Source organism: Bos mutus, chromosome 1 (assembly GCF_027580195.1).
Source record: "Bos mutus isolate GX-2022 chromosome 1, NWIPB_WYAK_1.1, whole genome shotgun sequence".
In the NCBI taxonomy this organism is placed as follows: domain Eukaryota; kingdom Metazoa; phylum Chordata; class Mammalia; order Artiodactyla; family Bovidae; genus Bos; species Bos mutus.
The window spans coordinates 43,938,786-44,064,023 of NC_091617.1; the positions used below are offsets into that span (position 1 = coordinate 43,938,786).

Consider the following 125,238-nt stretch of genomic DNA (forward strand, 5'->3'; position numbering starts at 1 on the left):
AAAGGGTAAATTTTGCACCATCTTTTTAAATTGGGTAACTCCCATTGTAGGGGAAAAAGTAATGAGTCACTTATCCCTAGAGGAAATTTCTCCAAGTAACAAAGGTAGTCTTGTTTTTGAGAGATGTATGTGGTCTATGAGGAACATGGTGATGTTTGGCTAAGCACTTGTAGATCTCTTATGTACATTTTTAAGATGCAAGTCACTGTGTTTTGGAAATGGAGGCAAGTTAGTGCCCGGCTTCCACTTCAAAAAATACGATATTGGGGATGTGCGCAGTGTCCTTGGACCAGGGTTGCTGCCAACTGTTGGGACTGTCCAGAGGAGGGTGGGGGGGTACAGGTCGGCAGAGCTTCCAGGGTGGCTTCTTGGCTAATTGGTAAGCCATAGGGTTCAGGCTAATCCTTTTTTGAGAAGACCACCTGAGAGTAGTCAGTCCAATCTGTTCTATTCATGCTGCTTGCTGAGTGGTAGCTTTTCCGTCCCATGAATGACTGAGAATAAGAGTGAAGGGAACATTCAGAGGTATTGACAGGTGTTCTGTGGGGGAAATACTGGAATTGGAGTCATCTATTGCTGTTTTCAGGAGACTTTTTGCTAAGGTTAAGGAGAATGGGTATCAAATTGTGGTCAGAGCTGCCTGGCAGGGAATGACAGACTCACAGTGTCACATAAGATGACCACAACAGTTTGGGATGGTTTCATCTACGCCTTTTCCTCCAGGAAAAAGTCTCCAGGGCAATTGTGAAAGATGAATGATTAATGTTCCCCCCTTCTCCCTCTGCCCCAGGGTTTCTGATGTTCCTTCTTCTGGTACTAGGGTTGTTGCTCTCCCTCAACCTCTACAAAATCAGTGTGTCTGTTTCAGTAGCTATAACCTCACCTCTTTTCTAATCATGCCCTATTCACATCCCATCTTTTATCTAGTGAGTAGGGTGCAAAAGGGACAAGCCCAGTTTTTCTAAAACTTGAGATTCTTACGTTCCTCATCTGGGGATGCATGGGCTATTAGAGGAGAACTCAGTGGGCAGTGTACACAATCAAGCATCCATTATTCTTATGACCTAGGACCATGTCATCCAGTAAGAGAATGCAGGTGGCTGAACTAGAATTAGGTTTGAATCCTCTAGGCCCCCTTTGGGCCAGGCTGTCACCTTGAAGGTATACCAATCTAACTGGCCTAGTGGTGCTGTGAAGAGAAAGGATGCAACATCATGCTCAAGAATAGTCAACCCAGAATTCCAAATTTTCAGAATACTTCTGTGTAACCCTCCACTTATTTCATCTAGAATATTACCCAGAAAGTAAGTGGCTGATAGGAGATCCTCTCTTTCTGGACAGAGCTGTATTCGGTGACCAGACTGCTTAATAAGTTGTGTAAACCAGGAGGAGGTGAGGGAGATAGTCAGAAATCTTTTTTTTTTTAGTTAAAATTTTTATTTTGAGATAATTATAGATGGATATACTGCTGAAAGAAATAATACAGAGAGACCTCAAGTATTCTTTTTTTTTTAAAGTTTATTCATTTGGCTGCTCTTGGTCTTAGTTATAGCATGTGGGATCTTCTTTTGTTTGTTTGTTTTTCCAGCATGTGGGATCTTTAATTTCAGCATATGGGATCCAGTTCCCTGACCAAGGATCGAACCCAGGTCCCCGGCATTGAAAGCGCAGAAGCTTAGCTACTGGACCACCAGGGAAGACCCAAGATTTCATGTACTCTTTACTCAGTTTCCTCCAATTATAACATTTTGCACGATTATAGTACAATATCCCAACAACATCCCATGCATATAGTCAAACTACAAAATTCTTCCAACACCACAAGGATCTTCTACTTTGCCCATTTATATTCACACTCATTTCCCTTCCACCCCACCACCTCTTTAACCCCAGGCAATCATTATTCTGTTTTCCATTTCCATAATTTTGTCATTTCAAGGATGTTATATAAAGAGAATCACAAAGTATGTAAGAAAAGCATCTAGTTTTCCACATTAAGTATAGTGTTGCGTGTGCTCAGTTGTGGCCGACTCTTTGAGACTACATGGACTGTAGCCCACCATGCTCTTCTGTTCATCGGATTTTTCCAAACAAGAAAGAATACTGGAGTGGGTTGCCATTTCCTTCTCCAGGGGATCTTCCCGACCCCCGGACTGAACTCACATCTCCTGTATTACACGCTGATTCTTTACCATAGAGTCACCTGGGAAGCCAAGCATAATGTTAGCTGTGGGTATTTTGTATGTGTTCTTGTGCATGTTCTCCTCTCCTTTTTTATTTTTCTGAGCATTTTTCTGATGCTGAATTTTGTTGAAAGTGCTTACTCTACATCGACTGAACAGTTCAGTTAAGTTATTCAGTCATGTCTGACTCTTTGCAAACCCAAGGACTGCAGATGCCAGGCCTCCCTGTCCATCACCAACTCCTGTTGGTGATGCCATCCAACTATCTCATCCTCTATTGTTCCCTTTTCCTCCCACCCTCAATCTTTCCCAGCATCAGGGTCTTTTCCAATGAGTCAGTTCTTCCCATCAGGCGGCCAAAGTAATGGAGTTTCAGCTTCAGCATCAGTCCTTCCAATTAATATTCAGGACTGATCTCCTTTAGGATGGATTGGTTGGATCTTGTAGTCCAAGGGACTCTCAAGAGTCTTCTCCAACACCACAGCTCAGAAGCATCAATTCTTCAATGCTTAGCGTTCTTTATAGTCCAACTCTCACGTCCATACATGACTACTGGAGGAACCAAAGCTTTGACTACATAGACCTTTGCTGGCAAAGTAATGTCTCTGCTTTTTAACATGCTGTCTAGGTTGGTCATAACTTTTCTTCCAAGGAGTAAGTCTCTTTTAATTTCATGGCTGAAGTCACCATCTGCAATGATTTTAGAGCCCCCCAAAATCAAATCTGTCACTGTTTCCATTGTTTCCCCATCTATTTGTCATGAAGTGATGGGGCTTGAATGCCGTGATCTCAGTTTTCTGAATGTTGAGTTTTAAGCCAACTTTTTCACTCTCCTCTTTCACTTTTATCAAGAGGCTATTTAGTTCCTCTTCACTTTCTGCCATAAGGGTGGTGTCACCTGTATATCTTAGGTTATTGATATTTTCCCCACAATCTTGATTCCAGCTTGTGCTTCATGCAGCCTGGCATTTCTTATGATGTACTCTGCTGCTGCTGCTGCTAAGTCGCTTCAGTCATGTCCGACTCTGTGCAACCCCATAGACGGCAGCCCACCAGGCTCCGCTGTCCCTGGGATTCTCCAGGCAAGAACACTGGAGTGGGTTGCCATCTTCTTCTCCAATGCATGAGAGTGAAAAGTGAAAGTGAAGTTGCTCAGTCGCTTCCAACTCTTTGCGATCCCATGGACTGCAGCCCACCAGGCTTCTCCGTCCATGGGATTTTCCAAGCAAGAATACTGGAGTGGGGTGCCATTGAGTTAAATAAGCAGGGTGACAATATACAGCCTTGATGTACTCCTTTCCCGATTTGGGAACCAGTCTGTTGTTCCATGTCTAGTTTTAACTGTTGCTTCCTGATCTGCATACAGATTTCTCAAGAGGCAGGTCAGGTGGTTTGGTATTCCCATCTCTTGAAGAATTTTTCACAGTTTGTTGTGATCCATGCATCAACTGATAAATTTGTGTAATTTTTCTTTAGTCTATGAATGTCATGGGTCATATTGGTTAATTTTTTAATTAGATAAGCCCTGCATCCCTGGGGAAAAAACACAACTTGCTAATGGTGTATAATAATTTTTATATATTGCTTAGTTCTATTTGCTAATATTTTTGCATCTGTATTCATTAGGGGTATTGATTGGTCTGTTTTCTTTTTTATGCTTTGTTTCTTTGGTTTTGCATCTGAGAAGTTCTGTCTTGCCAAAGTCAGTTGGAAAGGGTTCTTTCCTATTTTCTGAAAGACATTATGTAGATTTGGTGTTAATTCTTCCTTAAACATTTGGTAGAGCTCTTCAGTGAAAACTTCTGGGCCTGGAGATTTCTTCTTTGGGAGTATTTGAATTATGAATTCAATTTCCTTAATTGGTTACAGAGCTATTCAAATTATTTCATATTGAGTGAGTTGTGGGAATTTGTGTTTTTCAAGGAATTGGTTCATTTTATTTAAGTCAAATTTTATGTGTGTAGCGTTGTTGGGAATGTTCCCTTATTTCTTTCTGACGTCTGCAAGGTCTATAGTGAGATCCCTGGTTTTGTTCCTGACGTTGATAATTGATGTCTTCTCTCTTAATTTTTTTTGTCAGTCATGCTACCAGTTGTTCATTATATTGATCTTTTCAAAGAACCAGCCCTTAGTTTTTACCTTATTATAGCCTGCTAAAGGTGGAAGTCTAGGACCCAGCTAGCCTTTGCTGAGGTGGATGTGGGGGAAGCCACACTTTTGTCTGGGGTGTTTGGCTAGAGCATACCCATTATTGTCTAAACTCATCTTGTCTTTCTAGGTTCCTCCTTCCTGGTTCTTTGGCTAAAAACAAAAGACAGCAGTCTTTTGCTGGGGTCCAAGTCTGGATCAAGGAACTCATGATCATGACATTCCTTTGGTCCCTAGATTCTAAGCCTCTCTGCCTTCTTCTTTCAACCCTTCAAAGTTGTTTTATATTTGTTTATACGTAAAGTCAGGGTTTGTGGTTGTACTAGCAGGAGAAACAGGGAAAATTGTATCTACTCCATCTTCCTCCCTGGAAGTCTTTTTTTTTTTTTAAGTAGATTTTTGAGGAAGCCATGTCAGTGGTTAACAATGTCAGGTACCTGTTGATTGTAATGAGTGTAGAAGGTTGATCATATACCTTGACTGTCAGGCCATTGTTGAATAACTTTTGAATTAAAGGTGTACCATTATCAGATTACAAATGTTCCAGAAAGCTGAACTCATGATGAATTTCAAGGGCCAAGCTTCCTTCGTGAGTTTTCTTGACTGCTAGAGTGATTGAGTATTGTGAATCTACTCATGTATTTTTTTTTCCTTGGTGAATGGGACCCTGAATTTTGGAGGGCTTGCAGAGGAGAGATAACATGGAAATCAGGGCTATAAAGACTTGCGGTGTCTGACTAGTCCATTGTGGCAGACAGACCCTAAGGAGGACCCCAGGCTCTCCACCTCCTGGCATCCAGGAACTTCAGGAGATCGAGGCTAGTCTCTAGGAGGCAAGGGCAGCTGCTAGCTGACATCTAGAAAGAAGCAGGGGATGCAGAGCTAAAGCCACAAAGAAATGAAGCCTGCAACAACCCAAGAGAGCCTGGAAGCAGATTCTTCCCTCCTTGAGCCTCCAGATGAGGATGTATCCTGACAGACACTGTGAGGGCAGCCTTGTGAGATGCTGAGCAGAGAATCCCAGTTAAGCCATGCCTCAACTTCTGACCTTTAAAAACTGCAAGAGTAAATGTGTGGTGTTTCAAGCTACCAAATTTGTGGTAATCTGTTAAATAGCAATAGGTAACAAATAGACCAACCAAGAATACATCATCTACAGAGTGAAAGCTTTGGACATCAGAAGGCAGAGGCACTCATAATAATAAACTCTGACCCAACTACTCCTGGCAAATGGCATGAAAATTTATGTACGCATGATGTGAACACATATTGGAAAACTTGGTGGTGTGCTATGATAGACTGCCTGGTCTCTGTCTTGGTAGCCTCATCTGAAAGTGGAGATAATTTTAATGTCTACTTCATAGGGTGGCTGTAAGAATTAAACATGATAATGCAGGTAAAGCAATTTAGTGAAGACCTGGCACAGTTCATGGCGTGTGGCCCAATGAATGTAGCTTTTGCCATCTTAATGTTTCAATGAGGTCACATTGCTGTCAACATCCTCAAATTGTAAAGGTGACTGGTTTGCAGACACTCCCCCCAACTAATCAATCTTTCAACAGTTTCCCCAGGATCAAAGCATCGTTTTGCTGTCCTGTTTACATTCTCACAAAACAACGTTTTTCATTTTCCTACAACTACCATCACCCAGCTGAAACTAAGCAAGTCTTCCAAATCTCTCCCATAATCAACCCTGGGCTTTTCTGCAGAAAGAACAACTTCTCTAGTTAATGAGGACTTCAGTGAAGGGTTCATTAAGTTTTTTTCCTCCAACAAAAGCATACTGTCCCCATGAAAAAGGCTCTTGAATTTCATTTTTTGCTCCCTGGATCAAGAGGGGAGAGTGAAGTTCTGAGACGTGGTTTGAGGCCCTTTGGGGGCGTGGGCATTTCGGAGCCCCAGTCCCTTCCACTCGGAAATGTTGGGGATTTAAGTCAGAGCGGGGCGTGCCTATAAATTTCATCCCAAGAACGGGTTGAAATCACACTGTTTAAAGAAACCAGCCTAACCACCTGAAAGGGTGGGAGTAAAAGGAAGCAGGGCCGGGACTAGCCCTGGTGCGGAAGACCCCTCTCGGCCCCGGCCCCTCCCGGGCCCGCAGTGGCCGCCGAGTGCCACATCAGCACCCGCGCTCCACTTCCAGGTTCTTCCCAAGGATGCAGCGAGCGAGCCCGGGGGGCGGGGGGCGGGGCTTGAGGCCCGCGGGAGTGGCGGGCTGACCCGCCAATAGGCGGCAAGCGAGGAGCCCCGGAGACCAATCAGCTGGAGCTTCTGCTAGCGGCGGCCGCCTAGACTCATGCCCCGCGGGGGAATCAGATGAGACACATCTGGACAGCTGCGCTGGGGAACTGTGCTGCCCCTTCTCGGGCCGACGTCAGCTGAGCACGTCTCCCACGTTCTCTCCTTGCAGGCACTTATTATTATACATTTTCCCAATGAAGCAACCTAGAATCCAAGTTTAAAACTTTTCTCCTCTAATGCGAGAGGGGGCCAGATCCCATCCTACTTGTTAAACGTTCTTGGGGCTCTGGGATCCAAAGGACAGAAACAGCAACAACGAAAGCCCAGCCGCTGTCTCATTTAAAACTGGCAAAGTGGAAAAGTAGTATTGAGTAAGACCGATTTGGGTAAGTTTTGGATACGTATTGGATATCCTGTTTATCGCTCTATGATCTCTATCTTGCCTCTTTTTCCTATTCTCACTAGCCCTCTCTTTATCAGGGAGAGAATACCGCTTGCTGCCACAAACTGAACAGACTTCGTTTCCTTTACTTCTTTGGTAACACTTTAGTTTTGGGGTCATCTGTATGCTATTTTTAAAAATTTCCTGGGAACCGAAATTTAACTGCTTTCCTATTAAAAGCCTCTTCTAACTTCAAAGTTGAACTATGGATAACTTTATTTTTCTGTTTTCTTTCAGTGAGAACAGTGTATACATTTGTAGAACCGGTATTTTTATCCATCCCCAACACTCTATTTTGGTAGAGGATTGAAAAGTTATCTGGGTTATTCACAACTAACGAAACTTTACTTTCTATAATAAGATGTTTAATATTAAATTATTTAAATCCTGAATTGTTATAGGTAGTTACTGTTTCAGTTACATGTGAATGAAGCTCAGTGTCTTTTCTGTATTCTCCTGCTCATAGTGGTAGGCACAAATTCTTCCTTGATCATTAAAAAACACATTAAACATGTTTGTTTAGAGATGCTGTACATCCACTATGTACACCAATAATGTTATATATTAATCACACTATGTACCACTATGTACATCAATAATGTATATCCACTATGTACATCAATAATGTTATATTATGACCACTATGTACAGACCACTATGTACATCCCTATGTACATCAGTAAATAACATCACTGTTCTGTATTAATCCCATAATTACATCAAAATAATATTCACAGTGGTTGTTAGATCGTTGTGCTTCCACATAATTCTGATATTTATTTCAGGATTTAGAAATGGAAATGTTGGCAAATATTGAGCTAGGTGAATGGCCTGAGGCTCATTCCATCTTAGACATCTATAATTGTCTCTGTTTAAGCAATGTTTTAGATTTGAGGCTTTATCAGATATTATTTACTATTGTGGCCAGAATTGATCTTTAATTTCTGACTTAGAAAGCAGTAGGTGCCTTAATTGAAAGTGTGTTTTTGATTCAGAAAAGCATTGCACACTGTGAGTGGAAGAGTTGAAGTGGTTTTCAGGGCTGGCGGTTTAGAAGAAACAGTGTTGCAGGGATCAGTATAAAGAGCCAGCTGGTCTGGTTCAATTCAAAACCCTCCTGTTTAATCTTGAGCAAGTTACTCAGCCCATCTTACCTCAGTTCCATCCTCTGTATATGGAGATAATACTACCTATCACCGGCTCCCTTCTCAGCTTCCCCTGCTGCACTTGTTTTCCCAGCCACCATTCTGACCTCTACACTACCACCTAGGGTTTACTGAGTGCAGACCAGTTGTTAATGGGGCCTTGTGTATAGCTGTAAGGGAGAGAGAGTCTGGAGAGGAAAGTGAGGTAGAATTTATCAAGCACCTTAGAAAGATCTAGAAAGTTCTGGGAAAGAGAACTTATAGGGTGGTTTTATAGAAGGGTTGGCATTTCTGGGAAAGATTTTGACAAACAGCTTTGGTTGAGGGGAAAGGGATCCTAAAACAGAAGGTGGCAGGCATTCTAGGAGGAAGGGAAAGCATGGACAAAAGCATTGAGGCTAGAAAGTGTGACTCTATCATCAGGACCCTGGGTTGTGATAGGGATAATTCATGAGAAGTCAGTAGATGGAAAGATGAAAAGTGGGGGAAGGGGGAGGTAGGAGAGAGTGGTGGGGAGAGCCTGTGGGGAAGGAGAGGCTTGGGAGGTAAGATTGGTAGGAAGTGGCAAGCTGAACTGGCAGCAGTTGCATAGTTGGAGGTGTCTCTGGAATGATCCATCTCTGGAGTCCAGTTTCTACCCCTTGCCCAGCATACCCTCCCCATCTGTTCGACTGCTTCAGTGACCTCCAACCCACCCCCTTCAGGGCCTTGAAGGACTGCCCAGTGAGTCTGGGTCCCACTCTTGGAATCACTCTTGTGGTGGCTGTCTTGGAGCTCTGCTGAAGTGGTTTGGCATCCTGGACTATTAGGCTGCATTTCAGATGCAGGCTACACTCTAAAGTCTTTGACATGGTTGTGATTGTTGCACTCGTCCCCAACTCCCTACACACACAGTGTGTGCTGGAAAGCCCTTTTTCATGTTGCTAAGAGAGTCGAACATTCACATGGTAATATTTATAACCTTAATATTTATAACCTTATGATGTACAATTGTTGAAGAAGATAAGACCTGTAGTATTCACCTCAGTGGAGAGTCAGTTTGGAGATCTCTGCTGTCTCTTCCTTGAGAAGTACTGAGCTGTGTCAGAGGGAACCCAGGTCTGGTCCTGATGCTGCTGTGGACCGCCTGTGTGACCTTGGGCAAGACTGAGCCATTATGGCCGTCTCTGTGCCATCAACTGTTAAAAGATCTCTAAGGCCCCTCTTCCCTTGGATGATTCTTTTATTCTTCTTGCACCCCCTAGAGCCCAAGCCTTAACCACTAGTCTGTGCTGCCTTGGATATAATACATCAAAGCAGCTTTTTTTGTTTATAACAACAGTAGTCAGGAAGTCCATGGAAGGAGGATCACTGGAGGTGGGGGGACCATTTGGAGGAGTGGAGTTGGTACAGTTTCCCAGGAGTGGCCAGAATATCAACATGAGTCTTGTGTACGGATGTGTTGCATGTGCAGACCGGTCATGTTTTGTTGTTGTTCAGTTGCTAAGTTGTGTCCAACTCTGCTACCCCATGAACTACAGCAGATGCCATTCAGCCATCTCATCTGGAGATGTTTTACTTGTTTTTTAGATGGAGCTCATTACAAATAATCATCTGTATTTTCTTTTTTTTAATTTAAAAATTTATTTTATTTTATTTTTAACTTTACAGTATTGTATTGGTTTTGCCATATATCAATATGAATCCGCCACAGGTATACACATGTTCCCCATCCTGAACCCTCCTCCCTCCTCCCTCCCCGTACCATCCCTCTGGGTCGTCCCAGTGCACCAGCCCCAAGCATCCAGTATCATGCATCAAACCTGGACTGGCGACTCAGTTGAAACATGTATAATATCATATATGTCTTTTCATCTTGATTGAACAGAACTACTATAGACCTTGGGCTTACGGTAGACTTTCAGTAATACCAGGTGACTCATTGTTGCCTTTAAAAAGCTGAAACAGAGTATACAAGCATCAAAAGTAATGATTTCCCCTTTATTTACTGCCTTCTTTCCTTTCTACTAGTTTTTCCAGATGTAATTTTGTTAGTAGTTTGGTCTGTATCCTTCCAGTCCTTCTCCAAGAGTCTACTCATGGGTGTAGATCTAAACATGAATATAATTTAAAAATATAAATAGAACCACAGTAGTTTTATTTGAAAATACAGAGAAACAATGAAATGTCTGAAGGCTTGTGGAAGAATGGGGCAGATGCCAGGTACACTTTCTATTCCTGTTACTTGTGAATCCTTGTTTGTTTGTTTGTTTTTCTTATTTCTAGAGACACTGTGGTTTTGGGATAAGAACTTCACGTGGTGAAGGTCAACGTAGGACTATTTGAGGGGTCCTGTTATTAGTCATACCCAGTCTGGATTTGAATTTTGGGAATTCAATCTTAAATTTTTTAATATAGTGAATCAACTTTAAAATATTTCTTGAAAAACAGTTTAGTTTTCTTTTTATCTTATTAACTTAATGTAGTCACTCTTTTCAGTCTAGCGCACTGTGCTCAGTCACTGAGACTTTGGAGTCAGACTGAAGGTTTCAACTTGATACCTACTTCTTACTAGTGTAAGTCACTTTGTCATGGAGGTTTTATTACCTATAAAATGGGGATATCAACGCCACTAAATGAGAAAATCAGTAGAAAACATTTAGCATGATGTCTGCGTCATACTAAAGCCTATACATGTAAGCAGTTCATTTTTTACTGTGGTAAAAAGCATAACATGAAATTTGGCTTTGTAACCATTTCTAAGTGTATAGTTCAGTGACGTCAAGTACATTCACATTTTTGTGCAATCATCACCACTGTGCATCTCCAGAACTTTTTCATCAAAATGAAACTCTGTCCTCATTAAACCTTAACTCTCTATTACCTTCCCCTGTCCTCTCAGCCTCTGGCAGCAACCATTCTACATTCTTTCTCATGCATCTGACTACTCTAGGTATCTCATATAAGTGAAACTATAGAATATTTGTCTTTTTATGACTGGATTATTTCACTTAGCATATGTCTTCAAAGTTCACCCAGATCATAGTGTCATAATTTGATTTCTTTTTAAAGCTTAATAATTTTTCTTTGTACATATATATCACATTTTGTTTATCCAAAACAAATGTTGATGGACATTTGGGTTATTTCCATCTGCAAAGTTAATTTTTTGTGTCAATTTGTCCAGGCTACAGTATCCAGACACTTAGTCAAACATTATTCTAGATATTTAGTGAAGGTATTTTTAGGTTTGAGGCTTTAACCCCATGAGGGCTTCCCTTGTGGCTCAGTGGTAAAGAATCCGCCTGCCAATGCAGAAGCCACAGGAGATGTGTGTTCAATCCCTGAGTGGGGAAGATCCCCCAGAGAAGGAAATGGCAACCCATTCCAGTATTGCTTCAAAATCTCATGGACAGAGAAGCCTGATGGGCTATAATTCATGGGGTCCCAAAAGAGTAGGACATGACATAGCAACTAAATAGCAACTACTTGCATAAAATTCAAATGACATCCCTCATTTCCAGGTAGCCCTGTATTAAATTACTATCCTCACACTTTAAATGAACAAAGTATAAAGTTCTGAATTTCACTTTGATATGTCTAGGTATAGACTTAAAAAAAATTAACAGCTTGTTTTCTTTTGATGTGTCCTTTATATTTGAAGACTCAAATATAAAGTCTTCCTTTAGATCAGAGAGTTTTTCTCCAGTTATTTGAATCTCGCTTCCTCTCTCTATAAGCCAGAAATAATTCAGACTAATGATTGTCAACAGCTGTTACAGGAAGAGGGGAAAAACCAGCATAGAGAGAGGCATGTAGTAAGAAGCACATTTAGGACAGATTTAGGGACACTGTGTATTAAATAAATAATGAAAATTTAATAACATTAAAAAATAATGCAGAAGGAAAAATCGTGAAAAATGCTCGCACCAAAATCATGTGGTAGCTGAACCTTGAGGACAAAGGCCTGAGGAAGAGGGAGTAATAAGGAGGAGAGAGAAGGTTTTGTTGAGAAAGAATGGGGGGTACTGGGGTCAGGGACCTAGAAGCTCTTACCTTTAAGCCAGCAGGAAGGAGAACTGACAGCCCAGCGTCTCCGTCTCTGGTGTCGCTTCTCCTCCTCCTGCTCTGCCCTCAGTTTGTGTACACCGAGGGCATGAAGACAGACTGTGGGAGAGCAGGGTAATCTGGTTTTTTCCTTGTTGCTTGTGTGACTTTTCCTCTGTTGTTTCCACTGCGGGGAGCAGAAGAATGAATCAATGAGGATGAATGAGATCATCCTCTTGGGGCAAGTGGGAAAACCCCATACAGACACTAAGCCTCCTTTTCCTCATCAGAAAAGCAGGCCTTTCTCCCTCTACTTCTAAGAGAGGATTCATGAAGTCCTGTATGTAATGGGGCTTCGTGAACTGTATTGTGTTTTATGGAGGAGAGAGGTTATGTGACCGTGATCATACTTTAAAGCTCTTTCTTCACAGAAAGATGCACAAACAACTAATGGCTAAGTGAGTGACAGTTTATTAGGTGTCAGCTCTTCTCAGGGTTCTTCTCGTTGTACCGTCATGGATGCCTTATGGTGTAGAGGCTATTATTATTTTAGAGATGAGATAACTGAGGCCCAGAGAGGTTAAGTAACTCTTCCAAGGTCACACAGTGATGAAATCAGGATTTAAGCACAGGATAACCTCCTTGCAGTGTCTGAATGCTTTATGCCATGTGTAATACTATCCTCAGGAGTGAAGCACCTGTCGTGGTTGCCACTTTTTGATATTCACCATGGCCTGAAAGGTAATCTGGCTCTGCCTTTATCCACCCATCTCCACCTTGTCCCCTCCTTTCCCAATGCTAATGAAATGTAGTCAGACTTTGGATAAAAAAGTAGGTTCAGGTAGAGGCCACGTGATGATTTGAGGTGTGAGATACTTGTTTTGTTCTTTCATCTACAAGCTCAGGCTTGGACTGGTGCTTCTCTCATGTTCTCCAGTAGCAATAACTTTGCCATTAGTTTCGAAATGAGTGAGATGGCCAATACCAAGTCCTAGAGAAGATCTGTGAGCAACTCTGCTCAAATAGGGCTTCCCTGGTAGCTCAGATGGTAAAGAATCTGCCTGCAATTTAGGAGACGAAGGTTCGATCCTTGAATTGGGAAGATCCCTTGGAGAAGGGAATGGCAACCCACTCCAGTATTTTTGCCTGGAGAATTCCATGGACAGAGGAGTCTGGCAGGCTACAGTCTGTGGGGTCTCAAAGAGTTGGACATGACTGAATGACTAACACACACACTGCTCGAATAATGCAACCTACTTCTCCTCTGATAAACTTGGCCTCATGATGTCCAGATTGTATTTACACCTTATACAAGCCTTTTAGGCTGTTTGTTTCCTTCCCCGGAAATGGGGCTGGTGTGAGTCAGGATGGTACAGGGGATATTCCAATTGCTCTTGAGATTAGAAAATAAAAGATTGATAGTGTGATTGTTGATATTTTTGATGAGAATTCATTGGTGGAGAGCATGACAGTTACTCAGTGAGTTGAGAAGAAACACATCTTCTGGGAAAAAGCTTTGGCTTTGGCTTTGGCCTGGGTGCTTACCATCCAGAGGCTGTCTGCGTGGAGAGAGTCATGAGTCTTTCCCCATATCACTGTTGTTTTCCAATTTCCAAATGGAGCACTACTGTTGCAGTGAATGAGAAGGCAGCGGCTCCAAAATTTCTCATGTGGCCATGGAGAGACATGGGTTATACAAAGTATGCTTATATAGCTGGAAGAGGTATTGGAGGGTCAACATCATTTCAGACTGGACTTCCAGTATTCTCCTTGCCTTTTAAACCCATTACCTATTTTAATGATTTCCAACTTTTAGAAGAGGATTTTATTGTCTTTTGTTAATGAACTGGCATGGTAATGAAAACAATTCTCAATTTTTTTGGTGTGTGTGTGCCTGCTGATGCTCAGTCGTGTCCAACTCTTTGTGACCCCATGGACTATAGCCCACCAGGCTCCTCTGTCTATGGAATTTTCCAGGCAAGGATGTTGGAATGGGTTGCCATTTCCTACTCCAGGGGATCTTCCCAACCCAAGGATCGAACCTATGTCTCTTGCATTGCATCTTCTGCATTTGCAGGCAGATTCTTTATCACTGAGCTACTTGGGAATCCCTTTAGTGGCCAAAAAAAAAAAGTATATTCAGTAGTCTGAGGATATGAAGTAGGAATGTGTCTTTTATCAAGCTTTCTAGGAGATTCTTGGGTCAGTGGCTCAAGATCCTCATTTTGAAAAACTCAGGTTAAAGTGGTATCTTTTCTGTGTAATAATATTGGTGTTGAGTGCTAAGTTGACTGAATTTGAAAGAATTTCTGGTTTTGCCCAAGATAGAGTAACAGGGCCAGATTTATTCTTATCCTGAAATAATAAAAAATATCAGATAAAATATATGAAGTAATATATGGGTTTTGAAACACTGGTCATCAGGCAATGGGAGGGCAGTGATATCCAGGAAATTACAAAGACATAAACACTCCAACTGCTCCAGCTGATCCCTGGGAGACAGTCCAGGCTGAGCCCCAGGTGGAACTCATACTCCTTGAGTTGAGGAGGTGGTGCTGAGAGCCCAGGAAACCAAGGTGTCCAGAGTTCACAGGACTGAGTTCCAGAACCAAGAGACCTGCACAGAGAGGGGTCACTGGAAACATGCGGGAAGGCCCCTCACGTGTTCGTAAGAGTAAGTGAGTCAACTACAGGAGTCTGGAGGGTGGCGGGAGGGGTGCAAAGATGAGGGAGAGGGTGGAGAGCAGTTCCCTGCAGTCACAGAAGTCTGGGAATATTGCTTGTTCCCTCCAACCAGATTAGAAGACTTATAATTCACAAGTATTGGACAGAACAGTCAGGAAGGTCTGGCCTCAGTAACGGGGAATACTTAGCCTTAAACTGATCACTGCTCCCGACATGCCTAACAGATCATCAAAAAGTGATACCTGAGAGGATCAGACTGCTCCCAGGTCACCTACTCATCCCAGAACAGACCTCAAGAATATTTAGAAATATGAAAAAATATCCAGTGCCCCAAAAGACAAAATTCACAATGTCTGGCACCCCAAAATAGTAAAGCAGTTGTGTTTAAAATGAAACACACTGTCCTTGACTGACCTAGAAGTGTATTTCCACACACATTTTTGTACCATTATGCAGTCAAACAGTTAAGTCCATCAGTGTAACATTTTGTACATAACATGCCCTACTCTGCTAAACCATGGTCTGCGTTAATATTTATCTTGGCTTCTGAGATAACAGTTCCTCTTTCATGTCCATTATTGTTTTTTTAAATATGTTTCCTGTGTTTGGTAACTCCAACTCCTGGCTTATGGGAAGGTAAGCTCAGTCAGTACATCATGTATCTGCCCCAAGCATTGGAGCTGGGAGCAATGGATGGTGAAATGGGGCTAATTCTCTAAGGCTGATGGGTGACTTGGAATCAAATGCCATAGAGAGCAGTAAGGGCCAAACCAGGGAGTCCAAGATCTGCTGACAGGTATAAGGGGTGAGTTCAGCCAGGGTGAATTTCAGCCTCTGAAATTCAACAGCAGTGTACCAGTGTTGTGTTAGGACTGAAGCTGAAGAGTCAGACCTTGACTTTGCTACTTGCAGTTTGAGGTTGGGTTAGTGAGATTACTCTGGGGTCATGCATGAGCTTAATGCTCTACGGGTCCATAACTGACCTCCAGACTTTGAGCCTGGGCTGTCTCTTCTCCTCTGAGATTAGGTAATTTTTAATTTGGTCATCAAGCACCAAGTGTGTTTTGCTGATTCATTGCTGCCTAGAAGTTCGGTCTGACACCCTGTCTTCTGGGTATCTCTTCTTTAATGCTTTGCTACTTGAAGAAACAAGTGTTCTTTAGTTTGGCTGGTGCCAAGCACCTTGCCATCCTTTCCCATTCTGCCTGAGCAGATAGGTGACTTTTCTACTTATAAGTCTCTTGGGTGGTGGAAAAGTGTATGTTTCTTAAAACGTTGTGTCCCAGATCAATTTGTAAAAAAGTAAGAAAGCTCTTACTTGAAGATAATGACAAGACATTACTACTATCATCTGATGAAAATGTTCCTTTCTTTGAAGGATTGGGGCTAAAGGGTCAGTCTTAGAAAAAATTGGAAGTCAGTTTGTCTTTTAAAGCAGAGGTCTTAAGATCACGTTTTCACCTGAAAAGGAGGCCGATCAGAAGTCTTCCAAAACCTTACTTTTATTCCCAGTGTTGGCTGGACTCTGGGTTGGGTTACTACAGCAGGAATACAGGGATGCATACTAGTCAGTATTCTCATGATCTCTATGATGGTTCTTGTGGCAGAAACAGTTTACTTGCAGTATTTAATGATAATAATAACAGCAGCTGCAGCGTTAGATGGTGGATGGAAAAAGTCTATCACTTTCATTTCCTTTCAATCAGCATTGATCAGAGGAGGATCCGTTTCTCTCTGGTGTTTTCCAGTGAGAGAGACGAGGAGAGCGTGGGTGAGGCTTTCTGTCTTCACTTGATGAGCTTAGGACCATTTCCTGTCTTCCTGCACATGTCTGGGACCTTCAGCCTTTTTGCAAGATGTACTCAAGGACAAAGATTGTGGTTTCTGGAGAGAAATGCACAGAAGAACTTGATACAGTCTCACAGTTGTTAATTGTGGTGGGTGTAACTGGTTTTGTTTTTTGGCATATTGTTATTGTTGTTGTTCAGACTCTTTGTGACTCCACCGACTGCAACACACCAGGCTCCTCTGTCCTCCACTATGTCCTAGAGTTTGCTGTCCACTGAGTTTGGTTCATGTCCATTGAGTCGGTGATGCTATCTTACCATCTCATCCTCTGTGGTCCCCCTTCTCCTGCCTTAAGTCTTTCCCAGCATCACAGTCTTTTCCAACGAGTCAACTCTTCACATCAGGTGGGCGACATATTGGAGCTTCAGCTTCAGCATCAGATCTTCCAATGAATATTCAGGGTTGATTTTCTTTAGATTTTACTGGTTTGATCTCCTTGCAGTCAGTGGGACTCCCAAGAGTCTTCTCCAGCACTGCAATTTGAAAGCATCAATTCTTCGGTGCTCAGCCTTCTTTATGGACCAACATCCATTCATGACTAAAGAAAAATCATTAATTTGACTGTAAGGACCTTTGTCAGCAAAGTGATGTCTCTGCTTTTTAATATGATGTCTAGGTTTGTTATAACTTTCCTTCCAAGGAGCAAGTGCCTTTTAATTGCATGGCTGCAGTCACCATCAGTGATGATTTTGGAGACCAAGAAAAGAAAATCTGCCAGTGCTTTCACTTTCCCCCCTTCTATTTGCCATGAAGTGATGGGACCAGATGCCATGATCTTAGTTTTTTTCTTTCAGATCACACAACTGTATTTTCTATTTGTCTTGTGTATAGATAGGGCCATCTGATTGGTTTAAACCAGTTAAGCCTTCTCTACCACCTCTCTTTTGCCTCTATGGTGAACATAGAGTCCATGCGTTGAAGATGGCCTCCAACAGGAATGTGATCTGAATTTCTAAAGCCTTGCTTGAAGGAAAGATGCCCAGGAAAGCCACACAATTGGAAGTGCTCTGTTGTTCTTAATTTGCATAATATGTAACCTTTCACATTAGAAGCTACTTAGTTTTTCTAATGTTGAGTTTGAAGCCAGCTTTTTCACTCTCCTCTTTCACTCTCATCAAGGAGCTCTTTAATTCCTCTTCACTTTCTGCCATTAGGCTGATATCATCTGCATCTTTGAGATTGTTGATATTTCTCCCAGCAATCCTGATTCCAGCTTGTGATTTATCCAGCTCAGCATTTCACATGATGTACTCTGGGTTTAAGTTAAACATGCAGGGTGACAATATACAGCCTCAACATACTCCTTTCCCAGTTTTGAACCTGTCTGTTGTTCCATGTCTAGATCTAACTGTTGCTTCTTGACCTGCATATAGTATTCTCCAGGAGACAGGAAAGGAGGTCTTTTACTCCTATTTCTTGAAGAATTTTCTTCAGTTTGTTGTTGTCCACACAGTCAAAGGCTTTGGTGTAGTCAGTGAAGCAGAAGTAGATGTTTTTCTGGAATTCCCTTGCTTTTTGCATGATCCAGTGAATGTTGGCAGTTTGATATCTAATTCCTCTGCCTCTTTGAAACCCTGCTTGTATATCTGGAAGCTCTCAGTTCAGATACTGCTGAAGCTTGGCTTGAAGGATTTTGAGCATAACCTTGATAGCATGTGAAATGAGCACAATTGTATGGTATTTGAGCTTTCTTTGGCATTGCCCTTCTTTGGGGTTGGAATAAAACTGACATTTTACAGTCCTGTGGCCCCCTGGAGGAGGAAATGGCAACCCACTCCAGTATTCTAATAATGGAATTATTGGATCATATGGTAGTTCTACTCCCAGTTTTTTGAGGAATCTCCATACTGGCTTCCATAGTAGCTGTAATCAATTTACATTCCCACCAATAGTGCAAGAGGGTTTCCTTTTCTCTGCACTCCCTCCAGCATTTATTGTTTGTGGATTTTTTGATGATAGTCATTCTGACCAGTAGGAGGTGATATCTCATTGTAGTTTTGATTTGCATTTCTCTAATAATAAGTGATGTTGACCATCTTTTCATATGTTTTTTAGCCATCTGTATGTCTTCTTTGGGGAAATGTCCGTTTAGGTTTTTTTGCCCACTTTCTGATTGGGTTATTTGTTTTTCTGGTATTGAGTTTTATGAGATGCTTGTATATTTTAGAAACTAACCCTTTGTCAGTTGTTTCATTTACTATTATTTTCTCCCATTATGAGGGTTGTCTTTCCACCTGATTATAGTTTCCTTTGCTGTGCAAAAGTGTTTAAGTTTAATTAGATCCCACTTGTTTATCTTTGTTTTTATTTCCATTACTCTGGGAGGTGGGTCATAGAGAATCTTGCTGTGATTTATGTCATACAATGTTCTGTCTGTTTTCCTCTAAGAGTTTTATAGTTTCTGGTCCTGCATTTAGGTCTTTAATCCATTTTGAGTTTATTGGTGTTAGGAAGTATTCTAGTTTCATTCTTTTATACATAGCTTTCCAATTCTCCCAGCACCATTTATTGAAATGACTCTTTTCCCCATTCAAATTCTTGCCTCCTTTGTCAAAGATAAGGTGCCTTTAGGTGTGTGGGTTCATCTCTGGGCTTTTTATATTGTTTCATTGGTCTATATTTCTGATTTTGTGCCAGTACCATACTGTCTTGATGACTGTAGCTTTGTAGTGTAGTCTGAAGTCAGGGAGGTTGCATTCCTCCAGCTGCATTCTTTTTTCTCAAGATTGCTTTGCTATTTGGGGTCTTTTGTGTTTCTACACCAATTGTGAAAATTTTTGTTCTAGTTCTTTGAAAAATGCCATTGGTAACTTGATAGGGATTACATTGAATCTGTAGATTACAGTTGGTAGTAGAGTTATTTTTACAGTATTGACTCTTCCAATCTAGGAGCATAGAATATCTCCCCATCTGTTTATGTCATCCTTGATTTCTTTCATCAGTGTCTTACAGTTTTCTGTATACAGTTCTTTTGTCTCCTTAGATAGGTTTATTCCTTGGTATTTTATTCTTTTTGTTGCAATGGTAAATGGGATTGATTACTTAATTTCTCTTTCTAGTGTATAGTAATGCAAATGATTTTTAGGTATGGATTTTATATCCTGCAACTTTACTAAATTCACTGATTAGCTCTAGTACTTTATAATATCTTGGTAATGTCTTTAGGGTTTTCTATGTATAGTATCATGTCATCTGCAAACAGTGAGGATTTTACTTCTTCTTTCCTAATCTGGATTCCTTTTTATTTCTTTTTCTTCTCTGATTCCCATAGCTAGGACTTCCTAGCTATGTGTGTTCCTAGCTATAAACAGTGTTGAATAATAGTGGTGAGAGTGGGCACTCTTGTCTAGTTTTGATCTCAGAAGGAATGCTTTCAGTTTTTCACTGTTGAGAATAATGTTTGCTGTGGGTTTGTTGTCTATCACCTTTATTATGTACAGGTTCCTTCTATGCCCATTTTTTGAAGAGCTTTTATCACAAATGGTTGCTGAATTATGGCAAAAGCTTTTTCTGCATCTCTTGAGATTATCACATAGTTTTCATCTTTTAATTTGTTAGTATAGAGTATCACATTGATTGATTTGTGTATATTGAAAAATCCTTGCATCCCTGGGGATAAACCTGACTTGATCATGGTGCATTATCTTTTTAATGTATTGTTGAATTTTCTTTGCTAGAATTTTGTTGAGAATTTTTACATCTGTGTTCATCAGTGATGCTGCTGCTGCTGCTGCTGCTAAGTCGCTTCAGTCATATCCGACTCTGTGCGACCCCAGAGACAGCAGCCCACCAGGCTCCCCCATCCCTGGGATTCTCCAGGCAAGAACACTGGAGTGGGTTGCCATTTCCTTCTCCAATGCATGGAAGTGAAAAGTGAAAGGGAAGTCGCACAGTCGTGTCTGACTCTTTGCGACCCCATGGACTGCAGCCCTCCTCCATCCATGGGATTTTCCAGGCATGAGTACTGGAGTGGGGTGCCATCGCCTTCTCCGTCATCGGTGATATTGGCCTGCAATTTTCTTTTTTTGTGATGTCATTGTTTGGTTTTGGTATCAGGGTGATGGTGGCTTTGTAGAATGAATTTGGAAGTGTTACTCCCTCTGGAATTTTTGGAAACAGTTTCAGAAGGATAGAGATTAGTTCTTCTCTAAATGTTTGATAGAATTCACCTATGAAGCCGTCTGGCCCTGGGCTTTTGTGTTTTGGGGAGATTCTTGATAGCAGTTTTGATTTCAGTGCTTGCAATTGGTTTGTTCATAGTTTCTATTTTTTTCTGGTTCAGTCTCAGAAGGTTAAACTTTTCTAAGAATCTGTCCATTTCTTCCAGGTTGTGCATTTTATTGGCATATAGTTGCTCATAATAGTCTCTTATGATCCTTTGTATTTCTGTGTTGTCTGTTGTAACCTTTCTTTTTCATGCCTAATTTTGTTGATTTAATTCTTCTCCCTTTTGTTCTTGATAAGTCTAGCTAATGGTTTGTCAATTTTGTTTATATTCTCAAAGAACCAGCTTTTAGTTTTATTAATCTTTACTATTGATTCCTTTATTTCTTTTTCATTTCTTTCTGCTCTGATCTTTGAGCTATCTTTCCTTATACCAGTTTGGGGTTATTTTTGTTCTTCTTTTTCCAGTTATTTTAAGTGTAAAGTTAGGTTATCTATTTGTTGTTTTTCTTGTTTCTTGAGGTAGGAATGTATTGCTCTAAACTTCCCTCTTAGAACTGCTTTTGCTGCATCCTATAGGTTTTGGGTCATCACATTTTTGTTGTCAGTTCTAGGAATTTGTTGATTTCCCTTTTTATTTCTTCAGTAATCTGTTTGTTATTTAGAAATGTATTGTTTAATCACTTGTAATTCATATCTAGTCTCATAGTGTTATGGTTAGAAAAGATGCTTGATATGATTTCAATTTTTCTTAAATTTACTGAGGCTTGATTTGTGACCCAAGATGTGGTCTATCCTGAAAAATGTCCCGTGTACACTTGAGAAGAAAGTGTATCCTGCATCTGGTTGGAATGTCCTGAAGATATCAATTAGGTCCATATGATCTAATGAGTTATTTAAGGCTTGTGTTTCCTTATTAATTTTCTGTTTTGATGATCTGTCTTTTGGTGTAAGTAAGTTCCCTACTATAATTGTGTTACTATCAATTTCCCTTTTTATGCCTATTACTGTTTGCCTTATGTATTGATGTGCTCCTATGTTGGGTGCATAAATATTGACAACTGTTATGTAATCTTCTTGGGTTGATCCCTTGATCATTATGTAGTGTCTTTCTTTATCTCTTATAATATTCTTTATTTTAAGGTCTATTTTGTCTGATATGAAAATTGTCACTCTGATTTTCTTTTGATTTCCATTTGTATGGAATATATTTCTATCCTCTCACTTTCTGTCTGTATGTGTCTCTAGGTCTGAATTCAATATTTTTTTTTAATATAAATTAAGAGGACTGAATTGTTTACCTGTCTTGAAAGATATTTTTGAAAAGTTAAAAACAGAGAAAGGTCAACTGGGTGGATGTTTGGATTTTGAGGTATCCTGACACTGGGATGAAATTAGTTCTTCTGAAAAGAAAAGATTGGGGTTGTTGTGGTAAACACCTGCTCCTCTACTTAGAGCACAGTGGTTCTATGTTTCATGGAAAACAGTATTGACTCTCACACTGAGCACAGTGAAACCTCTGAATTTTCCTTTTGGTACACATCCTTCACTGATACTGCTGAATCATAAAACACATGGCCAGACTTGGGGATGGAGTATTGTTAATGAGGGAACTTAGGCCTGAAAAGTACAATTTCAGGAAAATCTGCAATAATATAATTTCTACTTCATTTTTTGTCACATAATCCCTTTATTTTTCCAAGTTCTAGTTAACAAATAATATTGAGAAGTATCTTCTTCTTTATCATACTCAAACTGAAACACATCCTTTTCTCTTTTTCCTGTGGGTATGATTTGAGAAGCAATTTATCACTGGCAATTCTGAGTCTATGTCCAATAAGAAAGCAAGAATAAAGGTGAATGAATATTTTTTGGTGTTTTAAGTCATTGGAGAAATGATTAGCAAGTTAGTTTACATCACTGAGCATCTTACTCTTACAGAAAGAGCCATTAGACTAGTATTGGAGAAAGCAGTGGTATCCTTTGCAGAAAGACTCTGGTTTAATTGAGGTTTCTCCACTGGCCTTCTGTTAGGCTCACCTCCACCTCTAGTCCATCTCATCATTAACCACGTTTCTGAAATTAATGTATTAGAGGGGCTGTTTGGTCACAGGATGAGTGAATATTGATTGAGGGTGGTGATGGTGGATGGAAAAGGGAGGGCCTGCTGGTTATTCCAAGTGAGAGCCTGAACAACATGAAGAGGGAGAGTTAGCAAAAACACAGAAAGAGAAAAAAGAAACAACTGACCCAACCTAAAACATTTGTCAGAAATCTTCTTGAAGACTAATTTACTTTCCTTAGCCATATGGTTGGGCTTCCCAGGTGGCTCAGTAGTAAAGAATTCACCTGCAACGTAGTTCAATCCCTGGGTCAGGAAGGTCTTCCTGGAGAAGGAAATGGCAACCCACTCCAGAATTCTTGCCTGGGAAATCCCATGGACAGAGGAGCCCATAAGGCTACAGTTCTTGGGGTCACAAAAGAGTCGGATGTGACTTAGCAACTAAACAACAACAACAGCCATATGGTTGAGTCATATTTTTTGTAACTAATTCTTATAAAATCTAACCATTTCCAATGGCTGATGGACAAAGAAGTCTCTTCCAACTTGTTAGGGTAAAGAGATCTCTTCTTTAACCAAAATTATAGGAAATCTTCTGCCTCCAGGCACTCAAATCTCTTACTGGGCCCACCCTGAAAGATTGCTCTTTTCAGATCAGTCCAGTTGATTAGGTTAATTGTGGCCCAATCTTAAATAAATAAATACCAATTACTGGTGGAGAAAGCTTTTTTAAAAATTGAAGTATAGTTGATTTACAATGTTGTGTTAGTTTCTAGTGTACAGCAAAATGATTCAGTTATGTGTATATATGTATATATATATACATACACATTTTTGTCTGTGTGTGTATATATATATACATATGTATATATATATGTATGTATATGTATACATATATATGTGTATATATATATACACACACACCTATACAGTAGGCCCTTGTTTGTTTTATATTAATATATAATACTTTGCATCTGCTAATCCCAAATTCCTAATTTATGTCTCCCTTCCCTTTCCCTTGTGGTAACCATAAGTTTGTTTTCTATGTCTGTGAGTCTATTTCTGTTTTGTAAAGAAGTTCGTTTGTGTCATATTTTAGATTCTACAATAAGTAATATCGTATGGTACTTGTCTTCCTCTTTCTGACATATCATTTAGTATGATTGTCTCTACATCCACCCGTGTTGCTGCAGATGGCATTATTTCATTCTTTTTTATGGCTGAGTAGTAGTATTCCACCTGGGGCTTCCCTGATGGTGCAGGTGGTCAAGAATCTTCTTGCAACGCAGGAGACCCAGGTTTGATCCCTGGGTTGGGAATATCCCTGGGTTGCAAAGAGTTGGATATGACTAAATGACTAACGCTACACTAGTATTCCATGGTGTGTATATATAATACCTCTTTATCCATTCATTTGTTGATGGACATTTAGGTTGTTTCCATATCTTAGCTATTATAAGTGATGCTGCTATGAACACTGGGCTGCATGTGTCCTTTTGAATTATAGTTTTCTCTGGATATTGCCCATGAGTGGGATTGCAGGATCATATGGTAACTTGTTTTTAGATTTTTAAGTAACCTCCATACTATTATCCATAGTGGCTGCACCAATTTACATTCTCATCAACAATGTAGGAGAGTTCCCTTTTCTCCACATCCTCTCTAGCATTTGTTATTTTATAGACTTTTAAATGATGGATAGTCTGACCAGTGTGAGGTGGTACTTCATTGTAGTTTTGATTGGTATTTCTCTGATAATTGAGTATCTAATAGTTGAGTATGGTTTCCTGTGCCTATTGGCCATTGTATGTCTTCTTTGGAGAAATGTCTATTTAGTCTCCAGATAAGAAAACTTTTGCATCTCTAAGGAAACAGCCATGTTTGTGAGTACAATTCATACCAGCATGGAGTGACGCTTCATAGGGACATGGAGCGTTCCAGACACTGCCTAGGTTGAATGATGCCCAGAGCATCTCTTTCCACTGTAGTTTCTATGGAGGTTGCTGAACAACCAGAAGAGGAATGCTTTATCTTCAGAGCCAGCTTCATGGTTATGCAATGTGTACAGTTGTACAGGGTCCAGTTTTAGATGAGAGAGCTTCATTCTTGGTTTAATGCTCTACTGTCACTGTTGTGAACATCCCAACAATTTATGAACAAGGGACCCCACATTTTCATTTTGTTTTTGGCCATACAAATCTATTAGCTGTTTCTGCCTCATTCTTCTAGGGTCACTCAGGTGTCACAAGAGGGAGAAAATAAAATCAAGAACCTGTTTGATCACCTTCCTCCAAGTTTATGTATCCAGATAAACACCTAATGAAACTGCTACCCGTTCTTTGATCTTAATTGATGGCATATTTAACCTCCTTTAAGAGGAGATTCTCAGAGATCTCTTTTCCCTTTCTAAAAGCATTTCCATACTGACTTCCTGCTGCTGCTGCTAAGTCGCTTCAGTCGTGTCCGACTCTGTGCGACCCCATAGACGGCGGCCCACCAGGCTCCCCCATCCCTGGGATTCTCCAGGCAAGAACACTGGAGTGGGTTGCCATTTCCTTCTCCAATGCATGAAAGGGAAGAGTGAAAGTGAAGTCGCTCAGTCGTGTCCGACTCTTAGCGACCCCATGGTCTGCAGCCTACCAGGCTCCTCCGTCTATGGGATTTTCCAGGCAAGAGTACTGGAGTGGGGTGCCATTGACTTCTCCATCCATACTGACTTAGAACCTCTAATTAAAAGAATGATTCAGGTCTGGGCAACATGTGGTACTTCCATACTTGGAAAAGAAGGATTTTCTACATCTCCTTGGTTTACTTTGTTTTATGGTAGATAGCACAACCTCAATTTCATGGGTGCATTTTACACATAAATGTGTAAAATTTATTTTTTAAGCAAGATTTAAGAAATATTCTTATTGGCAACTGGGTCCAAATACCGAAACCAGCAGCAATGATTGTGAATGTTCTTTCCTGAGTTTTCTTAATCTTCATAGGCTGTACACAGGTGAGGGGTGTACCCTGCAGCTTTTTATCTATTTCCCTTGGGTGGGAATGGGTGTGAGTAGCCTGGCTTGGTGGACTGGCCCAGGAGAGAAAAGCAGGGTCATGGGAGGGCCTTATCCCTGTGGAAGCCTCCACTTTTTCTGTGCTTACACACTGGCCACCTAAGTTGGACGATGAGAAGTTTCATAGAAATGATTAGTCAGGAGGCAGACTTGGTGAGAGTGGGCATAAAGGCTGTAAGTCCTTCTCAGGACCTGGAAAAGCACCTGCTGACGGTGGCTGGGGAGTGCTTCCCTGATTGCCAAGGACAGGGTCTTCTGCTAAGCAGAGAGTGTGCATAGTGGAGTGATACTCAGTCTTGCTTATCTGATGACATTAATTAAGGGGTGTTATGGGCCAGGGTTCTGTAGGTTGAGTGGAGATGGAGGCCACTGGCAATGCGTGCCATGCCCAGGGAGAAATATGTGAGTGGGAGGAAGAAAAAAGGATTTCTCTGGAGCTGTTCCAAGGTTGATGCTAGTGAAAGATGCTTGTCTCTCTCAAGCATTAAAGCAGCATCTGCCAGGATTGTCAGCTACTGAACAACACACCTTCAACACTCATGAGCCGTGGGGAGTGTGGGTACAAGTAAAAGAGTCGTAAGTTTTAATGTGTTTCCTTACTAGTTGCTTTTGGTGTGCAACTGGACATGTGTATGTGTGTAAAACTGACAGAAACTTGTCGGGTTATGGTCTATTGATTTTTTTATTCAATTTGGCAAATTTTCAGCATTAACTAAGACATGAAGGCTTTGTTTTAAGGCTTTAAAACAAGGCTTTGTTTTGTTTCTTAATCCTTAACCCTTCTGCCTCAAGTCCAAGGTGCTACTCAGACCAAGAATGATGAATGACTATGAAGGGAGAATTGGTTTGACACAGTCAAAAATTAGTTCACCATTTCTATAGTAATCTTTAGTGTAAAAGAGCAAGAACTTTTCATTCACATTGACATCTAACACTTATGTACCAAATTATTATATGCCAAGCACAGTTCTAGAGCCAGAGATTAAGAAGAAAAGAAAAATAGAAAAAATAATCCTACATCCATGAAGCTTTTGTTCGAGTGAGGGGCAACACAATCAATGAAATAGCCAGGGAAGTCTGTAGTAGTTTAGATGGGAATTATTATGGGAAAGTAAAGCAAGAAAAGGGGATGGGGTTTGAGGCACTTAGTAGTTTTCAATAGGATGATCACGAAAGACTCCTTGAGAAAGTTTTTGAGCAAAGACTTAGAGGAGATAAGGGGAAGAGCATTTCAAGAAGGAGAAGCAGCAAGTGCAAAGGCTGTAAGGTGGAGGCAAGCCTGGTGTGCAAGGAGAGACAGGGAGGCCAGTGTGGCTCGTGGAGGGGAGGGTGAGAAGAGGCTGGAGGAGTGACATCACTTGGGGCTATGAAGAGAAGGGGACGACAGAGGATGAGATGGCTGGATGGCATCACCGACTCGATGGACATGGGTTTGGGTGGACTCAGGGAGTTGGTGATGGACAGGGAGGCCTGACGTGCTGTGGTTCATGGGGTCGCAAAGAGTCGGACACGACTGAGCAACTGAACTGAACTGAATTGATGAAGTTTCTTGTGAAACCTTGGGCCCAACTTATACTTCAATAGAGTAACACTGGCTCCTATGTTGAGAAAAATGTGAAGGGCAGAGGTGGAAGCAGAGTCCAGTTAGACCATTGTAATAACCCAGACCTATATGAAAGTGCTTACAGGGGTGCAGTAAAGAGTGGACAGCCCCGGGGAATATTTTGGAGATAGAGCCAGCAGAATTTTCTAGTGGGTTAGACGTAAGAAGTGAAAGAGAGGAGTTAAGGATGACTTTACATCATCCTTAACTGTGGTGGGGGCGAGTAACCAGAAAGATGAAGTTGTCATTGAGTGGGGAAAACTAGAGCAGGTCTGGTCCGAGAGGGATGTTAGGAGATCTGTTTTGGATGGTTTGGGATTTGAGGTGTATGTCAGACATCTGAGCTTCCCTGGTGGCTCAGATGGTAAAAGGATCTGCTTGCAATGTGGGAGACCTGGGTTCAATCCTTGGGTCATGAAGATCCCCTGCATAAGGAAATGGCAACCCACTCCAGTACTCTTGCCTGGAAAATTCCATGGATGGAGGAACCTCTTAGGGCTACAGTCCATGGGGTTGCAAAGAGTCGGACAAGTGACTCACTTTTTTTTTTGAAGTGAGCAACTTCACTTTTTCACTTCAGATATTTAAGTGGAGATGCTGAGTGGGAAGCTGGATATGGGAGTCTAGAGTTAAGCAGTGAAGGCTGAGCTAAAGATAGAAATCTAGGAGTGGTGATATAGTATTCATGCTGTGAAGCAGAATGAGATCCCCCAGTACGGAGGGCAGGTAGAAAAGAGTTCTAAAAACTGAGCCTGAGGACTTGCTAATTTTAAGGACCTGTGAGATAGGAGAAAGCAGAAAAGAAGGAGGAACCAGTGAGGAGGAAAAACAGGGGAAGAGTATTTTCCAGCAAAAGGCCCTGATCTACTCTTTGAATTTCTGCTAGTGGCTCAAGTAAGCTGAGGACAGAATTGGCTATTGAATGCAGCAATTTGGGATCTTTGGTGACTTTGACAAGAGAGCTAGAATCAGGTAAGATCAGTAAAGAAGAGACAGGTTGAAGTAGGGAGAAATGAAGTTAGAGACAATTAAATTGCTACCAGTCTTCCTCACTCCCAATCCAGAAGAAACAAGCCCCTCAACTTCCCATTTTTATGATTTTCTTTATTTTATTTTGCCAACTCTGTTAATCTTTGTAAGCAACCTTCAGTTCTTTTGGAATGGGCTGACAAGCCAGCAAGATGGGATGCTCCCACAGGAGGGAGCCTCTACTGGGGTACAGAGCTTCTTGTTACTTCCCTTCATGTCTGGTGGTAGAAATGTGGCCACTTGTCTGGTCCTGAGGGTGGTGGCGGGGGTGGAGCGGTGGGGGCAGGCACAGCTATGCACACTGCATGATACAGGCCCTTTGAGGAGGATGCATTCAGGTCATGATTTTTGAGGGGGGGAGGTTGCTCTCATTGCTTCTTGGTGAGGCCACAGGAATAACTGTTTTAGCATCTGTCTTGTTATAGTTGCAGAGAAGGGCAAGATTTGGGATAAACTAGAGGGATTTCGTAGCAGCAGCAGAGGGATTTCAGAGGAGAGCACAAGAGTGAAGGACATGATGTTGAAAGGAGAAAAAAAAATCAGTACATATTGGTGGCTTGTCAGCTGTGGCTCTTGCCCTTTAGGGATATGAAGATTCGTCCCATCCTGCAGAGGCTGACCTACATTTCAAAAGTGACTGTGAAATTTGGCGTGTTTGAGGGAAACTCCTTTCCTGGCTAGGGCCACAGGATGACTCATCTGGCTTGGATATAGTTAGCTTTTGTTGAGGTACCAGGAGAGCTCCCGTGCAGGGTACTAGACTCAATTCCCAGTAAACAAGAGTATCTCCTGATTCCTCCACTTCCTTCCTGTTGCTTCAGTGAGGCTTCATGACTTTTGGCTCAGGAAATCATGAGTGATTTGGGAGCACAGAATATGATTTTTGGTTTTCCTTTAGGACCATGTTAGGATGCTAGTAGATGCCACACACAGGACAAACTGGTGGAGCCCCCTCTTAGCTGCCCCTGCTGGGTTCTGGAAAGTTATGCTGTCTGCTCTGTTGTTTATGTGCTGTTGTACCTTGGGCTTCCCTGGTGGCTCAGATGGTAAAGAATCCACCTGCAATGTGGGTGACCTTGGTTTGGTTGGGAAGATTGCCTGGAGGGGGGCATGGCAACCCACTCCAGTATTCCTGCCTGAAGAATCCCCACAGACAGAGGAGCCTGGAGGGCTACAGTGCATAGGGTCATGAAGCGTTGCACACGACTGAATGACTAAGCAAATACCTTGGGAATCTGGCTTCCCTGGTGGCTCAGATGGTAAAGAATCTACCTACAATGCAGGAGACCCGGTTTCAACCCCTGGGTCAGGAAGATCCCCTGGGTCAGGAGAAGGGCACAATAGCATACTCCACTATTCTTGCCTGGAGAATCCTGTGTACAGAGGAGCCTGGTGGGCTACAGTCCATGTGATTGCAAAGAGTTGGACATGACTGAGTAACTAAGCATGGCTACTTATCTTGGGCATCTACCTGCAGTGCCTTTTTGAAAAATAGATTTTATTTTTTAGAGAAGTTTTAGGTTTACAGCAAAATTGAACAGAAAGTACAGTGGGTTCCCATACATCTTCTCCCTCAAAACATGCACAGCCCTCTCCACTATTGACGTCTCACTCTGGAGAGGTACATTCTGACAAACCTACATTAACACATTATTATTACTCAAAGTCCCTGTTCTGGCACTTGTGGGGAGTGACCAGAGCCTCCTTGCCACATTTGGCTCCTGCACCCTGGCTCCAGGATACCTCCAAGCCAGTTTATATAAAGAGTATTTCTGATCAGCCTAGTAATGAGGGAGGAGGTGTTTGTTGTCGATTATTTATTGTTTCTGGTTCAGTTGGAGTTCATTAGAAGCCATGCTTTCCTAACACCTCTAGTCCTCTCTCAGGCAGTGCTGTGTTTCTCTGGTTAGATACCTGCCCAGCAATGTCAAATCCTGGGTTCAGATCTGCCTGCAAGAAGACCAAGGCAGGGAGTTCCCTAGTGGTAGGACTAGTGGTTAGGTTGCCTAGTGGTTAGGACTCTGTGCTTTCACTGCGGTGGCCTGGGTTCATCCCTAATCTGGAAATTGAGATTCCACAAGCAGAGCAAGAAAAAAAGAGGAAAAGGCAAACAGTGCCTGGTGAGTAAGTGTGGGGCATAAGGTAATGACCTGTGTGTGCGCTCAGTTGCTCAGTCATGTCCAACTCTTTGTGTCCCCATGGACTGTAGTCCACCAGGCTTCTCTGTCCCTGGAATTTTCCAGGCAAGAATACTGGAGTGGGTAGCGATTCCCTTCTCTAGGGATCTTCCTGACCCAGGGATTGAACACACGTCTCCTGCATTGGCAGGCGGATTTGTTACCACTGAGCCACCAGCTTCCTGATAATCAAGCCCTCTTCTCCCTCACTTCCTGGTTGGTCCATGATGTTATAATGATAGTTTTCATGAGAAATTCCATGAAAGTTTCTGATTCCTAAGACTAATTTCTCTATGCTGGAGGCGAGGGGATGAGTGCCAGGCAGTGGTTGTAGGCTGCCCTGGACCCTGACCTGCTTCTCAGGATGAGGAAAATTGGGCTATTTGGGGATGACATGTCATTCATCTTGATTTGTTTGCTTTTCAGGAGTGTGCCTTTGCTGAGAACATGGGGCTTACTCTTGTGTGGTATTGTTGTTTGGTTCTTTTTAATAGTGTAATACCCTAGTGTGCCATCTTCCAAAGTTTCCAAATTTTCTGGCATATTGAGTGCAACACTTTCATAGCATCATCTTTTTGGATTTGAAATAGCTCAGCTGGAATTCCATCATAACCACTAGCTTTGTTCCTAGTGATGCTTCCTAAGGCCCGCTTGACTTCACATTCCAGGATGTCTGGTTCTAGGTGAGTGATTACACCATCGTGGTTATCTGGGTCATGAAGATCTTTTTTATATAGTTGTTCTGTGTATTGTTGCCACCTCTTCTTAATATCTTCTGCTTCTGTTAGATCCATACCATTTCTGTCTTTCAGTTTGCTCATCTTTACATGAAATGTTTCCTTGGTATCTCTAATTTTCTTGAAGTGATCTCTAGTCTTTCCCATTTTATTCTTTTCTTCTATTTCTTTGCATTGAGCACTGAGGAAGGCTTTCTTATCTCTCCTTGCTGTTCTTTGGAACTTTGCATTCAGATAGGTATAGCTTTCCTTTTCTCCTTTGCCTTTAGCTTCTCCTCTTTTCTCAGCTATTTGTAAGGCCTCCTCAAACAACCATTTTGCCTTTTTGGATTTCTTTTCCTGGGTATGGTCTTGATCACTGCTTCCTGTACAATGTCACAGACCTCCCTCTCTAGTTCTTTAGGCACTCTGTCAACCAGATCTAATCCCATCAAAGTCCACCCATCTTGTTGAAAACAGGTGTGGTAAGGATTAGCTTTAGCTTCCTAAACCAAGATAATCACCATGCTGTGATCACTCACCTAGAGCCAGACATCCTGGAATGTGAAGTCAAGTGGGCCTTAGAAAGCATCACTACGAACAAAGCTAGTGGAGGTGATGGAATTCCAGTGGAGCTATTTCAAATCCTAAAAGATGATGCTGTGAAAGTGCTGCACTCAATATGCCAGCAAATTTGGAAAACTCAGCAGTGGCCACAGGACTGGAAAAGGTCAGTTTTCATTCCAATCCCAAAGAAAGGCAATGCCAAAGAATGTTCAAACTACCGCACAATTACACTCATCTCACATGCTAGTAAAGTAATGCTCAAAATTCTCCAGGCCAGGCTTCAGCAATACATGAACCATGAACTTCCAGATGTACAAGCTGGATTTAGAAAAGGCAGAAGAACCAGAGATCAAATTGCCAGCATCTCCTGGATCATCAAAAAAGCAAGAGAGTTCCAGAAGAACATCTATTTCTGTTTTATTGACTATGCCAAAGCCCTTGACTGTGTGGATCACAATAAACTGTGGAAAATTCTGAAAGAGGTGGGCATGCCAGACCACCTGATCTGCCTCTTGAGAAACCTATATGCAGGTCAAGAAGCAACAATTAGAACTAGACATGGAACAACAGACTGGTTCCCAATAGGAAAAGGAGTACATCAAGGCTGTATATCGTCACCCTGCTTATTTAACTTCTATGCAGAGTACATCATGAGAAACGTTGGGCTGGAAGAAGCACAAGCTGGAATTAAGATTGCTGGGAGAAATATCAATAACCTCAGATATGCAGATGACACCACTCGTATGGCAGAAAGTGAAGAGGAACTAAAAAGACTCATGATGAAAGTGAAAGAGGAGAGTGAAAAAGTTGGCTTAAAGCTCAACATTCAGAAAACTAAGATCATGGAATCTGGTGCCATCACTTCATGGGAAATAGGGAAACAGTGGCTGATTTTATTTTTTTGGGCTCCAAAATCACTGCAGATGGTTACTGCAGCCATGAAATTAAAAGATGCTTACTCCTTGGAAGGAAAGTTATGACCAACCTAGACAGCATATTAAAAAGCAGAGACATTACTTTGCCAACAAAGGCCCATCTTGTCAAGGCTATGGTTTTTCCAGTAGTCATGTATGGATGTGAGAGTTGAACTATAAAGAAAGCTGAGCGCCGAAGAATTGATGCTTCTGAACTGTGGTATTGGCGAAGACTCTTGAGAGTCCCTTGGACTGCATGGAGATCATACCAGTCCATCCTAAAGGAGATCAGTCCTGGGTGTTCATTGGAAGGTCTGATGTTGAAGCTGAAACTCCAATACTTTGGCCACCTGATGCAAAGAACTGACTCATTGGAGAACACCCTGATGCTGGGAAGGATTGAAGGCAGGAGGAGAAGGGGACAACAGAGGATGAGATGGTTGGTTGGTCTGACAGACTCCATGGAGATGAGTTTGCATAAACTCCAGGAGTTGGTAAGGTACAGGGCGGCCTAATGTGCTGTGGTCCATGGGATAGCAAAGAGTCGGACACAGCTGAGCAACTGAAGTGAACTAAACCTGAGGCTAACATAAGGGCTAGTCCCAGCTTTGCTAAATCTTCTGCACAGCTTAGAACAGGAGTTCCTGGTCCATGGCCTGGTAGGAAACAGGCGGCATAGCAGGAGGTGAGTGGTGGGTGAGTGAGTGAAGCTTCATCGGTATGCACAGTCATTCGCCATTGCTTGCATTACTGCCTGAGCTCTGCTTCCTGTCAGATTGTTGGCAGATTCGATTCTCATGTGTGTTAGTTGCTCAGTTTTGTCTGACTCTTTGTGACCCAATGGACTGTAGCCCCCCACCCCCACCCCAGGCTCCTATGTCCCTGGAATTCTCCAGACAAGAGTACTGGAGTGTGTTGCTCCCTTCTCCGGGGATCTTCCTCACCCAGGGATTGAACCCAGGTCTCCTGCATTGCAGGCATATTCTTTACCATCTGAGCCATGTAAGATAGAATTTCCTAGATTCTCAGAGGAGAACAATAAATGTAATGTGTTTGAATCATCCCCAAACCATTCCCAGCCCACTGTGGTTCCTGGGAAAATTGTCTTCCATCAAACCAGTCCCTGGTGCCAAAAAGGTTAGGGACTGCTGGCTTAGAATATTACCTCTTATGAAATGTGTGAGGGCATCACCATGTCCTCTGTAGAGGCTGTCTGCTCCTATCACTGTAACCATACCCTGAGAGCTGGTCTGTTGGGATGCTGATGTGGCAAGAGCACTCTAGTCCTCTTTTAAGACTATGTGGTACCAGGTATTGCTTCTTATATTCAAACAGGGCTCTAAGCATGCTCAACAGTCCATCCATCATTTATTTACTTAACAACCCATTCAATAAATGCTGGGCAATGAGGATGTAAAGATAAGAGACACAGTTCTTGCTTTTCAGAAGCTCACAGTGTAGTGAGGGAGATCCTAGATATGTAATGATGGCATTCAGAAAAAACTCTGTGAGAGTGTCTTGAACACAGAATAGGGTTCCACACACTTGCAGAGTGAATTAGGGAGATTCCTTGGTTGAGATGAGATTACTGATGAGTTTTTTTTTGTTCTCTTTCTTCCTCCTCTTTTTCTTAAACTGAGTCATGCAGGATGTGTATTATTGGTTGAAGGAAGGAAGGGGTCCAGGCAGCAGAAAAACTCTATAGAGCTAAGGAGGCATGTTAGGGAGTTTGGAATATTTGGAGAACTTTAAATGCCATCATGTTGTTTGGTTATAGCAGAGTCCTAATGAACAGCTGCAATGGGATAAGAATTCCTCTGAAACATGTCTGTAGGAAATATTTCCAGAGATCAAATTGCCAACATCCATTGGATCATAGAAAAAGCAAGAGAATTCCAGAAAAACATCTGCTTCATTGACTATGCTAAAACCTTTGACTATGTGGATCAAAACAAACTGGAAAATTCTTCAAGAGATGGGAATACAAAACCACCTTACCTGCCTCCTGAGAAACTGGTATGCAGGTCAAGAAGCAACAGTTAGAACCAGACATGGAACAACGAACTGGTTCCAAATTGGGAAAGCAGTAGGTCAAGGCTGGATATTGGATGTGAGTTTGAGCAAGCTCTGGGAGATGGTGAAGAACAGGGAAGCCTGACATGCTGCAGTCCATGGTGTCACAAAGAGTCGAACACAACTGAGAGACTGAACAACAACAACAATTAATGGCTGCAATGGGATAAGAATTCCTCTGAAATATGTCTGGAGGATGAAGGAGACACTCCCACATTAGCCTGCAATGGTTAGACTATACTTTTGAAATGAGAGAGTATGTGAGATTCAAAATAATACCTTGCAGGAGCCCTGGGCTGTCTTACCTGCAGGGAGAAAGTGTAGATAGCAGTGGGGCCTGTTTAGACTTGTTAGATATGGCTTGTGTGAGTAATGCAGCACAGCTGGGTAAGGGAGACTGGTTCTGAATCTTGCTTCTTTTGCTCAAAAGAGAATGTGATGTGGGCAGAGATAGTGTCCTCATTTATAGACTGTTCTCAACCTACCTCTCCAGGGTTGATATGAGAATTAAATCACACAATTTATTGATAGGTGAAAGTAAATACCCAGCAAAGGTTAGTTTCTCTTCCCTGTCTTTTTCTCTCTTGCTTTTCTCCATCTTTCTACCCTTCCCAACCTCCTTTTTTCATGAATTAACTTTGTACTAAGAAAGTAGTACATGTAAGCATCCTGCAAGGATCTATATTAATAGTCCATTATAGCAGCCACTAGTCACATGTGTTTAGAGAATGCTTGGATAATTCCAACTGAGATATGTGGTGAGTTGAAAACTTAATGCAAAAAAGGGAATGTTAACTAATCTCATTAATAATTTTTTCTATAGATCATATGTTTAAATGATAACATTTTATATATGTTTGGTTAAATAAAAATGTTATCAAAATTAATTTCACCAGTTTCTTCTTACTTTTAAAAAATGCAGCTACTGGCAATTTAAAATTACATTTTATTCTTAGGGGATAGCATTTTGTGGGCTTTGGGGACTCTGTGGTGAAAAGACAAACTGACTTCGCAGTGCTTATGCCTAGTGGGGAGTAGAAAACTGCCACTGACAGCTAAAGCAACAACAGAAAGTGAAAAATAAAAAAGTAACAAATGTAAAAGTACATATTGTAAGAAGTATGTAAAGAGAAGTTTCTCTGGGAGGAAAACAGCAGGATCTAATTTAAATTGACCGGACGCCTCTCTGAGGGAGAGGTGTTTGAGCTGGGCCTCCAGGAAAGCATTTGCCCGTGGCATTTCCAGGCAAAGGTGGGAACACAGCATTCCAGCTGGAAGAAACAGACTGCCAGTCAATATTTACTGAGTCTACCAAACCCGCAGCATGTGGTTGGCAATGGGGAAAAGCTGTGGGGCTGCCAGACACAGGGAGGCTCCATGACTCCTTTGAGCTTGTGGTCTAGAGAGGAGACAGAAGAGACAGGTACGTCAGGGTTCAGGGCTGGGACATGTACTGGCTCTGGAAGTGTCTTTCCTCCTCTGTCTCTCCCAGCCTCAGACCATCACTGACCCGCAGCCACAGCTTTGCAGGTCCCCAGAGCCTGTCAGTTCTTCCTTTGGCGGGGAACACTCACTTCTGCTCTTTTACCCCCGTTCCACTGCCCTGTTCTGAGTCAGACTCATCTTGGAAATTAGCGTCTGCAATAGCCTCTTAACCAGTTTCCTCGCCTCCAGCCTCTTGCTCCCTTTAGTATCTTCTGTGCATTCCTACCAAATTAATCACCCTGAAATAACATTTAGACTGCAATTTCCCTGCTTCAAAGCTTTTACTAGCTTCCAGATACTGGCAGAGGAGCAGCATGCCTGGAGCTGTGGGCACCTCTGTCTCTCTTTTCACACTTTATCTTTCCTTGTCTGCATAATGACAGCGCTCAGAGAAGCAGGGCCTGCAGCAGGATGCGCAGCTGGCCTCAAGTAAGCTTTGAAGCCTCACTTCTAGCCAGTTTACATAATTCCTGCTCCTGCCCCACCTCGCCCTCTGGGCCAGGCATGCTGGAGTCCTCTTTGTCCTTCACACACTGAGTTTCATTGTCTCCGTGTAAGGGCAGGTGCATATCAGTAAGAGCATGGATTTCAGAGTCAGTGAGATGAGGTTCAAATCCCAGCTCTGCCATTTAACTTGCTGTGAGGACACCTCCAATAAGCTTTGTCTTTTCTAAGCCTTAGTTTCCTCTTACTAATACCAGGAACCTAACTGTAATTTGTACCCCTAAGGGATGGGAGAGTAAGATTTTGCAGGTGCCTAGTCCATGAGAAGTGAGTGAAGTCGTTCAGTTGTGTCCGACTCTTTGCGACCCCATGGACTGTAGCCTACCAGGCTCCTCTGTCCATGAGATTTCCCAGGCAAGAGTCCTGGAGAGGTTTGCCATTTCCTTCTCCAGGGGATCTTCCCAACCCAGGGATCGAACCCAGGTCTCCCGCATTGTAGGCAGATACTTTACTGTCTGAGCCACCAGGGAAGATCTGGGAAGTCCTTAATCCATGCATATTGTTTAAATGAGTGGTAAGCCATGTATGTGCTGATTAACAGTGGTATCTCCTTTTCTTTCTGTATCCCTAGTGCCAGTTAGCAGCCTCTTTTTAAATGGTGATGGGCTGTAGTCTGACTTCTATGCAGCTGTGATGTGGGCTGGAAACACTGGATGGGGACATTGAACAGTGGTGTCAAGAAGCTGGATGGACTTCAAGAGACCATCCAGTGTGGAACCCCTGAGGCCCTCTCGTGTGTCCAAGTAGATCCAAAGGAGTTGGTTGAAAAGCATACACACACACACACACACACTTTGGGAGTATTATCTAGATGAGGAATCACTGAACAAGAGACTTCATTTTCCTTTTCATTTATCTTTTTGAAAGATGTAGTATGTAGCAGATTGTCAGCAAGAGAGGAATACAGGATCTTTTCCAGAATTAGTACAACATAAAAATTTATAAAGTGAGAGTACATGAAAGCTAATAAAAAAAGTTAAGTTTTCAACAACTCCTTTATGGAGCTACTGTATAAATGAGGCACAGGGGCACTTTTGATTAAGAAATAGCCACGGTGTAATTCAGAAAAGCATAGGATGTTTAAATAGACATTTGGATATACTCAGAAGTCACAGCCAAGTCAACTGAGATCTCTTACTCAGAGAAACATGCTAATGGATTTCATTCTTAGGGAGAGAGAAATATTCTTTCTTTTTTTCCTTCTTATTTTCATGTGGCACTTCACTGACAGTTTCTTCACTAGCTTCATGAGTATTACTTGAGAAATCTCCACACTGAGCTGTTGCAATGTTCTTTACTCCATGGAAATACCTTCATAAGTTACTGGGTAAAACACAGGATACCCAGCAAAATTTGAATTTCATGTAATACATGCAATATATGGGATATATTTATGCCAAAAATTGCTCATCTGGAATTCTAATTTCACTGGTATCCTATATTTTGTTGTTGTTGATAAATATGGCAAGTAGGCCTACCCAAGGGCTGAAGGGTAGGTACTGAAAACCTGGCTGACAAACTTGTAAAGCTGTCAACACTGGTGACTGATACTTTCATGGGACCTTTCAGATTTCTGTCTAAGGAAGGCTCGTGTATGGTTTTCTCAGGGACCTTACTGTTCACAGACACATGAGCCAGCTCACACCCAGGCAGCCCAAGCAGCAGCTCCTCATTCCTCTATATTTCCTTTGTTAATTCTCATTTACCTTGAGATTTTTTTCATGCACTTGCATACCTGACCTTCTGTGAGATGGGGGCAGAAGCATGGAGGATTTTTTCCCCTGAAATAATAGCTTTAAGTGTAAAGTTGGGGGACAGGGAGGAGGCAGGAAGGCAGGAGACTTCAACTCACTCTGACCCCTCATTTTCCTGTACAGGAGTCAGAGCATTTCCCATGGAACATAGCAAGCTGCAAAACTCAGCTTCTTCTTGTCTGAACTTGAATTTGAAGTATAAATTCAATTTCTGTCTTTTTTCCCTCACAGCATTTTTCTTTCCCTCTATAAAGTAGACAGAGAGGGTGCAGTCTAAATTAGACTGGAAGTTCAAGGTCAAGGGAAGAGTCACTACCAAGGCCAGGCCCTTCCAGGGAAGACTCTCTTCTGAGTCTTGTCAGGACCTCAGATGCCTCAGGCAGCCTTGATTTCCGGTATGCTGTGCTGCCTTCAAGACCTTGTGACAAAAAAATAACAAAAGCAAAACAAGTCTTGCATTTTTTTTGGCTTGGCTTTTTTGTTTCTTTTTAGCTTTCCCAATTTTTTAAGTAGAATGTGTGAAGACACAAAAATAGAGTCAACTAGCAACAATTTAGTAATTGTTGAATTACAGCCAATTTTGTTTTATCTGTTTCCTTATTCATTTCTCGCTTCTTCCAGATAATTTTGGTATTAGAATTCTTCAGAGAAAAAGAACCAAAAGGATGTGTGTGCGTGTTTGACTACATGGAGAAAGGGAAAGAGATTGATTGATTTTAAGGAATTGATTCTTGAGATTGTGGAACTGGCAAATCTGAAATCTGTAGCATACGCCAACAGGCTAAAGAACCAGGGAAGAGTTGATGTTGCAGTTTCTGTTGCGAAGGAAATCTGGAAGCGGAATTGCTTCTTCCTTGGAGAACCTCAGTCTTTCCTCTTGAGGCCCTTAACTGACTGAGTACATCCCCTCCCTGCCCCCTGCTCCCCTGCCTTACCCCCCTGTCCTGTGGAGGATAATCTGCTTTTCTCCATGTCTTCTGATTTAAATGTTGATCAGATCTGAAAAATACATTGACAGCAATGTAGACTGGTGTTTGACAAAAAACCGAGTAGCATGGGCTTAGCCAATTTGACATACAAAATTAACCATCACAGTTTGGAAACTATAATCATCTAAACTAACAAGTCATCACATTATTTGGTCCATAATATTTTCATATATATCTTTTAAAAATAAAAATTAAGAAAAACCCCTAAATATAATCACTATTATCACCCCTATAAAATTAAAAGTTGAACTATACCTTTGTGTGAATTAACATCTAAATAAAGTTTATACATTGCTATTATAGATAGGACTCAGAAGTCTCTGTTAGTACACAAGTTCTCTCTTTGCTTCTGTTGGTTTTTCTTGCAGTTTATTTGTTGAAGAAGCTAGTTTGCCCTGTAGAACTTTGCATCATTTGGTTTTACTGGTTGCATATGATGTCACTTAATAAGCTCCTCTGCCCCTGTATTTGCTGTAAGTTAAGAATTTCATAGCAAGGCTGGATCACACCTAGGTTCACTTTTTTTTGCAAGAATACTTCAGGCACATTTTGTTGGACTGTCTTTCTTGGATGTCGATCATCTTTGTTTATCACTGCCTGAATTTATTAGTTCATCCTGGCTTGTAAAATTCTAAAGTCTATAATTTCCTCTGCATTTATTAGCTAAAATATTTATATAAAGAGAAATTTCCTCTCATGAACTATTTGGGTAGAGTTCAGTTCAGTCGCTCAGTTGTGTCTGACTATTTGTGACCCCATGGACTGCAGTACTCCAGGCTTCCCTGTCCATCACCAACTCCTGGAGCTTACTCAGACTCATGTCTATTGAGTCGGTGATGCCATCCAACCATCTCATCCTTTGTCATCCCCTTCTGCTCCCACCTTCAATCTTTCCCAGCATCAGGGTCTTTACAAATGAGTCAGTTCTTCGCATCAGGTGGCCAAAGTATTGGAGTTTTAGCTTCAGCATCAGTCCTTCCAATGAATATTCAGGACTGATTTCCTTTAGGATGGGCTGGTTGGATCTCTTTGCTGTACAAGGGACTCTCAAGAGTCTTCTCCAACACCACAGTTCAAAAGCATCAATTCTTTGGCGTTCAGCTTTCTTTATATTTCTTTATATGCAGATGACACCACACTTATAGCAGAAAGTGAAGAAGAACTACAGAACCTCTTGATGAAAGTGAAAGAGGAGAGTGAAAAAGTTGGCTTAAAACTCAGCATTCAGAAAACTAAGGTCATGGCATCTGGTCCCATCACTTCATGGCAAATAGATAGGGAAACAATGGAAAAAGTGACAGACTTATTTTTCGGGCTTCAAAATCACTGCAGATGGTGACTGCAGCCATGAAATTAAAAGACACTTGCTCCTTGGTAGAAAACCTATGACCAACCTAGACAGCATATTAAAAAGCAGAGACATTACTTTGCCAGCAAAGTTCTGTCTAGTCAAAGCTACAGTTTTTCCAGTAGTCATGTATGGATGTGAGAGTTGAATTTGGGTACAATTCTTCCTAATTCTTTATCCTAGTGTTTCTCAAGTTGCTGTCAATAGACTGCTATGAGTCTGCTGATATGTTCTTGGAGGGTGAGGAAGGGGGTCTGCAAACTTTTTATTATGATAATCTGACTGCATTTTCATGTCAGCAATTACTGAGAAATATGTAAGCATATTCTACATTACCTGGATGAGTGTCTTATTAGAGTTCGGCCAGTGACCTCAGTGCTGAAGCTGACATTTTTGTATTTTGGATCATGATGCAGGGCATGTAGTGCTGATTTAATTATTAAGGGTTGATGAATAAAGAAGATGGGCTTAAAATGCCAGGCAACCTTACAGTGGATTTTAGTTTGAATAGAGATATGAGTCAGTTTGGGGGAACACAATAATATACATCGTCTGGACCAAAAATAATATATGCTGTAGCTGCGAAAGGCCACTTATTTTGAAAGAATTAATTGTCTATTTGATTTGCATTAGTTTGATTTGTGTTGGTTTTGTAGTGTTTGCTTATATTTAATTTATAAATTGGTTTTATTTTCACAGTTGTCCAAATATATATATTTTACTATTAACATTTAAGAAACAATTTGTCAACATGCTGGCTTGAAAGGAATTTATTTCCTTTTAAAATGTCTGTACATTAGAGACAGTTTGAGAAACAGTGCTTTATCCCATTCTGGCTTTCCTAGGGCTATTAGGTAATCCCACCTGCAGTATAATCTGTTTTATTAAGGAGTGACCTCTTGCTGTGGATATTGGGAGATAACAATGTGTATCTAGACAACAATACCCTGAAATGCTCAAAGAAAAATGGCCATACTGGGAAGAAGGTATTTTAACATTGTATTTTTTTTTTTCTAACATCATCTTCAACCACAGAATGGAAGCAGCTGCCTCCTTATGTATCTTTCACTGGGGCCTGTGGAATCTGGTAAATGGAGAACCTTAGACCAGACTATGTATTACCAGAACAACTCTTTGAAAAGATAAGAAGCAAAACCAAAGCCCATCTGAAGCAGTCTTATCCAACTTCATTGTGCTGATGAGTTATCTGAGACTATTGTTGCAAGAGATGCTGCTGGCCCATACCTCATATACTGAAAACTATTTTTTCTGTTGTAATCATTTTACTTGATTTTTCCTTGGATAACACATATAAAGCTATGAGTACCATTTTTTATACAAAGTCAGCACTTAATAAATGTTAATGGCTCTTGTTACGGTGGTTAGAATTAGCTTTTGAGGCTCAGAGAAGGATGGGATAAAGGAGGGGGTTTTAGAAGTGAACAGACTTCAATCAAGATCCAGGTTTTGTTGTTTACAAGCTATTTGTCCTGGACAAGTTAGTTAGCCTTTCAAGTCACTGACTTGTCAAATGTCTTTAAAATGGAGGAAAATAATGCCTCATGGAATTGGGAGGATTCTATAGAGCTCCTAGATTGGTGGGTGCTCAAAAAATATTATTTCTCCTTTGTCCCCTTTGGATATAGGCTTGGGATTGAATCTTGGTTCTGTTGCAACATTATTGTGACTGATGTTGTAATCCTTATGAAATTTATCTCTTTTATCATTATCTTTAAAATGAGAATGATAATTAAGAAGATTCAATTAACTGGTATATGTAAAATGTATTATGTGTTGGCACATGACAGAACCCATGGTCAGCCCCTCTTTCCCTTCCCTTCCTTCATTTAGTGTAGCAGTCAGCAAGGCTGATGGAGCTCAGATACCAGGCATAAGAGACGGGCTTAGTGGGTTCACCTCTAGATAATGAGAATCATCTGGAGAGTTAACAAAAACCATCTGGAGAGTTTAAAACTGTACAACAGGAGAGTTGTGAGTTTGAGTTTTATTCAGGGTCTTGCTGAGGCTGTATCCTGGAAAACAACCTCTTAGTAGCGCTGAGAAAGTACTCCAAAAAAATAGGGGCTGAGCCAGGAGATGTATATATATAAGCAGACTTGAAGTAGAAACTCTTGGAATTGAGGTCCAGGCATTGGTTATTTTTTATGAGCTCTTCAGATAATTCTGTGGTGCAGCCAGGATTGAGAAGTACATAACACTAGGCCCTTGAGTTTTCTTCAGTGATGGAAACTGAGAGTCTGAGGAGGCTCCTTCTGCTGCCAAAATCTTGGCTCTCTGTGCACGGATGCCGAGCAGAAATACAGAGTCATGAAGGAGAAAGAAAGTGTGGTTTTATTCCTTTGCCTGGCAAAGAGGAAACACAGGCTAGCGCCTCAACTGTGCCCCCCGTCCCCCGGGAAATAGGCAGAGGTGTTATAGCTGGGTGTCTTCTTCATAAGTATGTGGTAAGGATCAAGGCAGTGACTGTCTTTCATTCTTCTGGAAAGTTCCATAACAGCTACAACACTGGGTTTGGTCATCCTCAAGATTATCTGCCTGTGACTTTCTTTCTGAAGACTGTTACAAGGGTGTGTGAGGGAAAGAATGCAGGTGCAGGATGCCTCGGGTCAGAGAGTGATTAAGGAATTAACTTTGTGAAGGACAAGTGTAGTTACGTGGACCAAAGATCAGAAACAGTCAAACTAAAAACTGGGATTGCTTAACTCTTACAGGCTTTTTCTGGAGATTTCTATAGCCATTTATTCATTCCTTCATTTCCCTTGCTTGGTAGCAGAAAAACCCAGTTTCCATTTCTGTTGTCTCCCCACCGTCTGTTGGAGATTTTTTAAGTTTTTATTTTTATGACTGTCAGAGGCGCTCCATCTGACTGATATACCTAAAAGGGTATGCGAAAGTCGCTCAGCTGTGTCTGACTCTGCGACCCCATGGACTACACAGTCCATGGAATTCTCCAAGTCAGAATACTGGAGTGGGTAGCCTTTCCCTTCTCCAGGGGATCTTCCCAACCCAGGGATCAAACCCAGGTCTCCTGCATTATGGGCAGATTCTTTACCAGCTGAGCCACTAGGGAAGCCCAAGAATACTGGAGTGGGTAGCCTATCCCTTCTCCAGCAGATCTTCCTGACCCAGGAATTGAACCAGGGTGCCCTGCATTGCAGGTGGTTTCTTTACCAACTGAGTTATCAGGGAAGCCCTAAAATGGCCAAGTTCTAATCTCTGGAAACAGAGCGAGTTGCTCTACATGAATCAGGAAGGGAAAAACTGGACCTCTATCCATTTTAGGTTTTCAGGTGGTATTTTTAACAAAAAGATTAACAGGAGGGAAAAATAACAGTCTTTAAAAACAAAAACAAAAAACAATGCATGTAGCAGATATCACGTGAAAGAAAATTCATTGAAAAATAACTTGAAGTGGCAGTTTAGAATTCTGGATATAAAGCATCTTCAACAAAAAACAATAAATTTGTAGAGAAATGGTAAGACAGAGGAAAGCAGTTTAGGTTTTCAAGGGGTGCACTGTGGGAAGATAAACATATGGGAGGAAACTAATGGCAACTTGTTTGCAGTTTCATCTTCCCACCTTCAGGCTGATAAGAATCTGTCTCCAGTTAAAGAAAAACTTACATCCTGCCTCTAGACAGAAAGGAGGCAGGTAGAGAGAGCTTTTCCTCCACTTGCTACTGCCTTCAGCTCAAAATTGTTTTTATGTCCAAGAGGCATATTTTGGGATGACTTATTCTGATTTCCTTTAGTTCCCAATTTGAAACTTTATTTTTAGAAAGTGTCACATATTAAAAGTCGAGTTGGGTTAGAAGTTGTGAAGTAAGAGATCAGCAAATGGGGAGAAGAATATAGACAGGAACAAGCAGAAAAGAATGGATTTAAGAACATTGTTTCATATTTTATTGAATCAGTCTCTTAGTTTGATAATAGGTCCCTTCAGTTCAACAGTTGTGTCCCATTTCAGAAGGTGGTGTTGTAGGTAGTTTCCATCTAAATTAAGTTTGCTGCTGCTGCTAAATCACTCCAGTCGTGTCCGACTCTGTGCGACCCCATAGACGGCAGCCTACCAGGCTCCCCCATCCCTGGGGTTCTCCAGGCAAGAACACTGGAGTGGGTTGCCATTTCCTTCTCCAATGCATGAAAGTGAAAAGTGAAAGTGAAGTTGCTCAGTCGTGTTTGACTCCCATTAGTTTCCATCTAAATTAAGCGACTGTGTGATGCGAGCAATCAGGGATTTAGTAAGAGGCATTTCTATAGAAACTAAAGGAAAAGGATGTTTAATGGTTGGAGTTGACTATAAAACTGGTTTCTGAATCCAGATGACCATCAGCTGAACAGATTTCAAGATACTGAGCTCAAAGTATGTTTTGCAGTTTGAATGTCTCTTAGGATGTCATCGGTGTGTTCCAGTGAACCTTCTGAGTGACCTATACAGCAGCAGGCATGAAGGACAAAGTTGTCCATACATGAACTGTGGTGGGTGATATTTCTGTTTATATCAAGTTGTTCAGCTTCAGTGGTTTTGGGGAAAGGGCGGTTCTATTTCTTAGTGATTACAAGTCAGAAGGGTGGGAAAAACACTCGAAATGCTAGTTTGGAGAGTTGTGACCAGATAGTGTTGGAAATGAAAGAATTTGGGATTCACTCTAGTTCACATGCAAATAACAAAACCTCAGTGACAGTGAACAGGGCTAGGATCTAATGTTCCACAAAGGTGTGTTATAGTTTTCCATTGAAACAACATTTTTCTCTCTCTAGTCACCTCCATTTTTACCAAAGAGAGTCAAAATGAAACTAATTTGTTTGCCAAATAAGTCTAATTTCATTAAACTTGATCTGATTATTTATATAAATGCAGCAAGAATAGAGGTCGATCATGTAAGCTCTTTTAAGTCTGCTTTGCTAGAACTTTTGATAGAGTTTGGAAGCCAAGCCAAGGACTCACTTCTAAGTCCTATAGATTTAGGTGAATTCTTCTCTTCTTGAGATCTAAAATGCCATGAGGTTCTGTATCTGCTAGGAAATGATTTTCCATTCTCATTGGTTAGGCTGGGAACCCTATAAATAAGATACCTGGTAATTTTTTGAAGGGAGGCTTTGTTGGATCCATAAAGCCAACCTTAGTTTCTTAATATTGTCTGGTTATGTCTGAGTCTATGTACGTCATTCTCAAATACTACATTCCAATCAAAGTCTTGGTAATATAATCAATATTGCCCACAGTGTTCTTTTATAAAGAAAGCAGATTCTCACAGAACTTATGCAAATAACTATAGTGCCATGATAATCACTATGGTGTGATCACTCACCTAGAGCCAGACATCCTGGAATGTGAAGTCAAGTGGGCCTTAGGAAGCATCACTATGAACAAAGCTAGTGGAGGTGATAGAATTCCAGTTGAGCTATTTCAAATCCTGAAAGGTGATGCTGTGAAAGTGCTGCACTCAATAGGCCAACAAATTTGGAAAACTCAGCAGTGGGCACAGGACTGGAAAAGGTCAGTTTTCATTTCAATGCCAAAGAAAGGCAATGCCAAAGAATGCTCAAATTACTGCACAATTGCTCTCATCTCACACACTAGTAAAATAATGCTTAAATTCTCTAAGCCAGGCTTCAGCAATACGTGAACCATGAACTTCCAGATGTTCAAGCTGGATTTAGAAAAGGCAGAGGAACCAGAGATCAAATTGCCAACATCTGTTGGATCATGGAAAAAGCAGGAGAATTCCAGAAAAACATCTATTTCTGCTTTATTGACTATGCCAAAGCCTTTGACTGTGTGGATCACAATAAACTGTGGAAAATTCTGAAAGAGATGGGAATACCAGACCACCTGACCTGCCTCTTGAGTAACCTGTATGCAGGTCAGGAAGCAACAGTTAGAACTGGACATGGAACAACAGACTGGTTCCCAATAGGAAAAGGTGTACGTCAAGGCTATATATTGTCACCCTGCTTATTTAACTTCTATGCAGAGTACATCAGGAGAAACTTTGGGCTGTAAGAAGCACAAGCTGGAATCAAGATTGCTGGGAGAAATATCAATAACCTCAGTTATTCCCATGTAACCACCCTTATGGCAGAATGTGAAGAAGAACCAAAGAGCCTCCTGATGAAAGTGAAAGTGGAGAGTGAAAAAGTTGGCTTAAAGCTCAACATTCAGAAAACTAAGATCATAGCATCCGGTCCCATCACTTCATGGCAAATAGATGGGGAAACAGTGGCTGACTTTGTTTTTCTGGGCCCCAAAATCACTGCAGATGGTGATTGCAGCCATGAAATTAAAAGACGCTTACTCCTTGGAAGGAAAGTTATGACCAACCTGGAAAGCATATTGAAAAGCAGAGACATTACTTTGTCAGCAAAGGTCCATCTAGTCAAGGCTATGGTTCTTCCAGTAGTCATGTATGGATGTGAGAGTTGGACTAAAGGAAGCTGAGCACCGAAGAATTGATGTTTGGAACTGTGGTGTTGGAGGAGACTCTTGAGAGTCCCTTGGACTGCCAGGAGATCCAACCAGTCCATCCTAAAGGAGATCAGTCCTGGGTGTTCATTCATAGAACTGATGCTGAAACTGAAACTCCAATACTTTGGCCACCAGATACGAAGAGCTGACTCATTGGAGAAGACCCTGATGCTGGGAAAGATTGAGGGCAGGAGGAGAAGGGGACGACAGAGGATGAGATGGTTGGATGGCATCACCGACTCAATGGACATGGGTTTGGGTGGACTCCAGGAGTTGGTGATGGACAGGGAGGCCTGGCGTGCTGCAGTTCATGGGGTCGCAAAGAGTCGGACACGACTGAGCGATTGAACAGAACTGATAGTGCCATGAAAATAAGAATACTCAATAATAAGTTTCTGAATTCTTGAGGGATCAGATAGAGAGAAAATTCTGTTTACAAAGATATAATTTACCAAATTGCCATAAATTATGAGTAGCTTGATAGAAAAGAGAAAAAGTTTTCCTTAAATTTGGAAAAGCAAAACATTAATGAGCTGGTAATGTTTCAAAGGAAAAAATCATAAAAAATTATAATTATCCTTATCAGTTCATTTAGTCCTATGTAATTAATTCTTGTTCTTCTTGATCATGGGTTAACAGTTTTATAAATCAATCAGTTTTTCTATTACAGTTCTAGAAATTAAGCTTTCAGGGCAGCATCAGAATAAAACAATAACTTTCTGTGAATTCCAAAAGACGTATGCATGGCCATGGTTAAAAGTCTGATGAGAATACATTATAATTTAACTGACAAGGAAAATTGGCTATCTGTGACATACAATATTTTAAGATGATAGCTGGAATTATGACTATTAACATCATACTAGGACATGTCAGTTTTTTATGATTTCTGGACGACTTAAAATACTAACACACCCATACAAATAGAACCTAAAGATGATTTAGCATCATTTCTTAGAAGTAGAAGTGAAGATGCTCAGTTGTGTCCAACTCTTTGCGACCCCACAGACTGTAGCCTTCCAGGCTCCTTCATTCATGGGATTTTTCAGACAAGAATACTGAAGTGGGTTACTATTTCCTTTTCCATGGTATCTTTCTGACCCAGGGATTGAACCCGGGTCTCTTGCATTACAGGCTGACTCTACCCTGTCTGAGTCACCAGGGAATCCTTCTTATTCCCATGTAATTTAACATATCAAATAAGTCTAATTAATTTAACTTTTCTCTTTTTAGAGAACAAATCCTTTGAGATTTTCCAGAATACCCATGGAAAATCTCAAAGTTAGTTCCAAATCAAAAAGATTTCATTTAGAATTTGGTTTTGAAAAGTTTGTAAAAAATGTCAAAAGCTTGAAACACTTGATTTACAAGGATCACAGATCACTGTGAAATAATATATTATCCATTTATCCACAGTGACAATAAAAAGATTTAAAGGTGAATACAGAAAGTTACATGTCCTGAGGAAAAAAAAAGCAAAACTTAGCTCTCTTAATATTAAGACCCTTTTTCTTAATTAATTGAACACCTGGTAAAGACAACGTGAAGCACAGGTAATATTTTGATGACATAAAATCTTGGTTTTACAGACATAGAGAATAGACTTATGTACATGGGGAGAGGGTAAGAGAAGGTGAGATGTTTAGAAAGAGTAATGTGGAAACTTATATTACCATATGTAAAATAGATAGGCAACGGGAGTATCGCTCAGGAAACTCAAACAGGGACTAGTTTGACTGTGTCAACCTAGAGGGGTGGAATGGGGAGGGAGATGGGAGGGAAGTCCAAAAGGGAGAGGATATATGTGTACCTATGGCTGATTCATGTTGAGGTTTGACAGAAAACAACAAAATTCTGTACAGCAATTATCCTTCAATAAAAAATAAATTTAAAAAAATCTTGGTTTTATAGGAAGATTTCTTAAAAGGTCAAAAAAAATCCAGAATCCAGAATCTTTTATAATCTCTTACCAAGAGCAGATCAGTAGTCTGAAAAGACTTAGTTCTTTTAACAGAGAAAGGAAAATAAATTTTATTTTCTTTTTTCTTTTTTTAAATTATAAATTTATTTATTTTAATTGAAGGCTGATTACTTTACAGTATTGTGTTGGTTTTGCCATACATCAACATGAATCCGCCACGGGTGTACACGTGTACCCCATCCTGAATCCCCCTCCCACCTCCCTCCCCATACCATCCCTCTGGTTCATCCCAGTGCACCAGCCCCAAGCATCCTGTATCATGCATCGAACCTGGACTGGCGATTTGTTTCATATATGATATATACATGTTTCAATGCCATTCTCCCAAATCATCCCACCCTCACCCTCTCCAACAGAGGGTTGGAGTCCAACAGACTATTCTATACATCTGTGTCTCTTTTGCTGTCTCGCTTACAGGGTTATCATTACCATCTTTCTAAATTCCATATATATATGCGTTAGTATACTGTATTGGTGTTTTCCTTTCTGGCTTACTTCACTCTGTATAATAGGCTCCAATTTCATCCACCTCATTAGAACTGATTCAAATGTATTCTTTTTAATGGCTGAGTAATACTCCATTGTGTATATGTATCACAGCTTTCTTATCCATTCACCTGCTGATGGATATCTAGGTTGCTTCCATATCCTGGCTATTATAAACAGTGTTGCGATGAACATTGGGGTACACGTGTCTCTTTCAATTCTAGTTTCCTTGGTGTAAAATAAATTTTAGTTTTACATATGCTCACTTTTGATATTAAAGCTTATTTTAATATCCCTTGTTTAAAAAAAAAAACGTTTTGTGGTAAATTTATTCAATTTGAGCCATCTTGACTATACAAGATTTTGTCTATATTCCAAACTTTCTAAATCTGTTTAGTTTTGTCCTTTTTTTTTCTCCTTTATTATTCTGAAACAACCTTTCATTTCAATTCAGTTCAGTCACTCAGTCGTGTCTGACTCTTTGTGACCCCATGACTTGCAGCACACCAACAACCCTAACCCTAACCCTAACCTCTAAACCAGGAGAAAATTACTCCGCATTTCCCATAACAGAAAAGCATCTTCATACCTCATATCTTTTCTTACCAAAATTGTATCTTACTTTCCTTATATACTTTACATACAGAGTTTTTTTCTTTCTATATTAGTAATTTTAATTACATATATTGTTAAAAATTTTAATTCCTAGTAACCCTAGTTTTCAGTGAGAATTAAGAAGCAGACAACTGTGAAGTGTCACATACCAACATTTTTTTATGGATTGGCAAATTATGAATTAAACATTTCATAACTTCTAGATACATACGACTTTTATTCATGGTACAAATTTTAACACAGCAAGAAAAACATGTTATTAATAGACCCAAATGTCTTTTGTCCCTCTGTCATAAGAAGCCAAAAGTGAACTTCTGTTTAGCAATAATGTTTCAGTATTGTATCTTCTGGAAATAATCTAGATAGTTAATGACTACCTATCACTTAACATAGAGTAAGGCTTATTTCACCAAGAAGATTTTGGAAGCCGTTTTTAAGTAAAATATAATCATTGTTGAGAAGTTAATTTATAAACTCGTATCCCACCTATTTTTAGTTAATTAACTTATTCTTAATAATCATAGAAGCGAAGCACTTAAAAAATTAAATACATAGCTTCTTTTTCTTGTTTTGCTGTTGTGCTTGATGTACATAAAGCAATTTGTTGTATATTTCTCTTAGATTTGATTTGTAATTTTATAATCTTAAATATCTAGTAGAGATAACATATGCTTGTTTGACTATTAAGTCCAGGTAGAAAAAATTGTATATATGTGTTAAATTTAAAGTTGAAATTCCTGAAGAAATGCTTGTTTTATTAAATTTTAAAACTTAAACTAGCTTTTATTTACTAAAGATTAACCCAATCGAACTTGAAAAACATTTTGGTTCGTTTCTATATTTCTGAGCATTTTAGGAACATTTTAATTTATACATATCCTTATTAAGCTCTTTCAGATGTTATTTTTGGCAATACTATCCAAAGGTACAAAAATACCACATATAAATAACACATGGTCAGACATATATAAATATACACACAGATGCAAACAAACATCTTATTCCTTTCATTTAAAAATTTTAGCCCTTTATGGAATAAAAGTTATGGAATATAAAACTGACCACTTTATAAAAGAAAGTTCAATTCAAATTGCATTTCTGGCAGATGGAACAAGGTAAGGTTATTTGCTTAGATGGCTAAAGATTTTTACCAATATTTGTGGAGAAAATTTTTAAAGGTTTTAAAATTTGCTCTTGACAGATAGCCTCATAGAGGCTGTGGACTAGATTTTGAACAAGGGACCTTTCATAGCTATTTGTTTAAAAAAAAAAAGTCTCTCTTCTTTTTTCCATCCAGTCTCAGGTAGTTGTAGGTAGTGTTCTAGTTAACTCTTCTGATGTTTATATTTTAGAGATGTGGTAAAATTTACATCACCAGAAACTAAGTCACTAGAAATTTTTTTTAAAGAAGAAAAATCAGGAGCATATTTATTTATTATGAGAAATTTAAAGCAATTATTATTTAAGACATTTCTTAAGTGTAGTATAGGCTGTGAATTTTATTTATTTATGTTTTGTGGTGGGCCCCCATATACAGAAAGACTAGGAGCTGAGGAGGTGTGGTTACAGAGTAAAGAACAATAAAACAACCTTGTTATGTGTTCTTGGGGCCTAGTTTCTAATGAGAAATCTCTCAAATATCTTTTTAAAGATAAAAGCTCAAATCTTTAAAGGTATACCTATTTTAATGTGACTGTAACTAAATGAATAAGCCTTTTCATGACTTGAAACCAATGTGCCTTTTATGGCTTAACCATGGACACAAGTTCAGTTCAGTTCAGTCGCTCAGTCATGTCTGACTCTTTGCGACCCCATGAACCACAGCACGCCAGGCCTCCCTGTCCATCACCAACTCCCGGAGTTCACTCAGACTCATGTCCATCGAGTCAGTGATGCCACCCAGCCATCTCATCCTCTTTCATCCCCTTCTTCCCCTGCCCCCAATCCCTCCCAGCATCAGAGTCTTTTCCAATGAGTCAACTCTTCGCATGAGGTGGCTAAAGTATTGGAGTTTCAGCTTTAGCATCATTCTTTCTAAAGAAATCCCAGGGCTGATCTCCTTCAGAATGGACTGGTTGGATCTCCTGGCAGTCCAAGGGACTCTCAAGAGTCTTCTCCAACACATTCTTCGGTGCTCAGCCTTCTTCACAGTCCAATTCTCACATCCATACATGACCACAGGAAAAACCATAGTCTGACTAGATGGACCTTTGTTGGCAAAGTAATGCCTCTGCTTTTGAATAAGCTATCTAGGTTGGTCATAACTTTCCTTCCAAGGAGTAAACGTCTTTTAATTTCATGGCTGCAGTCACCATCTGCAGTGATTTTGGAGCCCGCAAAAATGAAGTCTGACAGTGTTTCCACTGTTTCCCCATCTATTTCCCATGAAGTAGTGGGACCGGATGCCATGATCTTTGTTTTCTGAATGTTGAGCTTTAAGCCAACTTTTCCATCTCCACTTTCACTTTAATCAAGAGGCTTTTTAGTTCCTGTTCACTTTCTTCCATAAGGGTGGTGTCATCTGCATATCTGAGGTTATTGATATTTCTTCTGGCAATCTTGATTCCAGCTTGTGTTTCTTCCAGTCCAGTTTTAGAGTCATCCCCAAAGATTCTACATAAGATGCAGTTCCCCTTGAAATGCAAAGTTTCCCTCAAAGATTGTCTAAGAAAGTAAAGACCTTTGTTGTTACATGGCGTGAAGAAGCTCTGGTTTCTTACAGAGTGAGATACCTTAAATCACAGACCCACTAATCTGTGTAGTACCTAAGGGATTATGCTGAAAAATTTCCCAGTGCAAATAATACAAATAAGGGAGAGATGACAAAGGTCCTTTATGGCTTCCTTATGAAACACCACAAAAGACAGAGACAATTCTGGAAACTAATGACTGTTTCTGAGAGGCTGTGTGTGTGTGTGTGTGTGTGTGTGTGTGCGTGCACGTGTGCACTCAGTTGCTCAGTCATGTCTGACTCGTTGCAACCTCATGGACTGTAGCCCACTGGACTCCTCTGTCCATGGCATTCTCCAGGCAAGAATACTGGAGTTGGTAGCCTATTTCTCTCCAGGAGTGCCGGAGTCCAGCTCCAGCAGCCAGGGAATCAGCCTGAAGGGGTGAGTGGTGTCGGCGGATGTAGCCTCTGACTCATAGTATGGAACTACATGTTTATTTTAAGCTTCAGGTTTTCTTTTATACTTTGACAAAAGCATTAGGTCATAGGTTTGACATTTTTAGTTTTCCCCACCCAGATTTATTGTCTCCAGAAATCATTGTTGTCCTACAGAGTTCCTGCTTCAGCGATTCTCTCAGAATTGGCTTTACTATCTATTATCTACTTTCTCTTATGTGTCCTATACTTAACTTGTGATTACATTGTAATTCATGCCACATTCCTCAGTTTATTTCTTATCTTTCTAAATCCTGTTTGCCCCTAGCATCTTAAGATCATTATTTCCTAAAAAGGCTTCTAGCTATTCTTAATTATTCCTAAACACTAAACTCAGCAAACTTTTTTTTGCCATAAACATTCCCCACACAAACAGGTCTCAGATAACAATCCTTCCCATGGCCTCAAGCTGTGGCCTATGTGCTCATCCTGGGACATTCTTTGTAAAGATCCTTGAACAAATGTCAATGGTTATTTTATAGATTATTTCCTGGGCACAACTGTAGAAGGCTTTGTGCTTTCTCATGCTTCTCTCAAGCACCTTAACATTCTTTCCAGCCAACTCAACCAAAGAAAGGAAAGAACAAGTCAGAATCACAAGGTCTAACTCCTTCATCCCGGGACTGTGCCTGTGAGATGAGGAGAAGGGGTTGGGGCCATGCCTCCATTTTGTCAGTAATGCCTAACATGGCTCCTGACACAGGAGATCTTCCTGACTGAGGGGTTGAACCCTCATCTCCTGTGTCTCCTCCACTGGCAGGCAGACTCTTTACCACCATGTCACCTGGGAAGCCCCAGAGGCTGTTGGTACCTGGAAAACCAAATCCACAGAGTCACAGTTTAAATAACTAAAATTTACAAATAATTCTTTGGAAAAACATTTGGAGAGGAAGGGATAAGGGAAAATTTTACCTTCCTTTCTTGCTCAGGAATTGCAGAGAGACCTGAGAGAGCTGACTTGGGTAGGAATTCTTACCTTTCCCTGGCTTTTTGTTCCAGGATCCCATCTGCAGGATTTGGAGAGAGTGGGACATCCCAACCTGTTTCATGTGAGTCGTCAGGAAGTAGGGTAGACAAAATTTTACTCATCTTAGGTTTTCAGCTCGGACTCTGTAACAAAAAGATCAACAAGAGGAAAACAGTTTATTAACTCCTGCAGTGCATAGTACATGGGAGAAACCTCAGTGAAAAGTCACTTTTCACTTTTCTAAGTGGCTTAGAACTACAGTTTCTACAGCATCTTCAACAAAGAGCAATAACTGTGGAGAGAAATGACAGGACAAAGAAAGCAAGCTTAGGCTTCTGAGGGCAGCAAACTGGGAAGAAAAATATATGGCAGGGAACTAGTGGCTAATATTCATTTGCAGATTCCTCTGGGGCCATCTCTGGGCTGGTAAGACTATCTCCAGTGAAAGAAGAATGTGTATTCTGCCTTTAGGTAAAAAAAGAGACGTAGAGCTTTCCCTGCATTCTTTTTTTTAAATTTATTTATTATTTATTTTTTGGAGGCTAATTACTTTACAGTATTGTATTGGTTTTGCCATACATTGACATACATCTGCCACAGGTGTACATGTGTTCCCCATACTGAACTCCCCTCCCACCTCCCTCCCCATCTGGGTATCCCAGTGCACCAGCCCCGAGCACCCTTTTTTTTTTTTTTAATATAAGTTTATTTATTTTAATTGGAGGTTAATTACTTTACAATATTGTATTGGTTTTGCCATACATCAACATGAATTTGCTACAGGTGTACACGTGTTTCCCATCCTGAACTCCCCTTCCCACCTCCCTCCTCATACCATCCCTCTGGGTCATCCCAGTGGTGCACCAGCCCCAAGCATCCTGTATCCTGCATTGAACCTGGACTGGCGACTTTTTTCATATATGATATTATACATGTTTCAATGCCATCCTCCCAAATCATCCCACCCTCTCCCTCTCCCACAGAGTCCAACAGACTGTTCTATACATCTGTGTCTCTTTTGCTGTCTCGCATACAGGGTTATTGTTACCATCTTTCTAAATTCCATATATATGTGTTAGTATACTGTATTGGTGTTTTTCCTTCTGGCTTACTTCACTCTGTATAATAGGCTCCAGGTTCATCCACCTCATTAGAACTGATTCAGATGTATTCTTTTTAATGGCTGAGTAATACTCCATTGTGTATATGTACCACAGCTTTCTTATCCATTCGTCTGCTGATGGACATCTAGGTTGCTTCCATGTCCTGGGTATTATAAATAGTGCTGTGATGAACATTGGGGTACACGTGTCTCTTTCAATTCTGGTTTCCTCAGTGTGTATGCCTAGCAGTGGGATTGCTGGGTCATAAGGCAGTTCTATTTCCAGTTTTTAAGGAATCTCCGTACTGTTCTCCATAGTGGCTGTACTAGTCTGCATTCCCACCAACAGTGTAAGAGGGTTCCCTTTTCTCCACACCCTCTCCAGCACTTATTGGTTGTAGACTTTTGGATTGCAGCCATTCTGACTGGCGTGAAATGGTACCTCATAGGTTTTGATTTGCATTTTTCTGATAATGAGTGATGTTGAGCATCTTTTCATGTGTTTGTTAGCCATCTGTATGTCTTCTTTGGAGGAATGTATGTTTAGTTCTTTGGCCCATTTTTTGATTGGGTCGTTTATTTTTCTGGAATTGAGCTGCAGGAGCTGCTTGTATATTTTTGAGATTAGTTGTTTGTCTGTTGCTTCATTTGCTATTATTTTCTCCCATTCCGAAGGCTGATTTTTCATCTTGCTTATAGTTTCCTTTGTTGTGCAAAATCTTTTAATTAATTAGGTCCCATTTTTTATTTTTGTTTTTATTTCCAATATTCTGGGAGGTGAGTCATAGAGGGTCCCACTGTGATTTATGTTGGAGAGTGTTTTGCCTATGTCTTCCTCTAGGAATTTTATAGTTTCAGGCCTTATGTTTAGATCTTTAATCCATTTTGAGTCTATTTTTGTGTATGGTGTTAGAAAGTGTTCTAGTTTCATTTTTTTAACAGGTCGTTGACCAGTTTTCCCAGCACCAATTGTTAAAGAGATTGTCTTTAATCCATTGTATATTCTTGCCTCCTTTGTCAAAGATAAAGTGTCCATAGGTGCGTGGATTTATCTCTGGGCTTTCTATTTTGTTCCATTGATATATATTTCTGTCTTTGTGCCAGTACCATACTGTCTTGATGACTGTGGCTTTGTAGTAGAGCCTGAAGTCAGGCAGGTTGATTCCTCCAGTTCCATTCTTCTTTCTCAAGATTGTTTGGCTATTTGAAATTTTTTGTATTTCCATACAAATTGTGAAATTATTTGGTCTAGTTCTGTGAAAAATACCGTTCGTAGCTTGATAGGGATTGCACTGAGTCTACAGATTGCTTTGGGTAGTATACTCATTTTCACTATATTGATTCTTCCGATCCATGAACACGGTTTATTTCTCCATCTATTAGTGTCTTCTTTGATTTCTTTCACCAATGTTTTATAGTTTTCTATATATAGGTCCTTAGTTTCTTTAGGTAGATATATTCCTAAGTATTTTATTCTTTTCGTTGCAGTGGTGAATGGAATTGTTTCCTTAATTTCTCTTTCTGTTTTCTCATTCTTAGTGTATAGGAATGCAAGGGATTTCTGTGTGTTGATTTTATATCCTGAAACTTTACTATATTCATTGATTAGCTCTAGTAATGTTCTGGTGGAGTCTTTAGAGTTTTCTATATAGAGGATCAAGTCGTCTGCAAACAGTGAGAGTTTTACTTCTTGTTTTCCAATCTGGATTTCTTTTATTTCTTTTTCTGCTCTGATTGCTGTGGCCAAAACTTCCAAAACCATGTTGAATAGTAATGGTGAAAGTGGGCACCCTTGTCTTGTTCCTGACTTTAGGGGAAATGCTTTCAATTTTCACTATTAAGGATAATGTTTGCTGTGGGTTTGTCATATATAACTTTTATTATGTTGAGGTATGTTCCTTCTATTCCTGCTTTCTGGGGAGTTTTTATCATAAATGGATGTTGAATTTTGTCAAAGGCTTTCTCTGCATCTATTGAGATAATCATGTGGTTTTTATTTTTCAATTTGTTAATGTGGTGTATTACATTGATTGATTTGCGGATATTGAAGAATCCTTGCATCCCTGGGATAAAGCCCAGTTGGTCATGATATATGATCTTTTAAATATGTTTTTGGATTCTTTTTTAAAAAAAATATATCTATTTATTTATTTGGCCACCTCAGGTCTCGGTTGTGTCATGCAGGATATTTGTTGCAGCTGATGGACACTCTAGTTCTGACCCATGGGATCAGCAGTGTGGCATGAAGGTTTAGTTGCTCTGAAACATGTGGGATCTTAGTTCCCTGACCAGAGATTGAACCCAAGTCCTCTGAACTTAAAGCCAGATTCTTAACCACTGAACCATCAGGGAAGTCCCCACAAATATATTAATAGTTTGTTTGTTTGTTTTTTTTTTGAGAACAAAGACTTTTTTTTTTTTTTGTATTGGTTTTGCCATATATCAACATGAATCTGCCACAGGTATACATATGTTCCCCATCCTGAACCCTCCTCCCTCCTCCCTCCCCGTACCATCCTTCTGGGTCGTCCCATTGCACCAGCCCCAAGCATCCAGTATCATGCATCGAACCTGGACTGGCGATTTGTTTCATATATGATATTACAAATGTTTCAATGCCATTCTCCCAAATCATCCCACCCTCTCCCTCTCCCACAGAGTCCAAAAGACTGTTCTATACATCAGTGTCTCTTTTGCTGTCTCGTATACAGGGTTATTGTTACCATCTTTCTAAATTCCATATATATGCATTAGTATACTGTATTAGTGTTTTTCTTTCTGGCTTACTTCACTCTGTATAATAGGCTCCAGTTTCATCCACTTCATTAGAACTGATTCAGATGTATTCTTTTTAATGGCTGAGTAATACTCCATTGTGTATATGTACCACAGCTTTCTTATCCATTCGTCTGCTGATGGACATCTAGGTTGCTTCCATGTCCTGGCTATTATAAACAGTGTTGCGATGAACATTGAGGTACACGTGTCTCTTTCAGTTCTGGTTTCCTCAGTGTGTATGCCTAGCAGTGGGATTGCTGGGTCATAAGGCAGTTCTATTTCCAGTGTTTTAAGGAATCTCCATACTGTTCTCCATAGAGGCTGTACTAGTTTGCATTCCCACCAACAGTGTAAGAGGGTTCCCTTTTCTCCACACCCTTTCCAGTACTTATTGGTTGTAGACTTTTGGATTGCAGCCATTCTAACTGGCGTGAAATGGTACCTCTTAGTGGTTTTGATTTGCATTTTTCTGATAATTAGTAATGTTGAGCATCTTTTCGTGTGTTTGTTAGTCATCTGTGTGTCTTCTTTGGAGAAAGGTCTATTTAGTTCTTTGGCCCATTTTTTTATTGGGTCATTTATTTTTCTCGAATTGAGCTGTAGGAGTTGCTTGTATATTTTTTAGACTACTTGTTTGTCTGTTGCTTCTTTTGCTATTATTTTCTCCCATTCTGAAGGCTGTTTTTTCACCTTGCTTATAGTTTCCTTTGTTGTGCAGAAGCTTTTAAGTTTAATTAGGCCCCACTTGTTTATTTTTGCTTTTATTTCCAATATTCTGGGAGGTGGGTCATAGAGGATCCTGCTGTGATGTATGTCGGAGAGTGTTTTGCGTATGTCTTCCTCTAGGAGTTTTATATTTTCTGGTCTTATGTTTAGATCTTTAATCCATTTTGAGTTTATTTTTGTGTATGGTGTTAGAAAGTGTTCCGTTTCATTCTTTTACAAGTGGTTGACTAGGTTTCCCAGCACCACTTGTTAAAGAGATTGTCTTTAATCCATTGTATATTCTTGCCTCCTTTGTCAAAGATAAGGTGTCCATATGTGCGTGGATTTATCTCTGGGCTTTCTATTTTGTTCCATTGATCTATATTTCTGTCTTTGTGCCAGTACCATACTGTCTTGATGACTGTGGCTTTGTAGTAGAGCCTGAAGTCAGGCAGGTTGATTCCTCCAGTTCCATTCTTCTTTCTCAAGATTGCTTTGGCTATTCGAGGTTTTTTGTCTGTGAAGAATACCATTGGTAGCTTGATAGGGATTGCATTGAATCTATAAATTGCTTTGGGTAGTATACTCATTTTCACTATATTGATTCTTCGAATCCATGAACATGGTATATTTCTCCATCTATTAGTGTCCTCTGATTTCTTTCACCAGTGTTTTATAGTTTTCTATATATAGGTGTTTAGTTTCTTTAGGTGGATATATTCTTAAGTATTTTATTCTTTTCGTTGCAATGGTGAATGGAATTGTTTCCTTAATTTCTCTTTCTGTTTTCTCATTCTTAGTGTATAGGAATGCAAGGGATTTCTGTGTGTTGATTTTATATCCTGAAACTTTACTATATTCATTGATTAGTTCTAGGAATTTTCTAGTGGAGTCTAGGGTTTTCTTTGTAGAGGATCATGTCATCTGCAAACAGTGAGAGTTTTACTTCTTCTTTTCCAATTTGGATTCCTTTTATTTCTTTTTCTGCTCTGATTGCTGTGGCCAAAACTTCCAAAACTATGCTGAATAGTAGTGGTGAGAGTGGGCACCCTTGTCTTGTTCCTGACTTTAGGGGAAATGCTTTCAATTTTTCACCATTGAGGATAATGTTTGCTGTGGGTTTGTCATATATAGCTTTTATTATGTTGAGGTATGTTCCTTCTATTCCTGCTTTCTGGGGAGTTTTTATCATAAATGGATGTTGAATTTTGTCAAAGGCTTTCTCTGCATCTATTGAGATAATCATATGGTTTTTATTTTTCAATTTGTTAATGTGGTGTATTACATTGATTGATTTGTGGATATTGAAGAATCCTTGCATCCCTGGGATAAAGCCCACTTGGTCATGGTGTATGATCTTTTTAATGTGTTGTTGGATTCTGTTTGCTAGAATTTTGTTAAGGATTTTTGCATCTATGTTCATCAGTGATATTGGCCTGTATTTTTCTTTTTTGTGTGGCATCTTTTTCAGATTTTGGTATTAGGGTGATCAGTTTGGAAGGTTACCTTCCTCTGTGGTATTCTGGAAGAGTTTGAGTAGGATAGGTGTTAGCTCTTCTCTAAATTTTTGGTAGAATTCAGCTGTGAAGCCATCTGATCCTGGGCTTTTGTTTGCTGGAGGATTTCTGATTACAGTTTCATTTTCCGTGCTTGTGATGGGTCTGTTAAGATTTTCCATTTCTTCCTGGTTTAGTATTGGAAAGTTGTACTTTTCTAAGAATTTGTCCATTTCTTTCAAGTTGTCCATTTTATTGGCATATAATTGCTGATAGTAGTCTCTTATGATCCTTTGTATTTATGTGTTGTCTTTTGTGATTGCTCCATTTTCATTTCTAATTTTGTTGATTTGATTTTTCTCCCTTTGTTTCTTGATGAGTCTGGCTAATGGTTTGTCAATTTTATTTAACTTCTCAAAGAACCAGCTTTTGGCTTTGTTGATTTTTGCTATGGTCTCATTTCTTTTGAATTTATTTCTGCCCTAATTTTTAAGATTTCTTTCCTTCTACTGACCTTGGGATTCTTCATTTCTTCCTTTTCTAGTTGCTGTAGGCGTAGAGTTAGGTTAGTTATTTGACCTTTTTCTTGTTTCTTGAGATAAGCCTGTATTGCTATAAACCTTCCCCTTAGCATTGCTTTTACAATGTCCCATAGATTTTGGGTTGTTGTGTTTCATTTTCATCCGTTTCTACGCATATTTTGATTTCTTTTTTGATTTCTTCTGTGATTTGTTGGTTATTCAGCAGCGTGTTGTTCAGCCTCCATATGTTGGAATTTTTAATAGTTTTTCTCCTGTAATTGACATCTAATCTTACTGCATTGTGGTCAGAAAAGATACTTGGTATGATTTAAAATTTTTTTTTTTTAATTTACCAATGCTAGATTTATGGCCCAGGATGTGATCTATCCTGGAAAAGGTTCCATGTGCACTTGAGAAAAAGGTGAAATTCATTGTTTGGGTGTGAAATTACCTATAGATATCAATTAGGTCTAACTGGTCTATTGTATCATTTAAAGTTTGTGTTTCCTTGTTAATTTTCTGTTTAGTTGATCTATCCATAGGTATTAGTGGGTTATTAAAAAGTCTCCCACTATTATTGTGTTATTATTAATTTCCCCTTTTATGCTTGTTAGCATTAGTCTTACATATTGCAGTGCTCCCATGTTGGAGCATATATATTTATAATTGTTATATCTTCTTCTTGGATTGATCCTTTGATCATTATGTAGTGTCCTTCTTTGTCTCTTTTCACGGCCTTTGTTTTAAAGTCTACTTTATCTTTTTTGTTGTTGTTGTTGTTTTTTTTGTGCAACTTAAATTTTTTTATTAAAATTTTTTTATTGAAGTATATATTTGATTTTGTGTTTCATATGTATAGCAAAGTGATTCATTATACATACACATATATCTATTTTTTCTGATTATTTTCCTTTTTAGGTTTTACAAAGCATTGAGTGTAAGTTTCTTGTGCTATACAGTAAGTTCTTGTTGGTTATCTATTTTATACATAGTGAAAATGTTAGTCCCTCAGTCAGACTCTTTGCATATCTGACTCTTTGTGGCCCCATGCACTGAAGCCTGCCAGGCTCCTCTGTCCATGAAATTCTCTAGGCAAGAATACTGGAGTGAACAGCCGTTCCCTTCTCCAGAGGATCTTACCCAGGGATCGAATCTGGGTTTCCCACATTGCAGGCAGATTCTTTACCAGCTAAGCCACCAGGGAAGCCCTCTACATAGTAGTATGAGTATATTTTGATTACTATAGCTTTATAGTAGAGTCTGAAGTCTGGGAGGGTTATTCCTCCAGCTTTGTTCTTTTTTTCCTCAAGATTGCTTTGGTAATTCTGGGTCTTTTGTGGTTCCATGTAAATTTTAGGATTATTTGTTCTAGTTCTGTGAAAAATGTCATGGGTATTTTGATAGGGATTGCATTAAATTTGAAGATTGCCGGATATCTTTCCATTTCTTTTGTGTGTGTATATGTGTGTGTTTATTTTTTTTATTTATTTTTAATTTAATTTAATTTTTAAACTTTACATAATTGTATTAGTTTTCTACTTAGTAGACCAGTCTACTAAGTCTACTTTATGAGTATTGCTACTCATGCTTTCTTTTGGTCTCTATTTTCGTGGAATATATTTTTCCAGCCCTTCACTTTCAGTCTGTATGTGTCTCTTGTTTTGAGGTGGGTCTCTTGTAGACAACATATATAGGGGTCTTGTTTTTTTATCCATTCAGCCAGTCTTTGTCTTTTGGTTGGGGCATTCAACCCATTTACATTTAAGGTAATTATTGATAAGTATGATCCCATTGCCATTTACTTTATTGTTTTGGGTTTGAGTTTATACACCCTTTCTGTGTTTCCTGTCTAGAGAAGATCCTTTAGCATTTGTTGGAGAGCTGGTTTGGTGGTGCTGAATTCTCTCAGCTTTTGCTTGTCTGTAAAGCTTTTGCTTTCTCCTTCATATTTGAATGAGATCCTTGCTGGGTACAGTAATCTGGGCTGTAGGTTATTTTCTTTAATCACTTTAAGTTATGTCTTGCCATTCCCTTCTGGCCTGAAGAGTTTCTATTGAAAGATCAGCTGTTATCCTTATGGGAATCCCCTTGTGTGTTATTTGTTGTTTTTCCCTTGCTGCTATTAATATTTGTTCTTTGTGTTTGATCTTTGTTAATTTGATTAATATGTGTCTTGGGGTGTTTCGCCTTGGGTTTATCCTGTTTGGGACTCTCTGGGTTTCTTGGACTAGGGTGATTATTTCCTTCCCCATTTTAGGGAAGTTTTCAACTATTATCTCCTCAAGTATTTTCTCATGGCCTTTCTTTTTGTCTTCTTCTGGGACTCCTATGATTCAAATGTCGGGGCATTTAACATTGTCCCAGAGGTCTATGCAGTTGTCCTCATTTCTTCTAATTCTTTTTTTCTTTTTTCCTCTCTGTTTCATTTATTTCTACCATTCTATCTTCTACCTCACTAATCCTGTCTTCTGCCTCTGTTATTCTACTGTTGGTTCCCTCCAGAGTTTTTGATCTCATTTATTGCATTATTCATTATATATTGACTCTTTTTTTTTTTTCTTCTAGGTCCTTGTTAAACATTTCTTGCATCTTCTCGATCTTTGTCTCCAGGCTATTTATCTGTAACTCCATTTTGTTTTCAAGATTTTGGATCATTTTCAGTATCATTGTTTGGAATTCTTTATCAGGTAGATTCCCTATCTCTTCCTCTTTGGTTTGGTGGGCATTTATCCTGTTCCTTTACCTGCTGGGTATTTCTCTGCCTTTTCACCTTGTTTATATTACTGTGGTTGGGGCGGCCTTTCCGTATTCTGGCAGTTTGTGGAATTCTCTTTATTGTTGAGTTTCCTCGCTGTGGGTGTGGTTGGATGGGTGGCTTGTCAAGGTTTCCTGGTTAGGGAAGCTTGTGTCAGTGTTCTGGTGGGTGGAGCTGGATTTCTTCTTTCTGGAGTGCACTGAAGTGTCCAGTAATGAGTTTTGAGATGTCAATGGGTTTGGTGTGACTTTGGGCAGCCTGTATATTGAAGTTCAGGCCTATGTTCCTGTGTCTTTCTCTGGAACTTGTTGGTCCTTGTGTGGTGCTTGGCTCAGTGTAGGTATGGAGGCGTTTGATGAGCTGATTAATGTTCCCTGGAGTCAGGAGTTCTCTGGTGTTCTCAGGATTTGAACTTAAGCCTCCTGGCTCTGGTTTTCAGTCGTATTCTTACAGTAGCCTCAAGACTTCTCCATCTATACAGCACCAATGATAAAACATCTAAGTCAATGATGTAAAGTTTATTCACAGTGAGGGACACCCGGAGGGGTACACAGAGTTACATGGAGAAGAGAAGAGGGAGGAGGGAGATAGAGGTGACCAGGAGGAGAAGAGGGGGAATCGAAAGAGGAGAGAGCAAGCTAACCAGTAATCACTTCCCTATGTGCTTTCCACAGTCTGTAGCCCTCAGATATGTTTACGGAGTTACACAGAAAAGAGAATAGGGAGGAAGGAGAGAGAGGTGGCCAGGAGGATAAAAGGGAGAATCAAAAGGAGAGAGACTGATCTAGCCAGTAATCAGTTCCCTAAGTGTTCTCCACAGCCTGGAACACACAAAGAGATTGACAGGGTTGGGTAGAGAAGAGAAGAGGGAGGGAGGAGATAGCAGCGACCTGATGAAGAAAAAGGAAAGTCCAAAGGGGGAGAGAGCAATCCAACCAGTAATCTTGCTCCCAAGTAAAAATGGGTACTGAAGATTGGGTTCTTAAAGGTACAAAATTGATAATAAATACCAAAAAACAAAGATTAAAAATCTAAAGTAGAGGTTAGATTCTGAAAAATACAATATTAAAGAAAAAAACAAAGTCACAAAAATTATAAAATATATATATATGAAGTTTGCTTTAAAAAATAGGGTCTTTTTTTTTGCAAAGTAATAGGTTATAAAAATGAAAATTAAAGGTTAATATAGGACTTAAATTTTTTTTAATTTAAAAAATGATAATAGTAAAAATATATCTAGGACTTTCTCTGGTGTTGTTGTGGACAGTGTGAGGTCAGTTCATTTTCAAATAGTTCTTTGATCTGGCTTACACTTCACAAGATCTATAGTCCCATTCCTATGTAGTCGGTGCTAACTGTAGAGTTTTAATGTGTTGCACCTGTCACTTCCAAAGTGGTTCCCTCTGTTTATTTTAGCTTCTGTTTGCTGGCCTCTTCAGTGTCTAATTTCTACCCTGACACAAGGGGGTGGTGGTGGTCAGTTTTTTTATGCTCACTTGTTCAGTCGTGCTGTGGGGAGGGAGGAACACTGTAAACAAATATCACTGGCGTGTGTGGGGCGTGCTCACACTGTCTTGGCCACACTGGGTTTGCCCCCACTTATGGAGTGTGTGCTTTCCCTGTTTACACTGCTCAGGCTCTAGGTTTCTCTGACGGGACTGTCTGAGGCCGGCCCTGGGTTGTATGCGCTTCTCATGTCCAAGCCGCTCAGGTTCAGGTACTCAAATACTCCACAAAGGCGCAGACTCAGTTGGGCCTGCATTTTGTGTCCTTCCCAGGTCTGAGCAGCTCAGGTGACCAGGTGCTTGGCGAGTACGGTCGCTGCGACTTATCGTCTCCCCCGTCCCTGCTGCTCGGTTTTCTGGGTGTACAACCAGCGCACCTTCTCAGGTGTGCCGTGTGTCTCTTCTGGGGAGCTTCTCTCTGGCTGTGACCCTCCTGGCAGATGTCGACCATCCAGAATCCCAAGAAGACTTGGTTAGCAAAGAAGCCTGCTTGCAGTTTGGTAGATGATGCCTCTCTGGGGCTGCAATTGCCCCCTCCTCCTGGCTCTGGCTGCCCTCGCCTGCCTGTCTCCAGCGGGGGATGGGCCGGTCCGCAGTCAGCTAGCTCTGCTCAGTCCTTTGTTCTGTGAGTGGGCCTGGCAGTGTTTTAGGTTAGGGCTTTTCGCAGGATAGCTATCCCACAGTATGGTTTGCTATCTCAAGTTAGTTTCCTCCGATTGCCCTCAGGGCATTCAGGCCCGGTCCTTACCCTAAGCAATGCAGCCCACATCTCCCTGTCCAGTCCCCACTTGCTAGTGGCAGATGCAGATGTCTGCACTGCTTCTCCGCTGGGAGTTGCCTTAGGCATGTAATCTGTGGGTTTTAATTATTTATATATTTTTCCTCCCGGTTATGTTGCCCTCTGAGGTTCCAAGGCTTGCTACAGATTCGCCGGTGACAGTGTTTCCTGGTGTTTGGAAACTTCTCTCTTTTTTAAGACTCCCTTCCCGGGATGGATCTCCATCCCTCCCTCTTTTGTCTCTCTTTTTGTCTTTTATATTTTTTTCCCTACCTCCTTTCAAAGACAATGGGCTGCCTTTCTGGGTGCCTGATGTTCTCTGCCAGCATTCAGAAGTTGTTTCATGAAATTTGCTCAGTGTTCAAATGTTCTTTTGATGTATTTGTTGGGGAGAAAGTGATCTCCCTCTCCTTTTCCTCCACCATCTTAGGACCGCCTCCTCCCTGCATTCTTAATAGCCTTCAGCTCAAAAATAATTTTTATGTCAAAGAGCCATTCTTCGGGGTGATGTATTCTGTTTTTCTTCACATGGTAAAAGGGATTTTGAAGGTTTGATTAAGTAAAGGATCTGGGATAAGGAGATTATACTCTGGATTATCCCGGTCAGCCCAATGTAACCATAAGGGTCCTTACAAGAGGGAGGCAGGATAATCAGAGAAATAAAAAGGACACGTAGCAACAGAAGAATGTGGAGCAGCTTCAGAGAGAGAGACTGAGATTTGAGTGCGACTCATTTCTGATTTCTGAGTTCCGGAGCTGAAAGATATTGAATATTTTGCTGAAATTTATGGTGATTTGTTAGAGCAGCAACAAGAAACTAAAACAAGGGTATTTGGTGTTGTATTAACAGAAAGAACACTGTCCACTAGTACTTGGGAGATTTGGCTTCCTTTTCTGCCCTCTACCACTTACTAACTACAGACATTCAGGCAAGTGGCAAATGTCTCTAAGCTTAGCTGTCTCTTCTGTGTAATGGAATCAATAAGACCATACGTATTTGAGGGTAGTACTGGGCCGATGGTCTCGTCCACTGCATAGATGTTTCCCCTGCCTTGGCCTCGCCCCTTCGACTCAGCTCAGCCCAGCTCAAAACTTCCAAGCACAACCAATGTCCCCATCCTCCCCTCAGGATCAGTTCAGTTCAGTTCAGTTGCTCAGTCCTGTCCAACTCTTTGTGACCCCATGGACTGCAGCACACCAGGCCTCTCTGTCCATCACCAACTCCCAGAGTTTACTCAAACTCATGTCCAGTGAGTCGGTGATGCCATCCAACCATCTCATCCTCTGTCGTCCACTTCTTTTCCTGCCTTCAATCTTTCCCAGCATCAGGGTCTTTTCAAATGAGTCAGTTCTTTGCATCAGGTGGCCAAAGTATTGGAGATTCAGCTTCAGCATAAGTCCTTCCAATGAATATTCAGGACTGATTTCCTTTAGGATTGACTGGTTGGGTCACCTTGCAGTCCAAGGGACTTCCAAGAGTCTTCTTCAATACCACAGTTCAAAAGCATCAATTCTTCAGTGCTCAGCTTTCTTTATAGTCCAACTCTCACATCCATACATGACTACTGGAAAAACCATAGCTTTGACTAGATGGACCTTTGTTGGCAAAGTAATGTCCCTGCTTTTTAATATGCTGTCTAGGTTGGTTATAGCTTTTCTTCCAAGGAGCAAGCGTTTTTTAATTTCATGGCTACAGTCACCATCTGCAATGATTTTGGAGCCCCCCAAAATAAAATATGTCACTGTTCCCACTGTTTCCCCATCTATTTGCCATGAAGTGATGGGACAAGACGCCATGATCTTAGTTTTCTGAATGTTGAGTTTTAAGCCAACTTTTTCCCTCTCCTCTTCAACTTGCATCAAGAGGCTCTTTAGTTCTTCTTTGTTTTCTGCTAGGATACCCTGAGCTAGTTTATCAATAGCTGAAATTGTCTTGTTTCTTTCTATATTTTCCAGAGACACTCATCCAAATCAGGAACCATTATTTCCTAGATGGCTTCTGTGAAAAAATTAATCAGAATAAATATGAGACCTAAATTTCCTGAATCCAGGAGACTAAGAGACCAAAGAATTATTATGCAACCTTTTCCTTCTCTATGCCAGCAAAATCGTACAGTGTTCAGATATCACCATGCTAGCTTCAGCTTCTGCAATTTATTTGTTTTCTCATAAACTGAATTTGAACATGACTTCCCTTACTTTGTCACCACACACACTATTTAAGGGTGGACACAGAGCATTAGCCTTGTAGATGATCTTTTTCAAAATGCGGAGATGTTCTAGATAGACTTTTATATGATGGCATCTAGAGCAAATATTGGAGAAGACGATGGCACCCCACTCCAGTACTCTTGCCTGAAAAATCCCATGGATGGAGGAGCCTGGTAGGCTGCAGTCCATGGGGTCATAAAGAGTTGGACACGACTGAGCGACTTCACTTTCACTTTTCACTTTCATGCATTGGAGAAGGAAATGGCAACCCACTCCAGTGTTCTTGCCTGGAGAATCCCAGGGACGGGGGAGCCTGGTGGGCTGCCGTCTATGGGGTCGCACAGAGTCGGACACGACTGAAGCGACTTAGCAGCAGAGCAAATATGTTTGCAGTGATGACATGAAAGGATAGGTCCTTGGACCTCGTGTATGTCATATTTAATGCCAAATCCTTTGTCTTCAATAGTAATATTAAACAGTACACTTCAAAAATGTTTATATGAAAGGTCATGGGAATTTTGCAAGTCTTATCTTTCAAAATGAAGTTTTGTTCTGTTAGTTGCAATAACATGTACTTTATCTTTCTGAAAAAGGTGCGCATAATCTTGTTTGAACATATTTTGATACAGTAGTTAACAGCTAAACTTGTTATATTTGTCTTTTTCTGAAGAGAAAGAAAAAAAAAACCCACCTGTTTTTATGTTAAGGGGTTTGAACCAAGGGTCTTCTAAACCAGTGTTTTTTTACTTGGGAAGGGGATATGAGTTAGCCCCTCAGGGGACATTTATCAATATCTGTAGATATCTTTGATTTTCACAGTTAGGGGGAAACTGCTGTCAGAATCTAGTAGGTAGAGGCCAGGGAAGTTGCTGAACATTCTGGAAAGCACAGGAGAACCAATAAACAAATAATTTGGCGTGGACTGTTAATAGTGCCACTGTTGGGAAATTCTGCCCTAGACCAGACCAGTGTTTCTAGTTTTTATTGTGTATGTAAGTCACATGGAGATCTGGCTAAAATGAGGATTCTGATTTAACCTTATGTCCCCAGTGGATAGAACTGGGTTACAGGATGTTCTCTGTAGACAGGCATCTAGATATCCTTATGAATAGAGCTCTTGACAATAGCAACTCCTTCTTTAGAAGGTATGATGAAAATGACTGTGTCGACACTGTTGATTCAGGTGTAGTCACTGTATTTTGACTGTACATTGCTTAATAAGTGAGTTTGGGCCATGGGTTGCCTGTGTCTCTGCTCTGAACAAGAGTAACATAACTTTCTTTTATGGGCAGGGAGTAGGTAGTAAAATACTGAGTTTGCAAGTAAGGTTTGTGTGAAAGCAGTTTATCAAGACTGATGAATATTCTGCATCTTCCTTGAGACCTCTAAGGGATTCAAGTTGGCTATGAGGCAGGGCTAACAGAGCATGAGATTTGAATGTCAGCAGAATGAGGTATTGAAGGAAGTTGGAGGAGTTGTCTGGACATCTTTAAATAGAAATTAGATTCTTGTATTGTGGAAGATTTTAAGGGGTCTGATGCGTATCTCTGTCACATCCTTTTTTTTTTTTTTCCCCCCTACTCGAAACATTTGGTTACTTCTTATTGTCCATGGAATAAAATTCAAACTTCTTAACTTGGCATTTAAGGTTCTCTATTTTCTAGTTCTAAAGACCATCTTACTTTGCCATTTCTTTGCTGATAAAGGTCCATATAGTCAAAGCTATGGTTTTGCCAATAGTCATGTATGGATGTGAGAGTTGGACCATAGAGAAGGCTGAGCACCGAAGAATTGGTGCTTTTGAACTGTGGTGTTGGAAAAGACTTTTGAGAGTCCCTTGGACTGAAAGATCAAAGGAGTCAATCCTGAAGGAAATCAGTCCTGAATATTCATTGGAAGGACTGATGCTGAAGCTGAAGCTCCAATACTTTGACCACAAGAGCTGACTCATTAGATGCGAAGAGCTGACTCGTTAGAAAAGACCCTGATGCTGGGAAAGGTTGAAGGCGGGAGGAGAAGGGGATGACTGAGGATGAGGATGAGATGGTTGGATGGCATCTCCGACTCAATGGATATGAGTTTGAGCAAGCTCCGGGAGATGGTGAAGGACAGGGAAGCCTGGCATGCTGCAGTTCACAGGGTAGCAAAGAGTTGGACATGACTGAGTGACTGAACAACAACAACAAAGACTGTCTTAGGTTTGTTTTTTTTTTAATCTGAAAAGTAGCAACATAGGTATAGAAGGGGAAACTTATTTAATTTGATACAGAATATCTACACAAAACCTACAGTTCACATCATACTTAATGGTGAAAGATTGGATGCTTTCTCCCTAAGACTGGTATCAAGGCAAGTTTGTCCCCTTTTACCAGCAATATTAAACATTATACTAGAAGTTCTAGCTAATTCAATAATATAAAAAAAGGAAATACAAAATGCACAGGTTGGGAAATACAAAGTGTACATGTTGGGAAGAAATAAATAAAACTGTTAAGCAGATGATATGATTGTCTATGTAGAAAATCCAAGAGAATCAACAATAACCAAAAATTCCTGAAACTAGTAAGTGATTATGATTGCAAGATATAAGGTTAATATATGGAAGTCAACTGCTCTCCTATATATCAGCAATGAACAATTGGAGTTTGAAACATTCTCTGACATAAATCACAGCAAGATCCTCTATGACTCACGTCTCAGAGTAATGGAAATTAATAAATAAATTGTACCTAATTAAACTTAAAAACTTTTGTATGACAAAGGAAACTGTAAGCAAGGTGAAAAGACAGCCCTCAGAATGGGAGAAAATAATAGCAAATGAAACAACAGATATAGAATTAATCTCCAAAATAAAGCAAGCAGCTTATGCAGCTCAATACCAGAAAATTGAACAATCCAATCAAATTGGGTTGATTGAACAACCTAGTCGAAAAGTGGGCAAAAGATCTAAACAGACATTCCTACAAAGAAGACATTCAGTTCAGTTCAGTTCAGTCACTCAGTCGTGTCCGACTCTTTGCGACCCCATGAACTGCAGCACGCCAGGCCTCCCTGTCCTTCACAAACTCCCGGAGTTCACTCAAACTCACATCCATGGAGTTGGTGATGCCATCCAGCCATGTCATCCTCTGTCATCCCCTTCTCCTGCTGCCAATCCCTCCCAGCATCAGAGTCTTTTCCAATGAGTCAACTCTTCACATGAGGTGGCCAAAGTACTGGAGTTACAGCTTTAGCATCATTCCTTCCAAAGAACAGCCAGGACTGACCTTAGGATGGACTGGTTGGAACTCCTTGCAGTCCAAGGGACTCTCAAGAGTCTTCTCCAACACCACAGTTCAAAAGCATCAATTATTTGGCACTCAGCCTTCTTCACAGTCCAACTCTCACATCCATACATGACCACAGGAAAAACCATAGCCTTGACTAGACGGACCTTTGTTGGCAAAGTAATGTCTCTGCTTTTGAAAATGCTATCGAGGTTGGTCATAACTTTCCTTCCAAGGAGTAAGTGTCTTTTAATTTCATGGCTGCAGTCACCATCTGCAGTGATTTTGGAGGCCCCCCAAAATAAAGTCTGACACTGTTTCCACTGTTTCCCCATCTATTTCCCATGAAGTGATAGGACCAGATACCATGATCTTCATTTTCTGAGTGTTGAGCTTCAAGCCAACTTTTTCACTCTCCACTTTTCACTTTCATCAAGAGGCTTTTGAGTTCCTCTTCACTTTCTGCCATAAGAGTGGTCTCATCTGCATATCTGAGGTTATTGATATTTCTCCCAGCAATCTTGATTCCAGCTTGTGTTTTTTCCAGTCCAGTGTTTCTCATGATGTACTCTGGATATAAGTTAAATAAACAGGGTGACAATATACAGCCTTGACGAACTCCTTTTCCTATTTGGAACCAGTCTGTTCCATGTCCAGTTCTAACTGTTGCTTCCTGACCTGCATACAAATTTCCCAAGAGGCAGGTCAGGTGGTCTGGTATTCCCATCTCTTTCAGAATTTTCCACAGTTTATTGTGATCCACACAGTCAAAGGCTTTGGCATAGTCAATAAAGCAGAAATAGATGTTTTTCTGGAACTCTCTTGCTTTTTCGATGATCCAGCAGATGTTGGCAATTTGATCTTTGGTTCCTCTGCCTTTTCTAAAACCAGCTTGAACATCAGGAAGTTCACAGTTCACATATTGCTGAAGCCTGGCCTGGAGAATTTTGAGCATTACTTTACTAGCATGTGAGATGACTGCAATTGTGTGGTAGTTTGAGCATTCTTCGGTATTGCCTTTCTTTGGGATTGGAATGAAAACTGACCTTTTCCAGTCCTGTGGCCACTGTTGAGTTTTCCAATTTTGCTGGCATATTGAGTGCAGCACTTCCACAGCATCATCTTTCAGGATTTGAAATAGCTCAACTGGAATTCCATCACCTCCACTAGCTTTGTTCATAGTGATGCTTTCTAAGGCCCACTTGACTTCACATTCCAGGATGTCTGGCTCTAGGTCAGTGATCACACCATCGTGATTATCTGGGTCGTGAAGATCTTTTTTGTACAGTTCTTCTGTGTATTCTTGCCATCTCTTCTTAATATCTTCTGCTTCTGTTAGGTCCATACCATTTCTGTCCTTTATCAAGCCCCAACCAGTAACGCTGAAGAAGCTGAAGTTGAACGGTTCTATGAAGACCTACAAGACCTTTTAGAACTAACACCCAAAAAAGATGTCCTTTTCATTATAGGTGACTGGAATGCAAAAGTAGGAAGTCAAGAAACACCTGGAGTAACAGGCAAATTTGGCCTTGGAATATGGAATGAAGCAGGGCAAAGACTAATAAAGTTTTGCCAAGAAAATGCACTGGTCATAACAAACACCCTCTTCCAACAACACAACAGAAGACTCTATACATGGACATCACCAGATGGTCAACACTGAAATCAGACTGATTATATTCTTTGCAGTCAAAGTTGGAGAAGCTCTATACAGTCAGCAAAAACAAGACCAGGAGCTGACTGTGGCTCAGACCATGAACTCCTTATTGCCAAATTCAGACTTAAATTGAAGAAAGTAGGGAAACCACTGGACCATTCAGGTATGACCTAAATCAAATCCCTTATGATTATACAGTGGAAGTGAGAAATAGATTTAAGGGCCTGGATCTGATAGATAGAGTGCCTGATGAACTATGGAATGAGATTCATGACATTGTACAGGAGACAGGGATCAAGACCATCCCCGTGGAAAAGAAATGCAAAAGAGCAAAATGGCTGTCTGGGGAGGCCTTGCAAATAGCTGTGAAAAGAAGAGAGGTGAAAAGCAAAGGAGAAAAGGAAAGATATAAACATCTGAATGCAGAGTTCCAAAGAATAGCAAGAAGAGATAATAAAGCCTTCTTCAGCGATCAATGCAAAGAAATAGAGGAAAACAACAGAATGGGAAAGACTAGAGATCTCTTCAAGAAAATCAGAGATACCAAAGGAACATTTCATGCAAAGATGGGCTCGATAAAGGACTGGTCAGAATGGCCACCATCAAAGTCTACAAACAATAAATGCTGGAAGGCATGAGAAAAGGGAACCCTCTTACACTGTTGGTTGAACTGCAAACTGGTACAGCGACTATGGAGAACAGTGTGGAGATTCCTTAAAAAACTGGGAATCTAGTAGACCCAGCAATCCCAATGCTGGGCATACACCCCAAGGAAACCAAAATTGAAAGAGACATATGTACCCCAATGCTCATTTCACACTATTTACAATACCTAGGACGTGGAATCAACCTAGATGTCCATCGACAGGTGAATCGTTAGGGATGTTGTGGTACATATACACAATGGAATATTACTCAGCTATAAAAAGGAATGCATTTGAGTCATTTCTAATGAGGTGGATGAACCTGGAGCCTATTATACAGAGTGAAGTAAGTCAGAAAGAGAATGACACATACTATATATTAAAACATATATATGGAATTTAGAAAGACAGTACCAATGATCTTATATGCAGGGCAGCAAAAGAGACACAGATGTAAAGAACAGACTTTTGGACTCGGTGGATGAAGGTGAGGGTGGGATGATTTGAGAGAATACCACTGAAACATGTATATTATCATATGTAAAATAGATGATCAGTGCAAGTTTGATGCATGAACCAGGGCACCCAAAGCCAGTGTTCTGGGACAACCCAGAGGGATAGGGTAAGGAGGGAGGTGAGAGGGGTGTTCAGGATCGGGGGGACACATATATACGTGTGGCCAATTCATGTTGATGTATGGCAAAAACCATCACAATATTGTAAAGTAACTATTCTTCAATTACAATGATTAATTAAAAGAAATGCTTGACACTATTTACCTTAGCACCAAAAAAAGAAAAGAAATACAAGTTTAAGAAAATATGTACAAGATTTATATGAGGAAAACTATAAACCTCTAGTGAAAGAAATTAAAAATCTACATAAATGGAAAGATATTCCATGTTTATGGGTGAAATGAACCAATGTTGTCAGTTCTTGGATTCAGTGTTGTATTGATCTATGTATGCAATACCACTTAAAATCCCAGCAAATTTTTTGTGGATATTGACAAACTAAATTTAAACATTGTATAGAAAGGCAAAAGACCCAAAATAACCAACACAATCTTGAAGAACAAAATCAGAGGACTGACTCTACCTGATTTCAAGAAATAGTTTAAAGCTACACTTATCAAGACAGTGTAGTACTGGTGAAAGAAAAGACACATAGATGAGACACAATAGACTGCCCGTAAATAGACTCACATACATATAGTCAAGTGATCTTTGAGATTCTGTGCATAGAAAGAATAATCTTTGTGGTGCTGGAACAACTGTATACCCACCCACATTCAAAAAAACAAAGATCTATAAATAATCCTTATATTTTTTCACAAAAATTAATTCAAAATGGATCATAGACCTAAATGTAAAAAAAAAAAAACTGTAAAACTTCTAGAATATAACATAGAAAATCAAGGTGACCTTGGGTATGATGAGTTTTTAGCTACAACATCAAGTGCACAATCCATGAAAGAAAAACATGTATGTTACACTATAACTTAAAACTTCCAATTTGTGAATGATACTTTTAAAAGAATGGAAAAAAAAAGCCACAAACTGGGAGGAAATACTTGCAATTCAAGTGTCTGATAAAGGAGAGAAATCCAGATATACAAAGAACTCTTAAAAGTCAGCAGTAAGAAAACAAATAAAAAGTAAGTGAAAGATCTGAGCAGACACTTCATTAAAGAAAATATACAGATGACAAATTATGTCTTTATTGATATGGAAATGAAAACAACAATAAGGTACTATTGCACACCTATTAGAATGGCTGAAATCCAGAACACTGACAACATCAAATGCTAGAATGGATAGATATGGAGCAATTCTTTGTTATTTGTTCCTGGGGATGTAAAATGATACAGGTATTTTAAAAGACAATTTGGAAGCTTCTTGCAAAACAAATCATACTCATACCACATGATTCAGGATTGTGCTTCTGGATATTTACTCAAATGAGTTGGAAGCTGATGTCCATACAAAAACCTGCACATAAATGTTTAAATGTGTATAGCAACTGTATAATATAAACATCCTAAACTGGAAGCATCAAGATGTCCTTCAATAGGGGAATGGGTTAAAAAACAAAAACAAGAAACAGTGAAACAGTCATACAATGGAATATTGTTGTTTTTGTTCAGTCAATAAGCCATGTCCGACTCTTTGCAACCCCATGAGCTGCAGCACGCCAGGCTTCCCTGTCCTTCACCATCTCCCGGAGTTCACTCAAACTCATGTCCATTGAATTGATGCCATCCGACCATCTCATCTTCTGTCATCCCCTTCTCCTCCCTCCTTCAATCTTCCCCAGCATCAGGGTCTTTTCCAGTGAGTCAGCTCTTCACATCAAATGGCCGAAGTATTGGAGTTTCAGCTTCAGCATCAGTCCTTCTAATGAATATTCAGGGTTGATGTCCTTTGGAATTGACTGGTTTGATCTCTTTGCTGTCCAAGGGACTCTCAAGAGTCTTCTCCAGCACCACAGTTTGAAAGCATCATTTCTTTGGTGCTCAGCTTCCTTTATGGACCAACTCTCACATCCATACATGACTACTGAAAAAAACCATAGCTTTGACTATATAGACCTTTGTTGGCAAAGTGACGTCTCTGCTTTTTAATATGCTGTCTAGGTTTGTCATAGCTTTTCTTCCATGGAGCAGATGTTTTTTAACCTCATGACTGCAGTCACCATCTACAGTGATTTTGGAACCCAAGAAAATAAAGTCTGTCACTGTTTCCATTGTTTTCCTATCTATTTGCCATGAGGTGGTGGGACTAGATGCCATGATCTTAGTTTGTTGCAAGTTGAGTTTTAAGCCAGCTTTTTCACTCTCCTCTTTTACTTTCATTAAGAGGCTCTTTAGTTCTTCTTTGCTTTCTGCCGTTAGGGTGGTGTATCATCTGCATGTCTGTTGATATTTCTCCCTGACATCTTGATTCCAGCTTGTGATTCATTCAGTTTGGCATTTTGCATGATGTATGCTACATAGAAGTTAAATATAGACAGGGTGACAGTATACAGCCTTGACATACTCCTTTCCCAATTTTGAACCAGTCCATTTTCCATGTCTGGTTCTAAATGTTGCTTCTTGACCTACAGGAATATTATTCAGCACTAAAAAGAAATGAACTATCAAGACACAAAAAGACATAGAGGAAATTTAAATGCCTGTTGCTAAGAGAAAGGGTTCAGTCTGAAAAGGCTACATGTTGTATGATTCCAGTTATATAATATTATAGAAAAGACAAAAACTATTGAAATAGTAAAAAGACTAGTTGTTGCCAGGGGCTCAGGGGCAGGAGGGAAGGGATGAATAGGTGGAGCAAAGGAAGTTTTGAGGGATATTCTGTATGTTACTGTACTGGTGGATATATGACATGATGCATTTGTCAAACTCAAGACCTGTAAACACAAAGAGTGAACCCTAACGTAAATTATGCACTTCAGTTAATAAAAATGTATCATGATTGGTTCCTCAGTTGTAACAAAGGTAACACATTAATGCATCATGTTATTAATTGGGAAACTGTGAGGGTTGGGGAGAGAAAACATGGAACTCTGTATTTTTGCTTAATTTTTATAAGCCTAAAGTGTTTCTAAAAAATAAAATCTATTAATTAAAAAAAATAATGGAAGTGCACAATAAGGCATTCTCTAGTCTTCTGACCATGCAAAACCGACATTTTGTATTATTTGTTTCAAGTTTTTCTTTCTTTTAAATAAAAGAGAATATTACAGATTAAGCACCCCCTGGTATCCCGCAGTTCTAGTCTCCTTCACTCTCCCCAAAGGAAACCACTATTAATAGTGCCTATCCTTCTAAACGTAACACCAGAAACTATAAAACTCCTAGAGGAGAACACAGGCAAAACACGCTCCGACATACATCACAGCAGGATCCTCTATGACCCACCTCCCAGAATATTGGAAATAAAAGCAAAAATAAACAAATGGGACCTAATAGCAAATGAAGCAACTGACAAACAACTAATCTCAAAAATACACAAGCAACTCCTACAGCTCAATTCCAGAAAAATAAATGACCCAATCAAAAAATGGGCCAAAGAACTAAATAGACATTTCTCCAAAGAAGACATACAGATGGCTAACAAACACATGAAAAGATGCTCAACATCACTCATTATCAGATCAGATCAGATCAGATCAGTTGCTCAGTCATGTCCGACTCTTTGTGAACCCATGAACCACAGCACGCCAGGCCTCCCTATCCATCACCAACTCCCTGAGTTCACTCAGACTCACGTCCATCGAGTCAGTGATGCCATCCAGCCATCTCATCCTCTGTCGTCCCCTTCTCCTCCTGCCCCAAATCCCTCCCAGCATCAGAGTCTTTTCCAATGCGTCAACTCTTCTCATGAGGTGGCCAAAGTACTGGAGATTCAGCTTTAGCATCATTCCTTCCAAAGAAATCCCAGGGCTGATCTCCTTCAGAATGGACTGGTTGGATCTCCTTGCAGTCCAAGGGACTCTCAAGAGTCTTCTCCAACACCACAGTTCAAAAGCATCAATTCTTCGGTGCTCAGCCTTCTTCACAGTCCAACTCTCACATCCATACATGACCACAGGAAAAACCATAGCCTTGACTAGACAAACCTTTGTTGGCAAAGTAATGTCTCTGCTTTTGAAAATGCTATCTAGGTTGGTCATAACTTTCCTTCCAATGAGTAAGCGTCTTTTAATTTCATGGCTGCAGTCACCATCTGTAGTGATTTTGGAGCCCAGAAAAATAAAGTCTGACACTGTTTCCACTGTTTCCCCATCTATTTCCCATGAAGTGGTGGGACCGGATGCCATGATCTTCGTTTTCTGAATGTTGAGCTTTAAGCCAACTTTTTCACTCTCCACTTTCACTTTCATCAAGAGGCTTTTTAGTTCCTCTTCACTTTTTGCCGTAAGAGTGGTGTCATCTGCATATCTGAGGTTATTGATATTTCTCCCAGCAATCTTGATTCCAGCTTGTGTTTTTTCCAGTCCAGTGTTTCTCATGATGTACTCTGCATATAAGTTAAATAAACAGGGTGACAATATACAGCCTTGACGAACTCCTTTTCCTATTTGGAACCAGTCTGTTGTTCCATGTCCAGTTCTAACTGTTGCTTCCTGACCTGCATACAAATTTCTCAAGAGGCAGATCAGGTGGTCTGGTATTCCCATCAATTTCAGAATTTTCCACAGTTTATTGTGATCCACACAGTCAAAGGATTTGGCATAGTCAATAAAGCAGAAATAGGTGTTTTTCTGGAACTCTCTTGCTTTTTCCATGATCCAGCGGATGTTGGCAATTTGATCTGTGGTTCCTCTGCCTTTTCTAAATCCAGCTTGAACATCAGGAAGTTCACAGTTCACATATTGCTGAAGCCTGGCCTGGAGAATTTTGAGCATTACTTTACTAGCGTGTGAGATGAGTGCAATTGTGCGGTAGTTTGAACATTCTTTGGCATTGCCTTTCTTTGGGATTGGAATGAAAACTGACCTTTTCCAGTCCTGTGGCCACTGCTGAGTTTTCCAAATTTGCTGGCATATTGAGTGCAGCACTTTCACAGCATCATCTTTCAGGATTTGGAATAGCTCAACTGTAATTCCATCACCTCCACTAGCTTTGTTCGTAGAGAAGTGCAAATCAAAACCACTATGGGGTACCATTTCACGCCAGTCAGAATGGCTGTGATCCAAAAGTCTACAACCAATAAGTGCTGGAGAGGGTTTGGAGAAAAGGGAACCCTCTTATTACACTGTTGGTGGGAATGCAAACTAGTACAGCCTCTATGGAGAACAGTGTGGAGATTCCTTAAAAAACTGGAAATAGAATTGCCTTATGACCCAGCAATCCCACTGCTGGGCATACACACTGAGGAAACCAGAATTGAAAGAGACACATGTACCCTAATGTTCATCGCAGCCCTGTTTATAATAGCCAGGACATGGAAGCAACCTAGATGTCCATCAGCAGATGAATGGATAAGAAAGCTGTGGTACATATACACAATGGAGTATTACTCAGCCATTAAAAAGAATACATTTGAATCAGTTTTAATGAGGTAGATGAAACTAGAACCTATTATACAGAGTGAAGTAAGCCAGAAAGAAAAACACCAATACAGTATACTAATGCATATATATGGAATTTAGAAAGATGGTAACAGTAACCCTGTATACGAGACAGCAAAAGAGACACTGATGTATAGAACAGTCTTTTGGACTCTGTGGGAGAGGGAGAGGGTGGGATGACTTGGGAGAACGGCATTGAAATATGTATAATATCATGTATGAAACGAGTCACCAGTCCAGGTTCGATGCACGATACTGGATGCTTGGGGCTGGTGCACTGGGACGACCCAGAGGGATGGTATGGGGAGGGAGGAGGGAGGAGGGTTCAGGATGGGGAACACATGTATACCTGTGGTGGATTCATTTCGATATATGGCAAAATCAATACAATATTGTAAAGTTAAAAATAAAATGAAAATAAAAAAAATAGTGACTATCCTTGCCTTTGTATTTTTATATTCATATATGTGAGTAAGCAATGAATGGTTTGTAAGAACAATATGTAAGTTGCATCAAACCATACTTGTGTTTTGCAACTTGCAATTTTCATTCAACTTAATGCTTTAAAAATCCATCCATGTTGCTAAATATAGATCTAGTGCATTTTATCTTTAAAGAGGTCTTTTTTAACTCTAGTATTCTACATATATGTTGCTTCATGTTATTTTTCCATTTCTCTGTTGATGGATATTCAGGTTATTTCTAATTTCATGTTACTACTACCAATGAAGCAATAATTTTTTTTTTATATTCAAGGGAACATGTCTAGTTTATGAATTTTTAGGGTACATAGTACATATGGAAGTGCCGGACTGTGGCCAGCAATCTCATTTACACTTCTGGCAGTGTATAAGCATTCCAGTTTCCGCACACTCTCCTCAACACTTGATGTAATAGATCGTTTTTAATTTTGACAAAGTAATAGGTGAAAATATAGCTCTACTTTAAATTTAGTTTTCTTTGATTTCTAGTGATATTGAACATCTTTTCATATGATTATCAGTCACTAAGGTTTTGCCTTGTGTTGAATTGTTTGTTCTTATTCTTGCCCATGATAGAAGCATATAGGGGAACAGAATTTTTTTTTTTTCTTTTTAACTGACTCCTGGTTAAAAATTACATTCTGGCTGCTCAGCCTTTGTCAGTTACATTAATTGCCAATGTCTTCTTGGTCATGTATTTTTTAACTGTATTTATGGTACATTGTGGTAAAGGTACTGTAGACCAAGGGTTGGATATAAAGCCCAGTACTGTTACTTATCACCTATGTGATTGTGGACATCTTAGTTCTAACTTTGCCTCAAGTTCTTTGTGTATAAAATCAGAGTGACAAGAGTATCCACTGGTGTCTACTTCAGAGGTTTCTTCTGAAGTTTAAATAAGTTAAAATGCAAAGCACTTACTTGAATGGAGACTGGTATACAGAAAGCAAACAAAATGTTAGCTATTATATGAAACATAGTTTTTAAGGTTATTGTTGCTGTACAAAATAGATTTAAATATTTTTGGCTTTTATACATGATAGATTTCATTTCCATATTGCATAAAATATTCATGGAAATGTAGTATTCAGGAATGGGATAGATCCTAACAAAGTTGTCCAGATTAAGTTTCTTTCAGATTCACTGCTTTGTCTCTTCAACATGGGCCTTATTATCTAAAATAGTTGCTAAGGTTCTATCTATCAAAATCATGTTCCAGATTGCCAGGAGAGAAGTAAGTGCAGAAGTGTTCATTCTCCCTTTTCAATTAGCTTTATTGAAGTATAATTTACATACAATAAAATTTAGCCATAAATTTTAAGTGTGTAATTTTATGATTTTTGACAAAGTATTTTAGACATTTTTCATTGACATGAGTTGTGAAGCAGCATGAAGCCTGGGTAGGTGCCCAATATGCTACTAGAGATCAGTGGAGAAATAACTCCAGAAAGAATGAAGGGATGGAGCCAAAGCAGAAACAACACCCAGTTGTGGATGTAACTGGTGAAGAAGCAAGGTCCTGTGCTTTAAAGAGCAATATCACATAGGAACCTGGAATGTTAGGTTCATGAATCAAGGCAAATTGGAAGTGGTCAAACAGGAGATGGCAAGAGTGAACATCGACATTCTAGGAATCAGTGAACTAAGATGGACTGAAATGGGTGAATTTAAGTCAGAGGACCATTATATCTACTACTGTGGGCAGGAATCCCTTAGAAGAAATGGAGTAGCCATCATAATCAACAAAAGAGTCTGAAATGCAGTACTTGGATGCAATCTCAAAAATGACAGAATGATCTCTGTTCATTTCCAATGCAAATCATTCAATATCATGGTAATCCAAGTCTATCCCTCAACGAGTAACGCTGAAGAAACTGAAGTTGAACGGTTCTATGAAGACCGACAAGACCTTTTAGAACTAACAACCAAAAAAGATGTCCTTTTCATTATAGGGGACTGGAATGCAAAAGTAGGAAGTCAAGAAACACCTGGAGTTACAGACAAAATTGGCCTTGGAGTACAGAATGAAGCAGGGCAAAGGCTAATAGAGTTTTGCCAAGAGAATGCACTGGTCATAGCAAACACCCTCTTCCAACAACACAAGACGCTACACATGGACATCACCAGATGGTCAACACCAAAATCAGATTGATTATATTCTTTGCAGCCAAAGATGGAGAAGCTCTATACAGTCAGCAAAACAAGACCAGGAGCTGACTGTGGCTCAGATCATGAACTCCTTATTGCCAAATTCAGACTTAAATTGAAGAAAACAGGGAAAACCATTAGACCATTCAGGTATGACCTAAATCAAATCCCTTACGATTATACAGTGGAAGTGAGAAATAGATTTAAGGGCCTAGATCTTATAGACGGAGTGCCTGATGAACTATGGAAGGAGGTTCATGATATTGTACAGGAGACAGGGATCAAGACCATTCCCAAGAAAAACATATGCGAAAAAGCAAAATGGCTATCTGAGGGGGCCTTACAAATAGCTGTGAGAAGAGAAGTGAAAAGCAAGGGAGAAAAGGAAAGATATACCCATTTGAATGCATAGTTCAAAAGAATAGCAAGGAGAGATAAGAAAGCCTTCCTTAGCGATCAGTGCAAAGAAATTGAGGAAAACAACAGAATGGGAAAGACTAGAGATCTCTTCAAGAAAATTAGAAGTAGCAAGGCAACATTTCATGGAAAGATGGGTTCAATAAAGGACAGAAATGGTATGGACCTAACAGAAGCAGAAGATATTAAGAAGAGGTGGCCAGAATAACAGAAGAACTGTACAAAAAGGATCTTCATGACCCAGATAATCATGATGGTGTGATCACTCACCTAGAGCCAGACATCCTGGAATGTGAAGTCAAGTGGGCCTTAGGAAGCATCACTATGAACAAAGCTAGTGGAGGTGATGGAATTCCAGTTGAGCTATTTCAGATCCTAAAAGATATTGCTGTGAAAGTGCTGCACTCAGTATGTCAGCAAATTTGGAAAGCTCAGCAGTGGCCACAGGACTGGAAAAGGTCAGTTTTCATTCCAATCTCAAAGAAAGGCAATACCGAAGAATGCTCAAACTACCGGACAATTGCACTCATCTCACATGCTAGTAAGGTAATGCTCAAAATTCTCCAAGCCAGGCTTCAACAACACATGAACCGTGAACTTCCAGATGTACAAGCTGGATTTAGAATAGGCAGAGAAACCAGAGATCAAATTGCCAACATCTGCTGGATCATCGAAAAAGCAAGAGAGTGCCAGAAAAACATCTATTTCTGCTTTATTGACTATGCCAAAGCCTTTGACTATGTGGATCACAATAAACTGTGGAAAATTCTGGAAGAGATGGGAATACCAGACCACCTGACCTGCCTCTTGGGAAATTTGTATGCAGGTCAAGAAGCAATAGTTAGAACTAGACATGCAACAACAGGCTGGTTTCAAATAGGAAAAGGAATATGTCAAGGCTGTATATTGTCACCCTGCTTATTTAACTTATATGCAGAGTACATCATGAGAAACACTGAGCTGGAAGAAGCACAAGCTGGAACCAAGATTGCTGGGAGAAATATCAATAACCTCAGATATGCAGATGACATCACCCTTATGGCAGAAAGTGAAGAACTTTAGAGCCTCTTGATGAAAGTGAAAGAAGAGAGTGAAAAAGTTGGCTTAAAGCTCAACATTCAGAAAATGAAGATCATGGCATCTGGCCCCATCACTTTATGCCAAACAATAGGGAAAGACTGGAAATGGTGGCTGACTTTGTTTTCCTGGGCTCCAAAATCACTGCAGATGGTGATTGCAGCCATGAAATTAAAAGACGCTTACTCCTTGGAAGGAAAGTTATGACCAACCTAGACAGCATATTAAAAAGCAGAGACATTACTTTGTCAACAAAGGTCCATCTAGTCAAGGCTATGTTTTTTCCAGTAGTCATCTATGGATGTGAGTTGGACTGTGAAGAAGGCTGAATGCCGAAGAATTGATGCTTTCCAACTGTGGTGTTGGAGAAGCCTCTTGAGAGTCCTTTGGACTGCAAGAGGATCCAACAAATCCATCCTAAAGGAAATCAGTCCTGGGTGTTAATTGGAAGGAATGATATTGAAGCTGAAACTCCAATACTTTGGCCACCTGATGTGAAGAGCTGACTCATTTGAAAGACCCTGATGCTGGGAAAGATTGAGGGTGGGAGGAGAAGGGGATGACAGAGGATGAGATGGTTGGATGACATCACTGACTCAATGGACATGAGTTTGGGTAAACTTTGGGAGTAGGTGATGGACAGAGAGCCCTGGCATGCTGTGGTTCATGGGGTTACAAAGAATCGGACACGATTGAGTGACTGAACTGAACTGAATGAAGCCTGGAAATACAGATGACTGTTTTAGATTCTTACCACATCACTAATACTCATCTCAGTGTCTAGACCTTTGTCAAATGATGTTGCACACTACTCAGCCTGGTTTTCTTTTTTGTTGGCATCCTTGTGCATTCTGACTTTGACTATCCTAGTGGATAAATAAATATTGTGGCTACATTAAAAGCTTCACCTCCTTCACTGGTGCTGATAATTCAGTTATTGATAATCCTAGAGGGACAATTCCTCTCCCTTCTATGTTTAACCTATGCAAATGTACTTGATGAAGACTTTCTGATGGGACTATTCAAAAACCTTTTCTAGTCTTTGCCCTGATCTAGGGGGACAGAATGGGATTTGGAATCAAATATATAAAGAACTTGAAATCCTGGCTCTGGTCTTTAATAACTCTGTGCCATAGTGTTGGTTAGTAAATCTCTTGGAGTATCAGTTTCCTCATACCTGTGGTGGAAAGAAGGGGACGACAGAGGTTGAGATGGTTGGATGGCATCACTGACTCAATGGACATGAGTTTGAGTAAACTCTCGGAGTTGGTGAGGGACAGGGAGGCCTGGCGTGCTGCAGTCCATGGGTCGCAAAGAGTTGGACACGACTGAGCAACTGAACTGAACTGTGGTGGAAAGAATATTTCCTTCAGTTTTCTCAAAGAGAGAATAAGCAGATACATGAAAAGTTATTCGCACTTTATAGTACATGCTAGCTTCCTACCCCAGAGAAGGCAATGGCACCCCAGTCCAGTGTTCTTGCCTGGAGAATCCCAGGGATGGGGGAGCCTGGTGGGCTGCCATCTATGGGGTCACACAGAGTCGGACACGACTGAAGTGACTTAGCAGCAGCAGCAGCTTCCTACCCGTATCAGGTGCAACACTACTAACAGAAACAATCTAGGCTTCTATATTTGAAGAGTTGGCTACAGGCACATAATGTAACATGGTATTTATTCTTACTTTCTATTTGTCAGTTTTGTTTTTCAAGATGTCTTTGGATTTCCTTATCCTGTCACATAGTTTCAAGTGTTCTGTTTGTGATTCTGGATGTTTGAAGAAGAATGATCCATGTGACATGGATGGTTTTAGCTATCTGAACATTGAGAAGGATATGGGAATTAGAACCAGGGGTATAGAAAAGATAAAAGTAAAATGATGTCTTAATAATGCATGGTAAAATAGAGTCAAATAAATAGAATGGCAGCACTCTGGAATGGTTATTGTCACTTGACAGAGCCAGATTAGCGTCTGGTCTCAAGAGCAGGTGTTGAGCCACACACCATTGCCTAATATGAAGTGTGATGTAAGCAAACACATCAGGACTTAGGTACTTATGGAAGACAAATACCTCTGGGGTATGGTGATGGGGAAGCCACATTTAAATCTGAGTGTCTTTGTGCCACCTTGCTTGTCCCCCACATACTCTAAGCCTTTGTTCCTCAAAACTCAAGAGTACTTAAAGATCAAGTGGTGAGTACTTCTTAAAAATGCAGACTTCTGGGCTTCCTCCTGCTGATTGATTTAGTAGATGTGAAGTGAGCCCAGTCTGCCTTTAATTAGGCACCCTGACTCTTTCTGATCCTGTTTGCCACCCAGGCCAGTGTTTCAGGGAGGTGGGGTCCCAGGCAGGAGCTCATCATTCATTGGCTATTTATTGAGTGCTAAATAGGTGTGAAGCATTCTAGGGGACATGGCACTTGTTCACCAAGAGTTTACACTGAAGGAGGAAATAAGACTTGAATGCAGATAGGTAGCAGTTGCTGGCTCTCCAGGTTAGAGTCAGACTGTTGCTTCTTTCTTGTCCACATTTTACTTTGTGCAAGCCTCATATTGGCTTAGAATAATTTAATCTAACTTATTTATTCACCTGTCTCTCAGTTTGTGTATTCTGTGAGGGCAAGTGACCTTCACTATTGACCTACTTAAATGTTTTCCCATCGTCTTTTCTTATTTTGAACTGTGGTGTTGGAGAAGACTTTTGAGAGTCCCTTGGACTGCAAGGAGATCAAACCAGTCCATCCTAAAGGAAATAAGTCCTGCATACTCATTTGAAGGACTGATGTTGAAACTGAAACTCCAATACTTTGGCCACCTGATGCGAACTGACTCATTTAAAAAGACCTTGATGCTGAGAAAGATTGAAGGCAGGAGGAGAAGGGGATGACGGAGGATGAGATGGTTGGATGTCATCACCGACATGAGTTTGGGTAAACTTTGGGAGTTGGTGATGGACAGGGAGGCCTGGTGTGCTGCAGTCCATGGGTCACAAAGAGTTGGACACAACTGAGTGACTGAACTGAACTGAACTGAACTTTCTTATTCCTATAACTTTGATTTGGCTGTGACTCCCAACTTAAGCACCTGTGCCAGTCTCTTGCTTGATGCCCTGTAAGAAGATGGTTTGTCTTTATCAGACTTAAAATCAGGCTTTATTACATTACTGCTGCCATGGTCTTTCCTTTTGTTGCTTGTCCATCTTGATAGCCTGGAAGACAGAGGCCAAAGATCAGACATGTTCTCCTGGCTCTGGTTTTCACAGCAGGTGGGACAGGACTGTGGTCATGTGGGTGGGGTGTCAAGGTGAGTCTCATTGGGAAATATTCTGTGGCACAATGTTTGAACTGGAGGTAGGGTGTTTAAAAGGATGTGGTCCTTAGACACACAACGCAGGCATTGTGACATATTCGGAAGATTTATCTGCTCAAGTTCAAGGTGGCACATTGATTTAATGTGAGCACATTGGTTTAGTCTCCAAGGAGGAAAACGGGACAATTTTAGATTTAGGCCAGTCAGTATCTGCTTTTCCTTCTTGAGACTGGGACCATTGTAAATTCTATTCTGGGAGAAGAGAATTGCATGGGAGTTGACACTGAGGAAAGTGTGAAGGTAAGGATAATTTAACTAAGAATGTCTTTTATTTTTTTTTAATTTTATTTTATTTTTAAACTTTACATAATTGTATTAGTTTTGCCAAATATCAAAATGAATCCATCACAGGTATACATGTGCTCCCCATCCTGAACCCTCCTCCCTCCTCCCTCCCCATACCATCCCTCTGGGTCATCCCAGTGCACTAGCTCCAAGCATCCAGTATCGTGCATTGAACCTGGACTTGCATCTCGTTTCATACATGATATTTTACATGTTTCAATGCCATTCTCCCAAATCTTCCCACCCTCTCCCTCTCCCACAGAGTCCATAAGACTGTTCCATACATCAACAGTTGAAATTTGGGAGAGAAAGAACTGATATGGAATGATGGAGAATCAAAAAAAAAAAAAAATCAAAGCTACATATGCTTGTATACACATTGCTTTGAAAATGAAGGCAAATGATAAAGTGAGCTCAAGAAATAGCTCAAATTGGTTTATTGTGTTGGATTTATAAATGTCTTGATATGAGTCACTAAATAAGATTTAGTACTATTTTATTTTGGTCATGGCTTAAGATGAATTTTTACTTGAAGTTTGGTGGTGGCTGAAGATGAATTTTTAGTTTAAATTTTTCTCCATGGTTTTCATTTATATCTGGTTCAGAATCCAATGAGTAAATTTCAGAACCTGTTTCTCGCAACTATTTTCAGTTCTCTCCTCTTTCCGTACACAGGCCTGGTCATTGTTTAAGTGGCTTTGGTTAATGGGAATGAACACCTAACACCTGATTTTGCACTTGAGATTTGCTCAGTATTACCCCCAAATGCTAGAGTTTTAAAATGTTTCCCTTTTGGGTGGTGAGTGAGTGTTCGTGTATGGCAGGTGTTGGTCAGTAAAATACAGCTAATAGGGGTTTCAGGCATTGTTTCTTGTCTTAGCTTAGGGGATGATGTTTGGTGTCATTAGGAGCAGAGGGTTTTTTCTGGATGGGGAAGTGTATAAATTTTTAGGATGACTGGAAGCTAGAAACCAGTGATTGAATCGTGAAGCTCACCACTTTAGGGCCACCTGAACCTTTATAAGTGGTGCAATCAAGCAGGGAGGATGCTGATGAAGGACCTTCTGGTTTGCTAGCCTGGTGATTTCCCCGGGGCTTCTGCTGGCTGTCTGGCGGGAGTGCTCTGCTTTGTGGAGGAGGGCCCCATGTTCTCCTTCCAAAGGCAACATGTCAGCTTTTGGATTGAGATCTAATTAAACTCTGGATTACTAGGTTTTTACCAGCAATTGCACTTGCAGGCAATAGGAAACCAGGGAACAAAAGACAGATGTACAGGTGGTGGTGTTCTAGAAGTTGACTTGAGTGATGTTTGAGGTTCTGAGTGAGTTTTCTCTCTCCACAATGGAAGTGAAATTAAGTGAGTGCCATTTTTGTTTTTAGGAGCAACTGGGTCTGTTGAGTCCCTTAGCCAGGCAAATATAGCAAGACTGCTTTGACTTCATTTTGTTTGGGTCTTTAAAACAGAAAGATTGGAACCATTAGAATGTTTCAGATTAAAAGGCTAACGATACAGAAGTTCTATAACTGACATAGGAAAAGGAGTCATTTCTTATCCCACACTGATCATCTCAAAATCTTTCAACTATTCCCATTGCCTCCCAATCACATCCCAGGGACTGTTCTGAGATATACTGGTTTGTTCAGCCTTTGGGGGTACAAGAATCTGTTAGCTGGTCATGGAGGTAGACTTGGCTTAGAGTTTTACAATTCAGATATTTTCATGCCATTTCTAAAATATGCAATATATTTTATGTGTGTATTCAAAGTATTTATTAGGAAAACCTGAATATTTAAAAGCAACCACAATTTTGGTAACTCTTGTTTGGAACTTCCTTCTTTTTTATCCCCCATATACCAAGAACCTAAAAAAAGAGAAAAAATGGATGACCCAGGCTCACAACCACTGAGAGGCCTCAATTACCTGCTTTACAGGCTCTCACAATATAGTGATGAGCATACAGGCTAATGGAGAAGGCACATTTCCAGTAACTAATCACACAAAGAATTCATTAAAATAAGAACTGAGTACTCTGAGAAGGTGTAAGAGTGATTCTTTTCTGTCTGTCCATGAGGGAGGATTTTCCAAGTAGATAAAATTCAAGAGGCTAGGGGAAGTCAACCAAGTTTGGGGCAGGAGAGGATTGACAAAGGAAGTAGAGGCAGTAAGTATCAATAACCAATTAGTTTTCAGGGACACAGGTGGACTCTAGGATGACTTTCATATTTTTGGGCTTGAGCAAGTGGATGAGTGGTGATAACTGGAGAAAATATTATTTTCTGGTAGTGGGTGGTATAAATAAGATGATTAGTTCAATGGAGGTGTTGAATAAATATGTGATCCTGTGTTATAAGAAGGGCTTATTTACTCTTGTTAACTTAGAGCTTCATAGGTCCAGTGGGGAATGGAAGAGTAGATTGGTTCCTGCTTTCAATCTACTTGCAGCTTATACTTTAATTGCAGTCAAGGAGTTAAATAACCACAGAAAATTCTAGTAACCCTCTAAGACAGCAGCAGGAGCAATGTTACAGGCCATACATGAATGATTGCTAGGTGAATGGTATAGGTGCTTCTTGCTTTGCTGCAGCTGGTATCCAAGTAGAATTTCTCATCTGGTTTTACTTTTGTTTTTCTTTCATAGTTTGAGATGGGTTGAGAATAGCAGGAGCTTGTTTAGTAATACTGTGGTTTGTTTGCTTTGAAATATCTCATTTTATCAGTTAGAAAGTTTGTCTTAAGAAAAGAGGGGGGCTTCCCAGGTGGTAAAGAATTTGCCTCCAGTGCAGGAGATGCAAGAGATGAGAGTTCAATCCTTTGGTCAGAAAGATCCCGGGGAAGGAAATGACAACCCACTCCAGTATTTTTGCCTGGAGGATTCCATGGACAGAGGAGCCTGGCAGGCTACTGTAGAGCAGGTTGCAAAAAGTTGAATACCACTGAGCACATGAGCCCCATGATCACAACAGAAGAGGAATCTGAAGCCCTGAAGGGGTAAATAACTTTCCCAAAGACATGGAGTAGGTAAATGGTAAAGTTGGGATTCAGATCTAGTTTTTGAGGTCTTCAGATCTTCCTCAGTTTTTAAAAAAATCCTATTTATTTATTTTAACTAAATATATCCCCTATCTCCTAATTTTAGAGATGTATATTATTTCTAATTTGGTACTTCTATTTCCAGTTAGATGTTTAGGATTAATTCCTAGAAGTGCAATCCCTGTACCAAGGAACGTAAAAATCTTTAAGATTCCTTTAGAATATATCAGATTCTTTTCCAGAAAAGTTAAAAAAAATTTACAGTGTAGGTGTACTTTTCAATCCCATGTATATGTATTTTTTAGTTTCTTGTGGCACTCTACTCCAGTACTCTTGCCTGGAAAATCCCATGGATGGAGAAGCATGGTGGGCTGCAGTCCATGGGGTCGCTAAGAGTCGGGCACGACTGAGAGACTTCACTTTCACTTTTCACTTTCATGCATTGGAGAAGGAAATAGCAACCCACTCCAGTGTATGGATGATTCAGGGGCTGCTGGAATGTCCGTCTGGGATCTCAGCTGGAGATTTAAGAGACTTGTAGTGTTTTAGTCAGCTTCATAGTTCATCTTTGAAACTTCACGGTTCTGTCAGGAGGATGTGGAAGTAACTCAAAGGAATCTGTCCCAAACCAAGGGGTCCAGCACTCAGCCCTACTGGGCTGGGGAGAATCCTGAAATCCCCCTCTCATGAGTTCTTCTGCACTGATCTACTGTCCAATCCACAGGGATGATTCTGAGTTCTCTCTTTGTTATTCTGTAGAAGGTACATTAGCTTTGAACAAAGGACTACTCACGTAAACTCAAAAAATTCAAGACTGAATTTCTGTAAGACTGAATTCAAGACATATTTGGTCAAAACCAAAAAAAAAGAGTATTTCTGTTTTTTGTTGCTTGATCATGTAGCAATTCAATTCAAGCCTGGTTTTCTATAGCACTGACCAAAAAAGGAGGATATTTTTGTTTTTTATTGCTCGATCATATAGCAGTTATGTTTACAGAATTTAAATTTGATTTGGCTTGGTATCCCTCTCAATCTGCTGGATTAGGCTGTTAAATGTCAACTTTTAATGACTTAACTCAATAAAGAGTTGTTTCCTGCAAAAATCTAATGCAATCTGGTTGACTATCTTCTATGTTGTAGTTATACCATGCCTAGGTTGCCAAAGCGGGGGAAAAACAAGTTAAAGGAGTCACATAAGCTCTTAACTGACTTAACATGAAAGTGACAAATGCCACAATCTGCTGGACAGAACTAGAAACATGGTTCTGATTAAAATGGAGAGCAGGCTGGGAAAAGTGCGTGGAAGAATACACAGATATTTGATGAGCACTAGTGGTCTCTTCCACACACTTGATGTTTGATACTCTGAAATTACCTACTTAAAATTTTTTGTAGGCAATTTCATATCACTTTGAGTTTTAAACATAAAGATAGAACTTTCCTATTACTATCTTTCAAATATGATTAAAGTGTTTTGGCTGAGTACACACTATCACTTTTAAGAGATCTTTTGAGCTCCTTGTTAAAAACAGTGGCAAGTCTCTTCTCCCAGGTTCTCAGGCCAAAACATCCATCCCAGACTTCTCTCTTTTTCTCTTTCACTCTACACCCAGATCAGATCAGTCGCTCAGTCGTGTCCAATTCTTTGCGACCCCATGAATCGCAGCACGCCAGGCCTCCCTATCCATCACCAACTCCCGGAGTTCACTGAGACTCACATTCATCAAAGTTTTTTTTAATAATTGTGAGATTTGGATAAGTAATTTCACTTCTCTACACCTGTATCCCAATTGAAAATATGATTTAACCCCTGATTCGTTGGTATATTGTGAAAATTAGGTTAGAGATCACATGTAAACCAGTAGACACAGTGCCTAGAATAAGGTTAATTGTTCAACCAATGTCTGTCTTTCTACTTGATGGTATTGTTGATCCTGTAATTGGTCTATGTCTGTCGACAGTTATACCGGATCCTCTGACCCAGCAGTATATATCTACCATCATCAGAAGATAGTACATGGGAATAAGTGATGTTTGGCCAAGTTTTGGAAAGGAAACACCTTCATCTTCTCTGTGTTCTTATTTTGGTAGTTATGGGGAACTTCAAAGGCCATGCTCTCCCTGGATCCTTCTTCTTTATCTTGGGGATTTGGTGGACTATAAAGTACATTCTGAAATATGCCTTCAAAAAGCAGAAACGGACTTCTTACCTTGATTCCAAAGCATTATTCCATCGAGCTGAAATGTTGGAAGGAATTGTAATAGTTGGAATGACTTTAACGGGTGAGTGACCCTTTTCTGTGTTCTGTTTGCTTTTTGGGGTATTTTCACATGCAAAGAGATAATTCAATATCAAAACAAAAAATTGCTAAAATAAATATTTCATTAAAAATACCTGAATACCTATTCTAATTGTAATTTCTACCTAGTATAATTTATTAGAACTTATACTTCATGTTATACAAAGGGCTATTCCTTATGAGTTAGTCATAGCAATTAACTTGCCTGTCCAGTCAAGGTGAATCTTCTTTTTAGATTTAGTTGGAGCCTTTAAGATAATTTTATGTCAGTTATTCTGAGGCCTGAAAGAGTTAACTCTATCCAAAACCATTTTTCAAAATGTCACAAAGGTAATCAAGTGATTATGGGAAAGTGTCAATAATAAATTATTGCTGATAGGCTATCCACAGGGTTCAGGTTGAAGAAAACCTTATCTTCTGTGTTCATCCTTTTTGTGTGGTTACTAAATTAGAGACAGAGGTTGGGCCAGATGATTGTAAGGCCTTTCCATTGGTTCTATGATTCTGTAAAAACATTGTGTTTTTAGAGTTCCACTTCAGCCTCTCCTTTATTGAAGGCAGAACTTCCTAATTTTCCTTCAGATTTCTTCATACTTTGTTCATGATGAGAGGTCTTTGCGATGGTCATCCAACTGTGGATCAACTATTTTTCAAAGAGAGGAATTTCCTTGCCAAATTCTATAGATAAATAAATGAAGCAGCATCTTCAAGAAAGTTTTTCAGAATTTGTGTAACTGGCTAGACTGTATGCTATATCTGTGTGTGCTTTCTCAGTTATCCATAACTGGGGAGAAGCTGAACTCTAGCATTTTAATCCTGAACCAAGCACAACTCACTACCCAAAGATGTACTATGTAAGAAGAATTAATCAGATGCTATAGGATTAACCTCACAAATCTAAATCTAAAATTACTCAGGATTTATCTAGTCATTAGATTAAAGTAGGAACTAAGGCCATCAGGGGAACTAATCAGGGAACTCTGTGGAACTAAGACCATTAGCTTTGAAGATCTGAAATAGCTGTTTGATGAAACTCACTATCTTTGACTAAGAATGATTATCCAAACCAATCTTTGAAGCTTCAAAACCAGCCTAAAGAACCAGTGCTCAGCTGTAGGTAACAGCCCAGATAGAAGAATCAGTGCCATAAAAAGATAATATATTGGGATAAGAAGTAGCCTGGTTCTTCTTCATCTTCCTTTTTCAGTAAAATTGTGGAAAGATGGCTTAAAGTGTGATATATCCCTCTGCAGGCATCCTTGGAGAACAGTTTTATCCTGGAGGACCACACCTGACCTTATATGACTACAAAGAGGGTCAATGGGTCCAACTCCTGAGCTGGCAGCATTTTACCATGTACTTCTTCTTTGGGCTGCTGGGTGTAACCAATATCTTATCTTCTACCGTCGTTTCACTTCCTGCCTCCTTTAGCAAATTAATGTTATCAAATGCCTTATTTGTGGAGGGTAAGTATGAGTATTTTCATATACCTTTCATTATTCTTGGACATTTGTCTAGCCCTTTACAATAATATTTCTTTTGCGTCCTGGTATAGCCTTGGCCCACAAGGTCATCTGTTTGGTTTGGGCCGTGGTGAGCTATTGAGATGTCCTAGACAGGATGCCAAAGATTTTCCTTCCCTACTGACTCATTTGGGCTTTCCTGGTGGCTCAGTTCGTAAAGAATCTGCCTGCAATGCAAGAGACCTGGGTTTGATCCCTGGGTCAGGAAGATCCCCTGGAGAAGGAAATGGCTACCACTCCTGTATCCTTGCCTGGAGAATTCAATGGACAGAGGAGGCTGGTGGGCTACAATCCATAGGGTGACAAAGAGTTGGACATGACTGAATACTAACATACACACACACTGACTCATTTAGTACAACACATGAAAAAATTCAATGTGTTTTATTCATAGTTCACATTTTCTTAAAGAAACACCTACTCCAGTATTCTTGCCTGGAGAATTCCAGGGACAGAGGAGCCTACTGGGCTCCAGCCATGGGGCTTGCAGAACTTGTCTGTTACGATTAAGCAACGAATCAACAATAATGACAGCCATTGTTTATCTCTGATTTATCCAGGAGATGATCATTATTTCCATTTTTGACATATAAAATTGAGCTGAGAATAGTGAAGCATAAATATCCTCAAACGAGGAGACCACCACTCACAGTAGAGTAGCTTCCAAATCTAATATTGATATAGTGAAACTCCACCATTACATGATAAACAGGGTCCAAAAAATCCGGTCGCATAAAAATGAAGTCCTAACATTCTTTGTTCCATTAGCCTCCCTGTTACTCTGTACAGAAACACTGAAAGCAAGTATTTAATGATTTGTTTTCATTTATTTTATATATAAGGGATAGATTGTTTGTAGAACTAGAAAAATCTCCCCATTATCAAGAGATAGTCTTTCCTAATGTCCACTTTGCCTCCCACATCCAAAGGTAAGAGCTTTGGTTGGGCACCAACCATGATGCCATGATTCTCTTTATCTGAGGGTGTTACCATATTTTCAGTGAACATCTTTTCCCTCTCATCTAAATGAAAAGGATGAAACTGAAGCCAGCATCTCTGTCCATGGGATTAAAAAATATAGTTAGTTACTACTTCTTGGGAGCTTCCAGAGAATCTTATAACACCCATCAAATTCCACTCTTATGACTTGTGTGTATATTTACTGCCTTCAGTGGACTGAATTTCTTAAGGTGAAGGTTTGTCTCATTCATCTGTCTGTTCACCTCAACACCTGTTTCACTGTTCCCTTCATGCTTATTATTCTTATTTTTGCATAAAACATGGCTTTGAAATATAGTTATAGAAAATGTCATGATATAGTGGAGAAGAGAATAAAAGCTGGGGAAGGGGAAAGGAAATTTCAAAGATTCCATCCTAAAGAGGTAGTGATGACTCCAAAAATGCTGTGTGCTCAGTCATGTCCGACTCTATTGCCACCCCATTAACTGTAGCCCACCAGGCTCCTTTGTCCATGAGATTTTCCAGGCAAGAATACTGAAGTAGGCTGCCATTTCCCACTCCAGGTGATCTTCCAGACCCAAGGATGGAATCCACATTTCCTGCACCTCCTGCATTGGCAGGTAGATTCTTTACCACTGTGCCACCTGGGAAGTCCCTCCAAATGCTAGAGGTTTCCAATATTGTAGGAAGCAGTGAGCATCTGATATTTTGGACAAATAAATGTGTGTGTTTATGAAAGTTGTGTATTGAGGGAAACAGTAGATAGTTTCACTGAAAAAGGCAAACAATTTTTTCTGCCTCTGACAGCTTTTGTTTTCTACAATCACATTCATGGCCGGGAAATGTTGGACATCTTTGTGCACAAGCTTCTGGTCTTGGTCGTATTTTCGACAGGCGTGATTGCCTTCATGGAGCTCTTTGCACAGACCAGTATAACTGTGGAACTTCTGCGGACAAGCCTTTTCCTGCTTCAGGGAAGCTGGTTCTGGCAGGTGAGTTGGGGCCTCCAGTCAATGTGCCTGGTGTCTGCACTGATGGCCTTCTCTCTTTGATTGTAGGTGTTGTGCTCTGAAACCCAGAGACTCCCTTCTGATATTCTGCTGGCAGTGCGAATGTGAGCCTTTGAGAGGTGATGCTTAATTGAGGGGCTCAGTGACCCTGGTGGGAATAGTGACAGAGCAGCAGGAAAGGAGGTGGGAGGTGTCCACCTTCTTCACACACCTGAATATCCATTTTGTAGGAACTCTGAGCTGGTGCTTAGCTGGAAGCAGTTCCTGATGTTAAAGTCACTTAAAGCCTAATGAGTAATAAGCTTGAGAAACATGGAAGGCAGGAAAGGGAGGGAATTATGTGTTGAGGAATAAGTATGTGCTGGCTGCTGGACGCGACTTTTACATACACATTATTTCATTCTCATTTTGTCCTTGTGTTTCATTTTGTCCTCACGACAACTTGGAAGTTAGATATTATCATTCCCAATTGACTGATAAAGAAGGCTCAGAGAGAGCAAGTTACTTTCGCAGGATCACTCAGTAATGGAGCTAGGTTCTAAATGTGGGTCTGTTTGACTCCAAATCCCAGACATTTTCCATTTTACTGTTGACTCCCTAATCTTGGAGTGTTGTTGAAAACATAGTGAACATCTACTATACAGCAGGGGTCCCCAACTTCCGGGATCTAATGTCTGATCTGAGGAGGAGCTGATATAATATGAAAAAACATGAAGTACACAATAAATATAATGCACTTGAATTGAACTGAAACTCTCACTTCCTCCACCCTAGTTCATGGAAAAATTGTCTTCCACGAATTTAGTCCCTGTTGCCAAAAAGATTGGGGACTACTATTTTATAGAGACTGATAAGTCATAATCCAATATACATATATAGATATAATGAAAGTCTGGGATGAAAGGTGAATGTGGTTTAATGACAGAAGATTTCTTAAAGGAGATTTTTAGTCACTAAAGTTCAAGGATATGGGATGATGAGGTTCTTCCAGGGATTTGCATTTCAGTGAAGAGTGATAACAATGCCCTTGTGGGCAAGGGGCAGAGAAATATCATGGTCGAAATGGTAGCTAGGAAAGATGTGATATTTAAGCTTGTGGGAGAGTAGAAAGAGCTAGATTCAAGGGTTATTTTGAAGGAAAAATCATATAGAAAAAGTAAAAAATTACTTATCATGTGATAAAATTTATAATCGGTAAATTTAACCAGCTGGTATACAGAAGTTGCATTGTGAGATTATTTATCATCTGTTGGGAAGCTAAATAGAATGGCATGTAAAACATAATTATGCATTCTGTATCTCTTGATGGGAATACTTTACTGTATATTGTGCATGTGTTGTTGATCAAAACTAAAAATAAATTAAAAAAAATTCAACAGTGGTAACTTCTGACCAAGATGACAAGTGGGTTTATGCTTCAGCAAATCTCCTCTGATTCAAACATATAACAATGATACATAAACTATCAAAAATACCTATGAAATTAAAAAGATATTAAAAAAGAGAAAACTAAATGAAAGTAAGAGGGTAAAAAATATGTAGTTGCAATTAAACAACCCAAAGTAGGGCAAGCCACCGGCGGGCCAGACAGAATAGCAATGCATAGTTGGAGAAGATGTGGACTGCAGGCCTATGGACTCCAGGTCTGGGGTAGATATGATGGCTGGTTGTTTGGCTCCAGGGAAACTAAAACGAAATTAAAAATTCCTCTCAATGTGGGGTAAAGGCAGGCTCTTGGAACTCTTTTTAATTGTATGTTTATGTATTCTCTGTTTCTAATTGCTTCTCATTCAGTTGATCTTTCACTTTCTGATAGAGATCTGTTAAAATTTTATATTAGTTATGGATTTGCCAATTTCTCCTTATTTTCAGTTTTTTCTTTAATGTCATAAGGTTGTCTTCTCTTTCTCTCTAGTTTTTTGAGTTGAATATTCACTTATATTTAATTTTCTTATTTTCACATATAATACATCTAAGACTGCATGTGTCTGCAGTTGCTTCAGTCCTGTCTGATTCTTTGCAACCCTATGGACTATAACCTGCCAGGCTCTTCAGTCTATGGGATTCTCCAGGCAAGAATACTGGGTTGCCATGCCCTCCTCCAAGGGATCTTCCCAACCCAGGGATTGAGCCCAGGTCTTGCACAACAGGTGGATTCTTTATTGCTGAGCTGCCTGGGAAGCCCCATACCTTTCTATAGAATTCCTTTTCTATATATTACTTTAGCTACCTCCTGTGAGATTTCACTCTTGGGAAATTTTGAATGTTGCATTTTCTGTGTGCTTTCCTCTTTAATTTATGAGTTATTTAGGAGCATACTTTTCAGTTTCCCCCAAATATTCTTTCTTTTTTATTTGTTTATTTGCAATTTGTTAATTGTTTATTTGCAATTCTATTGCTTTGTATGTGTTCCCTTTAAAATGTGTTGAGACTGCCTTTGGAATGTAGCCCAATGTCACTGGCAGTAAATGTTCCATGTATTTGAAAAAATAGTATATTCCATCTTTGTTGGGTTGACGATTCTCCATATATTTACTAAATCAAGTTTTTAAAGAGCTAAATATGCAAATAAAGAAGTTAGAAAGTAAGGAGAAAGGGGGAAACCCAGAGTTGAAAAAAGGAATAATAAAGATAAGCTCAGAATGAATGAAACTATTTAGTGCTTCTTTAATCATTAATGTTTGATTAAATATCTGAGGGAGGAAGCTGTGAGCTTTCATAACTGACCGTGCTGCTGCTGCTGCTGCTAAGTCGCTTCAGTCGTGTCTGACTCTGTGTGACCCCATAGACAGCAGCCTACCAGGCTCCGCCGTCCCTGGGATTCTCCAGGCCATAGGTTGGCTTAATATCGTTCTTTCTGGCAGAGGAATAATATTTTCATATTTCCCCAGGAGCTTTTCTAAGGAAGAGATTTGAGGTTAGAATCTTTGGGCATAAATCCAAGATCATTTAAAAACTTTCCATCTGTCATTATGCCTAGATTAGTTTGGGACTTAAAGGAAAATGAACATTTGATACCAATGCAAACACACACACTGGCGGGAAAGGCAGGTTTAACAACAATACGTCTCCTCCCCTGCCCTCTCCCTGTTAGTTTCCTCTGAAACAAAAATGTTTCAGGGGCTTAGGTGAATTTATTTTGCTTCCATGTTTTGTTGCTATGAATGTTTATGCCCCAAACTCTATCTCAGGTAGTACTATTACACTGTGATTTGCTTTTCAGCATATTTTTTCTCTTGCTACTTCTCCATATGTGATTAATAAACAATATATAGACAGATTAGAGAAAAGGTACACCTGGGTTCTTGGAACCATAAATATGGAGAGGTGAACAGAATGAGGAAAATACTCACAGTGGCCATTATTTAAAATAGCTCATATATAAATGATTAAGTAATAGACAAACCTGAAGGGAGTTCCCCTCCCCACCTATCAAAATGGTTTCTTGAACCACATTACAGCCAAATATATTTTTCTCAAAAGCCTAATCAAAGGCAATTTAGAAAAGGTTAAAAAAAATCTCTCAGGCACATTTATTTATTCCATGAATCATGTTTTCTGAGTCTGTTTGTGAATGAGTATTTCTAAAGCTCACTTTTGCACTTTGTCATTCCCAGTGTGAGGACCACAGTGCAGAGAGAATCAAGGAAAGAGGACAACACACCTGGGAGGGATTTTATTTTGGAAACTCAAAAAACAGTTGTGACTGTGGCATGAAGGGAGAAGTCTGTGAGTCCAGGTCAGGCGGACCCAGATCTGAATTCTGGATCTACCGTATTAATCACATGACCATAGACTAACTGTTCTGTGTGCTTAAGATTCCTCAACTAAAAAATAGTAATGATATCTTATGAGACTGTTGCTTGAATGAAATGTTCCAACCTGAAAATGCCTCTGCCTTGAGGAGATACTATTAATTCCATAGGAAGAGGGTTGAGAAATCTTCTAGGAGAAGGTGAACTTTAGTTGGGGTTTGAAAGATAAGTGAGAGTCACCAGTGTGTCCAGGTTTGAGCTTTAGGACAGGTGATACTCTTCTGCTTATTTCAGCCTTAGCCCCTGTATTAGTGTACAAGGGCTGCAATAACAAATTCCAACAAGCAGGAAGACTTCACTGTTCTGGGAGACAGAACTAAAAATCAAGTTGTCAGCAGGTTGGTTCTTTCTTGGGGGCCCCAAGAAGAGAATCTCTCTCCCAAGGGAGAATTTGTCAGTTGCCAGCAATCCTTGACTTTCCTTGGCCTGTTGGTAGCATAATTCCAATCTCTGCCTCCAGAGTCACACCTGTGTATTTCTGTGTACCTGTGTCTTTACATGGACCTCTTATAAGGGCACTCATCACTGGAAAGTGAAAGTCGCTCAGTTGTATCCAACTCTTTGTGACCCCACGGACTATACAGTTCATGAAATTCTCTAGGCCAGAATCCTGGAGTGGGCAGCCTTCTTCCCAACCCAGGGATCGAACCTAGGTCTCCCACATTGTAGGTGAATTCTTTACCAGCTGAGCCACAAGGGAAGCCCAAGAATACTGGAGTGGGTAGCCTATCCCTTCTCCAGCAGATCTTCCCCACCCAGGAATCAAACCAGGGTCTCCTGCATTGCAGGCAGATTCTTTACCAACTGAGCTATCACGGAAGCCCCACTCACCACTGGATTTATGGTCAATTCTGATCCAATATGACCTCATCTGGATGTTATCTACAAAGACCTTATTTCCAAATGAGGTTACATTCACAGGTATCAGGGGTTAGGACTTCAACACGCCCTTTTAGAAGGAATGATTTAACCCACAACAACTGTTATGTCTTCCCTCTGGGAGCTGGAGTTGATCACTCCCCAGGCTGGGATAGGTGAGTAATGTGAATGGCATTGAAGGAACACAAGTGAGACTGATGGGTGGGAACTGGAGAGCTAGTCCTTAAACTAACTAGGTCATTAAACTCAACCTCTCAAAAGGCCTTTGGTTGACACAGATTTCTCTGTCAACCTCCATGTATTGATGTGAGAGGAAAACATGAGAAGCAGTTCTGACACCCTGGTTGAAATGGCTGGGCCCCTTAAACTGAGAATTGACTACATGGTTTGAGTTTCCTTATTGTCATTTCCAAACAGTGAGCACAGAGGAGCTAGAAAGTCTCTTTTTCTTCCAGGGCCTTCAGGGACCTGGGCTCTGATCACTTTGGTTTCCACTGTGAGCTTTCCTTGAAGTATTATAAAAGGGTATTACAAAACACAGATATGTCCAAACAGCAGGCAAAGCAGCTGGGTGGCATTCTCCTCCTGGAGTTTATGGGTACTGTAGGCTCAGATTTCTAATTTGATGATTGATCTCTCTTTTGTTAATTACTCAACCCTTTAGAATGGAGCCCTGCCCTTATGCAGAGTCCTGAGCTCTTGCAATGATGCAAGTGCCTTTGTGACTGTTTGGAGACCCAGAGGCAGGTTTGCACCTTACTTAGATTTCTTATCTATAAAATAGACACAACAAAAGGAGTCTGTCAGCTTTGATATTTTAGAAAAATTTATGAATGTGACATTGGTTAATAAATAAAGTACATAGCACCAGTGTAAAAATGAAGGCCTCTGGACTGCTCCACTTGGTCAGGCAGCTACCAACCTGAATGATGAATCAATGGAGGATACATGTTGCTGTTCATGCTTTGAAATACAGGTCTGGTGTGGCCAGATATTTCTATTTTTAGAAGTAAGCTGAGACTATGGACTTCTGCGTGAAGTTCCCTAATTTTTCAAGCATTGTGAATTAATTCAACTTATTTTTTAAAATGTGCAGGGCAGGCAAAGCACATCTGTGATATAGATGTGGCGCAGGATCTGCCAGTCTATAATCTGTGTTTTAAGGGAGAGACAGTACCATGTCTTCATGGGACCAACTATGTCTCAGTACCGATTGTTCAAACTGTATCAAACTGCTGAGATGACTCACTCGGACCCTGGTGTCCAAGCCACTGTCCTTCCAAGCCACTGTGTCCAAGCCACATTGCCCCATGGAGAAAGGCTAAATGATGAAAGAGCATGTTGGGTAGAAGAAGGAGCACACAGAGTTCTGGAGGCAGGCCCTCCTGGCTTGGAACCCTGTTAGTCAATCAGCTGTTTTGTAATACTGGGGACATGACCAAAGTCTCTGAGTTGCAGTTCTACCCTCTGTGATATGGGGATGATGACACCCTCTTCTTGGGGTGGTTGTGAGGATGAGAATTAGGGTGAAGTTTATGTGCTTGAGTGAGGTTACAGTGCCTGACACATGGTGGTACATCTTCCAGGAAGTACCAGTGGCAGTTCTCCTTCCAACTAAAGGGAATCCTTTATTTTTTAAATATTTATCTATTTGGCTGTGCTGAGTCTTAGTTGCAGCACACAGGATCTTTGATCTTTGTTGGGCATTCAGGATCCTGAGTTTCAGCATGCAAACTCTTAGTTGTGACACATGAGATCTAGTTCTGTGACCAGGGATAGAACCCAGACCCCCCGCATTGGGAGCACAGAATCTTAGCTGCTGGATCACCAGGGAATTCCCTAAAGGGAAACCTTTCAAATGGGAAATAGGAACATGTGATTAAGGCATAACTCTTACTTTTCCCTGATTTATTCATATTACTGGAAATTTCCAACAGAAATGGTTTCACTCAATATTATAAACTAAAATGCTTTTTTTTCCCCCAGTAAGATTACATTTATTAGATTTATGATCAGAAGCAAATTACTAAACCACCCAATTTTCCAGTCTTGTTAATGAGGATAACATTACATTAACTTGGGATAATAATATATTATTGAAGGGCCATAGTAGAGAAATCTCCTAAGCACAGTAACTGACACATAGTTAGCTAATATATGGTAGACTTTTGTACAATTATCCATGTAATTATCTTGATTTTGTATTTCATTTAGATCTCAAACCTGACATCTGTTCCTCTGTCTATCTACGTATCATTTATTTATCTTACTTTTCTTATTGGAGTAAAATTCACATAACAGAATTAAATTCCTCCCTCCCTCTCTTCCTTCCTTGCTTTTTCAGTTTTATTAAAGAATAATTGACATACAACACTGTATGAGTTTATGATGTACAGCACAATGATGTCATTTACTTAATGAAATGATTACCAAAATAAGTTTAGTGACTATCCATTATCTCATGTAGAAACAAAATTAAAGACATTGAAAAAAATTGTTTCCTGTGATAAGAAATCTCAGGATTTACTCTCTTAACTTCCATAACATACAGCACTGTTGATTATATTGATCACATTGTACATTATATCACTTATTTATCTTATAACTGGAAGTTTGTACCCATTGGCTGCCTTCATCCAATTCCCTTTCCCCCACCTCCCACCTCTGGTAACCACAAATCTGATCTCTTTTTCTATAAGTTTGTTTCTGAAGTGTAACTGACCTAGAGCACTGTGTTAGTTCCTCATGCCCAACATAGTGATTTGATATTTCTATACATTTCAACATGATCCCTCAGATCTAATATCCATGTAGTATCTGGATCTATTATCTGCCACTATACAAAGATATTACATAATTATTGACTATATTTCCAACAGTATACATTTCATACTTGGAACTCATTTGTTCTGTGATTGGAAATTTGTACCTCTTAATCTCCCTCACCAGTTCTCTCATCCCCGGAACCTTCTCCCCTCTAGCAACATTTTATGCTTTTTAAAGTGTATAATTCGGCAACATTTAGTACAGTCACAGTGTTGTGCAACTCTCACCTCTGTTTAGCTCTAAAATATTTTCGTCACCCTGAAAGGAAACCCCAGATCCATTAACCAGTCATTCCCTTTTCTTTTCCTTCCAGTCCCTGGTTACCACTAATTTGCTTTGTTTCTCTATGGTTTACCTATCCTGGTTATTTCATACAAACAGAACTATACAATATATTACCTTTTGTGCCTATCTTCTTTCTCTAACATAATGTTTTCAAGGTTCATCCATGTTGCATTATAAGTTAATGTCATTTTTATGGCTGAATAATATTCTGTGGTATGGAAATACCACATTTTGCTTGTTCATTATCAGTTGATGGACAATTGGAATGTTTTCAGCTGTGGCCCTTGTGAATGATGCTGCTTTGAACATTTGTGTAGATGTTTGGATACCTGTTTTCAGTTATTTTGGGTAAATACAGTATCTAAAATGATATTCTACTTTAACTTTTTGAGAAACTGTCAAATTGTTTTCCACATGGCTGTATCATTTTTATGGGCTTCCCAGGTGGTACGGTGGAAAAGAATCTGCCTGTCAATGCAGGAGATGCAAGAGACATGGGTTTGGTCCCTGGGTTGGAAAGATCTTCTAGAGTAAGAAATGGCAACCCGTTCCAGTATTCTTGCCTGGAAAATCCCATGGAGAGAGGAGCCTGGAGGGCTACAGTCCATGGGGTCACAAAGAGTCAGACAAGACTGGGCACGCATATATGTATCATTTTACATTCTCAATAGCAACGTGTAAGGATTCCAATTTCTCCATATCCTTACCGACACTTGTTACTTACTATTATTAATACCATTCTAGGGGGTGTGAAGTGATATTTCATAGTGGTTTTGATTTGCATTTCTCTAATAACTAATGATGTTTATAATTTTTTTCTTGAGCTTATTGAGGATTTAAACACCTTTGGGGAAATGAGTCTTCAAGTCCTTTGCCCATTAAAATTTTGTTTGGCTTTTTTTTTTTTTGGCTTTTTGTTGAGATTTAGGAGTTCTTAATATATTCTAGATGTCAATTCCTTATCAGATATATGATTTGCAAAATTTCCTCCTATGCTAAGGGTTGTCTTTTTCATTTTTCTGATACTGTCCTTTGATGTGCATAAGTTTTAAATTTTGGTGTGTTTTGGTGTCATGTCTAAGAAATTAGTACCAAATCCCAGGACATGAAGCTTTTTCCTTGTGTTTTCTTCTAAGAGTTATGATTTTAGTTCTCATATTTAGGTTTTTGATTCATTTTGAGTTTATTTTTATATATGGTGTAATGATGGTTTATTTGCTAAGTTGTGTCTGACTCTTACGACCCCTGGCTATACTCCATTTATTTAGATCTTCTTTGATCTCTTTCAACAATGTTTTGTAGTTTGCAAGGTACAAATCTTGAGCCTCCTTGCTTAAATTTATTCCCAAGTATTTTATTCTTTTCAGTGCTATTATTAGTGGAATTGTTTTCCTAACAATTTTTCTGGATTGTTCATTGCATCTTTTGTGTGTTGATTTTGTATCCTGCAAGTGTGCTAAATTTATTTATTAGCTCTAATAGGTTTTTTTTGTGGATTCTTTATAATTATATGTATATAAGATCATGTCATTTGTGAATATAGATAGTTTTACTTCTTCCTTTATAATGTGGATGTGCTTTATCAATTTTTCTTGACTAATTGCACTGGCTAGAATTTCTAGTACAGTGTTAAGTAGAATTGGTAAAATAAGAAACCCTTGTCTTGTTCCTGATCTTAGGAGATAAGCTTTCAGTATGAATATAATGTTACCCATGGGCTTTGTTTATTTTATTTTTTTATTATTTTTTAAATTTAAATTTATTTATTTTAATTAGAGGCTAATTACTTTACAATATTGTATTGGTTTTGCCACACATCAACATGAATCCGCCATGGGTGTACACATGTTACCAATCCTGAACCCCACTCCCACCTCCCTCCCCATACCATCCCTCTGGGTCATATCTTTGACAAAGGAGGCAAGAATATACAATGGAGAGAAGACAATCTCTTTGACAAGTGGTACTGGGAAAAGTGGTCAACCACTTGTAAAAGAATGAAACTAGAACACTTTCTAACACCATACACAAAAATAAACTCAAAATGGATTAAAGGCTTTGTTTATTTTAAAACCTGTTTTTCAAAACTCTGACTTTGAAATAATTTAGTGAAGCTGAGCAACTTGGAATCCTAGTATATTCTCTGAAAGTCCACCAATATCCAGAGATGATTACTATTCATATCTTGAAAATTGATCTATAAATATCCTTAACATTTTTCCAAAAGAATTAACTAGTAGATATTGTCCATTTTAGTAAAACAGGTAGAGTTTCTTATCTGTAGCATCTCAGATAATGGGAGTTATGTTACCATTAATCTTGAAATGAAACATTTTGAACTGCACCATCTTTGGGAATATGGCTGGTACTTCTTAATGTGTGCTCTTGTTTTAAATTACAGATTGGGTTTATCCTTTATCCTCCCAGTGGAGGTCCTGCATGGGATTTAATGGATCATGACAACGTTATGTTTCTCTCCATATGCTTTTGTTGGCATTATGCAACAGCCATTAGCATCGTTGGAGCAATTTATGTCTTTGTCACCTGGTAAGTTAGTGCTTTTTGTTCGTGGAAGTTCTATTTTTTGGGATATGATCATTAATATTCAACAGTACTGAAAAAAAAAAAAGATTCAACAGTACTGAAATTTAAGTTCAAAGAGGTATTTCACTCCTTAGCATTCCACAAAACAGAGTAATATAGCAGAAAATTGTCTATAAGCACAGACATTTCCAATAAAAAGAATAAATTTGGTTTAAAGTTGGAATAGCTAAAAAGTGTCTCTGCTGTGCTCCTAACCTATGCATCACCCTTCAACACACTCTTCTGTGCCTCCATGTCTTTGCATATGCTGTTTTCTTTTCCACATGGTCCTCCCCATACTTGCAGTGAGCCCCCTCCATTTCCCCATGCATACCTCAGTTATGGAATTTCCCAAGCTTGTGGTCATTCTTGACAAACATGTATGTCTCCCATTAAGTTTGAGTATCTGATTAATTTGACATTTACTGCAATACTTCTAACAGTAAGATTCAGTTAAATGATCCATGTTTTTACAGGGACTTTGATACAATGTTTCATGATGGATGAGGAGCAATATACAGATTGCTAAGAACCCATATTCTAGCTTTGCTGCTTGTCAGCTATATTAGGGTAGATTATTTAATCACCTTAAATATCAGTTTTGTTGTTTAAAAAATGGAGACCTAAATGAAAATCATGTATTTAAACTGCCTACAACATAATAAGAACTCAATGAAGATTCTTCTTTTTCTTGTCTTTGTTTTTTTTTTTTTTTTTTCTGGTTCCTATGGTAGATTTCTTTTTAAATTGAAGTTCAGTTGACATGGGGCTTCTCTGGTAGCTCAGCTGGGAAAGAATCCTCCTTCAATGCAGGAGACCCTGGTTCAATTCCTAGGTCACGAAGATCCCTGGAGAAGGCATAGACTACCCCCTCCAGTATTTCTTGGGGATTCCCTGGTGGCTTAGGTGGTAAAGAATCTGCCTGCAATGTGGGAGACCTGGGTTCGACCCCTGGATTGGGAGGATCCCCTGGAGGAGGGCATGGCAACCCACTCCAGTATTCTTCCCTGGAGAATCCCCATAGACAGAGAAGCCTGATGGGCTACAGTCCATGGGGTTCCAAAGAGTTGAACACGACTGAGCAACTAAATACAGTACAATTGACCCACAACATTATACAAGTTTCAGGTGTTCAACATAATGATTCAACTTTTATATACATTGCAAAATGACCACCACAATAAGTCTAGTTATACCATTCACTTTCATGCATTGGAGAAGGAAATGGCAACCCACTCCAGTGTTCTTGCCTGGAGAATCCCAGGGACGGGGGAGCCTGGTGGGCTGCTGTCTATGGGGTCACACAGAGTCAGACATGACTGAAGCAACTTAGCAGCAGCAGCAGCATACCATTTGTCACCATACAAATTTACAAACACTTTTTTTCTTGTGATGAGAACTTTTAAGATTTACTTTCTTAGCAACTTTCAAATCTACAATACAATATTATTGATTATAGTCACCATGCTATATATAACATTCCCATGATTTATTTCTTTTATTTTCATGTTTTAACTTTTCATTTCATATCGGAGTACAGTTGGTTAACAAGGCTGTGTTATTCTCAGGTGTACAACAAGGTAATTCCATTCTACATATACATGTATCTATTCTTTTTCAAATTCTTTTCCCCATTAGGTTGCTATAGGAAATTGAGCAGAGTTCCCTGTGCTATATAGTAGGACTTTGTTGGTTATCCATTTTAAACATAATAGTGTGTACATGTCAACCCCAAACTCTCTAAATATCCCCCATTCCTCCCCCCATAACTGTAAGTTCCTTCTCTAAGTCTGTTGTGAGTCTATGTCTGTTTTGTAAATTAGTTCATTTATGTCCTTTCTTTTTAGATTCCATGTATAAGCAATATTATATGATATTGCTTTCTCTGACTTACTTCACTCAGTATGACAATCTCTAGGTTCATTCATGATGCTGCACAAGGCATTATTTCATTCTTTTGCATGGTTGAGTAATATTCCTTTATATATACTTACCACAAATTTTTTAATCCATTCTTCTGTCTATGGACATTTAGGTTGCTTCCTAAATGTCTTGGTTGTTGTAAATAGTGCCGCAATGAACATTGAGGTATATGTATCCTTTTGGACCGTGTTTTTCTCTGGGTATATGCCCAGGAGTGGGATTGTAGAATCATATGGTAGCTCTATTTTTAGCTTCTTAAGGAACCTTCATACTGTTCTCCATAGTGGCTGCACCAATTCATATTCCCACTGACAGTCTGGGAGGGTTCCCTTCTCTCAACACCCTCTCCGGCATTTATTGTTTGGGGATTTTTTTGATGATGGCCATTCTGACTGGTGTGAGGTGACAGGATCATTTCAAGAAGCAGAAAAATCTTTTGACAGAATTCAACACCTATTTATGATTAAAAAACTCTTCAGAAAGTGTACATAGAGAGTACATTCCTCAACATAATTTGGGTACATCAGTTCAGTTCAGTTCAGTCGCTCAGTTGTGTCCACCTCTTTGCGACCCCATGAATCACAGCACGCCAGGCCTCCCTGTCCATCACCAACTCCTGGAGTTCACTCAAACTCATGTCCGTTGAGTCAGTGATGCCATCCAGCCATCTCATCCTCTGTCGTCCCCTTCTCCTCCTGCCCCCAATCCCTCCCAGCATCAGGGTCTTTTCCAATGAATCAAGTCTTCGCATGAGGTGGCCAAAGTACTGGAGATTCAGCTTTAGCGTCAGTCCTTCCAATGAACACCCATGACTGATCTTCCTTAGGATGGACTGGTTGGATCTCCTTGCAATCCAAGGGACTCTCAGGAGTCTTCTCCAACACCACAGTTCAAAAGCAACAATTCTTCAGTGCTCAGCTTTCTTCACAGTCCAACTCTCACATCCATACATGACCACTGGAAAAACCATAGCCTTGACTAGATGGACATTTGTTGGCAAAGTAATGTCTCTGCTTTTTAATATGCTGTCTAGGTTGGTCATAACTTTCCTTCCAAGGAGTAAGCGTCTTTTAATTTCATGGCTGCAATCACCATCTGCAGTGATTTTGGAGCCCAAGAAAATAAAGTCTGACACTGTTTCCACTATTTCCCCATCTATTTGCCATGAAGTGATGGGACCGGATGCCATGATCTTCGTTTGCTGAATGTTGAGCTTTAGGCCAACTTTTTCACTCTCCTCTTTCACTTTCATCAAGAGGGTCTTTAGTTCCTCTTCACTTTCAACCATAAGGGTGGTGTCATCTGCATATCTGAGGTTATTGATATTTCTCCCGGCAATCTTGATTCCAGCTTGTGCTTCATCCAGCCCAGCGTTTCTCATGATGTCCTGTGCATACAAGTTAAATAAGCAGGGTGACAATATACAGCCTTGACATATTCCTTTTCCTATTTGGAACCAGTCTGTTGTTCCATGTCCAATTCTAACTATTGCTTCCTGACCTGCATATAGGTTTCTCAAGAGGCAGATCAGGTGGTCTGGTATTCCCATCTCTTTCAGAATTTTCCACAGTTTATTGTGATCCACACAGTCAAAGGCTTTGGCATAGTCAATAAAGCAGAAATAGATGTTTTTCTGGAACTCTCTTGCTTTTTTTGATGATCCAGCAGATGTTGGCAATTTGATCTCTGGTTCCTCTGCCTTTTCTAAAACCAGCTTGAACATCTGAAACTTCACGGTTCACATATTGCTGAAGCCTGGCTTGGAGAATTTTGAGCATTACTTTACTAGCATGTGAGATAAATACAATTGTGTGGTAGTTTGAGCATTCTTTAGCATTGCCTTTCTTTGGGATTTGGGTACATACTTCAACATAATTTGAGTACATACCTTAAAGGTCATATATGACAAACCTACAGCTAACATTATACTCAACAGTGAAAGGGTAAAGGGATTTCCTTTAAGATCAGGAACAAGAGAAGGATGTCCATTTTTGCCACTTCTATTCAACATAGTTTTGGAAGTCCTAGCTATGGCAATCAGAGAAGAAAAACAAACAGAATCCGAATTGGAAAAAGATGATGTGAAACTGTCATTGTTTGCAGATGACATGATGCTATATACAAAAAATCCTAAAGATGCTATACATAGAAAATCCTAAAGAAAACTACTGGAGCTCATCAATGAATTTGGTCGTTGCAGGTCACAAAATTAGTACACATAAATCTGTTGCATTTCTATACACTAACAATGAAAGATCAGAAAGAGAAATTCAAGAAACAACCCCATTTACCATCTCATTAAGAAGAATAAAATACTTAGGAATAAACCTACTGAAGGAGACACAAGACCTATACTTTGAAAACTATAAGACTTATTTATTTCATAACTGGGAAGTTTGTGCCTCCTGATACTCTGCATCTATTTATGCCCACCTCTCCACATTCTGGCAACCACCAGTCTGTTCCCTGTATCTATGTGTTTTGTTTGTTCATTTGTTTTTCCCATCTCACAGATAACTAAAATCATATGGAATTTTTCTTCCTCTATGCCTTATTTCACTTAACATAATACCCTTAAGGTCCAGTCCATTCTTTTTTATGGCTGAGTAATATTCTATTACATAAAGCATAAAATATTATAAACTTATATAAATATCTTAGTTGAGCTAATTTTTGTGTATGATGTAAGACAGTGGTCCAGTTTTACTCTTTTGTATGTGGCTATCCAGTTTTCCCAGCACTATTTTTGAAGAGACTGGCCTTTCCCTACTTTGTATTTGTGCCTTCTTTATTGTAAATTGACTGCCCATATTATGTGTGGGTCTATTTCTAGGCTATCTGTTCTGTGACATCGATCTTTTTATGCCAATATCGTACTGTTTTGATTTTACAACTTCATAGTATAGGCTGAAATCAGAAAGCATGATTCCTCCAGCCTTGTTCTCCTTTGCAAGAGTGCTTAGGCTATTCAGGATCTTTTGTGATTCCATACATATTTTAGGACTGTTTGTTCTATGTCTATGAAAAATACCTTTGGTAATTTGGTAGGGATTGCATTGAATCTATAGATTGGGGTAATATGGACATTTTAATGATATTCTTCCAATCCATAAGTATGGAATATCTTTCCACTTATTTGTGTCTTCTTCAATTACTTTCATCAGTGTCTTATAGTTTTCAGTACGTAGATCTTTCATTTCCTTAGTTAAATTTGTTTGCATGTATTTTATATTTTATTCTTTTTGATGCCATTTTAAATGGGATTTTTTCTTAACTTTTCTTTCTGATAGTTCATTGTTGGTATACAAAAACATGAGTTTGCATATTAATTTTTTACCCTGCAACTTTACTGAATTTATCGGTTCTGTTTTTTTGGTGGAGTATTTAGGGTTTTACATTATATATATATAATGTGTGTATATATATATATATATATATATAGTGGTTTAGTCTCTAAGTTGTGTCCAACTCTTGCAACCCCATGGACTGTAGCCTGTCAGGCTCCTCTGTCCATGGGGATTCTGTAGGCAAGAATAAATGGAGTGGGTTGCCATTTCCTTCTCCAGGGGATCCTCCTGCCCAGGAATTGAACTCAGGTCTCCTGCATTGCAGGCAGATTCTTTACCAACTGAGCTATAAGGGAAGTATATAGTATCATGTCATCTGCAAATAGTAACAGTTTTACTTCTTCCCTTTCAATTTATATGCTTTTCTTCCCCTTGCCTAAATGCTCTGAGTTACAATGCTATTTTGACTAAAAGTGGCGAGAGTAAGCATCATTGTCTTGGTCCTGATTTAAAGGAAAAAACCTTCATGATTTCATCACAGAGTATGATGTTACCTGTGAGCATGTCATATATGGCCTTTATTAGGTTAAGTATTTTCTCTTTATACCCACTTGTTGAGAGGTTTTTTAAATCATAAATGCATCTATTCATATGATTTTAATTATTTTTTGTTAATGTGATGTATCATATTATTGATTTGTGGATGTTGAACCATCCTTGCATCCTTGGAATAAATCCCACTTGATCAGGGTACATGATCCTTTTAATGCAGTCTTAAATTCAGTCTGCTAATCTTTTGTTGAAGATTTTAGCACCTATGTTCATCAGTGATATTAGCCTATAATTTTATTTTCCTGTGTGATATCTGTCTGATTTTGGCATCAGGGTAATGTTGGCCTTGTGAAATGAGTTTGGGAGCATTCTCTTCTCTTACATTTTTTAAAAGTTTGAGAAGGATAGGTATTTAAATCTTTTTTTAATATTTGTACTGTTTACCAGTGAAACCACCTGGTCTTGGACTTTTCTTCATTGAGAGTTTTTTGTTTGAGATTACCGTTTCAGTCTTTTTCATAGTAATTGACCTATTCAGATATTTTATTTCATGATGGTTCAATCTTGGAAGATGTATGTTCCTAGGAATTTATTCATTCAGTTCAGTTCAGTTGCTCAGTTGTGTCCGACTCTTTGGGACCCCATGAATCGCAACATGCCAGGCCTCCCTGTCCATCACCAACTCCCGGAGTTCACTCAGACTCAGGTCCATCGAGTCAGTGATGCTATCCAGCCATCTCATCCTCTGTCATCCCCTTCTCCTCCTGCCCCCAATCCTTCCCAGCATCAGAGTCTTTTCCAATGAGTCAGCTCTTCACATGAGGTGGCCAAAGTACTGGAGTTTCAGCTTTAGCATCATTCCTTCCAAAGAAATCCCAGGGCTGATCTCCTTCAGAATGGACTGGTTGGATCTCCTTGCAGTCCAAGGGACTCTCAAGAGTCTTCTCCAACACCACAGTTCAAAAGCATCAATTCTTCGGCACTCAGCCTTCTTCACAGTCCAACTCTCACATCCATACATGACCACAGGAAAAACCATAGCCTTGACTAGACGGACCTTTGTTGGCAAAGTAATGTCTCTGCTTTTGAATATGCTATCTAGGTTGGTCATAACTTTCCTTCCAAGGAGTAAGCGTCTTTTAATTTCATGGCTGCAGTCACCATTCATTACTTCCAGGTTATTCAATCTGTTGGTGTTTAACAGTTCATAATACTTTCTTAATCCTTTGTACCTTTTTTTTGGTATCAGTTGCAATTTCTCCTCTTATATTTCTGATTTTACTTATTTAAGCCTTCTCTTTTTTTCTTAGGGAGTAAGTCTAAAAGTTTGCCAATTTTATCTTTTCAAAGAACCAGCGGTTTGTTTCATTGATCTTTTCTATTGCTTTTTTAGTCTCTATTTCATTTACTTCTGCTCTGATCTTTATTATTTCCTTCTTCATAATAACTTTGGGCTTTCTTTGTTCATTTTTTCTAGTTCCCTTAGATGTAAAATTTAGGCTGTTTATTTGAATTTTTTCTTATTTCTTGAGGTAGACCTGTGTTGCTATAAATAAATTTCATCTTAGAACTGCTTTTGCTGTCTAGGTTTTGGTATGTTGTATTTCCACTTACACTTATCTCTGGGTAATTTTTAATTTCTCCTTTGATTTCTAACACTGGTGCTAGCAAGTTAGAAAAAGAGTGCAAAAATGGTGGCTGCTAGTGCTGGCACTAGCAAAGTAGAGGCCGAAGAAAGCAAAAATGGAACCTGCCAGTGCTTCCATCCCTGGAGAGAATCCTAACAGATTTCTTCCTTGCTAGTAGATGCTCTAAGGTTAGGAAATGAATTCCATTCATGTATGGTCTAGACACTTTTCAAACTGTGGCTTTTATGTTGTATGGCCAAGTGGGTGAGGCTGCATGCAAGCCCTTTCACAATGGAATCTCTATTCCTTACACCCCTTTGGTTCTTCTCGACATCAGCCCTGTTGGTCTTTCAAAGCCAGATGTTTTGGGGCTCATCTCACCAATGCAAGTCCCAAGCGTTTGGGTGCCTGATATAGGGCACAAATTCTTGCTCCTCAGGAAGAAGCTCTGTATCTGTGAGGTCTCTTTGATTGTGAGTCTTCACACTGGGGATGGGGTCTTTGACGGGACCATGTCTCTTGCCTCTTTTACCCATCTCATTGTGAACCTTGTCCTGTGTTGTAGAGGAGCTTTTTCGCTAGTTTTCAGGGTTTTTTTTTTTTTTTTTAATAGGGAATTGTTCTTTATGTAGCTGTAGATTTGCTGTGTCCATGGGAGGAGGTGAATTCAAGACCTTCCTAGGCTGCTATCTTGAACCACCTCCCCCACTCACTCTTGTTCTTTTTATTATTCCTCTAGTTCTTGTTCTCCTTCTTCTGTATCAAAAAGTGTATAAGGTATAGACCCTATGGGGAGAGAGAGACAGTTTAAATATAGTACGATAAATGGAAATAGTGTAAGAATAAAGCACTATTGGAACACAGAGGAGGCCTCCTCACAATTGAGAATTAAACTGAAGCTTGAAGGATTGTTGGAATGAAAGAAGCGAGTATGGTTCATTATTATTTCTATTAGCATGGTAGGTAATGCCAAACCACAGTTGGCCTGGCTGATTCCAACTATTAATCATGCAGGCTCCAATCCTTCAGACTTTAGCATTGATTGAAGATTGTTCTATATCTATGGTCATCGTATAGACATGAGCTGTGTGTGATTATTGAGCACTTGACATGTGCCTGTGCTGTACTTAGTCGCTCAGTCCTGTCCAACTCTTTGCAACCCCATGGATTGTAGTCCACCAGGCTCCTCTGTCCATGGGGAATCTCCAGGGGATCTTCCCAACCAGGGATCGAACCCAGGTCTCTTGCATTGCAGGTGGACATGTGCCTAGTGCCACATTAATTTTAATTAATTTAAATATTCATATATGCATATTGGACAGTACACATCTAGCATGTTCTCTAAATCCCTAAATTACAGTAGCTGATTCTAGACCAGAGGGGTCTCAGACTCTGCCTGAACTAGCTTTCTAGTCCTTTCTCTAGACATTTACCCCGGTTATCTCTCCTGCTCTGTGCTTCTTTGAGCTTCACTGCTAAAGAGCTTTGGTGTTGTGTCTCTGGGTGAGGAAATCTTTTCCTGGTCTAGCTTCCATTATGTCTCTTGTATATTTTGGGTCAGCCTACCTTGATCTGTAGTTACCCCCTACTTGAGGTCTAAGTTTCCTTTATGGCTAACATGGTAAATAATCCACCTGTAGTGCAGGAGACATGGGGTTCGATCCCTGGGTTGGGAAGATCCCCTGGAGGAGGGCATGGCAACCCACTCCAGTATTCTTGCTGGGAGAATCCCCATGGACAGAGGAGACTGGCGGGCTACAGTCCATAGCGTCACAAAGAGTCAGACACAACTGAGCGACTAAGCACAGCATAGTACAGAGGTCTAAGTGCCATGGGTGCTGGCAAATTCTACCTTCTCCCTGAGTGATTTCTATTAGTCCTTTTCAGTTCCCTCAAAGCATGTGTATGTGCTGGTGGTTAAGACTCACTCTGTCATTGAGTGAAACTTGACTTCTTCCTCTGTTGTTTTAGGCTGACTTCTGGGCCTCATCTCCTTAGGGGCTGTGCAGCCTCCAAGAATAAAGCCAGCATTCAAGCAATCTCTCTACCCCATGTCAGCTCCCATCCAGAGCCAAAAGAAGACTATTGTCTCTTCCTGTTTCAAAAACCTTCAGACCACTAATGAATCTCTTATCCACCTATAGTTTGCTAGAAACCAGAAGCTCCATGTTTACTGTTTCAGTTGCCTCTCCTTACCCAGAACCTTTGATTTATTGACCACATAGTTACATCTACCTGGCATATCCTAATTAAATGCCCATCTCTCCTGTGAAAACTTCTGTGATTGTTTTAGTCTTTGCTTATCTCCCTTCAAGAGTTTTGCAGTACTTTAGTCTCTAATACACATTTTAACAGTTGTGATCTATCTTGTGATATTTACTATTAGCTCAGGTTAGTCTTATCTGCTAACTAGATTGTTCACCTGCAGGAAAAGACCTTTTTTCATATCTCTCACAGCTTTTGTCATACTGTCAAAATTATATAGGTACTCAATAGACACTTATTTCTGTTTTAACAGATCTGTTTCAGAACTACTCAAATAGTGTTCAGTTGTTTGGAAATCATGTTTTATGTGCTTTTAAGTTTCACTCTCATATTGCTCTTGAAATATTAGGCCAAGAACTTGTGTTCTAATGTATTTTTATATAACATTAAGCAATAGCTTAAAGAATATCATGAAGAATATATACTAACTTTCAGTGAGGTCATATGTAGTTCCTGTAGTCATGAAGAGTTTTGAAAATCTGTTCATCATGGTTTGACTGTGAACTGGATTGTAACTCAGTCACAGCTGATGGGTTTTGAGGACATTCTATCAGAATTTATTTGACAGAGCACAAAGATCACCATGGAAACAAAACTGGGTTATGAAACTCCTACCTCCCAAATCTCTGAAAAATGAAGGCGTGCTTTTCAGCCTTCCAGAATAATGATTTAAGGATTGCCTCATCTAGTCCCATGCCTGCTGTTGTCCTCATGACAGCTCATAGGACAGACCTATCTTTATGAAATCTTTGTTGTATTTCATATATAATACCACTGTGGTACAGAACTATTTCAAAAGCCCCTCTGGATGGATGGAGAAATATTACCCATTTTCAGGTTGGTCTTCAAGGAGACAACTCTTGTGAGCCATATTGAAGAACAAAATAGAAATGACAAAATTCATATCAGATTGTACCTTTGCCTTTTGAAAGTTTGATTTCCAGATCGACTCTGGAAGTATATACCCAGAGTCTCAGCTCTGCTCTTATATTAACTGAAGAGAACATGTGGGAGCAAAAGCCCAGACATACCCTGACCTTAATTTTCTGCACTTGCATGATTCTAGGAACTAAAAATTACTTGCATTTCCTTTTATTACTCTATCCCCCAATCTGATACCACCCTAGTGGCAGAAAGTGAAGAGGAACTAAAGAACCTTTTGATAAAGGTTAAAGAGGAGACCCAAAAAGCTGGCTTAAAACTTAACATTCAAAAGCCTAAGGTCATGGCATCTGGTCCCATCACTTCATGGCAAATACATGGGGAAAAAATGGAAAAAGTGGAAGATTTTACTTTCTTGGGTTCCAAAATCACTGTGGATGGTGACATGAGATTAAAAAATGAGATTAAAAGCCATGAGATTAAAAGATGCTTGCTCCTTGGAAGAAAAGCTATGACCAACCTAGACAGCATATTAAAAAGCAGAGACATTACTTTGCCAACAAAGGTCTGTAGAGTCAAAGCTATGGTTTTTGCAGTAGTCATGTATGGATGTGAGAGTTGGTCCATAAAGGAAGCTGAATGCTAAAGAATTGATGCTTTCGAACTGTGGTGCTGAAGAAGACTCTTGAGAGTCCCTTGGACAGCAAGGAGATCAAACCAATCAATCCTAAAGGAAATCAGTCCTGAATATTCATTGGAAGGACTGATGTTGAAGCTGAACCTCCAATACATTGGCCACTTGATATGAAGAGCTAACTCATTGGAAAAGACCCTGATGCTGGGAAAGATTAAGTGCAGGAGGAGAAGGGGGTGACAGAGAATGAGATGGTTGGATGGCATCACCAACTCAATGGATATGAGTTTGAGCAAACTCCCTGATATAGTGAAGGACAGGGGAGCCTGGCATGCTGTAGTCCATGGAGTTGCAAAGAGTTGGATACGACTTATGACTGAACAACAGCAGCAACAGATACAGCTCAGAGAGCAGATGTGGGGAACAGCAGGAGTCCTTAGATTCTGTGTTAACAATTAGTTGGTAATAAGCAGACAGTTATTTATTTTCTAGGAGTCATCAGGAATAAATCTAGTGAATGAAGTAACTAATTAATTCCTTTCATTTAATGCATATTCAGGTTTTGCAATATGGAGGTGACTGTGTGGGATTAAAAATGACACACTGTCCCAGTTGTCACCTTAGTTAGAAGTATTAGCCTTTCAGGATAATAGTGCATTGAAGAGTTGAGGACATTGGGAGCAAGGTCAATAGTTAACTAATTATCAAGCCAAGTGATTTTGAGTAGTTTTTCTTGGCTCTTGATAAGTCAATAGATGTTACTGATACTGCTCCGTTGTGTGTTGGAGGAATTAATGGTGAGTTGCAAGTGACTGAAGAATTACCTCTGGTGGCCACCTGGTGCCAAGAGCCAACTCATTAGAGAAGACCTTGATGCTGGGAAAGGTTGAGGGCAGGAGGAGAAGTGGGTGATAGAGGACGAGATGGCTGGATGGCATCATCGACTTAATGGACTGAGTTTGAGAAAACTCTGGAGATAGTGAAGGACAGGGAAGCATGGCGTGCTGTAGTGCATGATGTCCCAAAGAGTCTGACACGACTGAGTGACTGAACAACAACAGCAAGATGAGTAATATAAACTCCTGGAAGACTGTTCCACAAGCCCATTAAATCATTAAATATGTGGTGAGGCACTGTGTACCAGACATCGTTCTAGACACTGACAAGAGTTAGGGCAGTAAATAAGATGAAGTCTCTGTTCTTAGGAAGTTCATACTCCAGTGAGATCCAGAGCACAAGTAAAAACTAGGTATATTGTGAGGGGTGGGCCAGACCTTCAGTGGGAGAAGAAAGGCAGGAAACAAGTGTATAGATACAGATAGGCTAGTGACATTTTTTCAAAAAATGAGAATGATTTTATTTATCAGTTTGTTTCCATATTGTATATTTCTGAAAGTTAGCTATGTTTTATTGACATAGTCACAGCGAGATGTCTTCACAAATAATCCTGTACAGGAAAAGCTTTACCTAGTTTTTATTATATCAGAGAACAAAAGAGCCTGCTGAGTTTCTGCCACCAAGAAGTTTCATATCTTCCAATGCCAAAATGATAATTTCCCAACCACACCTACAGATTCTCTTAATCTATGCAAATAGTTAGAAGAATAGAGGTCACTTCTTTCAACTTCTGAATGCATCCAGGCCCATCACATGCAATAGAGCAGCTTGGGGCCAGCACAGAAGCAGCTCTCTGAAGACTGCTGCAGTCTTCAGAGAGCTGTAAGGGCTGCAGTAAGGGCTGCAGTACAGCCCAGGCTTGACATGGGGCTCGACGTGGGGAAGGAGATGCCTTTGTGTGCTTCCTTCTTAGAGAGGGCTTCTTTAACACACACCTGAGCTCTTTTGTCTGGGCTTACTTCAGAGATTCTCTTGCTTGTTTTAGAAATTATTAAAGTTATAAATTTTGAATATGATGCAAACAATCATTACATATTAGAGCTTTATTGTGTCTGTTTGCTCCTATGCAGCTTTAATCCACAAAATGTTCACAGGTAGCTCCAAAGACAAATAAAAGTGATTTTTCTTTTTGGGGGTACCTCTTCCATTTGCACAGATAATTTGGAGTTTGTTGTATTATAGATACAGATAATTTGGGGGTTTAATTTTAAACAGCATAATACAAGATGATTTTCATTCTGTCTTCAGGTTGGTTAAATCTCGATTTACGAGGTTCTGCCCCTCAGAAGTTGGACTCCTGAAAAATGCTGAACGAGAACCAGAATCAGAAGAAGAGATGTGACTTTGATGGGCATCCAGTCTTTCTGGATGAAAATTTTCTTCTATTATTATTAGTCACAGATTTGCCTTTTCACGTTTTGTTTGGAAAACAATCGGTTGAGAATGATTCTTGGTGTCACGGTGTTGGGGGCTTGGAGTGGCTCTCCTCAGGTTAGCTAAAGTGTGATGCCCACATTCTGAAAAATATTTGTTTTATTTGCCTTATAGATATATATGCTCAAGGTTCCTGGGCTTACTATCATTTGTAACTCATTATAGATGGAATTTCAATTGTTTTATCTTCTTGCTACCTTGAGAAATAAATGAATGCATGGACCTTGATTCAAACACCTTAGATATTTGTTTTTGTCATTCAACTGTATCCCACCCTTATGTTATGATTCCTTTTCGTGAGACATCTCTTTTTGTAGCACCTGTGTTCTCCCCTGGAAAAAGCAAGCTGGAAGTCATCCTGTGGTGCACTCTCTTAAAGAGAAAAGGGCTGATCCACGGTTACAGAAGGGCACATGGTGAAAAAGCCATGGAAATCTAGGAAAGGAGAGTTAGGATGTTATCCACAGCAGGGAAAAAATCATCACATGCCTTTGTATGGCCACCACGCCATCCACTCTGCTGAAATAACTGAAGGGTTAAAACAAGGAGAAACCTTTTATGGAATACAAGGGTAAACAGTCAGTGCCCCTCCCTCGTCAGTAGACTAAGTAGCCCCCAGTGGAGAGTCAGAAATCCTTTCCCATTCTAGCTTTACCATTCACCAGCCTGTAGGGTTTTAACAGTTACCATAACTCTCTGAAGTTAGGGAATTGAATTGCATGAGTCAGTTTCCAGCTGGCATATTTTATGAATCTAGAGGCTCTCAGACAAAATCAAAGCTAATTTAGTACGTATTAGAAAGGCCAGTCTGTGCTGTGACAGAAAAGATAAGGAGCACCGCAGGAGTCTGTGACGGTTAACTTGAATATGAAGGAAAAGAGGCAGTCTAGCAGATAGCTGGAGGTGACACATGGGCAATTACAACCCAAAGCTCCCTGGCATTCCAGAAGCACTGACAAATCTTGAAAGTCACCTCAGTCTGGTCTTATCATATGACGCTAAGGAGGGAGGTGAGTGGATTCTTTAGGTCAAAGAACTAGATATATTTATTTTTTTCATGTAAGGGCTGAAAAGAGCTGGGGACTTCTTTGGTGGTCCAGTGGCTAAGATGTCATGCTCCCAATGCACAGGGCTTGGGTTCGATTCCTGGTCAGGGAACTAGATCCCACGTGTCACAACTAGGAGTTCACATGCTGCAACTAAAGATCCTGCGTGCCACAGTGGTCCTGAATACTGCAAATAAGAGCGAAACAAAGAGAGGAAGGAAGGAAGAAAAGGATAATAATAAAAAGCCGATGTGATTGCCTAAAGGTTTATTTTGACCAATGCAGTAGACCCTAGTACCTCTCTGACATGCGAAATGCTCACACACTGTGGTCCCAGATTATCATGGCATTCTGCCCCACGTGTGTCTTATATCTTGGATTTCTTCCCCTTGCCCAGCAAGTTTCTATGATTTTGGCAACTTTTTATTTCAGAAGAGTAAGCTGTCAACTGCAGTTGCATGAAAATGGCATCCCTGGTACCTAGCCTGGAGCAGGAACTCTAGGATGATTAGCATGAGTGAGATTAAGGCTGGAATTTTGAAAACTAAGTGTAAATATACTACGAGTCTTTACGAGAGAGCAGAAATATCCATTCCTGCAGTTTCTGCACAGAGAGAACATAAGTGAGTTCTCAGAGGAAGAACTTCTAGTTCAGGTCTAAGTTCATAGTTTGGAGCTATCTGCCTCTAGTCCCTGCAATGAGCAATAAATTAAACACCATTATTATAATTTTATGGAACCTTCACCAAAGAAGGGATAAAGGAAGAGCATCCTCCATTACTTTTGTTTGTATTTTATCTTGACTCTTCCAAAAAACCAGCCTCAATGCCTGAGCTTTTGCCAAACCTCTTCATAGGTATCCCATGCTTGACATGCCAAAACCAACGGAAAGAGACTCTAAATAACTCAGTGCAATATCAACATGGCTGTGGATGTGGTAATACCTCCTCAGCTATTTTTGTGACTTGTAACTGCCTTTTCTTATGGAACTGCAGCCTTGCATGGCAGCAACTGCCAGCTCATTGGTGAAGCAGGAGATCAGGTTATGACCATCTTGGTGTCCTCCTCATCATGTAACTCAGGGCTCATTAGTTAAGGTTGTAGTGATCATATCTCGGATGTGGATTAAGAAGGTGATGCAAGAGTCATGGGGGACTGCAGGAGCAGCCAAAATAAAAGCTGAGAAATGACAAGCTCTCCCAGTACAAGGACTCAACAGATTTAAAAGCATGAAAAAGAAGTTCATATACAGGGAGAATAAATCCAGAAATTCTATATTGTATCTAATGTGATTTCCAGATTGAGAAGATTGAGAGAATAGAGGACATGAATGAAATAATAATAAAAAAAAAAACTTCTCCCAAATAAATGGCAATAAAGGGAGATGTTTGCTTTAAGTTTGGAGAGGTGCTTCAAGAGATGTACAGAGAATAGTGATTGGATTCCTGGACCAAACCAATAAAAATGAAAAAAGATAAGCCATTCTTATAACTTTAAGTTCATTTTATAAATATTATTATTCTATTTTTAAGTCTAGAAAATTTTAACACTCAGTTTTAAGAAGACTTTAATGTTTGGGGCACAATTTTAAACTTACTTAGATTTCCCTTTACACTTCTTCACTGTTTTTATGAATTAAATATTTTTATATTTTTCAGCACTTCAATTAACCAACAAATATCCTCAAGTTGTTATTACTACAAATCTAATTTGTTAAGCTTATTAATGTGGTGAAACTTGTTTTCTTAAATATTCCAATTCTGTATAAACTTAATGAGATTGTAACTGAAACTCAAAAGCGTAAATTTGTTGGTCAGTTGCACACTTATGAATTGCACTTAGACTAATCTGCATGGATAAAATTATTTATAAAATTATAAATACCTAAAATGCTGCACATTCATAGTTCCTTAGGGCACAAATATCAACATTATGATTCCTATCAATTCTGTACTTAGCTCGACTCTTTCCATGTTAAAATAGACTTACTGTTAAGGAGATGATTTGTTTATGACAAATGATACCAGGAACATCTAGTCTGCTTGTTGAGATAAAGGATCCAGATACTGAATGAGATGTGGTTCTTTTTATTAAAGATATTTTTTTGGATGTGGACCATTTTTTAAGTATTTATTGAATTTGGTACAATATTGCTTCTCTTTTATGTTTTGGGTTTTTGGCTGTGAGGCATGTGAGCTCTTAGCTCCCCAACTAAGGATTGATCAAACCTGATCAATCCTGCCCTGAAGAGGGCAGTATTCTTGACAGTGACCCTAATGACACATGCTGATTCCTGTTATTTACAATCCTACATCAAGCTCTTCACACAGGCTGTCTCCAAGACTTGCACAGCACTGGGAAGGCACTTCCCCAATTGGAGTCATACTTAAAATTACCTGTCTTTTCTGCCTATTCATGAAAACCTGCAACCCCTGCCCAGATTGTCATGTCATTTGACAGGATTTCATTATTCTTTAGCTCTTAAGATATTAACTGTATTTCTTTCTAAGTGTAAAAATTTCTGAACTTGATGTAATCCTGCACTTTTTAACCCATATGTTTCCTATCTGATGAGACCACTTTTTTTTTTTTTAACAGATGTTAAGGTTGATATTCTAATGAATTCTAGATCACCCTCTTTTAATGATAATTCAGCAGCTCTAAGCTTGGATGTCAGTATTTCTTAGCTTTTAATACTTTAAAAGCAAGGACAACCCTTCTCTGTTCAGTGCTTGTATAAATTTTGGGAGGAATTGGTATGATTAATGCAAAAGGTTAAAATAGAGGAATCTCTTACCTGGTTCCTCTCATGAACTTGAGTTGTTCTGCCTGTTTTCAAATGTCCAAAAGGGAGAATTAAAGATTTTTAATAAGAAACTATGGGATGGAGCCCAATATAATCCCCACCTAATAATTTGTGTGTGAAGCCAAAATGCATATAGACTCTAAAACACGGAAATAAGCTCAGCCAAGTAACCAAGGGGCTTAGCAATTTAAGTTGGAACAATTCTCTCATCTGCTCAGAAACTGACTCAGGTTCCCTTGGCGCCTCAGGTCAATTTTAAATAGCCTAAAATTGCACCTAAATTAAATAAAATCAGCTTGAATCTATTTCAGTATGTAGTTATAGAACTTCATATTATCCAACACAACCCCTGTAGCAGTGATCCCCAACTTTTTTTGGAACCAGGGTCTGGTTTTGTGGAACAGTTTTTCCATGGACCTGAGGGAATGAGAGTTGGTTTGGGATGACTCAAGTCATTACATTTATTGTGCACTTTATTTCTGTTATTATTATGCTGTGATATATAATGAAATAATTATGCCACTCACCATA

General features: G+C 39.8%; 1 protein-coding gene across 1 annotated transcript; it reads left to right on the forward strand.

Annotated features, from left to right (window-relative positions):
• The first annotated feature begins 6,630 nt into the window (after nt 1-6,630).
• LOC102282987 (transmembrane protein 45A) lies at nt 6,631-121,089 on the forward strand. The gene is made up of 6 exons (XM_005890053.2): nt 6,631-6,958; nt 93,264-93,455; nt 94,726-94,938; nt 96,763-96,947; nt 107,172-107,317; nt 120,670-121,089. The coding sequence occupies exons 2-6, from the start codon at nt 93,266-93,268 to the stop codon at nt 120,761-120,763; spliced, it is 828 nt and encodes a 275-aa protein (XP_005890115.1). The 5' UTR covers nt 6,631-6,958; nt 93,264-93,265; the 3' UTR covers nt 120,764-121,089.
• The last annotated feature ends 4,149 nt before the right edge of the window (nt 121,090-125,238 follow it).

Excerpts from the sequence above, each read along its gene's own strand:
- LOC102282987 (XM_005890053.2), top strand. The coding sequence starts at position 93,266 with ATGGGGAACTTCAAAGGCCATGCTCTCCCTGGATCCTTCTTCTTTATC. Across the intron at positions 93,456-94,725 it reads AGTTGGAATGACTTTAACGG|GCATCCTTGGAGAACAGTTT; the intron begins GTGAGTGACCCT and ends ATCCCTCTGCAG. Across the intron at positions 94,939-96,762 it reads AAATGCCTTATTTGTGGAGG|CTTTTGTTTTCTACAATCAC; the intron begins GTAAGTATGAGT and ends TGCCTCTGACAG.